The sequence below is a fragment of the Procambarus clarkii genome, chromosome 79 (genome assembly GCF_040958095.1).
Source record: "Procambarus clarkii isolate CNS0578487 chromosome 79, FALCON_Pclarkii_2.0, whole genome shotgun sequence".
In the NCBI taxonomy this organism is placed as follows: Eukaryota; Metazoa; Arthropoda; class Malacostraca; order Decapoda; family Cambaridae; genus Procambarus; species Procambarus clarkii.
Window position 1 is genome coordinate 16,736,238 of NC_091228.1, and position 144,179 is coordinate 16,880,416.

Consider the following 144,179-nt stretch of genomic DNA (forward strand, 5'->3'; position numbering starts at 1 on the left):
GGCATAGCATTTTACCAAATCACCTCATTCTTTGGGGCACACGTGAGGAACACAAATGCGAACAAGCCTGAATGGTCCCCAGGACAATATGCAACTGAAAACTCACACCCCAGAAGTGACTCGAACCCATACTCCCAGGAGCCACGCAACTGGTATGTACAAGACGCCTTAATCCACTTGACCATCACGACCGGACATAATGAGGTGATAGCCGAGGCTATTTGAACCACCCCACCGCCGGCACTCGGATAGTAATCTTGGGCATAGCATTTTACCAAATCACCTCATTCTTTGGGGCACACGTGAGGAACACAAATGCGAACAAGCCTGAATGGTCCCCAGGACAATATGCAACTGAAAACTCATACCCCAGAAGTGACTCGAACCCATACTCCCAGGAGCCACGCAACTGGTATGTACAAGACGCCTTAATCCACTTGACCATCACGACCGGACATAATGAGGTGATAGCCGAGGCTATCCACCCCACCGCCGGCACTCGGATAGTAATCTTGGGCATAGCATTTTACCAAATCACCTCATTCTTTGGGGCACACGTGAGGAACACAAATGCGAACAAGCCTGAATGGTCCCCAGGACAATATGCAACTGAAAACTCACACCCCAGAAGTGACTCGAACCCATACTCCCAGGAGCCACGCAACTGGTATGTACAAGACGCCTTAATCCACTTGACCATCACGACCGGACATAATGAGGTGATAGCCGAGGCTATTTGAACCACCCCACCGCCGGCACTCGGATAGTAATCTTGGGCATAGCATTTTACCAAATCACCTCATTCTTTGGGGCACACGTGAGGAACACAAATGCGAACAAGCCTGAATGGTCCCCAGGACAATATGCAACTGAAAACTCACACCCCAGAAGTGACTCGAACCCATACTCCCAGGAGCCACGCAACTGGTATGTACAAGACGCCTTAATCCACTTGACCATCACGACCGGACATAATGAGGTGATAGCCGAGGCTATTTGAACCACCCCACTGCCGGCACTTGGATAGTAGTCTTGGGCATAGCATTTTACCAAATCACCTCATTCTTTGGGGCACACGTGAGGAACACAAATGCGAACAAGCCTGAATGGTCCCCAGGACAATATGCAACTGAAAACTCACACCCCAGAAGTGACTCGAACCCATACTCCCAGGAGCCACGCAACTGGTATGTACAAGACGCCTTAATCCACTTGACCATCACGACCGGACATAATGAGGTGATAGCCGAGGCTATTTGAACCACCCCACCGCCGGCACTCGGATAGTAATCTTGGCCATAGCATTTTACCAAATCACCTCATTCTTTGGGGCACACGTGAGGAACACAAATGCGAACAAGCCAGAATGGTCCCCAGGACAATATGCAACTGAAAACTCACACCCCAGAAGTGACTCGAACCCATAGTCCCAGGAGCCACGCAACTGGTATGTACAAGACGCCTTAATCCACTTGACCATCACGACCGGACATAATGAGGTGATAGCCGAGGCTATTTGAACCACCCCACCGCCGGCACTCGGATAGTAATCTTGGCCATAGCATTTTACCAAATCACCTCATTCTTTGGGGCACACGTGAGGAACACAAATGCGAACAAGCCTGAATAGTCCCCAGGACAATATGCAACTGAAAACTCACACCCCAGAAGTGACTCGAACCCATACTCCCAGGAGCCACGCAACTGGTATGTACAAGACGCCTTAATCCACTTGACCATCACGACCGGACATAATGAGGTGATAGCCGAGGCTATTTGAACCACCCCACCGCCGGCACTCGGATAGTAATCTTGGGCATAGCATTTTACCAAATCACCTCATTCTTTGGGGCACACGTGAGGAACACAAATGCGAACAAGCCTGAATGGTCCCCAGGACAATATGCAACTGAAAACTCACACCCCAGAAGTGACTCGAACCCATACTCCCAGGAGCCACGCAACTGGTAAGTACAAGACGCCTTAATCCACTTGACCATCACGACCGGACATAATGAGGTGATAGCCGAGGCTATTTGAACCACCCCACCGCCGGCACTCGGATAGTAATCTTGGGCATAGCATTTTACCAAATCACCTCATTCTTTGGGGCACACGTGAGGAACACAAATGCGAACAAGCCTGAATGGTCCCCAGGACAATATGCAACTGAAAACTCACACCCCAGAAGTGACTCAAACCCATACTCCCAGGAGCCACGCAACTGGCATGTACAAGACGCCTTAATCCACTTGACCATCACGACCGGACATAATGAGGTGATAGCCGAGGCTATTTGAACCACCCCACCGCCGGCACTCGGATAGTAATCTTGGGCATAGCATTTTACCAAATCACCTCATTCTTTGGGGCACACGTGAGGAACACAAATGCGAACAAGCCTGAATGGTCCCCAGGACAATATGCAACTGAAAACTCACACCCCAGAAGTGACTCGAACCCATACTCCCAGGAGCCACGCAACTGGTATGTACAAGACGCCTTAATCCACTTGACCATCACGACCGGACATAATGAGGTGATAGCCGAGGCTATTTGAACCACCCCACTGCCGGCACTTGGATAGTAATCTTGGGCATAGCATTTTACCAAATCACCTCATTCTTTGGGGCACACGTGAGGAACACAAATGCGAACAAGCCTGAATGGTCCCCAGGACAATATGCAACTGAAAACTCACACCCCAGAAGTGACTCGAACCCATACTCCCAGGAGCCACGCAACTGGTATGTACAAGACGCCTTAATCCACTTGACCATCACGACCGGACATAATGAGGTGATAGCCGAGGCTATTTGAACCACCCCACCGCCGGCACTCGGATAGTAATCTTGGGCATAGCATTTTACCAAATCACCTCATTCTTTGGGGCACACGTGAGGAACACAAATGCGAACAAGCCTGAATGGTCCCCAGGACAATATGCAACTGAAAACTCACACTCCAGAAGTGACTCGAACCCATACTCCCAGGAGCCACGCAACTGGTATGTACAAGACGCCTTAATCCACTTGACCATCACGACCGGACATAATGAGGTGATAGCCGAGGCTATTTGAACTACCCCACCGCCGGCACTCGGATCGTAATCTTGGGCATAGCATTTTACCAAATCACCTCATTCTTTGGGGAACACGTGAGGAACACAAATGCGAACAAGCCTGAATGGTCCCCAGGACAATATGCAACTGAAAACTCACACCCCAGAAGAGACTCGAACCCATACTCCCAGGAGCCACGCAACTGGTATGTACAAGACGCCTTAATCCACTTGACCATCACGACCGGACATAATGAGGTGATAGCCGAGGCTATTTGAACCACCCCACCGCCGGCACTCGGATAGTAATCTTGGGCATAGCATTTTACCAAATAACCTCATTCTTTGGGGCACACGTGAGGAACACAAATGCGAACAAGCCTGAATGGTCCCCAGGACAATATGCAACTGAAAACTCACACCCCAGAAGTGACTCGAACCCATACTCCCAGGAGCCACGCAACTGGTATGTACAAGACGCCTTAATCCACTTGACCATCACGACCGGACATAATGAGGTGATAGCCGAGGCTATTTGAACCACCCCACCGCCGGCACTCGGATAGTAATCTTGGGCATAGCATTTTACCAAATCACCTCATTCTTTGGGGCACACGTGAGGAACACAAATGCGAACAAGCCTGAATGGTCCCCAGGACAATATGCAACTGAAAACTCACACCCCAGAAGTGACTCGAACCCATACTCCCAGGAGCCACGCAACTAGTATGTACAAGACGCCTTAATCCACTTGACCATCACGACCGGACATAATGAGGTGATAGCTGAGGCTATTTGAACCACCCCACCGCCGGCACTCGGATAGTAATCTTGGGCATAGCATTTTACCAAATCACCTCATTCTTTGGGGCACACGTGAGGAACACAAATGCGAACAAGCCTGAATGGTCCCCAGGACAATATGCAACTGAAAACTCACACCCCAGAAGTGACTCGAACCCATACTCCCAGGAGCCACGCAACTGGTATGTACAAGACGCCTTAATCCACTTGACCATCACGACCGGACATAATGAGGTGATAGCCGAGGCTATTTGAACCACCCCACCGCTGGCACTCGGATAGTAATCTTGGGCATAGCATTATACCAAATCACCTCATTCTTTGGGGCACACGTGAGGAACACAAATGCGAACAAGCCTGAATGGTCCCCAGGACAATATGCAACTGAAAACTCACACCCCAGAAGTGACTCGAACCCATACTCCCAGGAGCCACGCAACTGGTATGTACAAGACGCCTTAATCCACTTGACCATCACGACCGGACATAATGAGGTGATAGCCGAGGCTATTTGAACCACCCCACCGCTGGCACTCGGATAGTAATCTTGGGCATAGCATTTTACCAAATCACCTCATTCTTTGGGGCACACGTGAGGAACACAAATGCGAACAAGCCTGAATGGTCCCCAGGACAATATGCAACTGAAAACTCACACCCCAGAAGTGACTCGAACCCATACTCCCAGGAGCCACGCAACTGGTATGTACAAGACGCCTTAATCCACTTGACCATCACGACCGGACATAATGAGGTGATAGCCGAGGCTATCCACCCCACCGCCGGCACTCGGATAGTAATCTTGGGCATAGCATTTTACCAAATCACCTCATTCTTTGGGGCACACGTGAGGAACACAAATGCGAACAAGCCTGAATGGTCCCCAGGACAATATGCAACTGAAAACTCACACCCCAGAAGTGACTCGAACCCATACTCCCAGGAGCCACGCAACTGGTATGTACAAGACGCCTTAATCCACTTGACCATCACGACCGGACATAATGAGGTGATAGCCGAGGCTATTTGAACCACCCCACCGCCGGCACTCGGATAGTAATCTTGGGCATAGCATTTTACCAAATCACCTCATTCTTTGGGGCACACGTGAGGAACACAAATGCGAACAAGCCTGAATGGTCCCCAGGACAATATGCAACTGAAAACTCACACCCCAGAAGTGACTCGAACCCATACTCCCAGGAGCCACGCAACTGGTATGTACAAGACGCCTTAATCCACTTGACCATCACGACCGGACATAATGAGGTGATAGCCGAGGCTATTTGAACCACCCCACCGCCGGCACTCGGATAGTAATCTTGGGCATAGCATTTTACCAAATCACCTCATTCTTTGGGGCACACGTGAGGAACACAAATGCGAACAAGCCTGAATGGTCCCCAGGACAATATGCAACTGAAAACTCACACCCCAGAAGTGACTCGAACCCATACTCCCAGGAGCCACGCAACTGGTATGTACAAGACGCCTTAATCCACTTGACCATCACGACCGGACATAATGAGGTGATAGCCGAGGCTATTTGAACCACCCCACCGCTGGCACTCGGATAGTAATCTTGGCCATAGCATTTTACCAAATCACCTCATTCTTTGGGGCACACGTGAGGAACACAAATGCGAACAAGCCAGAATGGTCCCCAGGACAATATGCAACTGAAAACTCACACCCCAGAAGTGACTCGAACCCATAGTCCCAGGAGCCACGCAACTGGTATGTACAAGACGCCTTAATCCACTTGACCATCACGACCGGACATAATGAGGTGATAGCCGAGGCTATTTGAACCACCCCACCGCCGGCACTCGGATAGTAATCTTGGGCATAGCATTTTACCAAATCACCTCATTCTTTGGGGCACACGTGAGGAACACAAATGCGAACAAGCCTGAATGGTCCCCAGGACAATATGCAACTGAAAACTCACACCCCAGAAGTGACTCGAACCCATACTCCCAGGATCCCCGCAACTGGTATGTACAAGACGCCTTAATCCACTTGACCATCACGACCGGACATAATGAGGTGATAGCCGAGGCTATTTGAACCACCCCACCGCCGGCACTCGGATAGTAATCTTGGCCATAGCATTTTACCAAATCACCTCATTCTTTGGGGCACACGTGAGGAACACAAATGCGAACAAGCCTGAATGGTCCCCAGGACAATATGCAACTGAAAACTCACACCCCAGAAGTGACTCGAACCCATAGTCCCAGGAGCCACGCAACTGGTATGTACAAGACGCCTTAATCCACTTGACCATCACGACCGGACATAATGAGGTGATAGCCGAGGCTATTTGAACCACCCCACCGCCGGCACTCGGATAGTAATCTTGGCCATAGCATTTTACCAAATCACCTCATTCTTTGGGGCACACGTGAGGAACACAAATGCGAACAAGCCTGAATGGTCCCCAGGACAATATGCAACTGAAAACTCACACCCCAGAAGTGACTCGAACCCATACTCCCAGGAGCCACGCAACTGGTATGTACAAGACGCCTTAATCCACTTGACCATCACGACCGGACATAATGAGGTGATAGCCGAGGCTATTTGAACCACCCCACCGCCGGCACTCGGATAGTAATCTTGGGCATAGCATTTTACCAAATCACCTCATTCTTTGGGGCACACGTGAGGAACACAAATGCGAACAAGCCTGAATGGTCCCCAGGACAATATGCAACTGAAAACTCACACCCCAGAAGTGACTCGAACCCATACTCCCAGGAGCCACGCAACTGGTATGTACAAGACGCCTTAATCCACTTGACCATCACGACCGGACATAATGAGGTGATAGCCGAGGCTATTTGAACCACCCCACCGCCGGCACTCGGATAGTAATCTTGGGCATAGCATTTTACCAAATCACCTCATTCTTTGGGGCACACGTGAGGAACACAAATGCGAACAAGCCTGAATGGTCCCCAGGACAATATGCAACTGAAAACTCATACCCCAGAAGTGACTCGAACCCATACTCCCAGGAGCCACGCAACTGGTATGTACAAGACGCCTTAATCCACTTGACCATCACGACCGGACATAATGAGGTGATAGCCGAGGCTATCCACCCCACCGCCGGCACTCGGATAGTAATCTTGGGCATAGCATTTTACCAAATCACCTCATTCTTTGGGGCACACGTGAGGAACACAAATGCGAACAAGCCTGAATGGTCCCCAGGACAATATGCAACTGAAAACTCACACCCCAGAAGTGACTCGAACCCATACTCCCAGGAGCCACGCAACTGGTATGTACAAGACGCCTTAATCCACTTGACCATCACGACCGGACATAATGAGGTGATAGCCGAGGCTATTTGAACCACCCCACCGCCGGCACTCGGATAGTAATCTTGGGCATAGCATTTTACCAAATCACCTCATTCTTTGGGGCACACGTGAGGAACACAAATGCGAACAAGCCTGAATGGTCCCCAGGACAATATGCAACTGAAAACTCACACCCCAGAAGTGACTCGAACCCATACTCCCAGGAGCCACGCAACTGGTATGTACAAGACGCCTTAATCCACTTGACCATCACGACCGGACATAATGAGGTGATAGCCGAGGCTATTTGAACCACCCCACTGCCGGCACTTGGATAGTAGTCTTGGGCATAGCATTTTACCAAATCACCTCATTCTTTGGGGCACACGTGAGGAACACAAATGCGAACAAGCCTGAATGGTCCCCAGGACAATATGCAACTGAAAACTCACACCCCAGAAGTGACTCGAACCCATACTCCCAGGAGCCACGCAACTGGTATGTACAAGACGCCTTAATCCACTTGACCATCACGACCGGACATAATGAGGTGATAGCCGAGGCTATTTGAACCACCCCACCGCCGGCACTCGGATAGTAATCTTGGCCATAGCATTTTACCAAATCACCTCATTCTTTGGGGCACACGTGAGGAACACAAATGCGAACAAGCCAGAATGGTCCCCAGGACAATATGCAACTGAAAACTCACACCCCAGAAGTGACTCGAACCCATAGTCCCAGGAGCCACGCAACTGGTATGTACAAGACGCCTTAATCCACTTGACCATCACGACCGGACATAATGAGGTGATAGCCGAGGCTATTTGAACCACCCCACCGCCGGCACTCGGATAGTAATCTTGGCCATAGCATTTTACCAAATCACCTCATTCTTTGGGGCACACGTGAGGAACACAAATGCGAACAAGCCTGAATAGTCCCCAGGACAATATGCAACTGAAAACTCACACCCCAGAAGTGACTCGAACCCATACTCCCAGGAGCCACGCAACTGGTATGTACAAGACGCCTTAATCCACTTGACCATCACGACCGGACATAATGAGGTGATAGCCGAGGCTATTTGAACCACCCCACCGCCGGCACTCGGATAGTAATCTTGGGCATAGCATTTTACCAAATCACCTCATTCTTTGGGGCACACGTGAGGAACACAAATGCGAACAAGCCTGAATGGTCCCCAGGACAATATGCAACTGAAAACTCACACCCCAGAAGTGACTCGAACCCATACTCCCAGGAGCCACGCAACTGGTAAGTACAAGACGCCTTAATCCACTTGACCATCACGACCGGACATAATGAGGTGATAGCCGAGGCTATTTGAACCACCCCACCGCCGGCACTCGGATAGTAATCTTGGGCATAGCATTTTACCAAATCACCTCATTCTTTGGGGCACACGTGAGGAACACAAATGCGAACAAGCCTGAATGGTCCCCAGGACAATATGCAACTGAAAACTCACACCCCAGAAGTGACTCAAACCCATACTCCCAGGAGCCACGCAACTGGCATGTACAAGACGCCTTAATCCACTTGACCATCACGACCGGACATAATGAGGTGATAGCCGAGGCTATTTGAACCACCCCACCGCCGGCACTCGGATAGTAATCTTGGGCATAGCATTTTACCAAATCACCTCATTCTTTGGGGCACACGTGAGGAACACAAATGCGAACAAGCCTGAATGGTCCCCAGGACAATATGCAACTGAAAACTCACACCCCAGAAGTGACTCGAACCCATACTCCCAGGAGCCACGCAACTGGTATGTACAAGACGCCTTAATCCACTTGACCATCACGACCGGACATAATGAGGTGATAGCCGAGGCTATTTGAACCACCCCACTGCCGGCACTTGGATAGTAATCTTGGGCATAGCATTTTACCAAATCACCTCATTCTTTGGGGCACACGTGAGGAACACAAATGCGAACAAGCCTGAATGGTCCCCAGGACAATATGCAACTGAAAACTCACACCCCAGAAGTGACTCGAACCCATACTCCCAGGAGCCACGCAACTGGTATGTACAAGACGCCTTAATCCACTTGACCATCACGACCGGACATAATGAGGTGATAGCCGAGGCTATTTGAACCACCCCACCGCCGGCACTCGGATAGTAATCTTGGGCATAGCATTTTACCAAATCACCTCATTCTTTGGGGCACACGTGAGGAACACAAATGCGAACAAGCCTGAATGGTCCCCAGGACAATATGCAACTGAAAACTCACACTCCAGAAGTGACTCGAACCCATACTCCCAGGAGCCACGCAACTGGTATGTACAAGACGCCTTAATCCACTTGACCATCACGACCGGACATAATGAGGTGATAGCCGAGGCTATTTGAACTACCCCACCGCCGGCACTCGGATCGTAATCTTGGGCATAGCATTTTACCAAATCACCTCATTCTTTGGGGAACACGTGAGGAACACAAATGCGAACAAGCCTGAATGGTCCCCAGGACAATATGCAACTGAAAACTCACACCCCAGAAGAGACTCGAACCCATACTCCCAGGAGCCACGCAACTGGTATGTACAAGACGCCTTAATCCACTTGACCATCACGACCGGACATAATGAGGTGATAGCCGAGGCTATTTGAACCACCCCACCGCCGGCACTCGGATAGTAATCTTGGGCATAGCATTTTACCAAATAACCTCATTCTTTGGGGCACACGTGAGGAACACAAATGCGAACAAGCCTGAATGGTCCCCAGGACAATATGCAACTGAAAACTCACACCCCAGAAGTGACTCGAACCCATACTCCCAGGAGCCACGCAACTGGTATGTACAAGACGCCTTAATCCACTTGACCATCACGACCGGACATAATGAGGTGATAGCCGAGGCTATTTGAACCACCCCACCGCCGGCACTCGGATAGTAATCTTGGGCATAGCATTTTACCAAATCACCTCATTCTTTGGGGCACACGTGAGGAACACAAATGCGAACAAGCCTGAATGGTCCCCAGGACAATATGCAACTGAAAACTCACACCCCAGAAGTGACTCGAACCCATACTCCCAGGAGCCACGCAACTAGTATGTACAAGACGCCTTAATCCACTTGACCATCACGACCGGACATAATGAGGTGATAGCTGAGGCTATTTGAACCACCCCACCGCCGGCACTCGGATAGTAATCTTGGGCATAGCATTTTACCAAATCACCTCATTCTTTGGGGCACACGTGAGGAACACAAATGCGAACAAGCCTGAATGGTCCCCAGGACAATATGCAACTGAAAACTCACACCCCAGAAGTGACTCGAACCCATACTCCCAGGAGCCACGCAACTGGTATGTACAAGACGCCTTAATCCACTTGACCATCACGACCGGACATAATGAGGTGATAGCCGAGGCTATTTGAACCACCCCACCGCTGGCACTCGGATAGTAATCTTGGGCATAGCATTATACCAAATCACCTCATTCTTTGGGGCACACGTGAGGAACACAAATGCGAACAAGCCTGAATGGTCCCCAGGACAATATGCAACTGAAAACTCACACCCCAGAAGTGACTCGAACCCATACTCCCAGGAGCCACGCAACTGGTATGTACAAGACGCCTTAATCCACTTGACCATCACGACCGGACATAATGAGGTGATAGCCGAGGCTATTTGAACCACCCCACCGCTGGCACTCGGATAGTAATCTTGGGCATAGCATTTTACCAAATCACCTCATTCTTTGGGGCACACGTGAGGAACACAAATGCGAACAAGCCTGAATGGTCCCCAGGACAATATGCAACTGAAAACTCACACCCCAGAAGTGACTCGAACCCATACTCCCAGGAGCCACGCAACTGGTATGTACAAGACGCCTTAATCCACTTGACCATCACGACCGGACATAATGAGGTGATAGCCGAGGCTATCCACCCCACCGCCGGCACTCGGATAGTAATCTTGGGCATAGCATTTTACCAAATCACCTCATTCTTTGGGGCACACGTGAGGAACACAAATGCGAACAAGCCTGAATGGTCCCCAGGACAATATGCAACTGAAAACTCACACCCCAGAAGTGACTCGAACCCATACTCCCAGGAGCCACGCAACTGGTATGTACAAGACGCCTTAATCCACTTGACCATCACGACCGGACATAATGAGGTGATAGCCGAGGCTATTTGAACCACCCCACCGCCGGCACTCGGATAGTAATCTTGGGCATAGCATTTTACCAAATCACCTCATTCTTTGGGGCACACGTGAGGAACACAAATGCGAACAAGCCTGAATGGTCCCCAGGACAATATGCAACTGAAAACTCACACCCCAGAAGTGACTCGAACCCATACTCCCAGGAGCCACGCAACTGGTATGTACAAGACGCCTTAATCCACTTGACCATCACGACCGGACATAATGAGGTGATAGCCGAGGCTATTTGAACCACCCCACCGCCGGCACTCGGATAGTAATCTTGGGCATAGCATTTTACCAAATCACCTCATTCTTTGGGGCACACGTGAGGAACACAAATGCGAACAAGCCTGAATGGTCCCCAGGACAATATGCAACTGAAAACTCACACCCCAGAAGTGACTCGAACCCATACTCCCAGGAGCCACGCAACTGGTATGTACAAGACGCCTTAATCCACTTGACCATCACGACCGGACATAATGAGGTGATAGCCGAGGCTATTTGAACCACCCCACCGCTGGCACTCGGATAGTAATCTTGGCCATAGCATTTTACCAAATCACCTCATTCTTTGGGGCACACGTGAGGAACACAAATGCGAACAAGCCAGAATGGTCCCCAGGACAATATGCAACTGAAAACTCACACCCCAGAAGTGACTCGAACCCATAGTCCCAGGAGCCACGCAACTGGTATGTACAAGACGCCTTAATCCACTTGACCATCACGACCGGACATAATGAGGTGATAGCCGAGGCTATTTGAACCACCCCACCGCCGGCACTCGGATAGTAATCTTGGCCATAGCATTTTACCAAATCACCTCATTCTTTGGGGCACACGTGAGGAACACAAATGCGAACAAGCCTGAATGGTCCCCAGGACAATATGCAACTGAAAACTCACACCCCAGAAGTGACTCGAACCCATACTCCCAGGAGCCACGCAACTGGTATGTACAAGACGCCTTAATCCACTTGACCATCACGACCGGACATAATGAGGTGATAGCCGAGGCTATTTGAACCACCCCACCGCCGGCACTCGGATAGTAATCTTGGGCATAGCATTTTACCAAATCACCTCATTCTTTGGGGCACACGTGAGGAACACAAATGCGAACAAGCCTGAATGGTCCCCAGGACAATATGCAACTGAAAACTCACACCCCAGAAGTGACTCGAACCCATACTCCCAGGAGCCACGCAACTGGTATGTACAAGACGCCTTAATCCACTTGACCATCACGACCGGACATAATGAGGTGATAGCCGAGGCTATTTGAACCACCCCACCGCCGGCACTCGGATAGTAATCTTGGGCATAGCATTTTACCAAATCACCTCATTCTTTGGGGCACACGTGAGGAACACAAATGCGAACAAGCCTGAATGGTCCCCAGGACAATATGCAACTGAAAACTCACACCCCAGAAGTGACTCAAACCCATACTCCCAGGAGCCACGCAACTGGTATGTACAAGACGCCTTAATCCACTTGACCATCACGACCGGACATAATGAGGTGATAGCCGAGGCTATTTGAACCACCCCACCGCCGGCACTCGGATAGTAATCTTGGGCATAGCATTTTACCAAATCACCTCATTCTTTGGGGCACACGTGAGGAACACAAATGCGAACAAGCCTGAATGGTCCCCAGGACAATATGCAACTGAAAACTCACACCCCAGAAGTGACTCGAACCCATACTCCCAGGAGCCACGCAACTGGTATGTACAAGACGCCTTAATCCACTTGACCATCACGACCGGACATAATGAGGTGATAGCCGAGGCTATTTGAACCACCCCACTGCCGGCACTTGGATAGTAATCTTGGGCATAGCATTTTACCAAATCACCTCATTCTTTGGGGCACACGTGAGGAACACAAATGCGAACAAGCCTGAATGGTCCCCAGGACAATATGCAACTGAAAACTCACACCCCAGAAGTGACTCGAACCCATACTCCCAGGAGCCACGCAACTGGTATGTACAAGACGCCTTAATCCACTTGACCATCACGACCGGACATAATGAGGTGATAGCCGAGGCTATTTGAACCACCCCACCGCCGGCACTCGGATAGTAATCTTGGGCATAGCATTTTACCAAATCACCTCATTCTTTGGGGCACACGTGAGGAACACAAATGCGAACAAGCCTGAATGGTCCCCAGGACAATATGCAACTGAAAACTCACACTCCAGAAGTGACTCGAACCCATACTCCCAGGAGCCACGCAACTGGTATGTACAAGACGCCTTAATCCACTTGACCATCACGACCGGACATAATGAGGTGATAGCCGAGGCTATTTGAACTACCCCACCGCCGGCACTCGGATAGTAATCTTGGGCATAGCATTTTACCAAATCACCTCATTCTTTGGGGAACACGTGAGGAACACAAATGCGAACAAGCCTGAATGGTCCCCAGGACAATATGCAACTGAAAACTCACACCCCAGAAGAGACTCGAACCCATACTCCCAGGAGCCACGCAACTGGTATGTACAAGACGCCTTAATCCACTTGACCATCACGACCGGACATAATGAGGTGATAGCCGAGGCTATTTGAACCACCCCACCGCCGGCACTCGGATAGTAATCTTGGGCATAGCATTTTACCAAATAACCTCATTCTTTGGGGCACACGTGAGGAACACAAATGCGAACAAGCCTGAATGGTCCCCAGGACAATATGCAACTGAAAACTCACACCCCAGAAGTGACTCGAACCCATACTCCCAGGAGCCACGCAACTGGTATGTACAAGACGCCTAAATCCACTTGACCATCACGACCGGACATAATGAGGTGATAGCCGAGGCTATTTGAACCACCCCACCGCCGGCACTCGGATAGTAATCTTGGGCATAGCATTTTACCAAATCACCTCATTCTTTGGGGCACACGTGAGGAACACAAATGCGAACAAGCCTGAATGGTCCCCAGGACAATATGCAACTGAAAACTCACACCCCAGAAGTGACTCGAACCCATACTCCCAGGAGCCACGCAACTAGTATGTACAAGACGCCTTAATCCACTTGACCATCACGACCGGACATAATGAGGTGATAGCTGAGGCTATTTGAACCACCCCACCGCCGGCACTCGGATAGTAATCTTGGGCATAGCATTTTACCAAATCACCTCATTCTTTGGGGCACACGTGAGGAACACAAATGCGAACAAGCCTGAATGGTCCCCAGGACAATATGCAACTGAAAACTCACACCCCAGAAGTGACTCGAACCCATACTCCCAGGAGCCACGCAACTGGTATGTACAAGACGCCTTAATCCACTTGACCATCACGACCGGACATAATGAGGTGATAGCCGAGGCTATTTGAACCACCCCACCGCCGGCACTCGGATAGTAATCTTGGGCATAGCATTTTACCAAATCACCTCATTCTTTGGGGCACACGTGAGGAACACAAATGCGAACAAGCCTGAATGGTCCCCAGGACAATATGCAACTGAAAACTCACACCCCAGAAGTGACTCGAACCCATACTCCCAGGAGCCACGCAACTGGTATGTACAAGACGCCTTAATCCACTTGACCATCACGACCGGACATAATGAGGTGATAGCCGAGGCTATTTGAACCACCCCACCGCCGGCACTCGGATAGTAATCTTGGGCATAGCATTTTACCAAATCACCTCATTCTTTGGGGCACACGTGAGGAACACAAATGCGAACAAGCCTGAATGGTCCCCAGGACAATATGCAACTGAAAACTCACACCCCAGAAGTGACTCAAACCCATACTCCCAGGAGCCACGCAACTGGTATGTACAAGACGCCTTAATCCACTTGACCATCACGACCGGACATAATGAGGTGATAGCCGAGGCTATTTGAACCACCCCACCGCCGGCACTCGGATAGTAATCTTGGGCATAGCATTTTACCAAATCACCTCATTCTTTGGGGCACACGTGAGGAACACAAATGCGAACAAGCCTGAATGGTCCCCAGGACAATATGCAACTGAAAACTCACACCCCAGAAGTGACTCGAACCCATACTCCCAGGAGCCACGCAACTGGTATGTACAAGACGCCTTAATCCACTTGACCATCACGACCGGACATAATGAGGTGATAGCCGAGGCTATTTGAACCACCCCACTGCCGGCACTTGGATAGTAATCTTGGGCATAGCATTTTACCAAATCACCTCATTCTTTGGGGCACACGTGAGGAACACAAATGCGAACAAGCCTGAATGGTCCCCAGGACAATATGCAACTGAAAACTCACACCCCAGAAGTGACTCGAACCCATACTCCCAGGAGCCACGCAACTGGTATGTACAAGACGCCTTAATCCACTTGACCATCACGACCGGACATAATGAGGTGATAGCCGAGGCTATTTGAACCACCCCACCGCCGGCACTCGGATAGTAATCTTGGGCATAGCATTTTACCAAATCACCTCATTCTTTGGGGCACACGTGAGGAACACAAATGCGAACAAGCCTGAATGGTCCCCAGGACAATATGCAACTGAAAACTCACACTCCAGAAGTGACTCGAACCCATACTCCCAGGAGCCACGCAACTGGTATGTACAAGACGCCTTAATCCACTTGACCATCACGACCGGACATAATGAGGTGATAGCCGAGGCTATTTGAACTACCCCACCGCCGGCACTCGGATAGTAATCTTGGGCATAGCATTTTACCAAATCACCTCATTCTTTGGGGAACACGTGAGGAACACAAATGCGAACAAGCCTGAATGGTCCCCAGGACAATATGCAACTGAAAACTCACACCCCAGAAGAGACTCGAACCCATACTCCCAGGAGCCACGCAACTGGTATGTACAAGACGCCTTAATCCACTTGACCATCACGACCGGACATAATGAGGTGATAGCCGAGGCTATTTGAACCACCCCACCGCCGGCACTCGGATAGTAATCTTGGGCATAGCATTTTACCAAATAACCTCATTCTTTGGGGCACACGTGAGGAACACAAATGCGAACAAGCCTGAATGGTCCCCAGGACAATATGCAACTGAAAACTCACACCCCAGAAGTGACTCGAACCCATACTCCCAGGAGCCACGCAACTGGTATGTACAAGACGCCTTAATCCACTTGACCATCACGACCGGACATAATGAGGTGATAGCCGAGGCTATTTGAACCACCCCACCGCCGGCACTCGGATAGTAATCTTGGGCATAGCATTTTACCAAATCACCTCATTCTTTGGGGCACACGTGAGGAACACAAATGCGAACAAGCCTGAATGGTCCCCAGGACAATATGCAACTGAAAACTCACACCCCAGAAGTGACTCGAACCCATACTCCCAGGAGCCACGCAACTAGTATGTACAAGACACCTTAATCCACTTGACCATCACGACCGGACATAATGAGGTGATAGCTGAGGCTATTTGAACCACCCCACCTCCGGCACTCGGATAGTAATCTTGGGCATAGCATTTTACCAAATCACCTCATTCTTTGGGGCACACGTGAGGAACACAAATGCGAACAAGCCTGAATGGTCCCCAGGACAATATGCAACTGAAAACTCACACCCCAGAAGTGACTCGAACCCATACTCCCAGGAGCCACGCAACTGGTATGTACAAGACGCCTTAATCCACTTGACCATCACGACCGGACATAATGAGGTGATAGCCGAGGCTATTTGAACCACCCCACCGCCGGCACTCGGATAGTAATCTTGGGCATAGCATTTTACCAAATCACCTCATTCTTTGGGGCACACGTGAGGAACACAAATGCGAACAAGCCTGAATGGTCCCCAGGACAATATGCAACTGAAAACTCACACCCCAGAAGTGACTCAAACCCATACTCCCAGGAGCCACGCAACTGGTATGTACAAGACGCCTTAATCCACTTGACCATCACGACCGGACATAATGAGGTGATAGCCGAGGCTATTTGAACCACCCCACCGCCGGCACTCGGATAGTAATCTTGGGCATAGCATTTTACCAATTCACCTCATTCTTTGGGGCACACGTGAGGAACACAAATGCGAACAAGCCTGAATGGTCCCCAGGACAATATGCAACTGAAAACTCACACCCCAGAAGTGACTCAAACCCATACTCCCAGGAGCCACGCAACTGGTATGTACAAGACGCCTTAATCCACTTGACCATCACGACCGGACATAATGAGGTGATAGCCGAGGCTATTTGAACCACCCCACCGCCGGCACTCGGATAGTAATCTTGGGCATAGCATTTTACCAAATCACCTCATTCTTTGGGGCACACGTGAGGAACACAAATGCGAACAAGCCTGAATTGTCCCCAGGACAATATGCAACTGAAAACTCACACCCCAGAAGTGACTCGAACCCATACTCCCAGGAGCCACGCAACTGGTATGTACAAGACGCCTTAATCCACTTGACCATGTGAAACATGGTCGTAGAAACATTCCTGAAAATACTGCCTGTTTAACTTTACTATGATGATTCGAATAAAAATGAACATACGACCCCACGTTGGTAGGTGTCCTATACACATTAAATTTGAACTTTCTAGTGACTCTATGAATCATAATGTCCAAAAACGGAAGAGTACCATTCTCCTCAGTCTCACAAGTGAGACTTGAAGGTACCAAAGAATTGAGTTCATTAAGAAAAACTATCTGGTCTTTGTTGCACGGCCATAAGCACAAAATATCATCAACATACCTAAACCAAACTACATTAGCCGGGATAATCCTAGATAAGATTTTTGTTTCAAAGAATTCCATATACAAATTGCTTAAAACTGGGGACAGGGGATTGCCCATCGCCATACCAAATGTTTGTTTGGGGGGGAAAAAAAAAAAAAAAAAAAAAAAAAAAAAAAAAAAAAAAAAAAAAAAAAATCAAACAAACATTTGGTATGGTATATATATGCGTTCTGGATATATATATATATATATATATATATATATATATATATATATATATATATATATATATATATATTTATATATTTATATATATATATATATATATATATATATATATATATATATATATATATATATATATATATATGAGGGCGAACAAGCTTGAATGGTCCCCAGGACTATATACGACTGAAAACTCACACCCCAGAAGTGATTCGAGCCAATACTCCCAGGACAGGCGAAGCTATTTGAGCCACTTCCCCGCAGGCACTCGGATGGTAATCTTGGGCATAGCATTTTATCAAATCACTTCATTATTTGGGGCACACGTGAGGAACACAAATGCAAACAAGACTGAATGATCCCCAGGACTATATGCGACTGAAAACTCACACCCCATAAGTGACTCGAACCCATACTGCCAGGAGCAACGCAACTGGTATCTACAGGACGCCTTAATCCGCTTCCCTATCTCGACCGGACGTAAGGAAGTGATAGACGAAGCTATTTGAGGCACTTCCTCGCCGGCACTCGGATGGTAATCTTGGGCATAGCATTTTATCAAATCACTTCATTATTTGGGGCACACGTGAGGAACACAAATGCAAACAAGACTGAATGATCCCCAGGACTATATGCGACTGAAAACTCACACCCCAGAAGGGACTCGAACCCATACTGCCAGGAGCAACGCAACTGGTATCTACAGGACGCCTTAATCCGCTTGACCATCACGACCGGACATAAGGAAGTGATAGCCGAAGCTATTTGAACCACTTCCCCGCCGGCACTCAGATGGTAATCTTGGGCATAACATTTTATCAAATCACCTCATTTTTTGGGGCACACGTGAGGAACATAAATGCAAACAAGCTTGAATGGTCCCCAGGACTATAAGCGACTGAAAACTCACACCCCAGAAGTGACTCGAACCCATACTGCCAGGAGCAACGCAACTGGTATCTACAGGACGCCTTAATCCGCTTAACCAGCACGAATGGACATATAGAAGTGATAGCCGAAGCTATTTGAACCACTTTCCCTTGGGCACTCGGATGGTAACCTTGGGCATAGCATTTTATCAAATCACCTCATTCTTTGGAGGCACACGTGAGGAACACAAATGCAAACAAGCCTGAATGGTCCCCAGGACTATATACGACTGAAAACTCACACCCTAGAAGTGACTCGAACCCATACCGCCAGGAGCAACGCAACTGGTATCTACAGGACGCCTTAATCCTGTTGTGACGCTGAACCCCAGTTCATTCCGAACACAGCGATTACACAACACATAACACCTTGCCTCAGCAACCGTTATTACCACCGTGTACTCCTACACACACCAGACCCTTGAGGCGTACCACTAGGTTTGTACTGGAACACAATGAGTGAACATATGGAAGGTATTTAAAGGCCGTCGGGTTTTGTCATTTAATTACAAAGAATAGACACTGACAAATAATAACATATTAACATACTCTATTAGGTAAATATGCTTCCAATGCCCATAGACCACTTGGCCTCTGCGGTCACCACTTGCACTCGTAACTTCTGCCTAAGTCCCTAATAAGGAATGATTACTACAACGCTCCACACCCGGTTAGTCTTTCATTCAATACTCACATACTGCAGACTTAACTTGGTCACTAAGATCACATCAGGCTCTCGCATAGCTGTCTGCTACACTTCGGTGCTGCCACAAACGGAGACCTCGGAGGACTTGCCAGTTCCACTCCCACAACAAGACTGTCCCCAGCCAGCCATGGCCTCAAACATTTCACCACGCCTCTCAAGGAGTGTATAATCCGACTAACCTTATCCCTAGAAGCGGTAATCTTGTTCCTAGACGCCTGACGAAGAATAATTCCTCTTCCCAGGAATTATTAATTTGGCTAAACAGCTTCGGTCTTAATCCATTGACCTCTCTTAGATATGTGATCCATAGTCTGTCTACTTAACATGTACTTCCAATCATCATTCGTTAAGTGTTGTAGTAATGATCCTCTAGCTAATAATTCCTACTAACTTGTGGATTACAACACCACTCCCCTCCTTAACCACGCATATGTCCCCATATGCATCATTGCAATGGTTCCATTAGTGCAAGGACCTGGAGGATGCACCCACCATATATGTACAACTAAAAAATCATCCAATAAGTGCATCATACACACGATGAAATAAATTAAAATTTTCCCCGACATGACTCACAACATTTCTCCAACATATACATTATATTCACATCATAGCACAGGTAAAATAGTCTAATAATTTTTCCCATCTCCAACAATGCACATATACCTAAACTGCTGACATATAATTACATACAAACATAACCATAAAATTACATGGACCAGAATGCTGGCACTTAAACAGAAATGACACTAGTAATTAATATATACACAACACATATATCTAAGGTTCTTCATCCTTAGTAATAAGTTAATAACAATTTAACATCTTGCCCTGTACTGTTGACATAAGGGCTTACAATGGTCACACAATGTTTCACTGGCCTCCTCCACAATTTGCAGCATCACTTCTCTTGTCTTCGTGTCCCATGGTTGCTAGGTCATAGATCCTCCATGACCCAGATAAAACCCAGGCTGTCCAGCCTGGTGAATGTTGTCAATGTCCCATCGTTGCTCTGAGCTAACGTGATCCTGGCCTCCAGAGCGACGGAGATTCTTACCCCAAGGTCATGTTCCCTCGGGTCTGTGCTGACGTCTCGTTCCAGGGCACCAATCCCAGAACGCTGTAGATACCTCACAGCTCTCTGGTCATCCTTCCTTGCTGTGCTCACCACAGCTGTAGCACATTACTCTAGGCCCATCTGCCCAGAGTGTGTCCACCTGTATTCACACCTTCCCCACCGCTGTACCTGCAAAATATTCCCTCGGAGCCCCCTGGCTCGATCCCATTATTACATAACCCCCTCGGCTCCTTACTCTCTCCCCGTATATAGCCTGAGCGCAGCTGCAAAACCATTACAGCTGGCCCTTATCCCTGCTTTGATGTCAGGGGGCGAATTTCGCCTATAACGTCACGTTGGCTTCACTTCCTCCCCAAATTTTTCTAGAATTACTGAGTGTAGCCTCATAGCTTCCCTTCTACTCTACCTGAAGCTCTGTGACATGATCCCGGGGGACCTTCTCAAGCCTAACACTCAGTAATGGTGCCGATGAGGTAATATACAGTATATACATACACATACATTATCACAATAAATACCTCATTAAAATCATTTCACAACTAATGTCACTAAAGCATCATACTGCCACTGGCTCGCCTCTAGCGAGATTCCCGTAACAACTTAATAAGAAATTAGTATATCTACTTGGCTCGCCCACTGCAACCATCAACACCTGAAATTTTGAAATTCTACATTGTAATCTTATCCATAAGACTTACCCACTCCGATTTAATTAATGAAAATTTTAATGAAAAAAAATTAAATTTTATTAGTCTTTTATGAGTCTTGCTAGATATATCGACTTGGCTAGCCTAGTGCAGCCACCAACTCCTGCAATTATCCACATTTCTTCTTATCCATAAGACTTTCCCACTCCGACACACCATCACCTCTGGTCATCCCAACCACTGATGACCTCATTATAACGCCACACATCCCCACAACCACTTCCTGCATCCTAACGCACCGACCTTGCTACGCCAATACTCACCTTACCGATCACTACCTGGCGCCCCTGCGCCACCTTATACTCCACAACACCACACTCCATACCAGGCGTCCAAACGCCACTACACTACACCACCCAATGGCGTCCCCAACGCCCTCAACACAACACACGGCGTCCCCAACGCCCTCAACACAACAAACGGCGTCCCCAACGCCCTCAACACAACACACGGCGTCCCCAACGCCCTCAACACAACACACGGCGTCCCCAACGCCCTCAACACAACACACGACGTCCCCAACGCCCTCAACACAACACACGGCGTCCCCAACACAACACACGGCGTCCCCAACGCCCTCAACACAACACACGGCGTCCCCAATGCCCTCAACACAACACACGGCGTCCCCAACGCCCTCAACATACACACAGCGTCTTCAACGCCATCAACACAACACACACGGCGTCCCCCAACACCATTACCAATACAGGCATATGCCTTGCGCCAGGGCGCATCAAAACACCACGAGACGTCACCACCAATAACACCACCAATAAGTAACCAGACGCCACACAAACTCCCTTTTCTCTCGTAATCCGTTAATTACCTGACCAACACTCGTCAGGCATAATTTCTTGTGTAGTGGCCACCCGCCACACTCTACCACCTGCGTTAACATACTTCCACGCTAATGTCTACATTACACCCGGTGTTACAACAACCAGTTATGCTACACATGCTACACCTTGGCACTACAATGCCAACAATGTCATTCACTATACTACATCCAAAATATCAACAGTCAAAACATGCACATTACACTACAGTAAACTAGTCATTACGCTGGCGTCTAATACGCCACTACACATGCATTACACTACACACCTCGGCGTCCAAACGCCAATACACAATCATTTCACTACACTCGGCGTCCAAACGCCAATACACAACCATGCACTACTCCCGGCGCCACACACCCCCACCAACGGGACACGCTCCCCATGTCCCAAGGTAACACTCTCCATAATGCTACCTGCACCCACTAAAAATCTCCATGGCCCTCTCCAGGGTACACTAGACGGCAAACCCCAGACGTCAAATTATGCGTCGCTCGCTATGCCAAGGCGTCCATAATTCACTGCGCCTATTTTCTGTATCTACACCTGACAACGCCGGAACTCGCACAGTACTTCAGGTAATATTTCATTATCCTTAAAATATTCGATTTACAAGTTACATGAAATTTAATTAACTTTAAATTACGTAGTTTTCACGCTTACTTTCACCTTAGCAACGGTTTCTCACTATTTCGGCCTTACCAACGATATAAAACAAGCTCCAAGGTGCGGCTCGCTTGGCCCACCCATCGCTTGGCCCACACATGGCCGCACCTGGTTCCACGCTGGCCCACATTCACCCGCGCTAGTTTACCTCGCCACGCTGTATAATCCGCACTGCGAACACTGTATAATCCGCACTACGAACACTGCACTTGTTTTGGATCCCGATGCTTCAGTGGTCCAGACTGGCCTCCTAGCCGTCTCTCGTTGCGGGAATCTGGAAAGAAGGAAATAAATCCCACATGTGCCCCACAATGGCCTAGTCCCTTTAATTAACTAACTCCTCTGACCTGGTCTCACCTGACCCTTCTTTCCTCCGTCTAGTAGCCACCATTCTCACCACAACCCGACGTCTACCATTTCCCAAACATTCCCTCACCAACTAAACCAGAAACACACTTCTTCATCTCGCAGTGTTCCAAAACCTGTTTGCGCTGCCACCAAATATGTCGTCTACCAATTCCCTAACATTCTCTCACCAACCAAACCAGTAACACACTTCCTTCATCCCTCAAAGTGTTCCAAAACCTGTTTGCGCTGCCACCAAATATGTCGTCTACCAATTGCCTGACATTCCCTCACCAACCAAACCAGGAACACTATGAGGGGACAGATGGAAGGTCTTTAAAGGTCGTCGGGTTTTGTCATTTAATTACAAAGAATAGACTCTGACAAATAATAACATATTAACATACTCTATTAGGTCAATACACTTCCAATACCCATAGACCACTTGACCTCCGCGATCACCACCCACACTCGTAACTTCCGCCTAAGTCCCTAATACGGAATGATTACTACAACGCTCCACACCCGGTTAGTCTTTCATTCAATACTCACATACTGCAGACTTAACTTGGTCACTAAGATCACATCAGGTTCTCGCATAGCTGTCTGCTACACTTCGCTGCTGCCACAAACGGAGATCCAGAGGACTTCTCAGTTCAACTCCCTCAATCAGACTGCTCCAGTCAGCCATCTACCTCAACCATTTCACCCCACCTCTCAAGGAAGGTATAATCCGATTAACCTTATCCCTAGAAGCGGTAATCTTGTTCCTAGAAGCCTGACGAAGAATAATTCCTCTTTCCAGGAATTATTAATTTGGCTAAACAGCTTCGGTCTTAATCCATTGACCTTTCTTAGATATGTGATCCATAGTCTGTCTACTTAACATGTACTTCTAATCATCATTCCTTAAGTGTAGTCGTAATGATCCTCTAGCTAATAATTCCTACTAACTTGTGGATTACAACACCCCACACACAGCGTCCTCAACCCCACACACGGCGTCTCCAGCGCCCTCAACCCCACACACGGCGTCTCCAGTGCCTTCAACCCCACACACGGCGTCTCCAGCGCCCTCAACCCTACACACGGCGTCTCCAGTGCCCTCAACCCCACACATGGCGTCTCCAGCGCCCTCAACCCCACACACGGCGTCTCCAGTGCCCTCAACCCCACACACGGCGTCTCCAGTGCCCTCAACCCCACACACGGCGTCTCCAGCGCCCTCAACCCCACACACGGCGTCTCCAGTGCCCTCAACCCCACACACGGCGTTTCCAGCGTCCTCAACCCCACACACGGCGTCTCCAACGCCCTCAACACCACACACGGCGTCCCCAACGCCCTTAACACAACACCCGGCGTCCCCAACGCCCTCAACACAACACCCGGCGTCCCCAACGCCCTCAACACAACACCCGGCGTCCCCAACGCCATCAATAGAACACCCGGCGTTCCCAACGCCATCAACACAACACCCGGCGTCCCGAACGCCATCAACACAACACCCGGCGTCCCCAACGCCATTAATACAACACCCGGCGTCCCCAACGCCATTAATACAACACCCGGCGTCCCCAACGCCATCAACACAACACCCGGCGTCCCCAACGCCATTAATACAACACCCAGCGTCCCCAACGCCATCAATACAACACCCGGCGTCCCCAACGCCATTAATACAACACCCGGCGTCCCCAACGCCATCAACACAACACCCGGCGTCCCCAACGCCATTAATACAACACCCGGCGTTCCCAACGCCATCAATACAACACCCGGCGTCCCCAACGCCATCAATACAACACCCGGCGTCCCCAACGCCATTAATACAACACCCGGCGTCCCCAACGCCATCAACACAACACCCGGCGTCCCCAACGCCATTAATACAACACCCGGCGTTCGCAATGCCATCAACACAACACCCGGCGTTCCCAACAACATCAATACAACACCTGGCGTCACAACAACCAGTAAAGCTACACATGCTACACCTTGGCGCTACAATGCCAACAATGTCATGCAGTATACTACATCCATGATATCAACAGTCAAAACATGCACATTTCATTACAGTAAATACTATACATTACGCTGGCGTTTAATAAGCCACTACACGTGCATTACACTACATACCTCGGCGTACAAACGCCAATAAACAATGCGTCACCACCTCCCAACGCCACACCCCCCCACCAACGGGACACGCTACCCGTGTCCCTCGGTAACACTCTCCATAATGCTACCTGAACCTTCAAAAAATCTCCATGGACCTCTCCAGGGTACACTAGACATCGAACTCCAGACGTCAAATTACGCGTCGCTCGCTATGCCTAGGCGTCCACAATTCACTGCGCCTATTTTCTGTATCTACACCTGACAACGCCGGAACTCGCACAGTACTTTAGGTAATATTTCATTATCCTTAAAATATTCGATTTACACGTTACATGAAATTTAATTAACTTTAAATTACATAGTTTTCACGCTTAATTTCACCTCAGCAACGGTTTCTCACTATTTCCGACATACCAACGATGTATAACAGCTCCAAAATGCGGCTCGCTCGGCCCCCACTTGGCGTGCATATGGTCCGCACATGTCCAACGCTGGCCCACATTCACCCGTGCTAGTTTCCCTCGCCACTCTGTATAATCCGCACTACGAGCCGTGCACTTGTTTTGGATCCCGATGCTTCAGTGATCCAGACTTGCATCTTAGCCGTCTCTCGTTGCAGGAATCTGGAAAGAAAGAAATAAACCCCACATGTGCCCCACAATGGCCTAGTCATTTTAATTACCTAACTCCTCTGACCTGGTCTCACCTGACCCTTCTTTCCTCCGTCTAGTAACCACCGTTCTCAACACAACCCGACGTCTACATTTCCCGAACAATCCCTCACCAACTAAACCAGAAACACACTTCCTTCATCTTTCAAAGTGTTCCAAAACCTGTTTGCGCTGCCACCAAATATGTTGTGACGCTGAACCCCGGTTCATTCCGAACACAGTGATTACACAACACATAACACCTTGCCTCAGTAATCGTTACTACCACCGTGTACTCCTACACACACCAGACCCTTGAGGCTTACCACTAGGTTTGTACTGGAACACAATGAGTGAACATATGGAAGGTATTTAAAGGCCGTCGGGTTTTGTCATTTAATTACAAAGAATAGACTCTGACAAATAATAACATATTAACATACTCTATTAGGTAAATACACTTTCAATACCCATAGACCACTTGGCCTTCGCGGTCACCACTTGCACTCGTAACTTCCTCCTAAGTCCCTAATACGGAATGATTACTACAACGCTCCACACCCGGTTAGTCTTTCATTCAATACTCACATACTGCAGACTTAACTTGGTCACTAAGATCACATCAGGCTCTCGCATAGCTGTCTGCTACACTTCACTGCTGCCACAAACGGAGACCTCGGAGGACTTGCCAGTTCCACTCCCACAACAAGACTGTCCCCAGCCAGCCATGGTCTCAAACATTTCACCACGCCTCTCAAGGAGGGTATAATCCGATTAACCTTATCCCTAGAAGCGGTAACCTTGTTCCTAGAAGCCTGAGTCCTCTTTCCAGGAATTATTAATTTGGCTAAGCAGCTGCGGTCTTAATCCCTTGACCTTTCTTGGATATGTGATCCATAGTCTGTCTACTTAACATGTACTTCCAATCATCATTCGTTAAGTCACCATCTGGTCACCACTTGGTCCGTGAGACGTCTCCCGTCGCGCGGGGTGCGGTCGCGCCTCCGCGGATCTCCAGTGTCAGCTCTTGATGCTGGTAATGGCTCGGGGGGGGGGGGGGCACCACTTGCGGGCTGTTCGTGCCCGTGCCACCTCTTGGGTGGCTTGGTCTTCATCAATCAATTCAATCTGTTTAAATCACGGAAGACATCTTCCGTCATGCAGGGTGCAGTCGCACCTCCACAGATCTCCAGTATCATCTATTGATACTGGTGATGGCTCAAAAGCGCCACCACTTACGAGCTATTCATGCCCGTGCCACCTTTTGGGTGGCTTCATCTTCATCTAAACACATTCACAAAAGAGAAATCTCCCGTCATGCAGGGTGCATTCGCATCTCCACAGATCTCTAGTATCAGCTCTTGATACTGGTAATGGCTCAAAAGGGCCACCACTTACGGGCTATTCATGCCCGTGCCACCTTTTGGGTGGCTTAATCTTTATCAATCAATTAATCATTCGTTAAGTGTTGTAGTAATGATCCTCTAGCTAATAATCCCTATTAACTTGTGAATTACAACAATCCGCTTGACCATCACGACCGGACATAAGGAAGTGATAGCCGAAGCTATTTGAACCACTTCCCCGCCGGCACTCGGATGGTAATCTTGGGCATAGCATTTTATCAAATCACTTCATTCTTTGGGGCACACGTGAGGAACACAAATGCAAACAAGCCTGAATGGTCCCCAGGACTATATGCGACTGAAAACTCACACCCCAGAAGTGACTCGAACCCATACTGCCAGGAGCAATGCAACTGGTATCTACAGGACGCCTTAATCCGCTTGACAATCACGACCGGACATAAGGAAGTGATAGCTGAAGCTATTTGAACCACTTTCCCGCCGACACTCGGATGGTAATCTTGGCCATAGCATTTTATGAAATCACCTCATTCTTTGGATGCACACGTGAGGAATACAAATGCAAACAAGCCTTAATGGTCCCCAAGACTATATGCAACTGAAAACTCACACCCCAGAAGTGACTCAAACCTATACTGCCAGGAACAACGCAACTGGTATCTACAGGACGCCTTAATCTGCTTGACTATCACGACCGGACATAAGGAAGTGATAGCCGAAGCTATTTGAACCACTTCCACACCGGCACTCGGATGGTAATCTTGGGCATAGCATTTTATCAAATCACCTCATTCTTTGGGGCACACGTGAGGAACACAAATGCAAACAAGCCTGAATGGTCCACAGGACTATATACGACTGAAAACCCACGCCCCAGAAGTGACTCGAACCCATACTGCCAGGAGCAAACATTGGTGCGGAGTCTTGAAGTGGGTAGAATATAGTTGTGCAAACTATAGACTCCGCACCAATATAGAAGCATCAAGAAATATGGGCCAATAAGCCCTTTGCAGTTACTTCCATTCTTCCCTTTAACTTACAAAATATTATACCCATTGTTTTGTATTCTGTCTTGTGTTGAAAGTTTGTTTTCACCTCATCCAAACTGTTGTAACATATCACCTCACACAAATGCAGGTATAAAATCAAAGATTTTTAGTATTTGCAAGTTATAGTTGTGTGTGTGTAAACTAAAGTCTCTGAAAATGTAATAAGTTATTACGAAACGCGTTCAAGTGTCACGTCAGACTTGAAATGAAAAGGAATTTTCGAGAATTGATTTTTCAATTACCATCAACAGTGAAAAGAAATATAAGAAATATTGAGAAAATTCGTGTTAGAATTATTAATCTTACTTTTTCGGTCATATTTGATAATATATGTCTACAGGAAAGACTGCTACCAAAATATACTAATATATATATATATATATGCGAACAAGCCTGAATGGTCCCCAGGACATATGCAACTGAAAACTCACACCCCAGAAGTGACTCGAACCCATACTCCCAGAAGCAACGCATCTGGTATGTACAAGACGCCTTAAACCACTTGACCATCACGACCGGACAAAATGAGGTGATAGCCGAGGCTATTTGAACCACCCCACCGCCGGCACTCGGATAGTTATCTTGGGCATAGCATTTTACCAAATCACCTCATTCTTTGGGGCAACACGTGAGGAACACAAATGCGAACAAGCCTGAATGGTCCCCAGGACATATGCAACTGAAAACTCACACCCCAGAAGTGACTCGAACCCATACTCCCAGAAGCAACGCATCTGGTATGTACAAGACGCCTTAAACCACTTGACCATCACGACCGGACAAAATGAGGTGATAGCCGAGGCTATTTGAACCACCCCACCGCCGGCACTCGGATAGTTATCTTGGGCATAGCATTTTACCAAATCACCTCATTCTTTGGGGCAACACGTGAGGAACACAAATGCGAACAAGCCTGAAGATAACTATCCGAGTGCCGGCGGTGGGGTGGTTCAAATAGCATCGGCTATCACCTCATTTTGTCCGGTCGTGATGGTCAAGTGGTTTAAGGCGTCTTGTACATACCAGATGCGTTGCTTCTGGGAGTATGGGTTCGAGTCACTTCTGGGGTGTGAGTTTTCAGTTGCATATGTCCTGGGGACCATTCAGGCTTGTTCGCATTTGTGTTCCTCACGTGTTGCCCCAAAGAATGAGGTGATTTGGTAAAATGCTATGCCCAAGATAACTATCCGAGTGCCGGCGGTGGGGTGGTTCAAATAGCCTCGGCTATCACCTCATTTTGTCCGGTCGTGATGGTCAAGATAACTATCCGAGTGCCGGCGGTGGGGTGGTTCAAATAGCCTCGGCTATCACCTCATTTTGTCCGGTCGTGATGGTCAAGTGGTTTAAGGCGTCTTGTACATACCAGATGCGTTGCTTCTGGGAGTATGGGTTCGAGTCACTTCTGGGGTGTGAGTTTTCAGTTATATATATATATATATATATATATATATATATATATATATATATATATATATATATATATATATATATATATATATATATATATATATATATATATATATATATATATATATATATATATATATATATATATATATATATATATATATATATATATATATACGTGTGCCCCAAAGAATGAGGTGATTTGGTAAAATGCTATGCCCAAGATTACTATCCGCGTGCCGGCGGTGGGGTGGTTCAAATAGCCTCGGCTATCACCTCATTTTGTCCGGTCGTGATGGTCAAGTGGATTAAGGCGTCTTGTACATACCAGTTGCGTTGCTTCTGGGAGTATGGGTTCGAGTCACTTCTGGGGTGTGAGTTTTCAGTTGCATATTGTCCTGGGGACCATTCAGGCTTGTTCGCATATATATATATATATATATATATATGTGTGTGTGTGTATATATATGACAATGTCAGACCACGGAGGAAAAATGAAACAGGAATTTCCTTAAGTACTTTCGTATATAAATACATCTTCAGAAGGATTGATTAATACATCAATCCTTCTGAAGATGTGTTAATATACGAAAGTACTTAAGGAAATTCCTTTTTCATTTTTCCTCTGTGGTCTGACATTGTCACATTTTTAATCACGTGTTTATTTTCGTGATATACACACATATGTATATATATGTATATATATGTATAATATACACAAACGTGTTGAGAGCATTTATTGAACAAATTGACTGTTTATTTGAAATAGTTGTTCAATACACAAGGAAAGTGAATAAACAATGAACTTGCAAAATATCTTGGAAAACACGTGGCTGCTAAAATCCAATCACAAAACGTGCAAGGTAATGTAATATATATAGTACAAATTTGAAATGTAACTGCTCTTGTGTGAACTATCTAATATCTATGGAAGCAATTTTACTAGACAATTCTCTTGGTTTGTCATTCTGTACAAAATAAACAGTCTTCCGGTACCAGAAGCGTATCAAATGCAAGATGCCAGATTTTCATTCTGGGCCCAACCATTCAGTTACAGTGATGTGAAGGGCGTGTGATGCCAGGAAGGGAAGAGATGACGGCGTGTTTTGTGTTGGATGGATGACACTGGGTATGGGTGATTGTGTGGGCAGGGAGGGAGGGAGGGAGGGAGGGGACGAGATGGGGGCGAAGGGCATGTGTGGGTAAAGAGGGGATGAAAAAGGTGGCGAGTGAGGGTCGAGATGGGGCAGAGGGGAGGAGAGCAAATAATCGAAGGAGATTGGAAGGGAGCAGATAAAGGCGGGAGATTGGAAGGGAGCAGAGAGAGGAGGGAGATTGAAAGGGAACATATAAAGGAGGGAGATTTGAAGGGGGCAAAATAGGAAGAGAGACTGGAAATAGGGAGATGAGGAGAGACAGGGGATAGGGAGAGGGAGAGGAACGAGAGACCTGGGCACAGCAGAATACTCCACAATACTCCATCGGTATCTACATCTATGAGAGAGATTATCATTTTTTTGTCTGTTTCTTTGTTTCTGTGTCTAAGGTTTGAGACCAGATGTTTGGGTCTAGCCTCAACCAGCTTTGCAGAGTAAATAGTTTGAGGTATGAACAGTCATAGGCCAGTCGGGATAAGTTCCAGTGCCGCAGGTAAAGAAATATCTAGACAAACCCCTTTGCGATTTTTATGAAGTTAGAAAATAAATCATGGATATGTTTTCCATAGACGTTGACTTTATAGCACCTGAAAGAGATCAGGATCAGGATTTCACATGAGACAGGGACGGGAGTGAAGAAACAGTGCCCAACCAATTGGGCAGGACGGTAGAGCGACGGTCTCGCTTCATGCAGGTTGGCGTTCAATCCCCGACTGTCCAAGTGGTTGGACACATTCCTTCCCCCCCCCCCTCCCATCCCAAATCCTTATCCTGGTCCCTTCCCAGTAGTGAATTATAGTGTTAATGGCTTGGTGCTTTCTCCTGATTCCCCCTTCCCTTTCCTCCTCATCATTCTAACATAAATTAATTAATTTCATAATTTTCAAGTATATCATGGAAATGCGCAGGTAAATGTTGGGAGGAGCTTCAGCATTCTATGGAAAACATTTCCATGATTTTGCATAGAATCTATAGAAAGAGGAGAGTCTAGGTGGCTGGGAGGAAAAAAGGGGAGAGGGGGTATGAAATGGGAAAGGAGAGATAGAGATGGGGAGGGTGGATGGGAGGAGAGAACAGTATGGGAAGAGGATACCGGGTACACCTCTACCATATTCGTATGGTAATGTCTGTCAGTCTGTTTGTCTGACTGTTTGTCAGAGGATGGAGGCTAGACACTTGAGACAAGTCTTCCCCAAGTTTTCAGACCAATTACCGTTGTTTACATGCCCAACATGGGCGGGTCGCGATCGCTGTCCAAAATACAGTGCCAAGTGACACTGCCATAGTCACCCCCACGAAAACCTCGCAGTGCTACATAACTTGACTCAAAAATAATAATATTATTATTATTATTAAGGAAAGCAGCAGGTTAATGGTCATGAAATGTGTGTGATAAATATCCCGATCTCCTGAAGTCTAACATGATGGTAAAGTTGAAGGAAGAAACAAGAAAATACCACCACTTCTAAGCTATTTTAATTAATACAATATTGGTATTGTTAAGGTACATTTTGAGGTACTTGGTGGTACAAGAGGTACAAGTTTGTGATCAAGAGGTAGCAGCCCAGCGTGCCCGGGTCAGTCGCCCTGGAGGCTCCGAGGCACGTGGACGTGTCGCTCCCGTTGGTCAGAGATGAGGAGAGTCATGTTAGTACATTGTTCAGTAGTTACTATGAGTGTGTTGATTGTTAGGGGATTACTATTGGTGTATTGATTGTTAGGGAATTACTGTAGGTGTGTTGATTGTTAGGGGATTACTATTGGTGTATTGATTGTTAGGGAATTACTGTAGGTGTGTTGATTGTTAGGGGATTACTATTGTGTGTTGATTGTTAGGGAATTACTGTAGGTGTGTTGATTGTTAGGGGATTACTATTGGTGTATTGATTGTTAGGGAATTACTGTAGGTGTGTTGATTGTTAGAAGATTACTGTAGGTGTGTTGATGGTTAGGGGATTACTATATGTGGGTTGATTGTTAGAGGATTACTGTAGGTGTGTTTATTGTTAGAGGATTACTGTAGGTGTGTTGATGGGTAGGGGATTACTATATGTGGGTTGATTGTTAGGGGATTACTGTAGGTGTGTTTATTGTTAGAGGATTACTGTAGGTGTGTTGATGGTTAGGCGATTACTATGTGTGGGTTGATTGTTAGGGGATTACTGTGGGTGTGTTGATTGTTAGGGGATTTCTATGAGTGTGTTGATTGTTAGGGGATTACCATTGGTGTTGATTGATAGGGGATTACTGTAGGTGTGTTGATTGTTAGGGGATTATTATGAATGTGTTGATTGTTAGGGGATTACTGTACTTGTGTTGATTGTTTGTTGTAATCCACAAGTTAGTAGGAATTAATAGCTAGAGGATCATTACTACAACACTTAACGAATGATGATTGGAAGTACATGTAAGTAGACAGACTATGGATCACATATCTAAGAAAGGTCAATGGATTAAGACCGAAGCTGTTTAGCCAAATTAATAATTCCTGGAAAGAGGAATTATTCTTCGTCAGGCTTCTAGGATCAAGGTTACCGCTCTAGGGATAAGGTTAATCGGATTATACCTTCCTTGAGAGGAGTGGTGAAATGTTTGAGGCCATGGTTGGCTGGAGGCAGTCTGCTTGTGGGAGTGGAACTAGCAAGTCCTCCGAGGTCTCCATTTGTGGCAGCAGCGAAGTGTAGCAGACAGCTATGCAAGAGCCTGTTGTGATCTTAGTGACCAAGTTAAGTCTGCAGTATGTGAGTATTGAATGTAAGACTAACCGGGTGTGGAGCGTTGTAGTAATCATTCCGTATTAGGGACTTAGGCGGAAGTTACGAGTGTGGGTGGTGATCGCAGAGGTCAAGTCGTCTATGGGTATTGGAAGTGTATTGACCTAATAGAGTATGTTAATTAATATAATATTATTTGTCGAGTCTATTCTTTGTAATTAAATGACAAAACCCGACGGCCTTTAAATACCTTCCATATGTTCACTCATTGTGTTCCAGTACAAACCTAGTGGTACGCCTCAAGGGTCTGGTGTATGTAGGAGTACACGGTGGTAGTAACGGTTGCTGAGGCAAGGTGTTGTGTGTTGTGTATTCGCTGTGTTCGGAATAAACCGGGGTTCAGCGTCACGACATGTTAGGGGATTACTATGAGTGTGTTGATTGTTAGGGGATTACTGTAGTTATGTTGATTGTTAGGGGATTACTATGAGTGTGCTGATTGCTAGGGAATTACTATGGGTGTGTTGATTGTTAAGGGATTACTGTAGGTGTTTTGATTGTTAGGGGATTACTGTAGGTATGTTGATTGTTAGGGGATTACTATGAGCGTGTTGATTGTTAGGGAATTACTGTGGGTGTGTTGATTGTTAGGGGATTACTGTAGGTGTGTTGATTGTTAGGGGATTACTGTAGGTGTGTTGATTGTTAGGGGATTACTGTAGGTGTGTTGATTGTTAGGGGATTACTATGGGTGTTGATTGTTAGGGGATAACTGTAGGTGTGTTGATTGTTAGGGAATTACTATGAGTGTGTTGATTGTTAGGACATTACTATGGGTGTGTTGATTGTTAGGGAATTACTATGGGTGTGTTGATTGTTAGGGGATTACTGTAGGTGTTTTGATTGTTAGGGGATTACTATGAGTATGTTGATTGTTAGGGGATTACTGTAGGTGTGTTGATTGTTAGGGGATTACTATTGGTGTGTATTGTTAGGGAATTACTGTAGGTGTGTTGATTGTTAGGGGATTACTATTGGTGTGTTGATTGTTAGGGAATTACTGTAGGTGTGTTGATTGTTAGGGGATTACTATATGTGGGTTGATTGTTAGGGGATTACTGTAGGTGTGTTTATTGTTAGAGGATTACTGTAGGTGTGTTGATGGTTAGGCGATTACTATGTGTGGGTTGATTGTTAGGGGATTACTGTAGGTGTGTTGATTGTTAGGGGATTTCTATGAGTGTGTTGATTGTTAGGGGATTACTGTAGGTGTGTTGATTGTTAAATGATTACTGTAGGTGTGTTGATTGTTAGAGGATTATTATGAATGTGTTGATTGTTAGGGGATTACTGTAGTTGTGTTGATTGTTAGGGGATTACTATGAGTGTGTTGATTGTTAGGGGATTACTGTAGTTGTGTTGATTGTTAGGGGATTACTATGAGTGTGCTGATTGCTAGGGGATTACTATGGGTGTGTTGATTGTTAAGGGATTACTGTAGGCGTTTTGATTGTTAGGGGATTACAATGGGTGTTGATTGTTAGGGGATTACTGTAGGTATGTTGATTGTTAGGGGATTAAGATGAGCGTGTTGATTGTTAGGGAATTACTATGGGTGTGTTGATTGTTAGGGGAATACTGTAGGTGTGTTGATTGTTAGGGGATTACTGTAGGTGTGTTGATTGTTAGGGGATTACTATGGGTGTTGATTGTTAGGGGATAACTGTAGGTGTGTTGATTGTTAGGGGATTACTATGAGTGTGTTGATTGTTAGGACATTACTATGGGTGTGTTGATTGTTAGGGAATTACTATGGGTGTGTTGATTGTTAGGGGATTACTGTAGGTGTTTTGATTGTTAGGGGATTACTATGAGTGTGTTGATTGTTAGGGGATTACTATTGGTGTGTTGATTGTTAGGGAATTACTGTAGGTGTGTTGATTGTTAGGGGATTACTATGAGTGTGCTGATTGTTAGGGGATTACTATGGGTGTGTTGATTGTTAAGGGATTACTGTAGGTGTGTTGATTGTTAGGGGATTACTATGAGTGTGTTGATTGTTAGGGGATTACTATGAGTGTGCTGATTGTTGGGGGATTACTATGAGTGTGTTGATTGTTAGGGGAATACTGTAGGTGTGTTGTTTGTTAGGGGATTACTATGAGTGTGCTGATTGTTGGGGGATTACTATGCCTGTGTTGATTGTTAGGGGCTTACTATGAGTGTGCTGATTGTTAGGGGGTTACTATAGGAGTTTTGATTGTTTGGGGATTACTATGAGTGTGTTGATTGTTAGGGGATTACTATGACTGTGTTGATTGTTAGGGGTATACTATGACTGTGTTGATTGTTAGGGGATTACTATGGGTGTGTTGATTGTTTAGGGATTACTATGGGTGTGTTTATTGTTAGGGGATTAATATGAGTGTGTTGATTGTTAGGGGATTACTATGAGTGTGTTGATTGTTAGGGGATTACTGTAGGTGTGTTGGTTGTTAGGGGATTAATATGAGTGTGTTGATTGTTAGGGGATTGCTATGGGTGTGTTGACTGTTAAGGTATTACTGTAGGTGTGTTGATTGTTAGGGGGATTACTATGAGTGTATTGATTGTTAGGCTATTACAATGGGTGTGTTGATTATTTTGGGATTGCTATAGGTGAATTGATTGTTAGATGGTACTAAACTTGTGATGATTGTTAAGATTGTTATTGTTGTCGAGATTGTTAAACGTAAACATGACGTTTTAAAACATTTTAAATTTAAATTAGGTACAATTACCCAATGTGTGTATGGGTGATTGGTGTGTACTCACCTAATTGTACTCACTTAATTGTGCTTGCAGGGTTGAGCTCTGGCTCTTTGGTCCCGCCTCTCAACCGTCAATCAACTGGTGTACAGATCCCTGAGCCTACTGGGCTGTATCATATCTACATTTGAAACTGTGTATGGAGTCAGCCTCCACCATATCATTGCCTAATGCATTCCATCTGTTAATTACTCTGACACTGAAAAAGTTCTTTCTAACGTCCCTGTGCCTCATTTGGGTACTCAGTTTCCACCTGTGTCCCCTTGTTCGCGTACCACCGCGTTAACCAGTTTATCTATATCTACCCTGTCAATTCCTCTGAGATTTTGTAGGTAGTGATCATGTCTCCCCTTACTCTTCTGTCTTCTAGTGTCGTGAGGTGCATTTCCCGCAGCCTTTCCTCGTATCTCATGCCTCTTAGTTCTGGGACAAGTCTAGTGGCATACCTTTGAACTTTTTCCAGCTTCATCTTGTGCTTGACAAGGTACGGGCTCCATGCTAGGGCTGCATACTCCAGGATTGGTCTTTCATATGTGGTATACAAGATTCTGAATGATTCCTAACACAGGTTCCTGAAAGCTGTTCTGATATTAGCCAGCCTCGCATATGCCGCAGACGTTATTCTTCTGATGTGGGCTTCAGGAGACAGGTTTGGTGTGATATCAACTCCTAGATCTTCCTCTGTCCGTTTCATTAAGTACTTCATCTCCTATTCTGTATCCTGTGTCTGGCCTCCGGTTTCCACTGCCTAGTTTCATTACTTTGCATATACTCGGGTTGAAGTTACACAGCCATTCACTCAGTTGAACCATTCACTTAGTCTATCTAGGTCATCTTGTAGCCTCCTACTATCATTCTCTGTTTCAATCCCTCTCATAATTTTTGCATCGTCAGCAAACATTGAGAGAAACGAGTCTATACCCTCTGGGACATCATTTACATATATCAGAAACAGCATAGGTCCAAGGACTGACCCCTGCGGGACTCCACTTGTAACGTTTCGCCAGTCTGAGACCTCACCCCTCACACTGACTCGTTGTCTCCTGTTGCTTAGGTACTCCTTTATCCAATGGAGTACCTTCCCTTTCACTCCAGCCTACATCTCCAGCTTTTTCCTGAGCCTCTTGTGTGGTACTGTATCAAAGGCTTTCTGGCATTCCAAAAATATGCAGTCTGCCCACCCTTCTCTTTCTTGCCTGATTTTTGTTGCCTGGTCGTAGAATTCAAGTAACCATGTGAGGCAGGACTTGCCATCCCTGAACCCATGTTGATACTGTGTTAAAAAGTTCTTTCGCTCCAGATGTTCCACTAGCTTTCTTTGCACAATCTTCTCCATCAGCTAGCATGGTATGCAGATTAGGGACACTGGCCTGTAGTTCAGTGCCTCCTGTCTATCCCCTTTCTTGTATATCGGGACTATGTTAGCTGCTTCCCAAATTTCTGGCAGTTCCCCTGTTGCCAGTGATTTGTTATACACTATGGAGAGTGGTAGGCACAGTTCTCTTGCTCCTTCCTTTAGAACCCAAGGGGAGATTCCATCAGGGCCTATAGCCTTTGTCACATCCAACTCTAGTAAACACTTCCTTACTTCCCCGCTGGTAATCTCAAAGTCTTCCAGTGGTTCCTGGTTTGCTATTCCCTCTCTTACCTCTGGAATTTCTCCTTGCTCTGAGGTGAAGACCTCCTGGAATTTCTTATTCAATTCCTCACACACTTCCTTGTCATTTGTAGTGAATCCTTCCGCCCCTATCCTTAATTTCATATCCTGTTCCTTTACTGTTGTTTTTCTCCTAATGTGGCTATGCAACAATTTAGGCTGAGTCTTTGCCTTGCTTGCGATGTCATTATGGTATTGTCTTTCTGCCTCTCTTCTCATCCTGACATATTCATTCCTGGCATTCTGGTATCTTTTTCTGCTCCCCAGTGTCCTGTTATTCCTATAGTTTCTCCATGCCCTTTTACTTTGCTGTTTAGCTGGCCTACATCTCTGATTAAACTATGGGTTTCTCATTTTCATTTCTCTGTTTTCCTTTTGGACTGGGACAAACTTGTTTGCTGCGTCCTTGCACTTCTGCGTGATGTAATCCATCATATCTTGGGCCGTCTTTCCCCTGAGATCTGTGTTCCCATGCTATATCTGTTAGGAATTTTCTTATCCCCTCATAGTTTCCCTTTCGGTATGCTAACCTTTTGGTTTCGGTATCCCTCCTCGAGTTTAATAACCCTTCTTCAATCAAGTACTCAAACACCAGTACACTGTGGCTGCTCATTCCTACTGGGTCCTCAAAACCGATTTCTCTTATGTCGGAGTCGTTCAGAGTGAGGACTAGGTCGAGTCTCGCTGGTTCGTCATTGCCTCTCATCCTTGTGGGTTCCCCGACATGCTGGGTTAAAAAATTTCTTGTCACCACCTCCAATAGTTTGGCTCTCCACGTATCCTCGCCTCCATGCGGTTCCTTGTTCTCCCAGTCAATCCTTCCGTGATTGAAGTCGCCCATGATGAGCAGGTGGGATCTATTTCTACAGGCAGCAGAGGCTGCCCTCTCAATTATAGTGTTAACTGCCATGTTGTTGTTTTCATACTCTTGACTGGGTCTTCTGTCATATGATGGAGGGTTGTATATTACTGCTACTACTATTCTTGGTCCTCCCATTGTTATGGTGCCTGCTATGTAGTCTCTGAACTCCTCACAGCCCGGGATGGCCATCTCCTTAAAACTCCATTCCTTTCTCATGAGTAGGGCCACTCCGCCTCCTCCTCTACTTTCCCTCTCTTTCCTTATTACTGTGTACTCCTGGGGAAACACGGCATTTGTTATGATTCCAGAGAGTTTTGTTTCAGTGAGTCCGATTACATCTGGGTTCACTTCTTGTGCTCTTTCCCTAAGTTCACTTGTCTTGCTTGTGATCCCATCTATGTTCGAGTACATCACCCTGAAACTGACTCTCTTTTTCTTCTCCTCTGGGGGGGACCTTTGGGAACTGGAGTGAGTAAGAGCTGTGGGGACCTGGCACGGGGAGACTGGTGGAGGAGGGAGGGCTTGGGGGGGGGAGAGGGGGGGTGGTGGGGGAGAGGGGGAGGGTAAGGGGGGTGGGTAAGAGGAGGAGGGTAGGGGGGAGAGTGAGAGGGTGAGGGATGGGGGGGAGAGTGAGAGGTTTCAATTTCCTGAAAGAGAGGAACCAATTTCTTGGTTCTATAATGCCGGTACAACACTTTATTTTCTACAAAGAAACCAGGGATAGAGTTAAGTTGTGTCTCAGCCTGTAAGAATAAAGATGTTAAGGAGGGATCCTCTCTCTGCAACTTATGGAACTCCAGCACTGTAAGATTCGGTGGGAGGCTCAGAGAATCTTGAGGAACAGCTGCAGCAGCTGGTTTCTGGTGAGCAGTTGTGGCCAGTTTCGTCACCATAACAGGAGGGAAGAAGTAGTCAGAATCTGTTGCTTGGACCTCTTCAACCAACTGCAAAACAGGATTTTCCACTGCCGAGTCACATACCTGGGGATCTTCCTTGATTATTACATTCGCAAGTTGTTGATCTTCTGCCAAGTCGTTACCCAGGAGAAGTTGAACTCCTGACATGGGAAAAGGCTTTTCCCAGATCTTGAGGTTATCTTGAGATGATTTCGGGGCTTTAGTGTCCCCGCGGCCCGGTCCTCGACCAGCCCTCCACCCCCAGAAAGCAGCCCGTGACAGCTGACTAATACCCAGGTACCTATTTACTGCTAGGTAACAGGGGCATTAAGGGTGAAAGAAACTTTGCCCATTTGTTTCTGCCTCGTGTGACTTGTCCTCGTGCGACAGATGGCGACTTGAACTTCACCTTGCATAAACGGACAATCCAGGCAGACTCTGGCAAATGGCTATGGAGTAGTGACAGTTAGGCCCGTGATGAGAACAGTTTCTCCGGTGTAGGCGACGTTGGGTACAGCTGATTTCAGAAGAATGTACTCTAGAGCAGCTGTGTCCCTCAAGATCTTCACTATGAACCTTTCCTCCGAATCCCCACGGCTGGTAGAGACAGTTCCGAAGTACAAGTGTCTGTTGAAGAGAGAGAGATCAGTGGATGAAATAAAAATATGCATCACAGGCTTAGGACTCATGAATTTTAGGAGGCGATTTGGCTTATTTTCCCTGCTGACCTTACAATGAGGATTGGTACACTTCTCTATGGTATGCTAATAGTCTTTGCAATAATTGCAATACAACGAGGAGTTCACATTACTGATAATCACTTTTTCAGGACTAAACCAGGATGTCTTATTAGATGGCGTGTCGGTACTCTATGAATAAAACTGTACGAGTCAGCCAATTGAGTGTATCTGGCAAGATCTTAATCTTCTTTGTCGGCTAGGTAGAGACGTATTGGATTAGGTACACGCCTGAAGAATTCTTCCACCAGGATGAGATTGACGAGATCTGTAAAGGTGGAGACTTGTGCGTCTTCCAGCCACTTCATAAAATATCTCTTTTTGTTATTTGCAAACTCTAGATAAGTGGTAGTTTTTGCTTTAAGGTAATCCCTGAACTTACGTCTGTAGGTCTCGGTAGAGAGGAGGTAGGTATCGAGCACCGCTTGCTTCAATACCTTGTAGTCGGTTTCAGACGCTATAGTACTGAGAGTCACTGCAGCTCTACCTGTTAAATGAGACCTGAGAAGCACAGACCACTGATCCTGAGGCCAGCTAAGTTGGGTAGCTAGAGCCTCAAATGAAGTAAAAAAGACATCTACTTCTGCCTCAACATAAGATGGCATAAACTTAATTGCATGTGAAAGGTTAAAACGTACCGGATGATTAGCTTCAGCTTGTTGGCGCCGAGTGTGGTGTGAAGTTTCCTAGTCGAGTTCTTTCCTACGGTTGTCTAGAGTCATAACGGCTTATTTCTTCTCGTGTTCACGTTGTATCTCCAGCTTGCGTTCTCTTAATTCGAGCTGTTCCCTCTCACCCTCACGTTGGAATTCAACCTTCTCACGTTATAGGGCAGCTAGTTCTTGTTCCCGCTTACATTGTAGGGCAGCTTGTTTTTCAGCAAGCTTAAGTTGAAGTTCAGCTTCCCGTTCCTTCCTCTGGAGAACTTCCTTTTCAAAGGCAACTTGTTCTTTCAGACGTTCGCGTTCGGCGTTAGCAAGTTCTAGCTTCAATTTCATGGCTGCCAAGGTGCTCTTATCTGCAATTAAGTATTGTTCATGAGAATCTGCAGTAATAACATCATTATCCAATAGATAATCGAAAATGAGATTGTTTAATTATTAGTCAACGAGAATTTAAACAATATAACTCCCTATAATTGTGACCCTATTCTTATTAACTTATTAAGTAGAGTAATTACTAGGGAAAGAATTTTCCATTTCTACAAAAAAAAATGTTGCGCATGCGCGAGAGAGGGGTAGAGGGAGGAGGCGGGAGACGCCAGAGTCATGCGGTGTGGACGATGTCATAGACAACGTGACGGTGTGGACGATGTCATAGACAACGTGGCGGTGTGGACGATGTCATAGACAACGTGGCGGTGTGGACGATGTCATAGACAACGTGGCGGTGTGGACGATGTCATAGACAACGTGGCGGTGTGGACGATGTCATAGACAACGTGGCGGTGTGGACGATGTCATAGACAACGTGGCGGTGTGGACGATGTCATAGACAACGTGGCGGTGTGGACGATGTCATAGACAACGTGGCGGTGTGGACGATGTCATTGACAACGTGGCGGTGTGGACGATGTCATAGACAACGTGGCGGTGTGGACGATGCCATAGACAACGTGGCGGTGTGGACGATGCCATAGACAACGTGGCGGTGTGGACGATGCCATAGACAACGTGGCGGTGTGGACGATGCCATAGACAACGTGGCGGTGTGGACGATGCCATAGACAACGTGGCGGTGTGGACGATGCCATAGACAACGTGGCGGTGTGGACGATGCCATAGACAACGTGGCGGTGTGGACGATGCCATAGACAACGTGGCGGTGTGGACGATGCCATAGACAACGTGGCAGCGATACGTATAGAGAGAGGTGAAGCTTTCGTCAACTACACGATCGGCCCTTGCTATTAACCGGCCCTGGAGTGTACAATTACTCCATTAGCAATCCAAGGATTGCATCGGTGGACCACCAGTAGGTTAAGTGGTCTAGTTTCTTATTAGAGCTCTAATCATGTAAACTTTACCCTTAGTCCATCGATACACCGTGCTCCCTCCTTTAACAACAAGTACGTCCACAGGTTATTTAATTTATCTCTTTGATTAAATCATAATGATATAATTTAATGTGTGTAAGCAATTATTACACCACATTGGGTTTCCAACGTGTGTTGAAGCAGCCGGGAGCGAGACAATTTCCCACGCTAAGTTATCGGCTCACATGTTCCAGCAGGTTCTAGATGACGCCTCCACTGCACCACGCTTCCGTTCACTATCACAGCTAAGCAGCTGAGATTATTTTAATTTACTCAGTTCTTACTTAGGAATAGTTGAAACCTAATAATATCTTGAAATTATATATCATTTTTGTGAGCTAAAAATCCAATCATTTCTATAGCCTCATGAAATTTAGATAGGATCAATTTTCTTATCTAACTATTATTTCATATGTCAATGTAGATACTAATATTGTAGATATTTTATTGGTCTCCCATTGAGATCCATGTTACTAACCACTGGTAGTAATGTTAGTCTATCATAGTATCTTGAGGTCTTTTCGCCTCTAATTATTATTGCCCAATTCTTGCAATTACTTATTTATTTACTTCAGTGAACGAACCACACTGAAATGATGCCAGGGGTACAATAGTCTTTTAGCATATTACCCCCCATTTTGGATGAGAGAATTTGATTCATAAATTACAGTCTCTTAATATTCAATATAATATTAATCAATAATATCCATAGGACTTCATGGATTCTATCCATAAAGTCCTTTATATCCATAGGAGTTCATGGATTTAATAGTAAACCACTTGCTCTACCCAGTTTCCACTTTTCCTTTAAAAAGTGGTGGTCCTTCGCAGCTATCGAAAATTAGCATCAATTTAAATGATTTACATGAGTCACGTTTTCCCACAAGTGGGCTCGTGGGCAGGCAGGTGAACTGGCTGGCTATTGGGTGAGCCGGTGAACTGACTGGCTAGTGAGCGAGCAGGTGAACTGGCTGGCTATTGGGTGAGCCGGTGAACTGACTGGCTAGTGGGTGGGCAGGAAGCCTTGCTGGCTAGTGGGTGGGGCAGGTGAACTAGCTGGCAAATGGGCGGACAGGTTGACAGGCTTTTTTGTGGGTGGGGTAAGTGGTCTGTCTGGCGCAAGGGAGGGCAGGTGGACTGGCTGGCTAGTGGGAGGCCCGTGAACTATTTTGCTAGTGTCCTGGCAGTTGGAAATTCTAGCTAGTGAGCTGGTAGGTGGATTGTCTGGCTAGTGGGCGTGCAGGTGGACTGGCTGGCTAGTGGGCTAGCAGGTGATCTTTCTGGGTAGTGAGCGAGAAGCTGGACTGGCTGGCTAGTAGGCGGGCTAGTGGACTGGCAAGAGAGCTGGTTGGCTAGAGGGTGAGCAGGTGAACTAGCTATCTAGTGAGCGTGCATGTAGGATGCAGGCAAGTGGGCGAGCATGTGGACTGTCTGCCTAATGGGTGGGAAGGTGGACTGCCTCGCTAGTGGGTGGGTAGGTGGACTGACTGGCTAGTGGGCAAGAAGGTGGACTGTCTGGCTTGAGGATGAGAAGGTGGACTGACTGGGTAGTGGGCGAGCAGGTGGACTGTTTGGCTAGTGCGTGGAAAGGTGGACTGTCTGGCTAGTTTTTGGGCAGATGGACTGGCTGGCTAATGGGCAGACAGGTGGACTGGCTGGCAAGTGGGCGGATAGGTTGACTAGGTGGATAGCAGGCGGGTAGTTGGACTAGCTAGGTATTGGGTGGGCAGGTGGATTATCTGGCTAGTGGGGGAAAAGGTGGACTGGCTCGCTATTGGGCGGGCAGGTTGACTGGATGAAAAGTGGGCGGACAGGTGGACTGCCTGACTAGTGGGAGGGCAGGTGTACTAGCTGGCTCGTGGGCGGACAGGTGGATTGGCTGGCTAGGTGGCGGGCAGGTGACCTGTCTGGCTAGTGCGCGGGAAGGTGGACTGGCTGGCTAATATGTGGGCAGTAGGAATGGCTGGCAAGTGGGTGGACTTGTACTGGCTGGCTAGAGGGTTGGCAGGATGCCTCACTGCATAGTTTGCCTGGAGGTGGACTGGCTGACTTGTGGGCGGGCAGATGGAATTGCTGAGTAGTGAGCGGTCATGTAGACTGTCTGTCTAGTGGGAGGGAAGGTGGACTGTCATGCTAGTGGGCTGGCACGTGGACTGGCTTGCTAGTGAACATGCAGGTGGACTGTCTGGCCAGTGGGTGGGCAAGTGGACTGTCTGGTCAGTGGGTGGGCAGATGAACTGGCAAGCTAGTAGGTTGGCAGGAGGACTTGCTGGCTAGTGGGTGGACAATTAGGCTGGCTGGCTAATGGGTGCACAGGTGGACTGTCTGTGTGGTGGTCTGGTAGGTGGACTGTTTTGGTAATGGGCTGGCAGATGGACTGGCTGGCTAGTTGTAGGGTAGGTGGACTGTCTGGCAATTGGGAAGGAATGTTGACTGGCTGACTAGTGGGCCGGCAGGTTTACAGGATGGCTAGCGGGCGGGTAGTTGGACTAATTAGCTATTGGGAAGTTAGGAGGATGTTCTGGCTTGTGGGAGGGCAGGTGTTCTGGCTGACTAGTGGGCAGGCAGATGGAATGACTGGCTAGTGGGCGGGCATGTGAACTGGCTGTCTAATGGGCGTGTAGTTGGACAAGCTGGCTATTTGATGGACAAGTGGACTATCTGTTTTTTTTGTGGGGGGGGGGGGCAGGTTAACTGGCTTGCTAGTGGGCGGGCAGGTGGACTGGCTGGCCAGTGGGCCGGCCGTTTGATTGGTGGGCTAGTGGGAGGGCAGGTAACTGGCAAGCTAGTGGGTGAGCAGGTAAACTAGCTGACTAGTGAGCATGTAGGTGGACTGCCTGTCTAATGGGTGGACAGGTGTACTGGTTTGCATGTGGACGGACGTGTGATCTGGTTGGTTACGTGGTTGGACAGGTGGGCTGTTTGGCTGGTGGTGTTGGAAATTTCCAACACTGATACATTACTATTGTATCATAATACATCACTATTGTATGCTAAGTACAGTAACTATTAACTCTACTAACTGTAGTGCTAACATAAATTAATATTTCTTTATCTGATCATTTATTACTGAAATTCTCACGACATCGAGAGGCAGGATTGCGTCAGATAATGTCTATCTAAACATATTTATTACCAATATGTTAGAGAATTGAATATGGTTCTCCAATTTTATCAGTATTCCATACGATAAATAACTACAGATAATATAACTCCTAATGATCCAACAACCGAGAGTTATTACCTAAGATTATCACTAAATAACAGTTTTATCTGTTACATACGAACGCTATGGCGGAAATAGAAATTCTCTCCATTTCTCGATTAACACCATTTAACGAGAATATAGATATTATTTAATTCCCTACAACTGCAACCCTGTTCTCATTAACGCATTACGTAAAGTTATTAAGCGAAAAGAATCTTCTATCCGTTATTAAATTCTATTGCGAATGCTTGAGGAGGGTTGAGGGAAGGAGGCGTGGAGACGTCACTTGCGCTTCAACTGGAGAGCGTGACGCCATCAAAGTACATCGTGCGTCCAGGGAGAATCGAATTTCCATCAATTCTACGATAGGCCCTTGCAGTTAATCGGCCTAGGAGCATGCAATTGCTCCAGTAGCAATCTAAGGATTGCTTCGGTGGACAACCAGCAGGTTAAGTGCCCTAGTATTATTTATATTATGAGATCTCTGTATAATTTTTCTGTGTACTGTCCATCGTCACACCGCATGACCTCCCCAAACAACAAGTACGTCCACAAGGAATTAATTCTATTCCTTCTATTGAATAGTGATGATACAGGATATTTGGTGTAAACAATTGGTACATTTAATTGGAATTTCAGCTTGTGTTAAAAGCGGTCGTGGTCCTCTCACTTTCCCACACCACACTTGGGCACACGTGTTACAGCAAGTACCAGACGACGCCATCACACCTCTACTTCTCCATTCACTATCACAGCTAAGCAGCTGAATCCTTTTCCAGTTATTTTTCTCTCCTCAAGTGACGTTGATAATTAATCACCAGTCAGGAATATTTCGTTTATATGATTTGAGACATCTAGTACAATTTGATAACCTCATGAAATTTAAATGAGAATGGTTTCTTATTTAACCATCATATAATATTCTTGTTACTAACCAATTTGTTTAATGCTTATTTGTACATAACTTAGTAAGAATTACTAATTTTATTCGAGGAAGAACCAGCCTCGATGAAGCGTAATGGAAGTAATTTACTTCTGGTATTAACCCCCCATTTTGTGAAGGAAGGAAAGTTTATTTTCGAACATTAATTTAATATACAGTCCATTGAGATTTGAAGTATAACTCTTAATAGGTCTATTATCTATAAACACTGGTATTTCAATCCTTGTCTACGATTCCTTTATCTGTTTCCCTTTTCAGTAAAAATAGGGTGGTCCTTCGATTAATTTAAATTAAACTATTAATTAAACATCAATCAATAAATAGAGAGTAAGCTTTCTTCCCAACACAAATATATGGTCCTTATCGAACCGGATATATTACAATTAATACCATAATCATAACTAATTACCATGTGTAATAATCTAGGCTAACCACATTTTATTAATTGTGGCTACTGGCGGAGTACCACATAGGTCAGCCTAATACACACCAATTTATTTGCTGCTTATACCTCATGTATAAAGTATCACTGGTGGGACACAGTCAATTACCCACAACACTCAGACCTATACCTCACACTGAGGTAAGAATCTTCATGTTACCAGGAGCAACAGCTCACAATTTCTATAATAACTCCACATTAACACCTGCGTTAGAGTAGCCTCACCATCCAACTATTATTTATCTAGGTGGTAATGACATCCGTCCTACTCGACACCCAGATGAGGTAATTAATCACCTTAAAACAATAATTTCTTCATTTAAACTTGTTAGGAGTTCAGTAGTATTGACATTGGTGAAACCTCGCCAACTAAGCAATAATAACCGCTGGGGAGCGAGTCTAGAATATTACCAAAGTGCTGCCAAATATATAAATTTTCGACTGAGGAAGAGAGTACGATTGGATGCCACTTACATTCAATTTACAGCCAGACCATATAGGCAAAACCTGGCAAGAGACTGTCAGGTGAGTCTAGGTCACATGTAGTTGACAAGTTAGTCAACACAATCAATCACCATAAAAGGCTGTAGCTAGCAAGCCAAAATTAACTGTACATATTTGTATTTTCACCTGTGTGTGCAAGTGCACATTTATATAAACTATAAAATCTAAAAAAACAAAAACATAGCACAACTATATATTTACATTATTTCACCATAATTTAATTTATGCCAACCTTTATTAGGTAGGAATATAGGCTGTGTTTGTGCTGAGTTTTGCACAAATGCAGACTAAATAACTTTCTTTAGTAGAAACCCTTTCAACTAGTCTTGGACTAGTCAGTAGTGCTTACATTATTCATTCTTGTGCTGATCCTACCATGGGTGGGATTCAAACTTCATAGTAACTCTGATTAGAGTATATACATAATAATTATTTTGTATATGAATTTTGAGTGCTGCTGAATGATGCCTATTACATCTAATGGTGATAATGAAGAGCTAGCCAGAAGAAAGTTTAATGGTGACATTCAAATACTGCCCAAAATCCTTAGCTACTTATTGTTAGGTAGGTACATTTAACCTCGAGTGAGGAAGAGTTCAATTTAGCCAGATTAATTTAGGCTATATTCAATTTACTTGTCGACTAATGAGCAAGTACCCAAGATACATTAGCAATACTTATTCAAGTCCTATGAAACTTGGACTTAAAGCCATCATGGCTACTCCTGAACAGTTAAGGAGAACCTATATTGACATTAAAGGTCATTTAACCAGACTGATTAATAAGTCTGATAATTTGTCTAAAGCAACTCCCATTGATTACCATCAATTAGAAACATCATTGAGAGTAGCTGATCTCAAATTTGATCAAGTCAGATCTACAATCCAGTCTTATCTCAACATACTGAATGCAGCTGAAACTGATCCTAATGAAATAGATCAAACTCTAGCAGAAATTTCTCAGTATGAAGATGAGACTCAAGATAAACTTAATGTACTATCCAATATAGTAAATCAACATAAATCCAATGCAAATAATACTATGTCGTAATCCAGTAATCAATTACCTGAGGTTCGTCTACCTACTTTAGACTTGCCTACATTTGCAGAGCTGGATGAAGAAAATTGGGACACATTTTGGACTTCATTTGAAGTTCATATACATAAAAAAACCTTCTCTTGACAGAGTTTCTAAATTATCTTACCTAATCAGTTTTCTCAAAGGGGAGGCTAAAAAAGTCATAAATAACCTAGCTCTCACTGCAAGTAATTATGAGGAAGCTATAAAACTACTAAAGTTGAACTATTGCAACAAGGAGTTGAGTATAGCTAACCTGTATTACCAGTTACTGGATCTGAATGCGCCAAGTAACCGACCAGACTCACTTCAAAGCTTCAGGCTAGAAGTAGAGTCTCTAGTGAAGGCCTTAGGTACTAAAGTTGATGTACCAGCCTCCGAATGGTCAATTAAGTTACTTTTTCAGAGGAAATTCCCTCGAAATATTTTAGCAGAAATCTGCTCGCACTATAAAACCAAGTTTCTCACTCTCGAGCAAATATTCGAGGGACTGAGAATAACGGTTAACAGGTTGAAAACTCATGATAAGATTAAACCTCAGTCTAAACAACCTAACCTTGACAACTCAGTCAAACCCAAATCGACTTTGAATAAGTCCAATAAATTCAAACCTAAGACTGCTCCATCCACTGGGAAAAGGAGTGGAAGTGTAGGTATTTATTCAGTATCTCCCTCTGACGTTGCAACTGATGTATCTACTAAAAGTACAAACTCAGCAAGAGCGAGAAAGTGTCTGTTGTGTGAACAAGAACATGCCACCTACAAATGCAGTGTTTATCCTAACTTTAATACCAGGATTAAACGGCTACAAGAGTTACACGGATGCACCAAGTGCATGGGTTCTCATGATCCAAGAAATGTGTAGTACATCTACGGTTGTGCAGTAGATGCAACAAAGGTGTGCATCATTATGCCTTATGTAGAAAAAACTTCTTCACAATCTGTGACACCTAGGGAGGATTCTATGAATTTTACCACAGTACAATATTGCAAGGTACACCAAGAAATAAATGTACTTGCTACTGAGTCAGGCAATAATACTACTCTGCCTACAGCTCAACTCAAACTAATTAATAGGAAGTCTAGAGTTAACACTAGAGGTCTCTTTGATCAAAGATCACAGAAAACTTTCATCACACAACAATTAGTCGAACAGTTGAAATTAAAACCTGCCAAAAGTGTGAAACTGAATATCTCTGGGTTCTTGACTAATAGTGGACCTCGTGAATACCAAGTAGCCAAGGTGTTGGTGAGACTTGGATCTTCCACTAGTCCAATACAAACGGTGGTAGTAGATAAACTTCCTTCAGACCTGCAGGTCACAGGACTAGCTCGCACTGCAAGATATCTCAGACGTAACCGCATGAGGCTAGCGGATTACAAAATAAATTCTGACTGCCTAACAGATGTTGGTATCCTAATAGGCGCTGACTATTATTACAAATTTATAACAGGATGCACCAGACAACACGGAATGAATTTGTTGTCATCTGCTGGAGGTAAATTGCTTACTGGACCGGTGCTTTCCATCAAAAAAACTGCGTCAAGCAACAAACAAACTAACAATTCAATAGTGGCATGACTAGGCTTGGAACAGTCACCCCTACATTTCAGAGAAATATCTGAAGATAATGAGTCTGATCCACCTGTATTTCGTCTGTGGGATTTAGACACTTTCGGTATTGTCCCTGATAAACCAAGTCCTGATGATGCGTGAACTTACCAGCAATATCTGAACACAGTTGTCTATAAAGACAAACAATACTGGGTGAGACTGCCATGGAAGTTGAATCATCCACAACTTCCAGCTAATTATCACATGGCAGCTTTTCAATTACAGTCTCAATTAATACAGCTGAAGAAACAGCCAGATAAATTGAACATGTATCATCAATTAATTCAACAACAACTCCACAATAAATTTATCGAAGTTGTTGATAATGATGACCGAAAAACAGGTCACTATTTACCCCATCACGCTGTGGTGAAAGATTGATTGAAGACACCAATACGTATCGTTTTCAACTGTAGTGCCAAAGTGAAGGCAAACAGCGTGTCCTTGAATGAATGTCTCCAAACGGGACCTAGCCTGACACAAATGTTACACGACGTATTGTTACGATTCCATACTGGTATTTTCGCTTATACTGCTGATATCAGTAAAGCTTTCCTTAGAGTAGGCTTACAAGAGGAGGATCGTAATTACACCAAATTTCTCTGGATTAAGGACCCACTGGATCCTGACAGTGACGTCGTAACCTACAAGTTTGCCTCTGTGCTATTCGGTGCAACTTCTTCACCGTTTCTACTTCAAGCCACATTAGATACACATTTGTAGAAGTCAGACAGCCCTTATAAAGCAGAGATTAGTGACAACTTGTATGTCAATAATTTCCAGGGAACTACTAATGACACATCCAAATTGGTAGAAATCTACCATGAGGCTAACCGTGAGTTGTTTGGAGCCAATATGCCACTACAATCATGGGCCTCAAACAACAAATCATTAAACCAAATAATCGAGAAAGAATTTTCAGGTTATCGGGTGCCTAATCAATTAAAAGGTTCTGGGCGTGGAATGGAACACAGTTACAGACGAGATGAATGTCAAATCAGTACAAACCAACAATTCAAACCTTTCCATGAGAAAATTACTCTCGTATGTAAGTCAACCATTTGACCCTTTGGGCTTACTTAGCCCTATTTTAATAAGGGGCAAACTCCTCATGCAGGAATGCTGGCAGAAACATATGGGATGGGATGATCTGTTGCCAATTGAGTTGCAAGATAAATGGCAAATACTCACAACGGATTTCAATCAATTAGGTGTTTTGAAATTTCCTCGTAATGCCTCAGGACAAAACTTACCCACAAATTTGCACGTCTTTTGCAATGCCTCTGGCAAAGCGTATGGCACTGCAGCCTACTTAGTCAATAATGTACAATCATTTTTACTCACATCTAAAGCAAGAGTTGCTTTAAGAAGAGATCTTTACCTCAAATGGAGTTAACTGCATTGCTGGTGGGAGTACGATTGGCTCATTGCCTGACCAAGACACTCAATAATATTCACTTTGGTGAAATCGTTGTGTGGTCAGACAATGAGGCAGTCTTACAATGGGTAAAAAATAATAATAAAATTCCCTACGTTAGTAATCGTGTTAGGGAAATTCATGAATTATCTGCGGGATACAAATTCAGACATGTCCCCACCAAGGACAATCCTGCAGATTACCAATCAAGAGGCTTAACATTAAAACAGCTAATCAAGTTTTCGATGTGGTTTAATGGACCTTCATGGCTTGTTAGTTTTCAGTGGCCTAAACAGAAACCACAAGTCATAGTGACCAGTATCACTACTCCCATGAAAGACCCAGAACCTCATCGAATCTCAGCTATTAATCCTCACAATTGTTCCAACTTGAGTAAGTTATTAAGAGTGACAGCACATGTGTTTGATTTTCTTGCTAAGATAGGAATCAGACATAAGTTTCCCAATCCTATCCTGTATTGGATCAAACGTGCACAACAAGAGGTGTATGGAAGTGAATATGAAAATCTTCCAGATAAATTAACCAAGTCTCTAGGTATCTGGTATGATACCAACACTCATAATATATTAAGGTGTGGAAGACGTCTGCTTCATGCAGAAATTCATTTGGATACAAAGAATCCGATCCTTCTACCACGTCACCACATTATTACGAAACTTCTAGTTTTACACCATCGTCAATATAATACTTTACATGGTGGAGTGTTAGACACTCTCACCGACTTGAGACAGAAATATTGGCTTCCCCAAGGTCGTCAAACTGTCAAATCACTCATTAAGTCCTGTGTAATCTGCAAAAGATACGACACTCGAGTGTGTCCTTACCCAGGACCTCCACCACTCCCTAAAGAGAGAGTAGTCCATCTTCGTCCCTCTGAGACCACTGGTGTCGATTACAAAGGAGCCTTACTTCTCACTGGCACTCCAGATAAGGTACCAGTGAAGGCTTATATTTGCCTCTTCACGTGTGCAACCACACGAGGCGTACATTTAGAAGTGACTTCAGACTTGAGTGCAGAAGCCTTCATCCAAGCCTTTCGTAGATTTGCAGCTCGCAGATCCTGTCCCAAACTAATGATATCCGATAATGGTTCAAATTTTGTGGCAGGAGAAGCCTGCCTACGAGAGATATGGAATCATCCAAGTGCAGTCTGTCATGCAGAGACGACAATGCCACTGGAAATTTATAGCTCCCAGAGCCCCCTGGCAAGGTGGGTTCTACGAACGTATGATAGGGACTGTCAAGAAATGTTTAAGGAAGACCTTGCATCGACAGAAAATTAGTTTCTCTGAACTACAAACACTCGTTGTAGAAATTGAGGTGCGAGTCAACAACCACCCCTTAACTTACCTATTAGATGACTACTCACAGAGAGAACCCCTGAGTCCCTCACATTTAATACATGGAGGCCTGCTGAGCCCTCTGATACCTTTGGCAGAAGAGGATCCAGTTGGCCCTTCCCATGTGACTTGGAGTGATTTAGTGGAAAGTTACCAACATCTCTCGAGAGTAATTGAAAGGTGGAATGAGGTGGGGACTCGAGAGTACCTCACAGCTCTACGAGAGTACCACTATGGAGCTTCAAGCCCCTATAATAAAGTTCAACTCAAACCAGGAGACCTAGTGTTGATTGACAGTGATGGTCCCAGGACAGAATGGCCTATAGGCAAGATTGTCTCTATTCACCCAGATCACCAAGACATCCTGAGAGTAGTACGGGTTTTGTGCCGAGGCATTACTACCCTAAAAACATTAGAGAAGTTGGTACCTCTCGAATTAGCAGAACAAGAGTGTTTAACAGAACCAACTTCACCTACAGTTTCTGAGGACAACAATTCTGATCCACGGAGCACACGCCCACTTAGAGCCGCTGCTCATCAATGTAAACGGAAACTACAGGCCTATTATAGCTCTGACTAGGAGCAAATAATTTACCATCCAATTTTAGGTAGTCATGATGATACCGTGTGGTGATGTCTCGTAACAAATCAGTTACAAGTCACAATGACCCAGGACATTCACCTCACGGTGGATTCTCAGTTACCTTGAATTGTATAATTTAATCATTAATTTGTTTATGTAGGCTATCAACTATACCATTATTCCATCTAGAGAATCTATGAGTTTACAAAACTTTAAGACTTAGTAAGACTGTTACATGTCATTGCGATACCAGTCACTGAGTACATTGTAGGCTTTAGTAGTTATTAACTTTAGATGATTTTTCATTCAATGTTCTACATTTAACTTTAATTTCTTTTATAAGACTTAATGTCTTATCTGTCTTTGACAAATACGGGACATCTGTTATGTGTGTACTAACGTATTAACATTAAATTAACTTCGGGATAGGTACGTCAGTACTCAATATTGAACTGCGACTCAAGTTATTCCCCCCGGAGATATGTTGCAAATTTCCAACACTGATACATTACTGTTTTGTCATAATACATCACTATCATATGCTAAGTACAGTAACTATTAACTGTAGTGCTAACATAAATTAATATTTCTTTATCTGATCATTTATTACTGAAATTCTCATGACATCGAGAGGCAGGATTGCATCAGATAATGTCTATCTAAACATATTTATTACTAATATGTTAGAGAATTGAATATGGTTCTCTAATTTTATCAATATTCCATACGATAAATAACTACAGATAATATAACTCCTAATGATCCAACAACCGAGAGTTATTACCTAAGATTATCACTAAATAACAGTTTTATCTGTTACATACGAACGCTATGGCGGAAATAGAAATTCTCTCCATTTCTCGATTAACACCATTTAACGAGAATATAGATATTATTTAATTCCCTACAATTGCAACCCTGTTCTCATTAACGCATTACGTAAAGTTATTAAGCGAAAAGAATCTTCTATCCGTTATTAAATTCTATTGCGAATGCTTGAGGAGGGTTGAGGGAAGGAGGCGTGGAGACGCCACTTGCGCTTCAACTGGAGAGCGTGACGCCATCAAAGTACATCGTGCGTCCAGGGAGAATCGAATTTCCATCAATTCTACGATAGGCCCTTGCAGTTAATCGGCCTAGGAGCATGCAATTGCTCCAGTAGCAATCTAAGGATTGCTTCGGTGGACAACCAGCAGGTTAAGTGCCCTAGTATTATTTATATTATGAGATCTCTGTATAATTTTTCTGTGTACTGTCCATCATCACACCGCATGACCTCCCCAAACAACAAGTACGTCCACAAGGAATTAATTCTATTCCTTCTATTGAATAGTGATGATACAGGATATTTGGTGTAAACAATTGGTACATTTAATTGGAATTTCAGCTTGTGTTAAAAGCGGTCGTGGTCCTCTCACTTTCCCACGCTACGTTCGGGCACACGTGTTACAGCAAGTACCAGACGACGCCATCACACCTCTATTTCTCCATTCACTATCACAGCTAAGCAGCTGAATCCTTTTCCAGTTATTTTTCTCTCATTAAGTGACGTTGATAATTAATCACCAGTCAGGAATATTTCGTTTATATGATTTGAGACATCTAGTACAATTTGATAACATCATGAAATTTAAATGAGAATGGTTTCTTATTTAACCATCATATAATATTCTTGTTACTAACCAATTTCTTTAATGCTTATTTGTACATAACTTATTAAGAATTACTAATTTTATTCGAGGAAGAACCAGTCTCGATGAAGCGTACTGGGAGTATTTTACTTCTGGTATTAACCCCCCATTTTGTGAAGGAAGGAAAGTTTATTTTCGAACATTAATTTAATATACAGTCCATTAAGATTTGAAGTATAACTCTTAATAGTTCCATTATCTATAAGCACTGGTATTTCAATCCTTATCTACGATTCCTTTATCTGTTTCCCTTTTCAGTAAAAATAGGGTGGTCCTTCGATTAATTTAAATTAATCTATTAATTAAACATCAATCAATAAATAGAGAGTAAGCTTTCTTCCCAACACAAATATATGGTCCTTATCGAACCGGATATATTACAATTAATACCATAATCATAACTAATTACCATGTGTAATAATCTAGGCTAACCACATTTTATTAATTGTGGCTACTGGCGGAGTACCACATAGGTCAGCCTAATACACACCAATTTATTTGCTGCTTATACCTCATGTATAAAGTATCACTGGTGGGACACAGTCAATTACCCACAACACTCAGACCTATACCTCACACTGAGGTAAGAATCTTCATGTTACCAGGAGCAACAGCTCACAATTTCTATAATAACTCCACATTAACACCTGCGTTAGAGTAGCCTCACCATCCAACTATTATTTATCTAGGTGGTAATGACATCCGTCCTACTCGACACCCAGATGAGGTAATTAATCACCTTAAAACAATAATTTCTTCATTTAAACTTGTTAGCAGTTCAGTAGTATTGACATTGGTGAAACCTCGCCAACTAAGCAATAATAACCGTTGGGGAGCGAGTCTAGAATATTACCAAAGGGCTGCCAAATATATATAAATTTTCGACTGAGGAAGAGAGTACGATTGTATGCCACTTACATTCAATTTACAGCCAGACTATATAGGCAAAACCTGGCAAGAGATGGTGTACGCCTGTCAGGTGAGTCTAGGTCACATGTAGTTGACAAGTTAGTCAACACAATCAATCACCATAAAAGGCTGTGGCTAGCAAGCCAAAATTACCTGTACATATTTATATTTTCACCTGTGTGTGCAAGTGCACATTTATATAAACTATAAAATCTAAAAAAACAAAAACACAGCACAACTATATATTTACATTATTTCACCATAAATTAATTTATGCCAACCTTTATTAGGTAGGAATTTAGGCTGTGATTGTGCTGAGTTTTGCACAAATGCAGACTAAATAACTTTTTTTAGTAGAAACCCTTTCAACTAGTCTTGGACTAGTCAGTAGTGCTTACATTATTCATTCTTGTGCTGATCCTACCATGGGTGGGATTCAAACTTCATAGTAACTCTGATTAGAGTATATACATAATAATTATTTTGTATATGAATTTTGAGTGCTGCTGAATGATGCCTATTACATCTAATGGTGATAATGAAGAGCTAGCCAGAAGAAAGTTTAATGGTGACATTCAAATACTGCCCAAAATCCTTAGCTACTTATTGTTAGGTAGGTACATTTAACCTCGAGTGAGGAAGAGTTCAATTTAGCGAGATTAATTTAGGCTATATTCAATTTACTTGTCGACTAATGGGCAAGTACCCAAGATACATTAGCAATACTTATTCAAGTCCTATGAAACTTGGACTTAAAGCCATCATGGCTACTCCTGAACAGTTAAGGAGAACCTATATTGACATTAAAGGTCATTTAACCAGACTGATTAATAAGTCTGATAATTTGTCTAAAGCAACTCCCATTGATTGCCATCAATTAGAAACATCATTGAGAGTAGCTGGTCTCAAATTTGATCAAGTCAGATCTAATACCAGTCTTATCTCAACATACTGAATGCAGCTGAAACTGATCCTAATGAAATAGATCAAACTCTAGCAGAAATTTCTCAGTATGAAGATGAGACTCAAGATAAACTTAATGTACTATCCAATATAGTAAATCAACATAAATCCAATGCAAATAATACTATGTCTCAATCCAGTAATCAATTACCTGAGGTTCGTCTGCCTACTTTAGACTTGCCTACATTTGCAGAGCTGGATGAAGAAAATTGGGACACTTTTTGGACTTCATTTGAAGTTCATATACATAAAAAAACCTTCTCTTGACAGAGTTTTTAAATTCTCTTACCTAATCAGTCTTCTCAAAGGGGAGGCTAAAAAGGTCATAAATAACCTAGCTCTCACTGCAAGTAATTATGAGGAAGCTATAAAACTACTAAAGTTGAACTATTGCAACAAGGAGTTGAGTATAGCTAACCTGTATTACCAGTTACTGGATCTGAATGCACCAAGTAACCGACCAGACTCACTTCAAAGCTTCAGGCTAGAAGTAGAGTCTCTAGTGAAGGCCTTAGGTACTAAAGTTGATGTACCAGGCTCCGAATGGTCAATTAAGTTACTTTTTCAGAGGAAATTCCCTCGAAATATTTTAGCAGAAATCTGCTCGCACTATAAAACCAAGTTTCTCACTCTCGAGCAAATATTCGAGGGACTGAGAATAACGGTTAACAGGTTGAAAACTCATGATAAGATTAAACCTCAGTCTAAACAACCTAACCTTGACAACTCAGTCAAACCCAAATCGACTTTGAATAAGTCCAATAAATTCAAACCTAAGACTGCTCCATCCACTGGGAAAAGGAGTGGAAGTGTAGGTATTTATTCAGTATCTCCCTCTGACGTTGCAACTGATGTATCTACTAAAAGTACAAACTCAGCAAGAGCGAGAAAGTGTCTGTTGTGTGAACAAGAACATGCCACCTACAAATGCAGTGTTTATCCTAACTTTAATACCAGGATTAAACGGCTACAAGAGTTACACGGATGCACCAAGTGCATGGGTTCTCATGATCCAAGAAATGTGTAGTACATCTACGGTTGTGCAGTAGATGCAACAAAGGTGTGCATCATTATGCCTTATGTAGAAAAAACTTCTTCACAATCTGTGACACCTAGGGAGGATTCTATGAATTTTACCACAGTACAATATTGCAAGGTACACCAAGAAATAAATGTACTTGCTACTGAGTCAGGCAATAATACTACTCTGCCTACAGCTCAACCTAATTAATAGGAAGTCTAGAGTTAACACTAGAGGTCTCTTTGATCAAAGATCACAGAAAACTTTCATCACACAACAATTAGTCGAACAGTTGAAATTAAAACCTGCCAAAAGTGTGAAACTGAATATCTCTGGGTTCTTGACTAATAGTGGACCTCGTGAATACCAAGTAGCCAAGGTGTTGGTGAGACTTGGATCTTCCACTAGTCCAATACAAACGGTGGTAGTAGATAAACTTCCTTCAGACCTGCAGGTCACAGGACTAGCTCGCACTGCAAGATATCTCAGACGTAACCGCATGAGGCTAGCGGATTACAAAATAAATTCTGACTGCCTAACAGATGTTGGTATCCTAATAGGCGCTGAGTATTATTACAAATTTATAACAGGATGCACCAGACAACACGGAATGAATTTGTTGTCATCTGCTGGAGGTAAATTGCTTACTGGACCGGTGCTTTCCATCAAAAAAACTGCGTCAAGCAACAAACAAACTAACAATTCAATAGTGGCATGACTAGGCTTGGAACAGTCACCCCTACATTTCAGAGAAATATCTGAAGATAATGAGTCTGATCCACCTGTATTTCGTCTGTGGGATTTAGACACTTTCGGTATTGTCCCTGATAAACCAAGTCCTGATGATGCGTGAACTTACCAGCAATATCTGAACACAGTTGTCTATAAAGACAAACAATACTGGGTGAGACTGCCATGGAAGTTGAATCATCCACAACTTCCAGCTAATTATCACATGGCAGCTTTTCAATTACAGTCTCAATTAATACAGCTGAAGAAACAGCCAGATAAATTGAACATGTATCATCAATTAATTCAACAACAACTCCACAATAAATTTATCGAAGTTGTTGATAATGATGACCGAAAAACAGGTCACTATTTACCCCATCACGCTGTGGTGAAAGATTGATTGAAGACACCAATACGTATCGTTTTCAACTGTAGTGCCAAAGTGAAGGCAAACAGCGTGTCCTTGAATGAATGTCTCCAAACGGGACCTAGCCTGACACAAATGTTACACGACGTATTGTTACGATTCCATACTGGTATTTTCGCTTATACTGCTGATATCAGTAAAGCTTTCCTTAGAGTAGGCTTACAAGAGGAGGATCGTAATTACACCAAATTTCTCTGGATTAAGGACCCACTGGATCCTGACAGTGACGTCGTAACCTACAAGTTTGCCTCTGTGCTATTCGGTGCAACTTCTTCACCGTTTCTACTTCAAGCCACATTAGATACACATTTGTAGAAGTCAGACAGCCCTTATAAAGCAGAGATTAGTGACAACTTGTATGTCAATAATTTCCAGGGAACTACTAATGACACATCCAAATTGGTAGAAATCTACCATGAGGCTAACCGTGAGTTGTTTGGAGCCAATATGCCACTACAATCATGGGCCTCAAACAACAAATCATTAAACCAAATAATCGAGAAAGAATTTTCAGGTTATCGGGTGCCTAATCAATTAAAAGGTTCTGGGCGTGGAATGGAACACAGTTACAGACGAGATGAATGTCAAATCAGTACAAACCAACAATTCAAACCTTTCCATGAGAAAATTACTCTCGTATGTAAGTCAACCATTTGACCCTTTGGGCTTACTTAGCCCTATTTTAATAAGGGGCAAACTCCTCATGCAGGAATGCTGGCAGAAACATATGGGATGGGATGATCTGTTGCCAATTGAGTTGCAAGATAAATGGCAAATACTCACAACGGATTTCAATCAATTAGGTGTTTTGAAATTTCCTCGTAATGCCTCAGGACAAAACTTACCCACAAATTTGCACGTCTTTTGCAATGCCTCTGGCAAAGCGTATGGCACTGCAGCCTACTTCGTCAATAATGTACAATCATTTTTACTCACATCTAAAGCAAGAGTTGCTTTAAGAAGAGATCTTTACCTCAAATGGAGTTAACTGCATTGCTGGTGGGAGTACGATTGGCTCATTGCCTGACCAAGACACTCAATAATATTCACTTTGGTGAAATCGTAGTGTGGTCAGACAATGAGGCAGTCTTACAATGGGTAAAAAATAATAATAAAATTCCCTACGTTAGTAATCGTGTTAGGGAAATTCATGAATTATCTGCGGGATACAAATTCAGACATGTCCCCACCAAGGACAATCCTGCAGATTACCAATCAAGAGGCTTAACATTAAAACAGCTAATCAAGTTTTCGATGTGGTTTAATGGACCTTCATGGCTTGTTAGTGTTCAGTGGCCTAAACAGAAACCACAAGTCATAGTGACCAGTATCACTACTCCCATGAAAGACCCAGAACCTCATCGAATCTCAGCTATTAATCCTCACAATTGTTCCAACTTGAGTAAGTTATTAAGAGTGACAGCACATGTGTTTGATTTTCTTGCTAAGATAGGAATCAGACATAAGTTTCCCAATCCTATCCTGTATTGGATCAAACGTGCACAACAAGAGGTGTATGGAAGTGAATATGAAAATCTTCCAGATAAATTAACCAAGTCTCTAGGTATCTGGTATGATACCAACACTCATAATATATTAAGGTGTGGAAGACGTCTGCTTCATGCAGAAATTCATTTGGATACAAAGAATCCGATCCTTCTACCACGTCACCACATTATTACGAAACTTCTAGTTTTACACCATCGTCAATATAATACTTTACATGGTGGAGTGTTAGACACTCTCACCGACTTGAGACAGAAATATTGGCTTCCCCAAGGTCGTCAAACTGTCAAATCACTCATTAAGTCCTGTGTAATCTGCAAAAGATACGACACTCGAGTGTGTCCTTACCCAGGACCTCCACCACTCCCTAAAGAGAGAGTAGTCCATCTTCGTCCCTCTGAGACCACTGGTGTCGATTACAAAGGAGCCTTACTTCTCACTGGCACTCCAGATAAGGTACCAGTGAAGGCTTATATTTGCCTCTTCACGTGTGCAACCACACGAGGCGTACATTTAGAAGTGACTTCAGACTTGAGTGCAGAAGCCTTCATCCAAGCCTTTCGTAGATTTGCAGCTCGCAGATCCTGTCCCAAACTAATGATATCCGATAATGGTTCAAATTTTGTGGCAGGAGAAGCCTGCCTACGAGAGATATGGAATCATCCAAGTGCAGTCTGTCATGCAGAGACGACAATGCCACTGGAAATTTATAGCTCCCAGAGCCCCCTGGCAAGGTGGGTTCTACGAACGTATGATAGGGACTGTCAAGAAATGTTTAAGGAAGACCTTGCATCGACAGAAAATTAGTTTCTCTGAACTACAAACACTCGTTGTAGAAATTGAGGTGCGAGTCAACAACCACCCCTTAACTTACCTATTAGATGACTACTCACAGAGAGAACCCCTGAGTCCCTCACATTTAATACATGGGGGCCTGCTGAGCCCTCTGATACCTTTGGCAGAAGAGGATCCAGTTGGCCCTTCCCATGTGACTTGGAGTGATTTAGTGGAAAGTTACCAACATCTCTCGAGAGTAATTGAAAGGTGGAATGAGGTGGGGACTCGAGAGTACCTCACAGCTCTACGAGAGTACCACTATGGAGCTTCAAGCCCCTATAATAAAGTTCAACTCAAACCAGGAGACCTAGTGTTGATTGACAGTGATGGTCCCAGGACAGAATGGCCTATAGGCAAGATTGTCTCTATTCACCCAGATCACCAAGACATCCTGAGAGTAGTACGGGTTTTGTGCCGAGGCATTACTACCCTAAAAACATTAGAGAAGTTGGTACCTCTCGAATTAGCAGAACAAGAGTGTTTAACAGAACCAACTTCACCTACAGTTTCTGAGGACAACAATTCTGATCCACGGAGCACACGCCCACTTAGAGCCGCTGCTCATCAATGTAAACGGAAACTACAGGCCTATTATAGCTCTGACTAGGAGCAAATAATTTACCATCCAATTTTAGGTAGTCATGATGATACCGTGTGGTGATGTCTCGTAACAAATCAGTTACAAGTCACAATGACCCAGGACATTCACCTCACGGTGGATTCTCAGTTACCTTGAATTGTATAATTTAATCATTAATTTGTTTATGTAGGCTATCAACTATACCATTATTCCATCTAGAGAATCTATGAGTTTACAAAACTTTAAGACTTAGTAAGACTCTTACATGTCATTGCGATACCAGTCACTGAGTACATTGTAGGCTTTAGTAGTTATTAACTTTAGATGATTTTTCATTCAATGTTCTACATTTAACTTTAATTTCTTTTATAAGACTTAATGTCTTATCTGTCTTTGACAAATACGGGACATCTGTTATGTGTGTACTAACGTATTAACATTAAATTAACTTCGGGATAGGTACGTCAGTACTCAATATTGAACTGCGACTCAAGTTATTCCCCCCGGAGATATGTTGCAAATTTCCAACACTGATACATTACTGTTTTGTCATAATACATCACTATCATATGCTAAGTACAGTAACTATTAACTGTAGTGCTAACATAAATTAATATTTCTTTATCTGATCATTTATTACTGAAATTCTCACGACATCGAGAGGCAGGATTGCGTCAGATAATGTCTATCTAAACATATTTATTACTAATATGTTAGAGAATTGAATATGGTTCTCTAATTTTATCAATATTCCATACGATAAATAACTACAGATAATATAACTCCTAATGATCCAACAACCGAGAGTTATTACCTAAGATTATCACTAAATAACAGTTTTATCTGTTACATACGAACGCTATGGCGGAAATAGAAATTCTCTCCATTTCTCGATTAACACCATTTAACGAGAATATAGATATTATTTAATTCCCTACAATTGCAACCCTGTTCTCATTAACGCATTACGTAAAGTTATTAAGCGAAAAGAATCTTCTATCCGTTATTAAATTCTATTGCGAATGCTTGAGGAGGGTTGAGGGAAGGAGGCGTGGAGACGCCACTTGCGCTTCAACTGGAGAGCGTGACGCCATCAAAGTACATCGTGCGTCCAGGGAGAATCGAATTTCCATCAATTCTACGATAGGCCCTTGCAGTTAATCGGCCTAGGAGCATGCAATTGCTCCAGTAGCAATCTAAGGATTGCTTCGGTGGACAACCAGCAGGTTAAGTGCCCTAGTATTATTTATATTATGAGATCTCTGTATAATTTTTCTGTGTACTGTCCATCATCACACCGCATGACCTCCCCAAACAACAAGTACGTCCACAAGGAATTAATTCTATTCCTTCTATTGAATAGTGATGATACAGGATATTTGGTGTAAACAATTGGTACATTTAATTGGAATTTCAGCTTGTGTTAAAAGCGGTCGTGGTCCTCTCACTTTCCCACGCTACGTTCGGGCACACGTGTTACAGCAAGTACCAGACGACGCCATCACACCTCTATTTCTCCATTCACTATCACAGCTAAGCAGCTGAATCCTTTTCCAGTTATTTTTCTCTCATTAAGTGACGTTGATAATTAATCACCAGTCAGGAATATTTCGTTTATATGATTTGAGACATCTAGTACAATTTGATAACCTCATGAAATTTAAATGAGAATGGTTTCTTATTTAACCATCATATAATATTCTTGTTACTAACCAATTTCTTTAATGCTTATTTGTACATAACTTATTAAGAATTACTAATTTTATTCGAGGAAGAACCAGTCTCGATGAAGCGTACTGGGAGTATTTTACTTCTGGTATTAACCCCCCATTTTGTGAAGGAAGGAAAGTTTATTTTCGAACATTAATTTAATATACAGTCCATTAAGATTTGAAGTATAACTCTTAATAGTTCCATTATCTATAAGCACTGGTATTTCAATCCTTATCTACGATTCCTTTATCTGTTTCCCTTTTCAGTAAAAATAGGGTGGTCCTTCGATTAATTTAAATTAATCTATTAATTAAACATCAATCAATAAATAGAGAGTAAGCTTTCTTCCCAACACAAATATATGGTCCTTATCGAACCGGATATATTACAATTAATACCATAATCATAACTAATTACCATGTGTAATAATCTAGGCTAACCACATTTTATTAATTGTGGCTACTGGCGGAGTACCACATAGGTCAGCCTAATACACACCAATTTATTTGCTGCTTATACCTCATGTATAAAGTATCACTGGTGGGACACAGTCAATTACCCACAACACTCAGACCTATACCTCACACTGAGGTAAGAATCTTCATGTTACCAGGAGCAACAGCTCACAATTTCTATAATAACTCCACATTAACACCTGCGTTAGAGTAGCCTCACCATCCAACTATTATTTATCTAGGTGGTAATGACATCCGTCCTACTCGACACCCAGATGAGGAGTCGACTGTTGGCAGCCGTGGAGTGAGGACGTTTCTCGACCCTCCGTGGCTGTTGGAGTTGTTTGCTGTTTTGGTCGCCAGGTGGTGTGGGCGTCATTGCCCTACCAGTTTTGTTGCCTGCCTGGCTGCGTTGACGTGGCAGTTCTGACATGGGGGGCCATCTTCCTCCTGTTCAGCGTGTGAACTCCGTGGGCCTGGAGTTTACTTGTAAGGCTGGTTATCCGACCATCGAGATGGTGATGTGTGACATGCTTCGTGTTCCGGTGGAAGCTGTTTACGGTGTGGAGCTAGTTTCGGCCCATCGGGTTGTTATTAAGTTCGTGGGGGAGGACGAGTACCGGGACTTCCTCCGTCGGTACGAGGGGCGTACGTTGCCGTTGCCAGACGTTGCCGGCTCTGTGGCGATTTCGGACCGCAGTGGTGCCCTGACTTATGTCAGTATCCATGGTGCGCCCCTGGAATTCCCTGATGACCTCCTCCGGCGTTACTTCGGGGGTTTTGGTACTGTTGTCAGCGTGCGGGTGAACACGCTCTCCTCGGGGCGGTATGCTGGGAGGCGTACAAACATTCGCACGTTGGGGATGCGCCTGCGGTCGGATATACCTTCTTCTGTCCGGCTTATGGGGTACTACGTCCGGGTGTATTATGCCCGGCAGCCTCGTACCTGTTTCCGGTGTGGCCTGTTGGGGCATCAGGCTGCCGGATGCTCTGAGGCCCCTGCTGCTCCTGTCAACTTGTTCCGCGACGAGGATTTCCCGCCGCTTCCTCTGGAGGCTGTCTCCGGTGATGTTGATGAGGTGGTGCGCGTCCCGTCTGCTGCTGCAGCTTCCCCGGCGGCGCCTGCCGTTCCTCCGGTTCTTGTCGTCCCTCCTCCGGTTCTTGAGGTACCGTCGGTTGGTCTGCCTGATCCTGTTGCTGTTCCAACTGCTCCCGTGGGCCTTCCTGGAGCTCCCTGTGTGACGTCGCTGTCTTCTCCCTCGTCTTCTGATGCTGCGCCTGGCCCTGTGTCCGTGACTTGGGTCCCGGATGTGCTTGGTGCTGGGGTGACTGCGGAGCCTCCTGCTGTGTGTGGCCCGGTTCCTCCTGTGGTAGAGGCTGCTGCCGTCCTGGCGTCGGTTCCTTCGGCTCGTGGTACCCGTGTTTCTGGGTCACTTACCGGCTCGGACGATATCCGGCCGGTGCCCAAACGTTCCCGGCGTTCGTCTTCTTCCTGGGCCGACGTTGGTGCCTTCAGTGACTGTAGGGCTTCGGATGTTGACAGTGTGGATACGGATGCGTCGATGTCTCCGCGGTTCGTGGTGGCGGAGGTCCATGTGCCTGCCGGTGCTGGTGCCTGTGTCTCGGACGTGCCTTCGGTTCTTTCTCCGCCGGGGGACTCTCCGCAGTGGGGGGTGGTGGCTTCCGCTGCCAGGGATGGTGTGGACTCTGGTGCTGGGCGTGGCCTGGTGGTGACGTTACGGAAGGATGCGCGCCGTCCGGGTTCCCTGCTGTCGTCTGGTGGTGTGCCCGGGGCCGCGGGTACCCCTGTGGTGCGGGTGCGCGTTGGGGCCCTGGGGGACGTGTTGCCGGCGTCTGTGATGCCACCGGGTCACTGGTCGAAGATTGCCGAGTTACTGCTGTCTGACGGACCGGAGTGCTTTCGTGGGGGGCAAGTTCCCTTCCTGTGGGGGCGAGTGGCGACTTCTCGCCTCATGAGTTCTACCATCTGGGTCCCCAGTTTGCAGGTGTTTGTTGCCCCGGTTCCGGATGTTATGGCGTCCCCGGTGGACGGACGCGACCCTTGGCAATGGGTGCTCTGGGAGGCGTTCAATGTAAGATTCCCGCGGGCCAAGTTCCCGGGCAAGTATGCGCTCTGATTTCTTGTGTATTTGCTCTATGACATGCTGTGTGCCCTTCTGGCTGTTTGTTTGCCCTGTTCTGTTATGTGCTTCTGCCTCTCCCTTTGTGCGTAGCTTTGCCGTGTGGCATATTAGTTTCTAGTGCTTGGCGTCACTCGTTTCGCGTTTTGGCTTAGCGTTTCGCCTTTCCTGGCTTTGCGATTCACCCTTCACGGGTACGCCGGGGCGCATCCGATCCCACGATCGTCGTCGCCCCTAACTCAACAACAACAACAACACCCAGATGAGGTAATTAATCACCTTAAAACAATAATTTCTTCATTTAAACTTGTTAGCAGTTCAGTAGTATTGACATTGGTGAAACCTCGCCAACTAAGCAATAATAACCGTTGGGGAGCGAGTCTAGAATATTACCAAAGGGCTGCCAAATATATATAAATTTTCGACTGAGGAAGAGAGTACGATTGTATGCCACTTACATTCAATTTACAGCCAGACCATATAGGCAAAACCTGGCAAGAGATGGTGTACGCCTGTCAGGTGAGTCTAGGTCACATGTAGTTGACAAGTTAGTCAACACAATCAATCACCATAAAAGGCTGTGGCTAGCAAGCCAAAATTACCTGTACATATTTATATTTTCACCTGTGTGTGCAAGTGCACATTTATATAAACTATAAAATCTAAAAAAACAAAAACACAGCACAACTATATATTTACATTATTTCACCATAAATTAATTTATGCCAACCTTTATTAGGTAGGAATTTAGGCTGTGATTGTGCTGAGTTTTGCACAAATGCAGACTAAATAACTTTTTTTAGTAGAAACCCTTTCAACTAGTCTTGGACTAGTCAGTAGTGCTTACATTATTCATTCTTGTGCTGATCCTACCATGGGTGGGATTCAAACTTCATAGTAACTCTGATTAGAGTATATACATAATAATTATTTTGTATATGAATTTTGAGTGCTGCTGAATGATGCCTATTACATCTAATGGTGATAATGAAGAGCTAGCCAGAAGAAAGTTTAATGGTGACATTCAAATACTGCCCAAAATCCTTAGCTACTTATTGTTAGGTAGGTACATTTAACCTCGAGTGAGGAAGAGTTCAATTTAGCGAGATTAATTTAGGCTATATTCAATTTACTTGTCGACTAATGGGCAAGTACCCAAGATACATTAGCAATACTTATTCAAGTCCTATGAAACTTGGACTTAAAGCCATCATGGCTACTCCTGAACAGTTAAGGAGAACCTATATTGACATTAAAGGTCATTTAACCAGACTGATTAATAAGTCTGATAATTTGTCTAAAGCAACTCCCATTGATTACCATCAATTAGAAACATCATTGAGAGTAGCTGGTCTCAAATTTGATCAAGTCAGATCTAATACCAGTCTTATCTCAACATACTGAATGCAGCTGAAACTGATCCTAATGAAATAGATCAAACTCTAGCAGAAATTTCTCAGTATGAAGATGAGACTCAAGATAAACTTAATGTACTATCCAATATAGTAAATCAACATAAATCCAATGCAAATAATACTATGTCTCAATCCAGTAATCAATTACCTGAGGTTCGTCTGCCTACTTTAGACTTGCCTACATTTGCAGAGCTGGATGAAGAAAATTGGGACACTTTTTGGACTTCATTTGAAGTTCATATACATAAAAAAACCTTCTCTTGACAGAGTTTTTAAATTCTCTTACCTAATCAGTCTTCTCAAAGGGGAGGCTAAAAAGGTCATAAATAACCTAGCTCTCACTGCAAGTAATTATGAGGAAGCTATAAAACTACTAAAGTTGAACTATTGCAACAAGGAGTTGAGTATAGCTAACCTGTATTACCAGTTACTGGATCTGAATGCACCAAGTAACCGACCAGACTCACTTCAAAGCTTCAGGCTAGAAGTAGAGTCTCTAGTGAAGGCCTTAGGTACTAAAGTTGATGTACCAGCCTCCGAATGGTCAATTAAGTTACTTTTTCAGAGGAAATTCCCTCGAAATATTTTAGCAGAAATCTGCTCGCACTATAAAACCAAGTTTCTCACTCTCGAGCAAATATTCGAGGGACTGAGAATAACGGTTAACAGGTTGAAAACTCATGATAAGATTAAACCTCAGTCTAAACAACCTAACCTTGACAACTCAGTCAAACCCAAATCGACTTTGAATAAGTCCAATAAATTCAAACCTAAGACTGCTCCATCCACTGGGAAAAGGAGTGGAAGTGTAGGTATTTATTCAGTATCTCCCTCTAACGTTGCAACTGATGTATCTACTAAAAGTACAAACTCAGCAAGAGCGAGAAAGTGTCTGTTGTGTGAACAAGAACATGCCACCTACAAATGCAGTGTTTATCCTAACTTTAATACCAGGATTAAACGGCTACAAGAGTTACACGGATGCACCAAGTGCATGGGTTCTCATGATCCCAGGAAATGTGTAGTACATCTACGGTTGTGCAGTAGATGCAACAAAGGTGTGCATCATTATGCCTTATGTAGAAAAAACTTCTTCACCTTCTGTGACACCTAGGGAGGATTCTATGAATTTTACCACAGTACAATATTGCAAAGTACACCAAGAAATAAATGTACTTGCTACTGAGTCAGGCAATAATACTACTCTGCCTACAGCTCAACTCAAACTAATTAATAGGAAGTCTAGAGTTAACACTAGAGGTCTCTTTGATCAAAGATCACAGAAAACTTTCATCACACAACAATTAGTCGAACAGTTGAAATTAAAACCTGCCAAAAGTGTGAAACTGAATATCTCTGGGTTCTTGACTAATAGTGGACCTCGTGAATACCAAGTAGCCAAGGTGTTGGTGAGACTTGGATCTTCCACTAGTCCAATACAAACGGTGGTAGTAGATAAACTTCCTTCAGACCTGCAGGTCACAGGACTAGCTCGCACTGCAAGATATCTCAGACGTAACCGCATGAGGCTAGCGGAATACAAAATAAATTCTGACTGCCTAACAGACGTTGGTATCCTAATAGGCGCTGACTATTATTACAAATTTATAACAGGATGCGCCAGGCAACACGGAATGAATTTGTTATCATCTGCTGGAGGTAAATTGCTAACTGGATCGGTGCTTTTCCAACAAAAAAACTGCGTCAAGCAACAAACTAACAATTCAATAGTGGCATGACTAGGCTTGGAACAGTCACCCCTACATTTCAGAGAAATATCTGAAGATAATGAGTCTGATCCACCTGTATTTCGTCTATGGGATTTAGACACTTTAGGTATTGTCCCTGATAAACCAAGTCCCGATGATGCGTGAACTTACCAGCAATATCTGAACACAGTTGTCTATAAAGACAATCAATACTGGGTGAGACTGCCATTGAAGTTGAATCATCCACAACTTCCAGCTAATTATCACATGGCAACTTTTCAATTACAGTCTCAATTAATACAGCTGAAGAAACAGCCAGATAAATTGAACATGTATCATCAATTAATTCAACAACAACTCCACAATAAATTTATCGAAGTTGTTGATAATGATGACCGAAAAACAGGTCACTATTTACCCCATCACGCTGTGGTGAAAGATTCATTGAAGACACCAATACGTATCGTTTTCAACTGTAGTGCCAAAGTGAAGGCAAACAGCGTGTCCTTGAAAGATTGTCTCCAAACGGGACCTAGCCTGACACAAAGGTTACACGACGTATTGTTACGATTCCATACTGGTATTTTCGCTTATACTGCTGATATCAGTAAAGCTTTCCTTAGAGTAGGCTTACAAGAGGAGGATCGTAATTACACCAAATTTCTCTGGATTAAGGACCCACTGGATCCTGACAGTGACGTCGTAACCTACAAGTTTGCCTCTGTGCTATTCGGTGCAACTTCTTCACCGTTTCTACTTCAAGCCACATTAGATACACATTTGTAGAAGTCAGACAGCCCTTATAAAGCAGAGATTAGTGACAACTTGTATGTCAATAATTTCCAGGGAACTACTAATGACACATCCAAATTGGTAGAAATCTACCATGAGGCTAACCGTGAGTTGTTTGGAGTCAATATGTCACTACAATCATGGGCCTCAAACAACAAATCATTAAACCAGATAATCGAGAAAGAATTTTCAGGTTATCGGGTGCTTAATCAATTAAAGGTTCTGGGCGTGGAATGGAACACAGTTACAGACGAGATGAATGTCAAATCAGTACAAACCAACAATTCAACCCTTTCCCTGAGAAAATTACTCTCGTATGTCAGTCAACCATTTGACCCTTTGGACTTACTTAGCCCTATTTTAATAAGGGGCAAACTCCTCATGCAGGAATGCTGGCCGAAACATATGGGATGGGATGATCTGTTGCCAATTGAGTTGCAAGATAAATGGCAAATACTCACAACGGATTTCAATCAATTAGGTGTTTTGAAATTTCCTCGTAATGCCTCAGGACAAAACTTACCCACAAATTTGCACGTCTTTTGCAATACCTCTGGCAAAGCGTATGGCACTGCAGCCTACTTAGTCAATAATGTACAATCATTTTTACTCACATCTAAAGCAAGAGTTGCTTTAAGAAGAGATCTTTACCTCAAATGGAGTTAACTGCATTGCTGGTGGGAGTACGATTGGCTCATTGCCTGACCAAGACACTCAATAATATTCACTTTGGTGAAATCGTAGTGTGATCAGACAATGAGGCAGTCTTACAATGGGTAAAAAATAATAATAAAATTCCCTACGTTAGTAATCGTGTTAGGGAAGTTCATGAATTATCTGCGGGATACAAATTCAGACATGTCCCCACCAAGGACAATCCTGCAGATTACCAATCAAGAGGCTTAACATTAAAACAGTTAATCAAGTCTTCGATGTGGTTTAATGGACCTTCATGGCTTGTTAGTGTTCAGTGGCCTATACAGAAACCACAAGTCATAGTGACCAGTATCACTACTCCCATGAAAGACCCAGAACCTCATCGAATCTCAGCTATTAATCCTCACAATTGTTCCAACTTGAGTAAGTTATTAAGAGTGACAGCACATGTGTTTGATTTTCTTGCTAAGATAGGAATCAGACATAAGTTTCCCAATCCTATCCTGTATTGGATCAAACGTGCACAACAAGAGGTGTATGGAAGTGAATATGAAAATCTTCCAGATAAATTAACCAAGTCTCTCGGTATCTGGTATGATACCAACACTCATAATATATTAAGGTGTGGAAGACGTCTGCTTCATGCAGAAATTAATTTGGATACAAAGAATCCGATCCTTCTACCACGTCACCACATTATTACAAAACTTCTAGTTTTACACCATCGTCAATATAATACTTTACATGGTGGAGTGTTAGACACTCTCACCGACTTGAGACAGAAATATTGGCTTCCCCAAGGTCGTCAAACTGTCAAATCACTCATTAAGTCCTGTGTAATCTGCAAAAGATACGACACTCGAGTATGTCCTTACCCAGGACCTCCACCACTCCCTAAAGAGAGAGTAGTCCATCTTCGTCCCTTTGAGACCACTGGTGTCGTTTACAAAGGAGCCTTACTTCTCACTGGCACTCCAGATAAGGTACCAGTGAAGGCTTATATTTGCCTCTTCACGTGTGCAACCACACGAGGCGTACATCTAGAAGTGACTTCAGACATGAGTGCAGAAGCCTTCATCCAAGCCTTTCGTAGATTTGCAGCTCGCAGATCCTGTCCCAAACTAATGATATCCGATAATGGTTCAAATTTTGTGGCAGGAGAAGCCTGCCTACGAGAGATATGGAATCATCCAAGTGCAGTCTGTCATGCAGAGACGACAATGCCACTGGAAATTTATGGCTCCCAGAGCCCCCTGGCAAGGTGGGTTCTACGAACGTATGATAGGGACTGTCAAGAAATGTTTAAGGAAGACCTTGCATCGACAGAAAATTAGTTTCTCTGAACTACAAACACTCGTTGTAGAAATTGAGGTGCGAGTCAACAACCACCCCTTAACTTACCTATTAGATGACTACTCACAGAGAGAACCCCTGAGTCCCTCAAATTTAATACATGGAGGCCTGCTGAGTCCTCTGATACCTTTGGCATAAGAGGATCCAGTTGGCCCTTCCCATGTGACTTGGAGTGATTTAGTGGAAAGTTACCAACATCTCTCGAGAGTAATTGAAAGGTGGAATGTGGTGGGGACTCGAGAGTACCTCACAGCTCTACGAGAGTACCACTATGGAGCTTCAAGCCCCTATAATAAAGTTCAACTCAAACCAGGAGACCTAGTGTTGATTGACAGTGATGGTCCCAGGACAGAATGGCCTATAGGCAAGATTGTCTCTATTCACCCAGATCACCAAGACATCCTGAGAGTAGTACGGGTTTTGTGCCGAGGCATTACTACCCTAAAAACATTAGAGAAGTTGGTACCTCTCGAATTAGCAGAACAAGAGTGTTTAACAGAACCAACTTCACCTACAGTTTCTGAGGACAACAATTCTGATCCACGGAGCACACGCCCACTTAGAGCCGCTGCTCATCAATGTAAACGGAAACTACAGGCCTATTATAGCTCTGACTAGGAGCAAATAATTTACCACCCAATTTTAGGTAGTCATGATGATACCGTGTGGTGATGTCTCGTAACAAATCAGTTACAAGTCACAATGACCCAGGACATTCACCTCACGGTGGATTCTCAGTTACCTTGAATTGTATAATTTAATCATTAATTTGTTTATGTAGGCTATCAACTATACCATTATTCCATCTAGAGAATCTATGAGTTTACAAAACTTTAAGACTTAGTAAGACTGTTACACGTCATCGCGATACCAGTCACTGAGTACATTGTAGGCTTTAGTAGTTATTAACTTTAGATGATTTTTCATTCAATGTTCTACATTTAACTTTAATTTCTTTTATAAGACTTAGAGTCTTATCTGTCTTTGACAAATACGGGACATCTGTTATGTGTGTACTAACGTATTAACATTAAATTAACTTCGGGATAGGTACGTCAGTACTCAATATTGAACTGCGACTCAAGTTATTCCTTCCCGGAGATATGTTGCAAATTTCCAACACTGATACATTACTGTTGTGTCATAATATATCACTATCGTATGCTAAGTACAGTAACTATTAACTCTATTAACTGTAATGCTAACATAAATTAATATTTCTTTATCTGATCATTTATTACTGAAATTCTCACGACATCGAGAGGCAGGATTGCGTCAGATAATGTCTATCTAAACATATTTATTACCAATATGTTAGAGAATTGAATATGGTTCTCTAATTTTATCAGTATTCCATACGATAAATAACTACAGATAATATAACTCCTAATGATCCAACAACCGAGAGTTATTACCTAAGATTATCACTAAATAACAGTTTTATCTGTTACATACGAACGCTATGGCGGAAATAGAAATTCTCTCCATTTCTCGATTAACATCATTTAACGAGAATATAGATATTATTTAATTCCCTACAATTGCAACCCTGTTCTCATTAACACATTACGTAAAGTTATTAAGCGAAAAGAATCTTCTATCCGTTATTAAATTCTATTGCGAATGCTTGAGGAGGGTTGAGGGAAGGAGGCGTGGAGACGCCACTTGCGCTTCAACTGGAGAGCGTGACGCCATCAAAGTACATCTTGCGTCCAGGGAGAATCGAATTTCCATTAATTCTACGATAGGCCCTTGCAGTTAATCGGCCTAGGAGCATGCAATTGCTCCAGTAGCAATCTAAGGATTGCTTCGGTGGACAACCAGCAGGTTAAGTGCCCTAGTATTATTTATATTATGAGATCTCTGTATAATTTTTCTGTGTACTGTCCATCGTCACACCGCATGACCTCCCCAAACAACAAGTACGTCCACAAGGAATTAATTCTATTCCTTCTATTGAATAGTGATGACACAGGATATTAGGTGTAAACAATTGGTACATTTAATTGGAATTTCAGCTAGTGTTAAAAGCGGTCGTGGTCCTCTCACTTTCCCACGCCAGCTCGGGCACACGTGTTACAGCAAGTACCAGACGACGCCATCACACCTCTATTTCTCCATTCACTATCACAGCTAAGCAGCTGAATCCTTTTCCAGTTATTTTTCTCTCATTAAGTGACGTTGATAATTAATCACCAGTCAGGAATATTTCGTTTATATGATTTGAGACGTCTAGTACAATTTGATAACCTCATGAAATTTAAATGAGAATGGTTTCTTATTTAACCATCATATAATATTCTTGTTACTAACCAATTTGTTTAATGCTTATTTGTACATAACTTAGTAAGAATTACTAATTTTATTCGAGGAAGAACCAGCCTCGATGAAGCGTACTGGGAGTATTTTACTTCTGGTATTAACCCCCCATTTTGTGAAGGAAGGAAAGTTTATTTTCGAACATTAATTTAATATACAGTCCATTAAGATTTGAAGTATAACTCTTAATAGTTCCATTATCTATAAGCACTGGTATTTCAATCCTTATCTACGATTCCTTTATCTGTTTCCCTTTTCAGTAAAAATAGGGTGGTCCTTCGATTAATTTAAATTAATCTATTAATTAAACATCAATCAATAAATAGAGAGTTAGCTTTCTTCCCAACACAAATATATGGTCCTTATCGAACCGGATATATTACAATTAATACCATAATCATAACTAATTACCATGTGTAATAATCTAGGCTAACCACATTTTATTAATTGTGGCTACTGGCGGAGTACCACATAGGTGAGCCTAATACACACCAATTTATTTGCTGCTTATACCTCATGTATAAAGTATCACTGGTGGGACACAGTCAATTACCCACAACACTCAGACCTATACCTCACACTGAGGTAAGAATCTTCATGTTACCAGGAGCAACAGCTCACAATTTCTATAATAACTCCACATTAACACCTGCGTTAGAGTAGCCTCACCATCCAACTATTATTTATCTAGGTGGTAATGACATCCGTCCTACTCGACACCCAGCTGAGGTAATTAATCACCTCAAAACAATAATTTCTTCATTTAAACTTCTTAGCAGTTCAGTAGTATTGACATTGGTGAAACCTCGCCAACTAAGCAATAATAACCGTTGGGGAGCGAGTCTAGAATATTACCAAAGGGCTGCCAAATATATATAAATTTTCGACTGAGGAAGAGAGTACGATTGTATGCCACTTACATTCAATTTACAGCCAGACCATATAGGCAAAACCTGGCAAGAGATGGTGTACGCCTGTCAGGTGAGTGTAGGTCACATGTAGTTGACAAGTTAGTCAACACAATCAATCACCATAAAAGGCTGTGGCTAGCAAGCCAAAATTAACTGTACATATTTGTATTTTCACCTGTGTGTGCAAGTGCACATTTATATAAACTATAAAATCTAAAAAAACAAAAACACAGCACAACTATATATTTACATTATTTCACCATAAATTAATTTATGCCAACCTTTATTAGGTAGGAATTTAGGCTGTGATTGTGCTGAGTTTTGCACAAATGCAGACTAAATAACTTTCTTTAGTAGAAACCCTTTCAACTAGTCTTGGACTAGTCAGTAGTGCTTACATTATTCATTCTTGTGCTGATCCTGCCATAGGTGGGATTCAAACTTCATAGTAACTCTGATTAGAGTATATACATAATAATTATTTTGTATATGAATTTTGAGTGCTGCTGAATGATGCCTATTACATCTAATGGTGATAATGAAGAGCTAGCCAGAAGAAAGTTTAATGGTGACATTCAAATACTGCCCAAAATTCTTAGCTACTTATTGTTAGGTAGGTACATTTAACCTCGAGTGAGGAAGAGTTCAATTTAGCCAGATTAATTTAGGCTATATTCAATTTACTTGTCGACTAATGAGCAAGTACCCAAGATACATTAGCAATACTTATTCAAGTCCTATGAAACTTGGACTTAAAGCCATCATGGCTACTCCTGAACAGTTAAGGAGAACCTATATTGACATTAAAGGTCATTTAACCAGACTAATTAATAAGTCTGATAATTTGTCTAAAGCAACTCCCATTGATTACCATCAATTAGAAACATCATTGAGAGTAGCTGGTCTCAAATTTGATCAAGTCAGATCTACAATCCAGTCTTATCTCAACATACTGAATGCAGCTGAAACTGATCCTAATGAAATAGATCAAACTCTAGCAGAAATTTCTCAGTATGAAGATGAGACTCAAGATAAACTTAATGTACTATCCAATATAGTAAATCAACATAAATCCAATGCAAATAATACTATGTCTCAATCCAGTAATCAATTACCTGAGGTTCGTCTACCTACTTTAGACCTACATTTGCAGAGCTGGATGAAGAAAATTGGGACACATTTTGGACTTCATTTGAAGTTCATATACATAAAAAAACCTTCTCTTGACAGAGTTTCTAAATTCTCTTACCTAATCAGTCTTCTCAAAGGGGAAGCTAAAAAGGTCATAAATAACCTTGCTCTCACTGCAAGTAATTTTGAGGAAGATATAAAACTACTAAAGTTGAACTATTGCAACAAGGAGTTGAGTACAGCTAACCTGTATTACCAGTTACTTGATCTGAATGCACCAAGTAACCGACCAGACTCACTTCAAAGCTTCAGGCTAGAAGTAGAGTCTCTAGTGAAGGCCTTAGGTACTAAAGTTGATGTACCAGCCTCCGAATGGTCAATTAAGTTACTTTTTCAGAGGAAATTCCCTCGAAATATTTTAGCAGAAATCTGCTCGCACTATAAAACCAAGTTTCTCACTCTCGAGCAAATATTCGAGGGACTGAGAATAACGGTTAACAGGTTTAAAACTCATGATAAGATTAAACCTCAGTTTAAACAACCTAACCTTGACAACTCAGTCAAACCCAAATCGACTTTGAATAAGTCCAATAAAGTCAAACCTAAGACTGCTCCATCCACTGGGAAAAGGAGTGGAAGTGTAGGTATTTATTCAGTATCTCCCACTGACGTTGCAACTGATGTATCTACTAAAAGTACAAACTCAGCATGAGCGAGAAAGTGTCTGTTGTGTGAACAAGAACATGCCACCTACAAATGCAGTGTTTATCCTAACTTTAATACCAGGATTAAACGGCTACAAGAGTTACACGGATGCACCAAGTGCATGGGTTCTCATGATCCCAGGAAATGTGTAGTACATCTACGGTTGTGCAGTAGATGCAACAAAGGTGTGCATCATTATGCCTTATGTAGAAAAAACTTCTTCACAATCTGTGACACCTAGGGAGGATTCTATGAATTTTACCACAGTACAATATTGCAAGGTACACCAAGAAATAAATGTACTTGCTACTGAGTCAGGCAATAATACTACTCTGCCTACAGCTCAACTCAAACTAATTAATAGGAAGTCTAGAGTTAACACTAGAGGTCTCTTTGATCAAAGATCACAGAAAACTTTCATCACACAACAATTAGTCGAACAGTTGAAATTAAAACCTGCCAAAAGTGTGAAACTGAATATCTCTGGGTTCTTGACTAATAGTGGACCTCGTGAATACCAAGTAGCCAAGGTGTTGGTGAGACTTGGATCTTCCACTAGTCCAATACAAACGGTGGTAGTAGATAAACTTCCTTCAGACCTGCAGGTCACAGGACTAGCTCGCACTGCAAGATATCTCAGACGTAACCGCATGAGGCTAGCGGATTACAAAATAAATTCTGACTGCCTAACAGACGTTGGTATCCTAATAGGCGCTGACTATTATTACAAATTTATAACAGGATGCACCAGACAACACGGAATGAATTTGTTATCATCTGCTGGAGGTAAATTGCTAACTGGACCGGTGCTTTTCCAACAAAAAAACTGCGTCAAGCAACAAACAAACTAACAATTCAATAGTGGCATGACTAGGCTTGGAACAGTCACCCCTACATTTCAGAGAAATATCTGAAGATAATGAGTCTGATCCACCTGTATTTCGTCTGTGGGATTTAGACACTTTAGGTATTGTCCCTGATAAACCAAGTCTTGATGATGCGTGAACTTACCAGTAATATCTGAACACAATTGTCTATAAAGACAAACAATACTGGGTGAGACTGCCATGGAAGTTGAATCATCCACAACTTCCAGCTAATTATCACATGGCAGCTTTTCATTTACAGTCTCAATTAATACAGCTGAAGAAACAGCCAGATAAATTGAACATGTATCATCGATTAATTCAACAACAACTCCACAATAAATTTATCGAAGTTGTTGATAATGACCGAAAAACAGGTCACTATTTACCCCATCACGCTGTGGTGAAAGATTCATTGAAGACACCAATACGTATCGTTTTCAACTGTAGTGCCAAAGTGAAGGCAAACAGCGTGTCCTTAAATGAACGTCTCCAAACGGGACCTAGCCTGACACAAAGGTTACACGACGTATTGTTACGATTCCATACTGGTATTTTCGCTTATACTGCTGATATCAGTAAAGCTTTCCTTAGAGTAGGCTTACAAGAGGAGGATCGTAATTACACCAAATTTCTCTGGATTAAGGACCCACTGGATCCTGACAGTGACGTCGTAACCTACAAGTTTGCCTCTGTGTTATTCGGTGCAACTTCTTCACCGTTTCTACTTCAAGCCACATTAGATACACACATTTGTAGAAATCAGACAGCCCTTATAAAGCAGAGATTAGTGACAACTTGTTTGTCAATAATTTCCAGGGAACTACTAATGACACATCCAAATTGGTAGAAATCTACCATGAGGCTAACCGTGAGTTGTTTGGAGCCAATATGCCACTACAATCATGGGCCTCAAACAACAAATCATTAAACCAGATAATCGAGAAATAATTTTCAGGTTATCGGGTGCCTAATCAATTAAAGGTTCTGGGCGTGGAATGGAACACAGTTACAGACGAGATGAATGTCAAATCAGTACAAACCAACAATTCAACCCTTTCCATGAGAAAATTACTCTCGTATGTCAGTCAACCATTTGACCCTTTGGGCTTACTTAGCCCTATTTTAATAAGGGGCAAACTTTTCATGCAGGAATGCTGGCAGAAACATATGGGATGGGATGATCTGTTGCCAATTGAGTTGCAAGATAAATGGCAAATACTCACAACGGATTTCAATCAATTAGGTGTTTTGAAATTTCCTCGTAATGCCTCAGGACAAAACTTACCCACAAATTTGCACGTCTTTTGCAATGCCTCTGGCAAAGCGTATGGCACTGCAGCCTACTTAGTCAATAATGTACAATCATTTTTACTCACATCTAAAGCAAGAGTTGCTTTAAGAAGAGATCTTTACCTCAAATGGAGTTAACTGCATTGCTGGTGGGAGTACGATTGGCTCATTGCCTGACCAAGACACTCAATAATATTCACTTTGGTGAAATCGTAGTGTGGTCAGACAATGAGGCAGTCTTACAATGGGTAAAAAATAATAATAAAATTCCCTACGTTAGTAATCGTGTTAGGGAAATTCATGAATTATCTGCGGGATACAAATTCAGACATGTCCCCACCAAGGACAATCCTGCAGATTACCAATGAAGAGGCTTAACCTTAAAACAGCTAATCAAGTCTTCGATGTGGTTTAATGGACCTTCATGGCTTGTTAGTGTTCAGTGGCCTAAACAGAAACCACAAGTCATAGTGACCAGTATCACTACTCCCATGAAAGACCCAGAACCTCATCGAATTTCAGCTATTAATCCTCACAATTGTTCCAACTTGAGTAAGTTATTAAGAGTGACAGCACATGTGTTTGATTTTCTTGCTAAGATAGGAATCAGACATAAGTTTCCCAATCCTATCCTGTATTGGATCAAACGTGCACAACAAGAGGTGTATGGAAGTGAATATGAAAATCTTCCAGATAAATTAACCAAGTCTCTAGGTATCTGTTATGATACCAACACTCATAATATATTAAGGTGTGGAAGACGTCTGCTTCATGCAGAAATTCATTTGGATACAAAGAATCCGATCCTTCTACCACGTCACCACATTATTACGAAACTTCTAGTTTTACACCATCGTCAATATAATACTTTACATGGTGGAGTGTTAGACACTCTCACCGACTTTAGACAGAAATATTGGCTTCCCCAAGGTCGTCAAACTGTCAAATCACTCATTAAGTCCTGTATAATCTGCAAAAGATACGACACTCGAGTGTGTCCTTACCCAGGACCTCCACCACTCCCTAAAGAAAGAGTAGTCCATCTTCGTCCCTTTGAGACCACTGGTGTCGATTACAAAGGAGCCTTACTTCTCACTGGCACTCCAGATAAGGTATCAGTGAAGGCTTATATTTGCCTCTTCACGTGTGCAACCACACGAGGCGTACATTTAGAAGTGACTTCAGACTTGAGTGCAGAAGCCTTCATCCAAGCCTTTCGTAGATTTGCAGCTCGCAGATCCTGTCCCAAACTAATGATATCCGATAATGGTTCAAATTTTGTGGCAGGAGAAGCCTGCCTACGAGAGATATGGAATCATCCAAGTGCAGTCTGTCATGCAGAGACGACAATGCCACTGGAAATTTATAGCTCCCAGAGCCCCCTGGCAAGGTGGGTTCTACGAACGTATGATAGGGACTGTCAAGAAATGTTTAAGGAAGACCTTGCATCGACAGAAAATTAGTTTCTCTGAACTACAAACACTCGTTGTAGAAATTGAGGTGCGAGTCAACAACCACCCCTTAACTTACCTATTAGATGACTACTCACAGAGAGAACCCCTGAGTCCCTCACATTTAATACATGGAGGCCTGCTGAGCCCTCTGATACCTTTGGCAGAAGAGGATCCAGTTGGCCCTTCCCATGTGACTTGGAGTGATTTAGTGGAAAGTTACCAACATCTCTCGAGAGTAATTGAAAGGTGGAATGAGGTGGGGACTCGAGAGTACCTCACAGCTCTACGAGAGTACCACTATGGAGCTTCAAGCCCCTATAATAAAGTTCAACTCAAACCAGGAGACCTAGTGTTGATTGACAGTGATGGTCCCAGGACAGAATGGCCTATAGGCAAGATTGTCTCTATTCACCCAGATCACCAAGACATCCTGAGAGTAGTACGGGTTTTGTGCCGAGGCATTACTACCCTAAAAACATTAGAGAAGTTGGTACCTCTCGAATTAGCAGAACAAGAGTGTTTAACAGAACCAACTTCACCTACAGTTTCTGAGGACAACAATTCTGATCCACGGAGCACACGCCCACTTAGAGCCGCTGCTCATCAATGTAAACGGAAACTACAGGCCTATTATAGCTCTGACTAGGAGCAAATAATTTACCATCCAATTTTAGGTAGTCATGATGATACCGTGTGGTGATGTCTCGTAACAAATCAGTTACAAGTCACAATGACCCAGGACATTCACCTCACGGTGGATTCTCAGTTACCTTGAATTGTATAATTTAATCATTAATTTGTTTATGTAGGCTATCAACTATACCATTATTCCATCTAGAGAATCTATGAGTTTACAAAACTTTAAGACTTAGTAAGACTGTTACATGTCATTGCGATACCAGTCACTGAGTACATTGTAGGCTTTAGTAGTTATTAACTTTAGATGATTTTTCATTCAATGTTCTACATTTAACTTTAATTTCTTTTATAAGACTTAGAGTCTTATCTGTCTTTGACAAATACGGGACATCTGTTATGTGTGTACTAACGTATTAACATTAAATTAACTTCGGGATAGGTACGTCAGTACTCAATATTGAACTGCGACTCAAGTTATTCCCCCCCGGAGATATGTTGCAAATTTCCAACACTGATACATTACTATTGTGTCATAATACATCACTATCGTATGCTAAGTACAGTAACTATTAACTCTATTAACTGTAGTGCTAACATAAATTAATATTTCTTTATTTGATCATTTATTACTGAAATTCTCACGACATCGAGAGGCAGGATTGCGTCAGATAATGTCTATCTAAACATTTATTACCAATATGTTAGAGAATTGAATATGGTTCTCCAATTTTATCAGTATTCCATACGATAAATAACTACAGATAATATAACTCCTAATGATCCAACAACCGAGAGTTATTACCTAAGATTATCACTAAATAACAGTTTTATCTGTTACATACGAACGCTATGGCGGAAATAGAAATTCTCTCCATTTCTCGATTAACACCATTTAACGAGAATATAGATATTATTTAATTCCCTACAATTGCAACCCTGTTCTCATTAACGCATTACGTAAAGTTATTAAGCGAAAAGAATCTTCTATCCGTTATTAAATTCTATTGCGAATGCTTGAGGAGGGTTGAGGGAAGGAGGCGTGGAGACGCCACTTGCGCTTCAACTGGAGAGCGTGACGCCATCAAAGTACATCGTGCGTCCAGGGAGAATCGAATTTCCATCAATTCTACGATAGGCCCTTGCAGTTAATCGGCCTAGGAGCATGCAATTGCTCCAGTAGCAATCTAAGGATTGCTTCGGTGGACAACCAGCAGGTTAAGTGCCCTAGTATTATTTATATTATGAGATCTCTGTATAATTTTTCTGTGTACTGTCCATCATCACACCGCATGACCTCCCCAAACAACAAGTACGTCCACAAGGAATTAATTCTATTCCTTCTATTGAATAGTGATGACACAGGATATTAGGTGTAAACAATTGGTACATTTAATTGGAATTTCAGCTTGTGTTAAAAGCGGTCGTGGTCCACTCACTTTCCCACGCCACGCTCGGGCACACGTGTTACAGTAAGTACCAGACGTATTTCTCCACTCACTATCACAGCTAAGCAGCTGAATCCTTTTCCAGTTATTTTTCTCTCATTAAGTGACGTAGATAATTAATCACCAGTTAGGAATATTTCGTTTATATGATTTGAGACATCTAGTACAATTTGATAACCTCATGAAATTTAAATGAGAATGGTTTCTTATTTAACCATCATATAATATTCTTGTTACTAACCAATTTGTTTAATGGTTATTTGTACATAACTTAGTAAGAATTACTAATTTTATTCGAGGAAGAACCAGTCTCGATGAAGCGTACTGGGAGTATTTTACTTCTGGTATTAACCCCCCATTTTGTGAAGGAAGGAAAGTTTATTTTCGAACATTAATTTAATATACAGTCCATTAAGATTTGAAGTATAACTCTTAATAGTTCCATTATCTATAAGCACTGGTATTTCAATCCTTATTTACGATTCCTTTATCTGTTTCCCTTTTCAGTAAAAATAGGGTGGTCCTTCGATTAATTTAAATTAATCTATTAATTAAACATCAATCAATAAATAGAGAGTAAGCTTTCTTCCCAACACAAATATATGGTCCTTATCGAACCGGATATATTACAATTAATACCATAATCATAACTAATTACCATGTGTAATAATCTAGGCTAACCACATTTTATTAATTGTGGCTGTTGGCGGAGTACCACATAGGTCAGCCTAATACACACCAATTTATTTGCTGCTTATACCTCATGTATAAAGTATCACTGGTGGGACACAGTCAATTACCCACAACACTCAGACCTATACCTCACACTGAGGTAAGAATCTTCATGTTACCAGGAGCAACAGCTCACAATTTCTATAATAACTCCACATTAACACCTGCGTTAGAGTAGCCTCACTATCCAACTATTATTTATCTAGGTGGTAATGACATCCGTCCTACTCGACACCCAGATGAGGTAATTAATCACCTTAAAACAATAATTTCTTCATTTAAACTTGTTAGCAGTTCAGTAGTATTGACATTGGTGAAACCTCGCCAACTAAGCAATAATAACCGTTGGGGAGCGAGTCTAGAATATTACCAAAGGGCTGCCAAATATAGAAATTTTCGACTGAGGAAGAGAGTACGATTGGATGCCACTTACATTCAATTTACAGCCAGACCATATAGGCAAAACCTGGCAAGAGATGGTGTACGCCTGTCAGGTGAGTCTAGGTCACATGTAGTTGACAAGTTAGTCAACACAATCAATCACCATAAAAGGCTGTAGCTAGCAAGCCAAAATTAACTGTACATATTTGTATTTTCACCTGTGTGTGCAAGTGCACATTTATATAAACTATAAAATCTAAAAAAACAAAAACACAGCACAACTATATATTTACATTATTTCACCATAAATTAATTTATGCCAACCTTTATTAGGTAGGAATTTAGGCTGTGATTGTTCTGAGTTTTGCACAAATGCAGACTAAATAACTTTCTTTAGTAGAAACCCTTTCAACTAGTCTTGGACTAGTCAGTAGTGCTTACATTATTCATTCTTGTGCTGATCCTACCATGGGTGGGATTCAAACTTCATAGTAACTCTGATTAGAGTATATACATAATAATTATTTTGTATATGAATTTTGAGTGCTGCTGAATGATGCCTATTACATCTAATGGTGATAATGAAGAGCTAGCCAGAAGAAAGTTTAATGGTGACATTCAAATACTGCCCAAAATCCTTAGCTACTTATTGTTAGGTAGGTACATTTAACCTCGAGTGAGGAAGAGTTCAATTTAGCCAGATTAATTTAGGCTATATTCAATTTACTTGTCGACTAATGAGCAAGTACCCAAGATACATTAGCAATACTTATTCAAGTCCTATGAAACTTGGACTTAAAGCCATCATGGCTTCTCCTGAACAGTTAAGGAGAACCTATATTGACATTAAAGGTCATTTAACCAGACTGATTAATAAGTCTGATAATTTGTCTAAAGCAACTCCCATTGATTACCATCAATTAGAAACATCATTGAGAGTAGCTGGTCTCAAATTTGATCAAGTCAGATCTACAATCCAGTCTTATCTCAACATACTGAATGCAGCTGAAACTGATCCTAATGAAATAGATCAAACTCTAGCAGAAATTTCTCAGTATGAAGATGAGACTCAAGATAAACTTAATGTACTATCCAATATAGTAAATCAACATAAATCCAATGCAAATAATACTATGTCTCAATCCAGTAATCAATTACCTGAGGTTCGTCTACCTACTTTAGACTTGCCAACATTTGCAGAGCTGGATGAAGAAAATTGGGACACATATTGGACTTCATTTGAAGTTCATATACATAAAAAAACCTTCTCTTGACAGAGTTTCTAAATTCTCTTACCTAATCAGTCTTATCAAAGGGGAGGCTAAAAAGGTCATAACTAACCTAGCTCTCACTGCAAGTAATTATGAGAAAGCTATAAAACTACTAAAGTTGAACTATTGCAACAAGGAGTTGAGTATAGCTAACCTGTATTACCAGTTACTGGATCTGAATGCACCAAGTAACCGACCAGACTCACTTCAAAGCTTCAGGCTAGAAGTAGAGTCTCTAGTGAAGGCCTTAGGTACTAAAGTTGATGTACCAGCCTCCGAATGGTCAATTAAGTTACTTTTTCAGAGGAAATTGCCTCGAAATATTTTAGCAGAAATCTGCTCGCACTATAAAACCAAGTTTCTCACTCTCGAGCAAATATTCGAGGGACTGAGAATAACGGTTAACAGGTTGAAAACTCATGATAAGATTAAACCTCAGTCTAAACAACCTAACCTTGACAACTCAGTCAAACCCAAATCGACTTTGAATAAGTCCAATAAAGTCAAACCTAAGACTGCTCCATCCACTGGGAAAAGGAGTGGAAGTGTAGGTATTTATTCAGTATCTCCCACTGACGTTGCAACTGATGTATCTACTAAAAGGACAAACTCAGCAAGAGCGAGAAAGTGTCTGTTGTGTGAACAAGAACATGCCACCTACAAATGCAGTGTTTATCCTAACTTTAATACCAGGATTAAACGGCTACAAGAGTTACACGGATGCACCAAGTGCATGGGTTCTCATGATCCCAGGAAATGTGTAGTACATCTACGGTTGTGCAGTAGATGGAACAAAGGTGTGCATCGTTATGCCTTATGTAGAAAAAACTTCTTCACAATCTGTGACACCTAGGGAGGATTCTATGAATTTTACCACAGTACAATATTGCAAGGTACACCAAGAAATAAATGTACTTGCTACTAGTCAGGCAATAATACTACTCTGCCTACAGCTCAACTCAAACTAATTAATAGGAAGTCTAGAGTTAACACTAGAGGTCTCTTTGATCAAAGATTACAGAAAACTTTCATCACACAACAATTAGTCGAACAGTTGAAATTAAAACCTGCCAAAAGTGTGAAACTGAATATCTCTGGGTTCTTGACTAATAGTGGACCTCGTGAATACCAAGTAGCCAAGGTGTTGGTGAGACTTGGATCTTCCACCAGTCCAATACAAACGGTGGTAGTAGATAAACTTCCTTCAGACCTGTAGGTCACAGGACTAGCTCGCACTGCAAGATATCTCAGACGTAACCGCATGAGGCTAGCGGATTACAAAATAAATTCTGACTGCCTAACAGACATTGGTATCCTAATAGGCGCTGACTATTATTACAAATTTATAACAGGATGCACCAGACAACACGGAATGAATTTGTTATCATCTGCTGGAGGTAAATTGCTAACTGGACCGGTGCTTTTCCAACAAAAAACTGCGTCAAGCAACAAACAAACTAACAATTCAATAGTGGCATGACTAGGCTTGGAACAGTCACCCCTACATTTCAAAGAAATATCTGAAGATAATGAGTCTGATCCACCTGTATTTCGTCTGTGGGATTTAGACACTTTAGGTATTGTCCCTGAACAACCAAGTCTTGATGATGCGTGAACTTACCAGCAATATCTGAACACAGTTGTCTATAAAGACAAACAATACTGGGTGAGACTGCCATGGAAGTTGAATCATCCACAACTTCCAGCTAATTATCACATGGCAGCTTTTCAATTACAGTCTCAATTAATACAGCTGAAGAAACAGCCAGATAAATTGAACATGTATCATCAATTAATTCAACAACAACTCCACAATAAATTTATCGAAGTTGTTGATAATGATGACCGAAAAACAGGTCACTATTTACCCCATCACGCTGTGGTGAAAGATTCATTGAAGACACCAATACGTATCGTTTTCAACTGTAGTGCCAAAGTGAAGGCAAACAGCGTGTCCTTGAATGAATGTCTCCAAACGGGACCTAGCCTGACACAAAGGTTACACGACGTATTGTTACGATTCCATACTGGTATTTTCGCTTATACTGCTGATATCAGTAAAGCTTTCCTTAGAGTAGGCTTACAAGAGGAGGATCGTAATTACACCAAATTTCTCTGGATTAAGGACCCACTGGATCCTGACAGTGACGTCGTAACCTACAAGTTTGCCTCTGTGCTATTCAGTGCAACTTCTTCACCGTTTCTACTTCAAGCCACATTAGATACACATTTGTAGAAGTCAGACAGCCCTTAAAAAGCAGAGATTAGTGACAACTTGTATGTCAATAATTTCCAGGGAACTACTAATGACACATCCAAATTGGTAGAAATCTACCATGAGGCTAACCGTGAGTTGTTTGGAGCCAATATGCCACTACAATCATGGGCCTCAAACAACAAATCATTAAACCAGATAATCGAGAAAGAATTTTCAGGTTATCGGGTGCCTAATCAATTAAAGGTTCTGGGCGTGGAATGGAACACAGTTACAGACGAGATGAATGTCAAATCAGTACAAACCAACAATTCAACCCTTTCCATGAGAAAATTACTCTCGTATGTCAGTCAACCATTTGACCCTTTGGGCTTACTTAGCCCTATTTTAATAAGGGGCAAACTCCTCATGCAGGAATGCTGGCAGAAACATATGGGATGGGATGATCTGTTGCCAATTGAGTTGCAAGATAAATGGCAAATACTCACAACGGATTTCAATCAATTAGGTGTTTTGAAATTTCCTCGTAATGCCTCAGGACAAAACTTACCCACAAATTTGCACGTCTTTTGCAATGCCTCTGGCAAAGCGTATGGCACTGCAGCCTACTTAGTCAATAATGTACAATCATTTTTACTCACATCTAAAGCAAGAGTTGCTTTAAGAAGAGATCTTTACCTCAAATGGAGTTAACTGCATTGCTGGTGGGAGTACGATTGGCTCATTGCCTGACCAAGACACTCAATAATATTCACTTTGGTGAAATCGTAGTGTGGTCAGACAATGAGGCAGTCTTACAATGGGTAAAAAATAATAATAAAATTCCCTACGTTAGTAATCGTGTTAGGGAAATTCATGAATTATCTGCGGGATACAAATTCAGACATGTCCCCACCAAGGACAATCCTGCAGATTACCAATCAAGAGGCTTAACATTAAAACAGCTAATCAAGTCTTCGATGTGGTTTAATGGACCTTCATGGCTTGTTAGCGTTCAGTGGCCTAAACAGAAACCACAAGTCATAGTGACCAGTATCACTACTCCCATGAAAGACCCAGAACCTCATCGAATCTCAGCTATTAATCCTCACAATTGTTCCAACTTGAGTAAGTTATTAAGAGTGACAGCACATGTGTTTGATTTTCTTGCTAAGATAGGAATCAGACATAAGTTTCCCAATCCTATCCTGTATTGGATCAAACGTGCACAACAAGAGGTGTATGGAAGTGAATATGAAAATCTTCCAGATAAATTAACCAAGTCTCTAGGTATCTTGTATGATACCAACACTTATAATATATTAAGGTGTGGAAGACGTCTGCTTCATGCAGAAATTCATTTGGATACAAAGAATCTGATCCTTCTACCATGTCACCACATTATTACGAAACTTCTAGTTTTACACCATCGTCAATATAATACTTTACATGGTGGAGTGTTAGACACTCTCACCGACTTGAGACAGAAATATTGGCTTCCCCAAGGTCGTCAAACTGTCAAATCACTCATTAAGTCCTGTGTAATCTGCAAAAGATACGACACTCGAGTGTGTCTTTACCCAGGACCTCCACCACTCCTTAAAGAGAGAGTAGTCCATCTTCGTCCCTTTGAGACTACTGGTGTCGATTACAAAGGAGCCTTACTTCTCACTGGCACTCCAGATAAGGTACCAGTGAAGGCTTATATTTGCCTCTTCACGTGTGCAACCACACGAGGCGTACATCTAGAAGTGACTTCAGACATGAGTGCAGAAGCCTTCATCCAAACCTTTCGTAGATTTGCAGCTCGCATATCCTGTCCCAAACTAATGATATCCGATAATGGTTCAAATTTTGTGGCAGGAGAAGCCTGCCTACGAGAGATATGGAATCATCCAAGTGCAGTCTGTCATGCAGAGACGACAATGCCACTGGAAATTTATAGCTCCCAGAGCACCCTGGCAAGGTGGGTTCTACGAACGTATGATAGGGACTGTCAAGAAATGTTTAAGGAAGATCTTGCATCGACAGGAAATTAGTTTCTCTGAACTACAAACACTCGTTGTAGAAATTGAGGTGCGAGTCAACAACCACCCCTTAACTTACCTATTAGATGACTACTCACAGAGAGAACCCCTGAGTCCCTCACATTTAATACATGGAGGCCTGCTGAGCCCTCTGATACCTTTGGCAGAAGAGGATCCAGTTGGCCCTTCCCATGTGATATGGAGTGATTTGGTGGAAAGTTACCAACATCTCTCGAGAGTAATTGAAAGGTGGAATGAGGTGGGGACTCGAGAGTACCTCACAGCTCTACGAGAGTACCACTATGGAGCTTCAAGCCCCTATAATAAGGTTCAACTCAAACCAGGAGACCTAGTGTTGATTGACAGTGATGGTCCCAGGACAGAATGGCCTATAGGCAAGGTTGTCTCTATTCACCCAGATCACCAAGACATCCTGAGAGTAGTACGGGTTTTGTGCCGAGGCATTACTACCCTAAAAACATTAGAGAAGTTGGTGCCTCTCGAATTAGCAGAACAAGAGTGTTTAACAGAACCAACTTCACCTACAGTTTTTGAGGACAACAATTCTGATCCACGGAGCACACGCCCACTTAGAGCCGCTGCTCAACAATGTAAACGGAAACTACAGGCCTATTATAGCTCTGACTAGGAGCAAATAATTTACCATCCAATTTTAGGTAGTCATGATGATACCGTGTGGTGATGTCTCGTAACAATTCAGTTACAAGTCACAATGACCCAGGACATTCACCTCACGGTGGATTCTCAGTTACCTTGAATTGTATAATTTAATCATTAATTTGTTTATGTAGGGTATCAACTATACCATTATTCCATCTAGAGAATCTATGAGTTTACAAAACTTTAAGACTTAGTAAGACTGTTGCACGTCATTGCGATACCAGTCACTGAGTACATTGTAGGCTTTAATAGTTATTAACTTTAGATGATTTTTCATTCAATGTTCTACATTTAACTTTAATTTCTTTTATAAGACTTAGAGTCTTATCTGTCTTTGACAAATACGGTACATCTGTTATGTGTGTACTATTGTATTAACATTAAATTAACTTCGGGATAGGTACGTCAGTACTCAACATTGAACTGCGACTCAAGTTATTTCCCCCCGGAGTTATGTTGCAAATTTCCAACACTGATACATTACTATTGTGTCATAATACATCACTATCGTTTGCTAAGTACAGTAACTATTAACTCTACTAACTGTAGTGCTAACATAAACTAATATTTCTTTATCTGATCATTTATTACTGAAATTCTCATGACATCGAGAGGCAGGATTGCGTCAGAAATGTCTATATAAACATATTTATTACCAATATGTTAGAGAATTGAATATGGTTCTCTAATTTTATCAGTATTCCGTACGATAAATAACTACGGATAATATAACTTCTAATGATCCAACAACTGAGAGTTATTAACTAAGATTTTCACTAAATAACAGTTTTATCTGTTACATACGAACACTATGGCGGAAATAGAAATTCTCTCCATTTCTCGATTAACACATTTAACGAGAATATAGATATTATTTAATTACCTACAATTGCAACCCTGTTCTCATTAACGCATTACATAAAGTTATTACGCGAAAAGAATCTTCTATCCATTATTAAATTCTATTTCGAATGCTTGAGGAGGGTTGAGGGAAGGAGGTGTAGAGACGCCACTTGCGCTTCAATTCGAGAGCGTGACGCCATCAATGTACAATGTGCGTCCAGGGAGAGTCGAATTTCCATCAATTCTACGATAGGCCCTTGCATTTAATCGGCCTAGGAGCATGCAATTGCTCCAGTAGAAATCTAAGGATTGCTTCGGTGGACAACCAGCAGGTTAAGTGCCCTAGTATTATTTATATTATGAGATCTGTATAATTTTTACTGTGCACCGTCCATCGTCACGCCGTATGACCTCCCCAAACGACAAGTACGTCCACAAGGAATTAATTCTATTCCTTCTATTGAATAGTGATGACACAGGATATTTGGTGTAAACAATTGGTACATTTTATTGGAATTTCAGCTTGTGTTGAAAGCGGCCGTGGTCCTCTCATTTTCCCACGCCACGCTCGGGCACACGTGTTACAGCAAGTACCAGACGATGCCATCACACCTCTACTTCTCCATTTACTATCACAGCTAAGCAAATCAATCCTTTTCCAGTTATTTTTCTCGCATTAAGTGACGTTGATAATTAATCGCCAGTCAGGAATATTTTGTTTATATGATTTGAGACATCTAGTACAATTTGATAACCTCATGAAATTTAAATGAGAATGGTTTCTTATTTAACCATCATATAATATTCTTGTTACTAACCAATTTGTTTAATGCTTATTTGTACATAACATAGTAAGAATTACTAGTTTTATTCGAGGAAGAACCAGCCTCGATGAAGCGTACGTAGAGTATTTTACTTCTGTTATTAACCCCCCATTTTGTGAAGGAAGGAAAGTATATTTTCGAACATTAATTTAATATACAGTCCATTAAGATTTGAAGAATAACTCTTAATAGTTCCATTATCCATAGGCACTGGTATTTCAGTCCTTATCTACGATTCCTTTATCTGTTTCCCTTTTCAGTAAAAATAGGGTGGTCCTTCGATTAATTTAAATTAATCTATTAATTAAACATCAATCAATAAATAGAGAGTAAACTTTCTTCCCACTAGGTGATGGCCAGGTGGACTGGCTTGCTAGTGGCGGACACGAGGACTGGCTGGCAAGTGGGCGAGCAGGTGGACTGACTGGCCAGTGGGCAGGCAGGAAGACTGGCTGGGTAGTGGGCGTGAAGGTGGACTGGCTGGCTACTGGATAGGCAGGTGGACTAACTGGCTAACGGCGAGCAGGTGGACTGTCTGGCTAGTGTGTGGGAAGGTGAACTGACTGGCTAGTGGATAGGCAGGTGGACTAGCTGGCTAGTGGGCGTGAAGTTGGACTGGCTGGCTAGTGGGTATGCAGGTGGACCGGCTAGCTAGTGGGTAGGCAGGTGGAATGGTTTACATGTGGGCGGACAGGTAAACTGGCTGGCTTCTGGGTGGGCAGACAGGTAAACTGGCTGGCCACTGGGTTGGCTGTTTGACTGGTTGTTGGGCAGGTGGACTGGCTGGCTTTTGGGCGGACAGGTGGACTGGCTGGCAAGTACTCACCTACTTGTACTCACCAAATTGTGCTTGCGGGGGTTGAGCTTTGTCTCTTTGGTCCCGCCTCTCAACTGTCAATCAACTGGTGTACAGATTCCTGAGCCTACTGGGCTCTATCATATCTACATTTAAAACTGTGTATGGAGTCAGCCTCCACCACATCACATAAGAACATAAGAGCAAAGGTAACTAAAGAAGGCCTATTGGCCCATACGAGGCAGCTCCTATCTATAACCACAAAATCCCACTTATATACATGTCCAACCCACTCTTGAAACAATCGAGGGACCCCATCTCCACCACGTTACGCGGCTATTGGTTCCACAAGTCAACAACCCTGTTACTGAACCAGTATTTACCCAAGTCTTTCCTAAATCTAAACTTATCCAATTTATACCCATTGTTTCATGTTCTGTCTTGTGTTGATATTTTTAATACCCTATTAATATCCCCTTTGTTATGTTCATTCATCCACTTGTAAACTTCTAACTGTCACCCTTAATTTAGACAGAACGTTTTGTGCCAGAGATAGGGGGAACAGATTAAGGGTTTGCTATCCGGGAGCTGGAATTGGTGAATTGGTTAGGGTTTTTTCAGTTATATCGTACTAAGACTAGGGAAAGGATAGGTCCATTAAAAACTGAGACAGGTCAAATAACAGATAGTGATGAAGAGATGAGTAGTATTTTTAATAAATATTTTGTATCTGTATTTACTAAAGAGGAACTTAACAATATGCCTTCAGCCGAACAAGTCTATGTGGGTGGGGACGAGGACAGGTTGACGAGTTTAGCAGTTACCAGGGAGGATGTTCTTAAACAAATAGTAAAACTCAAACCAAACAAATCCCCAGGGCCGGATGAAGTGTTTGCTAGGGTGCTTAAAGAATGCAAAGAGGAGCTTTGTGACCCACTGTCAACCATATTTAATAAATCAATAGAGTCAGGCAGAGTGCCAGAGTTTTGGAAAGTTGCTAATGTGATACCAGTTTTTAAGAAAGGAGATAGATCACTTGCGTCTAACTATCGACCAATTAGCCTAACGTCTATAGTGGGAAAGTTACTCGAATCTATAATAGCAAATAAAATTCGTCTTCATCTTGAAAAACATAAATTAATAATTGAGTCGCAACATGGTTTTATAAATGGCCGTTCATGTTTAACAAATTTGTTATCTTTTTATTCTAGCATTGTTGAGGCAGTTGATAGTGGTAAGGATTGCGATGTTGTATACCTTGACTTTAGCAAAGCTTTTGATACAGTGCCACATGAAAGACTGATTAAAAAAATAGAGTCTCATGGTATTGGGGGTGCTATATTAAGCTGGATTAGGGCATGGCTATACCAAAGGAAACAGAGAGTTAGTATAAATGGAATCAAGTCAGAGTGGGAAAATGTTGTAAGTGGAGTGCCTCAAGGCTCTGTCCTGGGACCTCTGTTGTTTATAATATATATAAATGATTTAGATTCAGGTTTGAGTAGCAACATTTGCAAATTTGCCGATGATACGAAAATCGGTAGGGAAATTAATTCGGAGGAGGACTCACTATCACTTCAAGTTGATCTAGATAGGGTTTTGAAATGGTCAAAGGATTGGCAGATGCAGTTTAATGCTGATAAATGTAAAGTTCTGAGGTTAGGTAATGATGATAGAGTTACAAGATACGAGCTAGATGGTGTTGTGATTGCGAAGTCGGATTGCGAAAGGGATCTGGGAGTTATGATTAGTAAGAATTTAAAACAAAAGGATCAATGCATAAATGTTCGTAATAAGGCAAATCGGACACTTGGATTTATTAATCGCAGCGTTAGTAACAAGACACCTGGTGTGGTTCTCAAGCTATATCTTGCTCTAGTTAGGCCCCATTTAGATTATGCAGTTCAGTTTTGGTCGCCATATTATAGAATGGATATAAATTCACTTGAACGTGTCCAGCGTAGGATGACTAAGTTAATTCCCCAAATTAGAAATCTTTCATATGAAGAAAGATTAACAAAGCTTAAGTTGCATTCACTGGAAAGGCGAAGAGTTAGGGGTGACATGATAGAGGTTTACAAGTGGATGAATGGACATAACCAGGGGGATATTAATAGGGTATTAAAAGTATCAACACAGGACAGAACACGAAACAATGGATATAAATTGGATAAGTTTAGATTTAGGAAAGACTTGGGTAAATACTGGTTCAGTAACAGGGTTGTTGATTTGTGGAACCAATTGCCGCGTAACATTGTGGAGGTGGGGTCCCTCGATTGTTTCAAGCACGGGTTGGACAAGTATATGAGTGGGATTGGGTGGTTATAGAATAGGAGCTGCCTCGTATGGGCCAATAGGCCTTCTGCAGTTACCTTTGTTCTTATGTTCTTATGTTCTTATATTGTTGGAAACATGAATGATATTATGACGGGAAATGGGAACAAACCCATTATTTGTATTAGTGCAGGGGGTAATGATGTTGGACGAGTTAGGAGTGAGGAACTAATACAGAGATATACAGCTCCTAATGCAAAGAGGAGCTTTGTGACCCACTGTCAACCATATTTAATAAATCAATAGAGTCAGGCAGAGTGCCAGAGTTTTGGAAAGTTGCTAATGTGATACCAGTTTTTAAGAAAGGAGATAGATCACTTGCGTCTAACTATCGACCAATTAGCCTAACGTCTATTGTGGGAAAGTTACTCGAATCTATAATAGCAAATAAAATTCGTCTTCATCTTGAAAAACATAAATTAATAATTGAGTCGCAACATGGTTTTATAAATGGCCGTTCATGTTTAACAAATTTGTTATCTTTTTATTCTAGCATTGTTGAGGCAGTTGATAGTGGTAAGGATTGCGATGTTGTATACCTTGACTTTAGCAAAGCTTTTGATACAGTGCCACATGAAAGACTGATTAAAAAAATAGAGTCTCATGGTATTGGGGGTGCTATATTAAGCTGGATTAGGGCATGGCTATACCAAAGGAAACAGAGAGTTAGTATAAATGGAATCAAGTCAGAGTGGGAAAATGTTGTAAGTGGAGTGCCTCAAGGCTCTGTCCTGGGACCTCTGTTGTTTATAATATATATAAATGATTTAGATTCAGGTTTGAGTAGCAACATTTGCAAATTTGCCGATGATACGAAAATCGGTAGGGAAATTAATTCGGAGGAGGACTCACTATCACTTCAAGTTGATCTAGATAGGGTTTTGAAATGGTCAAAGGATTGGCAGATGCAGTTTAATGCTGATAAATGTAAAGTTCTGAGGTTAGGTAATGATGATAGAGTTACAAGATACGAGCTAGATGGTGTTGTGATTGCGAAGTCGGATTGCGAAAGGGATCTGGGAGTTATGATTAGTAAGAATTTAAAACAAAAGGATCAATGCATAAATGTTCGTAATAAGGCAAATCGGACACTTGGATTTATTAATCGCAGCGTTAGTAACAAGACACCTGGTGTGGTTCTCAAGCTATATCTTGCTCTAGTTAGGCCCCATTTAGATTATGCAGTTCAGTTTTGGTCGCCATATTATAGAATGGATATAAATTCACTTGAACGTGTCCAGCGTAGGATGACTAAGTTAATTCCCCAAATTAGAAATCTTTCATATGAAGAAAGATTAACAAAGCTTAAGTTGCATTCACTGGAAAGGCGAAGAGTTAGGGGTGACATGATAGAGGTTTACAAGTGGATGAATGGACATAACCGGGGGGATATTAATAGGGTATTAAAAGTATCAACACAGGACAGAACACGAAACAATGGATATAAATTGGATAAGTTTAGATTTAGGAAAGACTTGGGTAAATACTGGTTCAGTAACAGGGTTGTTGATTTGTGGAACCAATTGCCGCGTAACATTGTGGAGGTGGGGTCCCTCGATTGTTTCAAGCACGGGTTGGACAAGTATATGAGTGGGATTGGGTGGTTATAGAATAGGAGCTGCCTCGTATGGGCCAATAGGCCTTCTGCAGTTACCTTTGTTCTTATGTTCTTATGTTCTTATGAGATTCAGGAGAGCCATTGAATTAGTTAGGAGCAATGGAAGTAGTTTGGAGCAAGGGAGGAATCCCGATCATATGTGGCATTCTTCCAAGAAAGGGAGTGGGTAATGAATGGATGTCGAGGGCACTTGGTGTCAATTGCCGGCTGGAATGATATTGCAAATCAAATGCAATATCTTTCATAGACAACTGGGAACACTTCTATGGAAGAAATGAAATGTATGCTCGTGATGGGGTGCATCTATCGAGGGCTGGGGTTATTGCTGTTGCGAACTCGTTGGAACCAGTGGTTAGAGGTGTTTGGGTTTAAACTGTTAGTAGATAGTGGTATGGGAATTGATTTGGAGGAAGGAGGTAATAAAAGTATGTGTTCGTGGGAGAAAAGAATTGGCAAAATGATCAGGGAAAGAAAAGGGCCTCAAAATAAAAATTCACTTAAGGTATATTACACTAACAGTAGAAGTCTAAGAAATAAAATTAACGAATTAAATGCTCTTGTCTGCACAGAAAAAATAGATATTATTGCACTTACCGAAACGTGGATGAATGTAGAAAATAGAGAACTATTAGCTGAATATCAAATAAATGAATTTAAACTATTTCACATAGATAGATATATTATACGAGGAGGGGGAGTAGCCATATATGTTAGGGACAATTTGAAATGTAGTCTCAAAGAGGGAATCAAAACTGAGCCACACACAGAAACTATTTGGATAGAATTAAACGGAAAAGCAAATAATATTATAATAGGAGTTGTATAGAGGCCACCAAATTTAGACAGAATGGAAGCAAAGCATCTATGGGATGAAATATCTAGAGCATCTAGATCTAACAGTATTTATGTCATGGGTGACTTTAAATTTAGTGGAATAATCTGGTTGAACAAAACAGGGAATAGTGAAGCAGAAGATTTTCTAGAATTAATTGACGATTGCTTTCTTACGCAACACGTATTTCTTATTGTTTGCTGACGATACTACCCTTATCTACTCAAACCTCAACCCACATACACTAAATAATGTTGTGAATAATGAATTAAAAAAAGTCCACTTATGGATGTCAACGAACAAACTAACATTAAACATCGAAAAGACTTACTACATCTTATTTGGAAGCAAATCATCAAATGCAATTCAGCTACAGATAGACAACATTAACATCAGTAATAAAAATGATGGCTAGTTTCTTGGCCTATTCCTAGACAAGAGACTCAACTTCAGCACCCACATTCAACACATAACTAAGAAAGTCTCTAAGACAGTTGGTATACTCTCCAAAATCAGACATTATGTTCCTAACTCTGCTCTCCTCTCACTATATTATGCACTAATCTACCCCTATCTTAATTATGGTATCTGTGCATGGGGGTCTACCACTGCAAACCACCTTAAGCCCATCATCACACAGCAAAAATCTGCTATCAGAATAATAACTAACTCTGCTTTCAGACAACACTCAGCTCCCTTGTTTAAATCCCTAAACTTGCTAAATATTAACTCCCTCCACACATTCTCTTGTGTCAACTACATTTACAAAACCCTGTTATTAAATGCAAACCATGCTCTGAAACTCTCCCTGGACAGATGTAATAGGACCCATTATCACCACACCAGAAATAAATATCTCTTTGATATCCCCAGGGTCAAACTTAATCTGTGTAAACACTCTATGCAAATTAAGGGACCTAGTCTATGGAACTCACTCCCTAGTGAATTGAAAAACTGTAAAACTTTTGCCTTATTTAAAAGCAAAACCAAAAAGTACCTAACTTCATCTTCTTAGTTTCCTACACTGAGCTTTAAATTTGCTCTGTACCTAGTGTTACCCAATCTCCTAATTTTTATGTAATATCAAACAACCTTATCATTGTGTTCATTGCTGTCTTCTTTTATGTGCTAGCCATATGCTGTATTGTGACTACCAATTTTTGTCAACTACCATTCAAGCTGTCATTGCAATCAATCTTATATTGTTTCTGCTGTATTGTGCCTACCAATTTGTTGTCAACTACCATTTTAAGCTGTCATTGCAATCAATCTTAGGTACCTATGTGCTTTAATATACTCTACCTACAATTTTCTCTCATCTTCTTTTTTTTTTTTCATTTCATGTAATCTGTTATCATTTTTTGTCTATAAATTTTGCAAGTATTTACCTCCTTAAAATTTTCTTAGATTAAGGACCTGCCCGAAACGCTGCGCGTGCTAGTGGCTTTACAAGACTGTAATTACCATATTTGTATCCTCACATTCCTTATGTACATTCTTGTATATGCATAAATAAATAAATAATAAATAAAACACATTAAGGAACCAACGCGGGAAAATAATATTTTAGATTTAGTGTTAACTAACAGGGAAACACAAATTAATGACATCAAAATAGGGAGTGAGCTAGGGAACAGTGATCACAAAGAAATCAGATTTAGCATAGAATGGAATAGACCTGTAGGAGAAAATTCTGTTAAAGTGCCAGATTTTAGAAAAGCTGATTTTAATAGCCTAAGATTTGTTTGGGTCAAATAGATTGGAAAGTCTTGGGTATGGGGTGTGGGCCGGTCTTGGAGCGAGACATGAACCCAGCGACAGGTGACGTAAAAGGGGATTTCGTTGTGGATTTAATATATAACTTATTTAGGATATTCTAAACAAAGCACAGGAACGTAGTATACCATACAAATTGAAGAGATCGAATACTAATGACCCAAAGTGGATAACAAATAATTAAAAAAAACTTATAGGTGAAAAGAGAGCTTGGTACAAAAGGATTAAGAATGGGGAAGTCAGTTTAGAACAGGAATTCATACAACTGGTTAGAAATGTTAAAAAAAAAGATTAGGAAAGCAAAAAGAAACTATGAAGTTCGCGTAGCAGAGCAAGCAAAGTCAAATCCTAAAGGTTTTTTTCAGTTATATCGAACTAAGACTAGGGAAAGGATAGGTTTATTAAAATCTGAGGCAGGTCAAATAACGGATAATGTCAAGGAGATGAGTAGTATTTTTAACAAATATTTTATATCTGTATTTCCTAAAGAAGAACTTAACAATATGCCTTCAGCCGAACAAGTCTATGTGGGTGGTGATGAAAACAGGTTGACTAGATTAGCAGTTACCAGGGAGGATGTAATTAAACAATTAGTAAAACTGAAACCAAACAAATCCCCAGGGCCAGATGAAGTGTTTGCCAGGGTGCTTAAAGAATGCAAAGAGGAGCTTTCCGAGCCACTGTCTACCATATTTAATAAATCAATAGAGTTAGGCAGAGTGCCAGAGTCATGAAAGGTAGCTAATGTGGTACCAATTTTTAAGAAAGGAGATAGATCACTTGCGTCAAACTATCGGCCAATTAGCCTAACGTCTATTGTGGGAATGTTACTTGAATCAATAATTGCAAATACAATTCGTCTCCATCTTGAAAAACATAAATTAATTAATGAGTCGCAACATGGTTTTACAAATGGCCGTTCATGTTTAACAAATTTGCTAACTTTTTATTCCAGCATAGTTGAGGCAGTTGATAGTGGCAAGGATTGTGATGTTGTGTACCTTGACTTTAGCAAAGCTTTTGATACAGTGCCACATGAAAGACTAATTAAAAAAATAGAAGCTCATGGTATTGGGGGTGCTATATTAAGTTGGATTAGGGCATGGCTATTCCAAAGGAAACAGAGAGTAGTATAAATGGGGTTTAGTCAGAGTGGGATAATGTTGTTAGTGGAGTACCTCAGGGCTCTGTCCAGGGATCTCTGTTGTTTATAATATATATAAATGATTTAGATTCAGGTTTGAGTACCAACATCTGCAAATTTGCAGATGATACAAAAATCGGTAGGGAAATCAACACGAAAGAAGACTCCCTATCACTCAAGTTGATCTAAATAGGGTTTTTGAATGGTCAAAAGATTGGCAGAAGCAGTTTAATGCTGATAAATGTAGAGTTTTGAGGCTGGGTAATGATGATAGAGTTACAAGATACGAGCTAGATGGTGTTGAGATAGCGAAGTCGGATTGTGAAAGGGATCTGGGAGTTATGATTAGTAAGAATTTAAAACAAAAGGATCAATGCATGAATGTTCGTAATAAGGCGAATAGGACACTGGGATTTATTAATTGAAGCGTTAGTAACAAGACACCTGGTGTGGATCTTGAGCTATATCTTACTCTGGTTAGGCCCCATTTAGATTATGCAGTTCAGTTTTGGTCGCCGTACTATAGAATGGATGTAAATTCACTTGAACGTGTCCAGCGTAAGATGACAAAGTTAATTCTCCAAATTAGAAGTCTTTCATATGAAGAAAGATTAATAAAGCTTAAATTGCATTCACTGGAAAGACGAAGAGTTAGGGGTGACATGATAGAAGTTTACAAGTGGATGAATGGACATAAGAAAGGGGATATTAATAGGGTATTAAAAGTATCAACTCAAGACAGAACACGAAACAATAAATATAAATTGGATAAGTTTAGATTTAGGAAAGACTTGGGTAAAAACTGGTTCGGTAACAGGGTTGTTGATTTGTGGAACCAATTACCGCGTAACGTGGTGGAGGTGGGGTCCCTCGATTGTTGCAAGCGCGGGTTGGACATGTGTATGAGTGGGATTGGGTGGTTATAGATGGGAGCTGCCTCGTATGGGCCAATAGGCCTTCTGCAGTTACCTTTGTTCTTAACCAGAGGATAAAATAAGTAAAATCATTGTCCTCCACTATCCCTTGCATATGGCCCTTGGCCATCTCGAAAAGCTGAACTATGTGGTGTCAGCAGAGAGATGCCAAGTACGAACCACAAAACAGGAAACTCGACAAGTCCTTCTCACAGTAAGAGGACAGATCCCGGAGAAACTTGACCTTGGAATCTGGGGCGTATTCCAACACAGGCCTTACACCCCAGAACCCCTAAGATGCTTCAGATGTCAGAGATTTGGGCATCACAAAGATGGCTGCCAACGCCCAGTGAGGTGCGGAGTCTGCAGGCAGCCCCATGACACAAAAACATGTATTGATAAATTCAAGGCAAACCACCCTGTTCAGGCAAAAGGCCCAAATTGTTCCAAGGCACATCATGCCTGTAACTTGAAATGCCCTGAAAGGCTCAAAAGGCTTCAAACGAACCCCACCACTCCTACAGCGGAGCCGAAACCTCCACCAAAACGAATACCAGCTCCCATGCCCACTAAAATCGCGTGGGGTCTACCCACTCAGGAAGAGGGGGCACACGGCCCTTCACGATCGGCCATGGTGAAGGGTGAGAAGTCCTCTGTACAGGACAAAAAGAAAGATGGACACAAGAATCATGTTCAAAGCAGTCGGCCTCCCATATCATCCAGCAAGCACACTGGGGCCAATAGGAGTAGCAATTCCAGTGTCAAAGTTACCACCGAGAAGGGTCTAAAAGCTACTATGCCCCAAACCTGCATAGCATTAAATGGTGCTCCCACTGAACTGGACGCTCTCTGGCCAATGCTCAAAACTTTGGTCACTGAGTTGATCGAAAGTCTGCTGTCATCACATGGAATCAAGCAAACCACAGAGACTCGGAAGACAATTGAGCACAGGCTAAAGAAATTCGAAGATGTAATATCCACACCGTCAAGACAGTAGGGCAGGAGACACCCCCATAAAAAACAGATAGAGTCCAGCTCGTCGGAAAGCGACATTGATGAGTCAATTTCAGGTCCACTAAGAACCTATACACCAATTGCAACTTCCATGGCGTGTTCATCAGACTCCATGGATACCACGGAATTATCAGCAAATTCCAAGAACCTAGAGGTCTAAAGATCCTGCAATGGAATGTGCAAGGACTGTGCACTAAATTGCAACACTTGCAATGCATAGCAGCAACCAAAGGCATAGACATCCTGATACTACAGGAGAGCTTGCTTCGAGCCGGATTAGAACCTAAAATCTCAGGCTATCGAGGCTTCTTCCTTCCATGGATCAATGGGCAATCCAGGGGATGTGCAATCTATGTAAAATGTGACCTGATCTCCAAGTCCATAACCAGCCCACCCAATTGTGGAGCAGGGACAGAGGTAATGGGAGTTACCATTGAGCTAAGACACGACAAACTTGAAGTGTTCAATGTGTACAGGTCTCCACATGCCGAAATGGATCTCTCTGTGTTATTTGGACACGCGACAACAACAAACACAATCATTTGTGGAGATTTTAATGCCCATCATCGATTGGCACTGGGCTCGAACAGAACAAATGAAGCCGGCATTCACATTTCACACCTACTAGACCAGCTTCCAGAAATACAAATCCTAAACAAGAATGAACCTACTCACATCCAAGGAGGCAGATTAGACCTAACCTTCGTTTCAGCCTCCCTAAGAGATGCAGCAACATGGTCAGTTGAGCCCACACTCACAAGCGACCACTATGGGGTCCAAATTAATCTTCAGTTAGACCTACCCACCCCACCTCCGCCTCCATCTGAAGCCTGGAACTTTGCTTTAGCAAACTGGGACCGATTTCAAAACCTCATTTCAGAATGGCAAAGAAACTATGATCTTCCCGAAGACATTAATCAGGCAGAACAAGAATTTGTCAAAGCGATTCAAAGTGCAGCCAACCACTCAATCCCACTGAAAAAACAGTCCACCGGACACCATAAAGATCATTGGTACTATTGCGAACGTGTCAAAGAACTCAACCATAGACTCAACAGAACAAGAAAGCTATACAAAAAGCAGCCAAGTGACCGCAACAGGATCTTACTTTGTGAGGTCAAGGAACATGTCCATCGAGAGACCAGACAAATAAAAGAACAAAAGTGGCTGGAATGGTGTTCACACCTGAATGAACACACCTCTCTCGGAGAGATGTGGCAGCAAATTCACCGAGCCAAAGGGAATAAAACACCTAAAGCTCCACACCCCAAGGATCCTCAACAGGAAGCCGAAGTACTGGCAACCAGGTTTGCAGAGAGCAGCCAGCAATCAACTTCCACCAGATGTATTAGCAGTACAGACCGGACTAGAGGAAGAAAGGTGGCACAGAATCCTTACAGCATGTGAAGAAGTCTCTGACACTAATGCCCCCTTCACATTGGATGAGCTCAATTGGGCTAAGAAAAACTCCAAGGATACATCCCCTGGAGCCGACAAAATAACCTATAAAATGATTAGAAACCTCGGCCCAGAGGGAGACGCTGCATACCTAAGGTTAATTAATTTAGCCTGGACTTCTCAAACTAGACCTTCTGCTTGGAATAGAGCAGACATAGTGCCGATCCCAAAACCCAAAGATCCAGCTAATCCCAGGCCCATCTCTCTCCAAAGCTGTGCAGCCAAGACGGCTGACAGAATGGCACTCAACAGACTGGAGTGGAAAATGCCTAAACTGCACCATGATATGTATGCCTATAGAAGAGGGGTTGGCACAGTGGAATGTATTACAACTCTGTTAGCCCACTTGAATGACAGACCAGGAATGCTGATATTCCTGGACCTCGAAAAAGCCTTTGACCTGGCTAGCGCCCCAGCTATTCTCTGCTGCCTCATTGACAAAGAGGTCAGAGGCAACCTGCTCTCCTGGACCAAAAACTGTCTCATAAACAGAGAAGCAAGAGTAAAACTTCATGGAACAGTCTCTGAGTACAAAAGACATGAAAATGGTACACCGCAAGGGGGTATTCTCAGCCCTCTTCTCTTCAACTGTTTAATGGAAAGAATAATGAGGTTGAAACTTCCACATCACTGCAGGCTGCTAAACTACGCGGACGACTTTGTCATCATCATAAAAGGAAGGGATGTGGCGCGCCTTGCACCCAAATGCTTAGACTGCATCAGTAAAGAGGCAAAACAGATTGGGATCAAACTCAACCCCTCAAAGTCAAAGGCCATGCCCATAAAAATAGCGAAGCCCAACATCCAACTCACAGTACAGGGTCAACCAATTGAAAGGGTCGACACCTATCAGTATCTAGGAATCATCCTGGACACACACATGAATTTTAATGCTGAGGTCACTTACTTGAGAGAGCGAACTGCGGCCCGGACGGCAATTCTCAGGCCGCTAACCTCCCTTTCTGAAGGAGCCAATCTGCAAGTCCTTCGCACATACTATGTATGTGCGAAGTCTGGTTGGAGCTCTGAGAGCAGAGATGGATTCCCTGCGGGAGGAGGTACGACGGCTGAGACTTCGGGAGGAAACGAAGGAGGAGGCCAGTGTTGACGGGACTTCATTAAGAAGGACTGACGGGACCAGTATTAAGAAGTCCTCGTCTTGGCAAGTTGTGAAAGACAGGGGTCTTAAGAAGACCTTGGAAAAACCGACAACTAATAGCCTACACCTAAGGACTTTTAATGCATTTGACGTATTAGAGGACGAGTGCTGTGTTGAACCTGTTGTTCAACGAGGTGGCAAAGACAAAGTAACGAGGAGCATTGAAGCGCAGGTCCCTCAAACTGCTCGAAAGGAAAAGGGAGAATTGAAGCAAATTTTGGTTGTGGGAGATTCCCAGGTGAGGTATTTAGACAGGACGTTTTGTGCCAGAGATAGGGGGAACAGATTAAGGGTTTGCTATCCGGGAGCTGGAATCGGTGATATTGTTGGAAACATGAATAATATTATGACGGGAAATGGAAACAAACCCATTATTTGTATTAGTGCAGGGGGTAATAATGTTGGGCGAGTTAGGAGTGGGGAACTAATACGGAGATTCAGGACAGCCATTGAATTAGTTAGGAGCAAGGGAGGAATCCCGATCATATGTGGCATTCTTCCAAGAAAGGGAGTGGGAAATGAATGGATGTCGAGGGCACTTGGTGTCAATTGCCGGCTGGAGAGATATTGCAAATCAAATGCAATATCTTTCATAGACAACTGGGAACGCTTCTATGGAAGGAATGAAATGTATGCTCGTGATGGGGTGCATCTATCGAGAGCTGGGGTTGTTGCTGTTGCGAACTCGTTGGAACCAATGGTTAGAGGTGTTTGTTTGGGTTTAAACTGTTAGTAGATAGTGGTATGGGAATTGATTTGGAGGAAGGAGGTAATAAAAGTATGTGTTTGTGGGAGAAAAGAATTGGCAAAATGATCAGGGAAAGAAAAGGGCCTCAAAATAACAATTCGCTTAGAATATATTACACTAACAGTAGAAGTCTAAGAAATAAAATTAATTAATTAAATGCTCTTGCCTGCACAGAAAAAATAGATATTATTGCACTTACCGAAACGTGGATGAACGTAGAAAATAGAGAACTATTAGCTGAATATCAGATAAATGGATTTAAACTATTTCACACAGATAGATATATTAGACGAGGAGGGGGAGTAGTCATATATGTTAGGGATAATTTGAAATGTAGTCTCAAAGAGGGAATCAAAACTGAGCCACACGCAGAAACTAATTGGATAGAATTAAACGAAAAAGCAAATAATATTATAATAGGAGTTATATATAGGCCACCAAATTTAGACTTGCCTGCACAGAAAAAATAGATATTATTGCACTTACCGAAACGTGGATGAACGTAGAAAATAGAGAACTATTAGCTGAATATCAGATAAATGGATTTAAACTATTTCACACAGATAGATATATTAGACGAGGAGGGGGAGTAGTCATATATGTTAGGGATAATTTGAAATGTAGTCTCAAAGAGGGAATCAAAACTGAGCCACACGCAGAAACTATTTGGATAGAATTAAACGAAAAAGCAAATAATATTATAATAGGAGTTATATATAGGCCACCAAATTTAGACAGAATGGAAGCAAAGCATCTATGGAATGAAATATCTAGGGCATCTAGATCTAACAGTATTTATGTCATGGGTGACTTTAATTTTAGTGGAATAAACTGGGTGAACAAAACAGGGAATAGTGAAGCAGAAGATTTTCTAGAATTAATTGATGATTGCTTTCTTACGCAACACATTAAGGAACCAACGCGGGAAAATAATATTTTTGATTTAGTGTTAACTAACAGGGAAACTCAAATTAATGACATCGAAATAGGGAGTGAGCTAGGGAACAGTGATCACAAAGCAATCAGATTTAGCATAGAATGGAATAGACCTGTAGGAGAAAATTCTGTTAAAGTGCCAGATTTTCGAAAAGCTGATTTTAATAGACTAAGAAATTTTTTGGGTCAAATAGATTGGAAACTCGTGGGTATGGGGTGTGGGCCGGTCTTGGAGCGAGACATGAACCCAGCGATAGGTGACGTAAAAGGGGATTTCGATGTGGATTTAATATATAACTTCTTTAAGAATATTCTCAACAAAGCACAGGAGCGTAGTATACCATACAAATTGAATAGGTCGAATACTAATGACCCAAAGTGGATAACAAATAATTTAAAGAACCTTATAGGTAAAAAGAGAGCTTGGTACAAAAGAATTAAGAATGGGGAAGTCAGGTTAGAACAGGAATTCATACAACTGGTTAGAAATGTTAAAAAAGAGATTAGGAAAGCAAAAAGAAACTATGAAGTTCGCATAGCAGAGCAAGCAAAGTCAAATCCTAAAGGTTTTTTTTCAGTTATATCGAACTAAGACTAGGGAAAGGATAGGTCCATTAAAATCTGAGACAGGTCAAATAACGGATAATGACAAGGAGATGAGTAGTATTTTTAACAAATATTTTATATCTGTATTTACTAAAGAAGAACTTAACAATATGCATTCAGCCGAACAAGTCTATGTAGGTGGGGATGAGGACAGGTTGACTAGTTTAGCAGTTACCATGGAGGATGTAATTAAACAATTAGAAAAACTAAAACCAAACAAATCCCCAGGGCCGGATGAAGTGTTTGCCAGGGTGCTTAAAGAATGCAAAGAGGAGCTTTCCGAGCCACTGTCTACCATATTTAATAAATCAATAGAGTCAGGCAGAGTGCCAGAGTCATGGAAGGTAGCTAATGTGGTACCAATTTTTAAGAAAGGAGATAGATCACTTGCGTCAAACTATCGGCCAATTAGCCTAACGTCTATTGTGGGAAAGTTACTTGAATCAATAATTGCAAATACAATTCGTCTCCATCTTGAAAAACATAAATTAATAAATGAGTCGCAACATGGTTTTACAAATGGCCGTTTATAAGAACATAAGAACATAAGAACAAAGGTAACTGCAGAAGGCCTATTGGCCCATACATAAGAACATAAGAACATAAGAACAAAGGCAACTGCAGAAGGCCTATTGGCCCATACGAGGCAGCTCCTATTCTATTACCACCCAATCCCACTCATATACTTGTCCAACCCGTGCTTGAAACAATCGAGGGACCCCACCTCCACAATGTTACGCGGCAATTGGTTCCACAAATCAACAACCCTGTTACTGAACCAGTATTTACCCAAGTCTTTCCTAAATCTAAACTTTTCCCTAACGTCTATTGTGGGAAAGTTACTCGAATCTATAATAGCAAATAAAATTCGTCTTCATCTTGAAAAACATAAATTAATAATTGAGTCGCAACATGGTTTTATAAATGGCCGTTCATGTTTAACAAATTTGTTATCTTTTTATTCTAGCATTGTTGAGGCAGTTGATAGTGGTAAGGATTGCGATGTTGTATACCTTGACTTTAGCAAAGCTTTTGATACAGTGCCACATGAAAGACTGATTAAAAAAATAGAGTCTCATGGTATTGGGGGTGCTATATTAAGCTGGATTAGGGCATGGCTATACCAAAGGAAACAGAGAGTTAGTATAAATGGAATCAAGTCAGAGTGGGAAAATGTTGTAAGTGGAGTGCCTCAAGGCTCTGTCCTGGGACCTCTGTTGTTTATAATATATATAAATGATTTAGATTCAGGTTTGAGTAGCAACATTTGCAAATTTGCCGATGATACGAAAATCGGTAGGGAAATTAATTCGGAGGAGGACTCACTATCACTTCAAGTTGATCTAGATAGGGTTTTGAAATGGTCAAAGGATTGGCAGATGCAGTTTAATGCTGATAAATGTAAAGTTCTGAGGTTAGGTAATGATGATAGAGTTACAAGATACGAGCTAGATGGTGTTGTGATTGCGAAGTCGGATTGCGAAAGGGATTTGGGAGTTATGATTAGTAAGAATTTAAAACAAAAGGATCAATGCATAAATGTTCGTAATAAGGCAAATCGGACACTTGGATTTATTAATCGCAGCGTTAGTAACAAGACACCTGGTGTGGTTCTCAAGCTATATCTTGCTCTAGTTAGGCCCCATTTAGATTATGCAGTTCAGTTTTGGTCGCCATATTATAGAATGGATATAAATTCACTTGAACGTGTCCAGCGTAGGATGACTAAGTTAATTCCCCAAATTAGAAATCTTTCATATGAAGAAAGATTAACAAAGCTTAAGTTGCATTCACTGGAAAGGCGAAGAGTTAGGGGTGACATGATAGAGGTTTACAAGTGGATGAATGGACATAACCGGGGGGATATTAATAGGGTATTAAAAGTATCAACACAGGACAGAACACGAAACAATGGATATAAATTGGATAAGTTTAGATTTAGGAAAGACTTGGGTAAATACTGGTTCAGTAACAGGGTTGTTGATTTGTGGAACCAATTGCCGCGTAACATTGTGGAGGTGGGGTCCCTCGATTGTTTCAAGCACGGGTTGGACAAGTATATGAGTGGGATTGGGTGGTTATAGAATAGGAGCTGCCTCGTATGGGCCAATAGGCCTTCTGCAGTTACCTTTGTTCTTATGTTCTTATGTTCTTATCCAATTTATACCCATTGTTTCGTGTTCTGTCCTGTGTTGATACTTTTAATACCCTATTAATATCCCCCCGGTTATGTCCATTCATCCACTTGTAAACCTCTATCATGTCACCCCTAACTCTTCGCCTTTCCAGTGAATGCAACTTAAGCTTTGTTAATCTTTCTTCATATGAAAGATTTCTAATTTGGGGAATTAACTTAGTCATCCTACGCTGGACACGTTCAAGTGAATTTATATCCATTCTATAATATGGCGACCAAAACTGAACTGCATAATCTAAATGGGGCCTAACTAGAGCAAGATATAGCTTGAGAACCACACCAGGTGTCTTGTTACTAACGCTGCGATTAATAAATCCAAGTGTCCGATTTGCCTTATTACGAACATTTATGCATTGATCCTTTTGTTTTTAATTCTTACTAATCATAACTCCCAGATCCCTTTCGCAATCCGACTTCGCAATCACAACACCATCTAGCTCGTATCTAGTAACTCTATCATCATTACCTAACCTCAGAACTTTACATTTATCAGCATTAAACTGCATCTGCCAATCCTTCGACCACCCCAAAACCCTATCCAGATCAACTTGAAGTGATAGTGAGTCCTCCTCCGAATTAATTTCCCTACCGATTTTCGTATCATCGGCAAATTTGCAAATGTTGCTACTCAAACCTGAATCTAAATCATTTATATATATTATAAACAACAGAGGTCCCAGGACAGAGCCTTGAGGCACTCCACTTACAACATTTTCCCACTCTGACTTGATTCCATTTATACTAACTCTCTGTTTCCTTTGGTATAGCCATGCCCTAATCCAGCTTAATATAGCACCCCCAATACCATGAGACTCTATTTTTTTAATCAGTCTTTCATGTGGCACTGTATCAAAAGCTTTGCTAAAGTCAAGGTATACAACATCGCAATCCTTACCACTATCAACTGCCTCAACAATGCTAGAATAAAAAGATAACAAATTTGTTAAACATGAACGGCCATTTATAAAACCATGTTGCGACTCAATTATTAATTTATGTTTTTCAAGATGAAGACGAATTTTATTTGCTATTATAGATTCGAGCAACTTTCCCACAATGGACGTTAGGCTAATTGGTCGATAGTTAGACGCAAGTGATCTATCTCCTTTCTTAAAAACTGGTATCACATTAGCAACTTTCCAAAACTCTGGCACTCTGCCTGACTCTATTGATTTATTAAATATGGTTGACAGTGGGTCACAAAGCTCCTCTTTGCATTCTTTAAGCACCCTAGCAAACACTTCATCCGGCCCTGGGGATTTGTTTGGTTTGAGTTTTACTATTTGTTTAAGAACATCCTCCCTGGTAACTGCTAAACTCGTCAACCTGTCCTCGTCCCCACCCACATAGACTTGTTCGGCTGAAGGCATATTGTTAAGTTCCTCTTTAGTAAATACAGATACAAAATATTTATTAAAAATACTACTCATCTCTTCATCACTATCTGTTATTTGACCTGTCTCAGTTTTTAATGGACCTATCCTTTCCCTAGTCTTAGTACGATATAACTGAAAAAACCCTTTAGGATTTGTCTTTGCTTGCCCTGCTATGCGAACTTCATAGTTTCTTTTTGCTTTCCTTATCTCTTTTTTAACATTTCTAACCAGTTGTACGAATTCCTGTTCTAAAGTGACCTCCCCATTTTTAATCCTTTTGTACCAAGCTCTCTTTTTACCTATAAGGCTCTTCAAATTCTTTGTTATCCACTTTGGGTCATTAGTATTCGATCTATTCAATTTGTATGGTATACTACGTTCCTGTGCTTTGTTTAGAATATTCTTAAATAAGTTATATATTGAATCCACATCGAAATCCCCATTTAAGTCACCTATCGCTGGGTTCATGTCTCGCTCCAAGACCGGCCCACACCCCATACCCAAGACTTTCCAATCAATTTGACCCAAAAAATTTCTTAGGCTATTAAAATCAGCTTTTCGAAAATCTGGCACTTTAACAGAATTTTCTCCTACTGGTCTATTCCATTCTATGCTAAATCTGATTTCTTTGTGATCACTGCTCCCTAGCTCACTCCCTATTTCGATGTCATTAATTTGCGTTTCCCTGTTAGTTAACACTAAATCTAAAATATTATTTTCCCGTGTTGGTTCCATAATGTGTTGCGTAAGAAAGCAATCGTCAATTAATTCTAGAAAATCTTCTGCTTCACTATTCCCTGTTTTGTTCAACCAGTTTATTCCGCTAAAATTAAAGTCACCCATGACATAAATACTGTTAGATCTAGATGCTCTAGATATTTCATCCCATAGATGCTTTGCTTCCATTCTGTCTAAATTTGGTGGCCTATATATTACTCCTATTATAATATTATTAGCTTTTTCGTTTAATTCAATCCAAATAGTTTCTGTGTGTGGCTCTGTTTTGATTCCCTCTTTGAGACTACATTTCAAATTGTCCCTAACATATATGGCTACTCCACCTCCTCGTCTAATATATCTATCTGTGTGAAATAGTTTAAATCCATATATTTGATATTCAGCTAATAGTTCTCTATTTTCTACATTCATCCACGTTTCGGTAAGTGCAATAATATCTATTTTTTCTGTGCAGACAAGAGCATTTAATTCGTTAATTTTATTTCTTAGACTTCTACTGTTAGTGTAATATACCCTAAGTGAATTGTTATTTTGCGGACCTTCTCTTTCCCTGATCGTTTTGCCAATTCCTTTCTCCCACAAACACATACTTTTATTACCTCCTTCCTCCAAATCAATTCCCATACCTCTATCTACTAACAGTTTAAACCCAAACAAACAAACAAACAAATACGAGGCAGCTCCTATTCTATAACCACCCAATCCCACTCATATACTTGTCCAACCCGTGCTTGAAACAATCGAGGGACCCCACCTCCACAATGTTACGCGGCAATTGGTTCCACAAATCAACAACCCTGTTACTGAACCAGTATTTACCCAAGTCTTTCCTAAATCTAAACTTATCCAATTTATATCCATTGTTTCGTGTTCTGTCCTGTGTTGATACTTTTAATACCCTATTAATATCCCCCCGGTTATGTCCATTCATCCACTTGTAAACCTCTATCATATCACCCCTAACTCTTCGCCTTTCCAGTGAATGCAACTTAAGCTTTGTTAATCTTTCTTCATATGAAAGATTTCTAATTTGGGGAATTAACTTAGTCATCCTACGCTGGACACGTTCAAGTGAATTTATATCCATTCTATAATATGGCGACCAAAACTGAACTGCATAATCTAAATGGGGCCTAACTAGAGCAAGATATAGCTTGAGAACCACACCAGGTGTCTTGTTACTAACGCTGCGATTAATAAATCCAAGTGTCCGATTTGCCTTATTACGAACATTTATGCATTGATCCTTTTGTTTTAAATTCTTACTAATCATAACTCCCAGATCCCTTTCGCAATCCGACTTCGCAATCACAACACCATCTAGCTCGTATCTTGTAACTCTATCATCATTACCTAACCTCAGAACTTTACATTTATCAGCATTAAACTGCATCTGCCAATCCTTTGACCATTTCAAAACCCTATCTAGATCAACTTGAAGTGATAGTGAGTCCTCCTCCGAATTAATTTCCCTACCGATTTTCGTATCATCGGCAAATTTGCAAATGTTGCTACTCAAACCTGAATCTAAATCATTTATATATATTATATACAACAGAGGTCCCAGGACAGAGCCTTGAGGCACTCCACTTACAACATTTTCCCACTCTGACTTGATTCCATTTATACTAACTCTCTGTTTCCTTTGGTATAGCCATGCCCTAATCCAGCTTAATATAGCGCCCCCAATACCATGAGACTCTATTTTTTTAATCAGTCTTTCATGTGGCACTGTATCAAAAGCTTTGCTAAAGTCAAGGTATACAACATCGCAATCCTTACCACTATCAACTGCCTCAACAATGCTAGAATAAAAAGATAACAAATTTGTTAAACATGAACGGCCATTTATAAAACCGTGTTGCGACTCAATTATTAATTTATGTTTTTCAAGATGAAGACGAATTTTATTTGCTATTATAGATTCGAGTAACTTTCCCACAATAGACGTTAGGCTAATTGGTCGATAGTTAGACGCAAGTGATCTATCTCCTTTCTTAAAAACTGGTATCACATTAGCAACTTTCCAAAACTCTGGCACTCTGCCTGACTCTATTGATTTATTAAATATGGTTGACAGTGGGTCACAAAGCTCCTCTTTGCATTCTTTAAGCACCCTAGCAAACACTTCATCCGGCCCTGGGGATTTGTTTGGTTTGAGTTTTACTATTTGTTTAAGAACATCCTCCCTGGTAACTGCTAAACTCGTCAACCTGTCCTCGTCCCCACCCACATAGACTTGTTCGGCTGAAGGCATATTGTTAAGTTCCTCTTTAGTAAATACAGATACAAAATATTTATTAAAAATACTACTCATCTCTTCATCACTATCTGTTATTTGACCTGTCTCAGTTTTTAATGGACCTATCCTTTCCCTAGTCTTAGTACGATATAACTGAAAAAACCCTTTAGGATTTGTCTTTGCTTGCCCTGCTATGCGAACTTCATAGTTTCTTTTTGCTTTCCTTATCTCTTTTTTAACATTTCTAACCAGTTGTACGAATTCCTGTTCTAAAGTGACCTCCCCATTTTTAATCCTTTTGTACCAAGCTCTCTTTTTACCTATAAGGTTCTTCAAATTCTTTGTTATCCACTTTGGGTCATTAGTATACGATCTATTCAATTTGTATGGTATACTACGTTCCTGTGCTTTGTTTAGAATATTCTTAAATAAGTTATATATTGAATCCACATCGAAATCCCCATTTAAGTCACCTATCGCTGGGTTCATGTCTCGCTCCAAGACCGGCCCACACCCCATACCCAAGCCTTTCCAATCAATTTGACCCAAAAAATTTCTTAGGCTATTAAAATCAGCTTTTCGAAAATCTGGCACTTTAACAGAATTTTCTCCTACTGGTCTATTCCATTCTATGCTAAATCTGATTTCTTTGTGATCACTGCTCCCTAGCTCACTCCCTATTTCGATGTCATTAATTTGCGTTTCCCTGTTAGTTAACACTAAATCTAAAATATTATTTTCCCGTGTTGGTTCCTTAATGTGTTGCGTAAGAAAGCAATCGTCAATTAATTCTAGAAAATCTTCTGCTTCACTATTCCCTGTTTTGTTCAACCAGTTTATTCCGCTAAAATTAAAGTCACCCATGACATAAATACTGTTAGATCTAGATGCTCTAGATATTTCATCCCATAGATGCTTTGCTTCCATTCTGTCTAAATTTGGTGGCCTATATATTACTCCTATTATAATATTATTAGCTTTTTCGTTTAATTCTATCCAAATAGTTTCTGTGTGTGGCTCTGTTTTGATTCCCTCTTTGAGACTACATTTCAAATTGTCCCTAACATATATGGCTACTCCACCTCCTCGTCTAATATATCTATCTGTGTGAAATAGTTTAAATCCATATATTTGATATTCAGCTAATAGTTCTCTATTTTCTACATTCATCCACGTTTCGGTAAGTGCAATAATATCTATTTTTTCTGTGCAGACAAGAGCATTTAATTCGTTAATTTTATTTCTTAGACTTCTACTGTTAGTGTAATATACCCTAAGTGAATTGTTATTTTGCGGACCTTCTCTTTCCCTGATCGTTTTGCCAATTCCTTTCTCCCACAAACACATACTTTTATTACCTCCTTCCTCCAAATCAATTCCCATACCTCTATCTACTAACAGTTTAAACCCAAACAAACACCTCTAACCACTTCTTCTAGCGAGTTCGCAACAGCAACAACCCCAGCTCTCGATAGATGCACCCCATCACGAGCATACATTTCATTTCTTCCATAGAAGTGTTCCCAGTTGTCTATGAAAGATATTGCATTTGATTTGCAATATCTTTCCAGCCGGCAATTGACACCAAGTGCCCTCGATATCCATTCATTTCCCACTCCCTTTCTTGGAAGAATGCCACATATGATCGGGATTCCTCCCTTGCTCCTAACTAACTCTATGGCTGTTTTATACCTCTGAATCAGTTCCTCACTCCTGACTCGACCAACATCATTTCCTCACACGCTAATGCAAATAATGGGATTGTTCCCATTACCAGCCATAATATCATTCATGTTGTTTATAATATCACCAATGCCAGCTCCGGGATAGCAAACCCTTAACCTGTTCCCCCTATCTCTAGCACAAAACGTTCTATCCAAATACCTTATCTGGGAATCTCCCACAACTAATGTTTGCTTAGGTACTTCCTTTACTTTCTGAGGGGCCTGCGCTTCCTTTCTCTTCGTTGCTTTCCCTTTTGCGCGATCCACAGTCTCTCCACAGCACTCGTCCTCCAAAACGTCAAATGAATTTGAAGTTGCTATGGCGTTTGAAGGCGGCTTTATCAAAGTCTTCTTAAGGCCCCTGTCTTTCGAACTTAAACATAAACTGTCTTATGTTTAACAAATTTGCTAACTTTTTATTCCAGCATAGTTGAGGCAGTTGATAGTGGTAAGGATTGTGATGTTGTGTACCTTGACTTTAGCAAAGCTTTTGATACAGTGCCACATGAAAGACTAATTAAAAAAATAGAGGCTCATGGTATTGGGGGTGCTATAATAACTTGGATTAGGGCATGGCTATTCCAAAGGAAACAGAGAGTTAGTATAAATGGGGTTAAGTCAGAGTGGGATAATGTTGTTAGTGGAGTACCTCAGGGCTCTGTCCTGGGACCTCTGTTGTTTATAATATATATAAATGATTTAGATTCAGGTTTGAGTAGCAACATTTGCAAATTTCCCGATGATATGAAAATCGGTAGGGAAATTAATTTGGAGGAGGACTCACTATCACTTCAAGTTGATCTAGATAGGGTTTTGAAATGGTCAAAGGATTGGCAAATGCAGTTTAATGCTGATAAATGTAAAGTTCTGAGGCTAGGTAATGATGATAGAGTTACAAGATACGAGCTAGATGGTGTTGAGATTGCGAAGTCGGATTGCGAAAGGGATCTGGGAGTTATGATTAGTAAGAATTTAAAACAAAAGGATCAATGCATGAATGATCGTAATAAGGCGAATAGGACACTGGGATTTATTAATCGAAGCGTTAGTAACAAGACACCTGGTGTGATTCTTAAGCTATATCTTGCTCTGGTTAGGCCCCATTTGGATTATGCAGTTCAGTTTTGGTCGCGTATTATAGAATGGATATAAATTCCCTTGAACGTGTCCAACGTAGGATGACTAAGTTAATCCCCCAAAATAGAAATCTTTTATATGAAGAAAGATTAACAAAGCTTATGTTGCATTCACTGGAAAGGCAAAGAGTTAGGGGTGACATGATAGAGGTTTACAAGTGGATGAATGGACACAACAGGGGGGATATTAATAGGGTATTAAAAATATCAACACAAGACAGAACACGAAACAATGGGTATAAATTGGATAAGTTTAGATTTAGGAAAGACTTGGGTAAATACTGGTTCAGTAACAGGGTTGTTGATTTATGGAACCAATTGCCGCGTAACGTGATGGAGGTGGTGTCCCTCGATTGTTTCAAACGCAAGTTGGACAAGTATATGAGTGGGACTGAGTGGTTATAGAATAGGAGCTGCCTCATATGGGCCAATAGGCCTTCTGCAGTTACCTTTGTTCTTATGTTCTTATGTTAGGCTAATTGGTCGATAGTTAGACGCAAGTGATCTATCTCCTTTCATAAAAACTGGTATCACATTAGCAACTTTCCAAAACTCTGGCCCTCTGCCTGACTATTGATTTATTAAATATGGTTGACAGTGGGTCACAAAGCTCCTCTTTGCATTCTTTAAGCACCCTGGCAAACACTTCATCCAGCCCTGGGGATTTGTTTGGTTTGAGATTTACTATTTGTTTAAGAACATCCTCCCTGGTAACTGCTAAACTCGTCAACCTGTCCTCGTCCCCACCCACATAGACTTGTTCGGCTGAAGGCATATTGTTCAGTTCCTCTTTAGTAAATACAGATACAAAATATTTATTAAAAATACTATTCCTCTCTTCATCACTATCGGTTATTTGACCTGTCTCAGTTTTTAATGGTCCTATCCTTTCCCTAGTCTTAGTACGATATAACTGAAAAAAACCTTAGGATTTGTCTTTGCTTGCCCTGCTATGCGAACTTCATAGTTTCTTTTTGCTTTCCTTATCTCTTTTTTAACATTTCTAACCAGTTGTACGAATTCCTGTTCTAAAGTGACCTCCCCATTTTTAATCCTTTTGTACCAAGCTCTCTTTTTACCTATAAGGTTCTTCAAATTCTCTGTTATCCACTTTGAGTCATTAGTATTCGATCTATTCAATTTGTATGGTATACTACGTTCCTGTGCTTTGTTTAGAATATTCTTAAATAAGTTATATATTGAATCCACATCGAAATCCCCATTTACGTCACCTATCGCTGGGTTCATGTCTTGCTCCAAGACCGGCCCCCACCCCATACCCAAGACTTTCCAATCAATTTGACCCAAAAAATTTCTAAGGCTATTAAAATCAGCTTTTGGAAAATCTGGCACTTTAACAGAATTTTCTCCTACAGGTCTATTCCATTCTATGCTAAATCTGATTTCTTTGTGATCACTGTTCCCTAGCTCACTCCCTATTTCGATGTCATTAATTTGTGTTTCCCTGTTAGTTAACACTAAATCTAAAATATTATTTTCCCGTGTTGGTTCCTTAATGTGTTGCGTAAGAAAGCAATCGTCAATTAATTCTAGAAAATCTTCTGCTTCACTATTCCCTGTTTTGTTCAACCAGTTTATTCCACTAAAATTAAAGTCACCCATGACGTAAATACTGTTAGATCTAGATGCCCTAGATATTTCATCCCATAGATGCTTTGCTTCCATTCTGTCTAAATTTGGTGGCCTATATATAACTCCTATTATCATATTATTTGCTTTTTCGTATAATTCTATCCAAATAGTTTCTGTGTGTGGCTCAGTTTTGATTCCCTCTTTGAGACTACATTTCAAATTGTCCCTAACATATATGGCTACTCCCCCTCCTCGTCTAATATATCTACCTGTGTGAAATAGTTTAAATCCATTTATTTGATATTCAGCTAATAGTTCTCTATTTTCTACATTCATCCACGTTTCGGTAAGTGCAATAATATCTATTTTTTCTGTGCAGACAAGAGCATTTAATTCGTTAATTTTATTTCTTAGACTTCTACTGTTAGTGTAATATACCCTAAGTGAACTGTTATTTTGAGGCCCTTCTCTTTCCCTGATCATTTTGCCAATTCCTTTCTCGCACAAACACGTACTTTTATTATCTCCTTCCTCCAAATCAATTCCCATACCTCTATCAGCTAACAGTTTAAACCCAAACAAACATCTCTACCCACTTCTTCCAACGAGTTCGCAACAGCAACAACCCCAGCTCTCGATAGATGCACCCCATCACGAGCATACATTCCATTTCTTCCATAGAAGTGTTCCCAGTTGTCTATGAAAGATATTGCATTTGATTTGCAATATCTTTCCAGCCGGCAATTGACACCAATTGCCTTCGACATCCATTCATTTCCCACTCCCTTTCTTGGAAGAATGCCACATATGATCGGGATTCCTCCCTTGCTCCTAATTAATTCAATGGCTGTCCTGAATCTCTGTATTAGTTCCTCACTCCTAACTCGTCCAACATCATTACCCCCTGCACTAATACAAATAATGGGTTTGTTTCCATTTCCTGTCATAATATCATTCATGTTTCCAACAATATCACGAATTCCAGCTCCGGATAGCAAACCCTTAATCTGTTCCCCCTATCTCTGGCACAAAACGTCCTGTCTAAATACCTCACCTGGGAATCTCCCACAACCAAAATTCACTTCGATTCTCCCTTTTCCTTTCGAGCAGTTTGAGGGACCTGCGCTTCAATGCTCCTCGTTACTTTGTCTCTGCCACCTCGTTGAACAACAGGTTCAACACAGCACTCGTCTTCTAATACGTCAAATGCGTTAAAAGTCCTAAGGTGTAGCCTATTAGTTGTCGGTTTTGCCAAGGTCTTCTTAAGACCACTGTCTTTCACAACTTGCCAAGACGAGGACTTCTTAATACTGGTCCCGTCAGACCTTCTTAATGGGGTCCCGTCAACACTGGCCTCCTCCTTCGTTTCCTCCCGAAGTCTCAGCCGTCGAACCTCCTCGCGCAGGGAATCCATCTCTGCTCTCAGAGCTCCAACCAGACTCACCAAATCCTTCACTAATCCTTCCATTATTGCAATAATAATGTTATTAGGATCGGAGCTCCAGCTAACACAACCTCTCACTGTGACTGCACCTGACTAACTGACGAAGCTATGAAGTTCGCATAGCAGAGGAAGCAAAGTCAAATAATAAAGTTTTTTTTCAGTTATATAAGAACATAAGAACAAAGGCAACTGCAGAAGGCCTGTTGGCCCATACGAGGCAGCTCCTATTTATAACCACCCAATCCCACTCATATACTTATCCAACCCGCGCTTGAAACAATCAAGGGACCCCACCTCCACCACGTTACGCGGCAATTGGTTCCACAAATCAACAACCCTGTTACTAAACCAGTATTTACCCAAGTCTTTCCTAAATCTAAACTTATCCAATTTATACCCATTGTTTCGTGTTCTGTCTTGTGTTGATACTTTTAATACCCTATTAATATCCCCTTTGTTATGTCCATTCACCCACTTGTAAAACTCTATCATGTCACCCCTAACTCTTCGCCTTTCCAGTGAATGCAACTTAAGCATTGTTAATCTTTCTTCATATGAAAGATTTCTAAATTGGGGAATTAACTTAGTCATCCTACGCTGGACACGTTCAAGTGAATTTATATCGATTCTGTAATATGGCGACCAAATCTGAACTGCATAATCTAAATGGGGCCTAACTAGAGCAAGATATAGCTTGAGAACCACACCAGGTGTCTTGTTACTAACGCTGCGATTAATAAATCCAAGTGTCCGATTTGCCTTATTACGAACACTTATGCATTGATGCTTTTCTTTTAAATTCTTACTAATCATAACTCCCAGATCCCTTTCGCAATCCGACTTCGCAATCTCAACACCATCTAGCTCGTATCTTGTAACTCTATCATCATTACCTAACCTCAGAACTTTACATTTATCAGCATTAAACTGCATCTGCCAATCCTTTGACCATTTCAAAACCCTATCTAGATCAACTTGAAGTGATAGTGAGTCCTCCTCCGAATTAATTTCCCTACCGATTTTCGTATCATTGGAAAATTTGCAAATGTTGCTACTCAAACCTGAATCTAAATCATTTATATATATTATAAACAACAGAGGTCCCAGGACAGAGCATTGAGGCACTCCACTTACAACATTTTCCCACTCTGACTTGACTCCATTTATTCTAACTCTCGGTTTCCTTTGGTATAGCCATGCCCTAATCCAGCTCAATATAGCACCCCCAATACCATGAGACTCTATCTTTTTAATCAGTCTTTCATGAGGCACTGTATCAAAAGCTTTGCTAAAGTCAAGGTACACAACATCACAATCCTTATCACTATCAACTGCCTCAACAATGCTAGAATAAAAAGATAACAAATTTGTTAAACAAGAACAGCCATTTATAAAACCATGTTGCGACTCAATTATTAATTTATGTTTTTCAAGATGAAGACGAATTTTATTTGCTATTATAGATTCCAGTAACTTTCCCACAATAGACGTTTGGCTAATTGGTCGATAGTTAGACGCAAGTGATCTATCTCCTTTCTTACAAACTGGTATCACATTAGCAACTTTCCAAAACTCTGGCACTCTGCCTGACTCTATTAATTTATTAAATATGGTTGACAGTGGGTCACAAAGCTCCTCTTTGCATTCTTTAAGCACCCTGGCAAACACTTCATCCGGCCCTGGGGATTTGTTTGGTTTGAGTTTTACTATTTGTTTAAGAACATCCTCTCTGGTAACTGTTAAACTCGTCAACCTGTCCTCGTCCCCACCCACATAGACTTGTTCAGCTGAAGGCATATTGTTAAGTTCCTCTTTAGTAAATACAGATACAAAATATTTATTAAAAATACTACTCATCTCTTCGTCACTATCTGTTATTTGACCTGTCTCAGTTTTTAATGGACCTATCCTTTCCCTAGTCTTAGTACGATATAACTGAAAAAACCCTTTAGGATTTGTCTTTGCTTGCCCTGCTATGCGAACTTCATAGTTTCTTTTTGCTTTCCTTATCTCTTTTTTAACATTTCTAATCAGTTGTATGAATTCCTGTTCTAAAGTGACCTCCCCATTTTTAATCCTTTTGTACCAAGCTCTCTTTTTACCTATAAGGTTCTTTTAATTCTTTGTTATCCACTTTGGGTCATTAATATTCGATCTATTCAATTTGTATTTTATACTACGTTCCTGTGCTTTGTTTAGAATATTCTTAAATAAGTTATATATTGAATTCACATCGAAATCCCCATTTACGTCGCCTATCGCTGGGTTCATGTCTCGCTCCAAGACCGGCCCCCACCCCATACCCAAGACTTTCCAATCTATTTGACCCAAAAAAATTCTTAGGCTATTAAAATCAGCTTTTTGAAAATCTGGCACTCTAACAGAATTTTTTCCTTCAGGACTATTCCATTCTATGCTAAATCTGATTTCTTTGTGATCACTGTTCCCTAGCTCACTCCCTATTTCGATGTCATTAATTTGTGTTTCCCTGTTAGTTAACACTAAATCTAAAATATTATTTTCCCGCGTTGGTTCCTTAATGTGTTGCGTAAGAAAGCAATCGTCAATTAATTCTAGAAAATCTTTTGCTTTACTATTCCCTGTTTTGTTCAACCAGTTTATTCCACTAAAATTAAAGTCACCCATGACGTAAATACTGTTAGATCTAGATGCCCTAGATATTTCATCACATAGATGCTTTGCTTCTATTCTGTCTAAATTTGGTGGCCTATATATAACTCCTATTATAATATTATTTGCTTTTTCGTATAATTCTATCCAAATAGTTTCTGTGTGTGGCTCAGTTTTGATTCCCTCTTTGAGACTACATTTCAAATTGTCCCTAACATATATGGCTACTCCCCCTCCTCGTCTAATATATCTATCTGTGTGAAATAGTTTAAATCCATTTATTTGGTATTCAGCTAATAGTTCTCTATTTTCTACATTCATCCACGTTTCGGTAAGTGCAATAATATCTATTTTTGCTGTGCAGACAAGAGCATTTAATTCGTTAATTTTATTTCTTAGACTTCTACTGTTAGTGTAATATACCCTAAGTGAATTGTTATTTTGAGGCCCTTCTCTTTCCCTGATCATTTTGCCAATTTCTTTCTCCCACAAACACTTACTTTTATTACCTCCTTCCTCCAAATCTATTCCCATACCTCTATCTACTAACAGTTTAAACCCAAACAAACACCTCTAACCACTTCTTCCAACGAGTTCGCAACAGCAACAACCCCAGCTCTCGATAGATGCACCCCATCACGAGCATACATTTCATTTCTTCCATAGAAGTGTTCCCAGTTGTCTATGAAAGATATTGCATTTGATTTGCAATATCTTTCCAGCCGGCAATTGACACCAATTGCCCTCGACATCCATTTATTTCCCACTCCCTTTCTTGACAATGACAAAAGGATTTCCATTCTTTCCACTATGTCAACTATACATGTACTATTTTGTAGGACATGTATGGCCCTGAATGAAAGAACCTTTCTACATTGCTTATATGACAATCCCAACATCCATGAATTTCTAATCTTAATTGTTGAGTCACTTCGATCACCCTTATATTTTGGTGTTCATGTATTCACGTTCAATTTCATCATTATGTTATCTTTTTAAATATCTCAATTTTCATAACTTATATTAACAAAAAGTCTTGATTATTAATAAAATTTATTCTATTATTGCAATTTTTTCTCTAATTATAATTGTTTCTATTATTGGGGGGGGGGGGTACCACCACTGGTGCAATTATAGGGACCCACAACCTCAGAGAAGGGAACACAGAGCATTCAGAGAAAAACTTGCCATTTAACTCTGAATACGTATGAGTGTATGCTTCTCCTACCAACCCCCTTTTTTTTAATGGTGTTCACTTTATTATGCAAAGTTATACAGTTACATATCTGATTTTATACAAAAAAAGGACATTAAGAGGACACAAGAAAAAGTTCGCTTCCTAGAGGCTGTAGATTTCCTCGAATTCCTCCGATGCCGGGCAGGAACCGAGGATGCAGCGGGCATTCCTCCCCTGAACCGTGACACTGAGGCGCTGAAAGAGAAAACTTGCCGCTCTAGGGTCTCTTGTAGCGTCAATGAGATTGGAACTAAGATCCTTAAGAAACCTTCTTGGACTCTCTCCCCATGGGCCTAGGGTCTTAGACCCTATTGGAACGAAGTTGTACCGATGATCTAATTGCCTGTACTTGGCTGACTTGTGTCTTTCTCTGTGTGTCGCCGCGGCTCCAGCTTGGCCGGCAGAGAGGTTGATGTATGTGGTTGCCAGGGTGGATATGCAAGTATAGTCTCATGCCAACTGTCTGCCACCCTTCCACGGGCGCAGTGTGATTCCGTCTGGTCACCCAGCAAAGCTAACAGAGCCACGGTTCAGTAGGCTGCGGGGCTCTCTCTCCGCTGGACACTGAGCAGAGGCAAGGCTTCTTATAATGGTGTCATTGACTTCGTCGTGTCTAGTGTGCCAACCACCAGATTTTCCACAGTGCAGGCCATGCAATTCATATTCGTCAGCATCTGCCTCCCCCTCAAATACACCTATGAACAGTGTGAATAGGGGCAGCAAGGCGGAGAGCGACTGCAATACGGAGCTCCTGTGGATCAAGTTTGAGTACAGTTTGAGCAGGACGAGTCTTGAGCAGTTTGTGCAGGGCCTTGCGAGTTTGAGCAGGGTGTGTTTTGGTACGGACATAAGTCTTATTTTCCTCGGCGTCACCCCTTTTATATAAAGGGAACCATTGGAAATGCTTCCAAGGTGCCGTGTGGCTTGTCGCCTCCTCGTTGGTGGAGAGAGGCGACCACAGTGTTTTTGTTCAGCCTTCCCATGGCATGGAAAAAAGTTGGTGCTCTGTTCCCATGCACACAGACCAATCGATAGCTGACTCGATGTGCAGTCGTAGGCTGGAGAAGTGATCGCACGGAGATCGGAAGGAATCGTCGTGAAAAAAAATCCAGTTTCAGCAGGGCCTTTTCATCAGAAATGTTGGTGATGTATGCTCGTGCTGCATGGGCAGCCGCTTCACAGCCTTGGGGGATTCCAAATCCAGCTGGATTGGTTTCAGCAATTCAGCCGCTTGCTAGCTGACAACCCTAGGAGCATCCTTGGGAATCAGGCGTTGGAGAGTGTTGCCAACAACGATTGGCCTGATTCCTTCGTCGGTCTTTTTGAGAGCACAGAGGGAGGCACCAAAAAAGAGAGGCCTGATGAGCTCAGGTATCTCACCAGCCAGGCACATGTTGACGAACCTTGTGAGTTCCATAAGGAGATCTTGTGCAGCATCACCAACAGCAGGATTTAACATTTGCTTGATGTGTTAAGGTTTTAACCCTGTAACGACGCCTACTGACCCAGGTGGAAAAGAAAGGGCTGCTTTGTAGACCTCAGATTCACCAACAGTTAATGGGTCTGAAATGGTGTCGGAAATAGTGTCCGACAATAATTTCCACTATCTAGTGGAAATAGATAGTAGCGGAAATATGTTGTCGCCTTGAGGGGCGACAACTTGGGTGGGTGCTTGCTTTGCAGGGCCCGTGCTGTGGCGGAATTTCGAGGAGCAATTTTCTCGTCACTGATGAGGGGTCTAATAGCACTTGCGGTATTTCCCTCTTCAATTTTCTTAGTGATTTGTGCTCTGATTTTGTACGTTTCCGGTATGTTGTTGTTACCATTTCTGCGGTGGATGTGTTTTGCTTGAAGAGGCAGGCGAACTAGGTTATCCCCCCACCCTTGGGTATTCATTTATTGCCTTCAGGACCGAGGATGCAAGTGATTTGTTTCTATTATTGTAGTTGTTTCTATTATTGTAATTGTTTCTATTATTGTAATTGTTTCTATTATTGTAATTGTTTCTATTATTGTAATTGTTTCTATTATTGTAATTGTTTCTATTATTGTAATTGTTTCTATTATTGTAATTGTTTACATTATTGTAATTGTTTACATTATTACAATTGTTTACATTATTGTAATTGTTTACATTATTGCAATTGTTTACATTATTGTAATTGTTTACATTATTGCAATTGTTTACATTATTGTAATTGTTTCTATTATTCAAATTTTGTTCTACTGTTGTAATTGTTTCTATTATTCAAATTTTGTTCTACTATTGTAATTGTTTCTATTATTCAAATTTTGTTCTATTTTTGTAATTGTTCCAACTAAATTTCCAATCCAATGGGTTCGTATCATGACCAGGGAGGATTTACTGGGCGCAATTCCTTAACTGTAGCCTCTGTTTAACGCAACAGTAAAATGTGTACTTGGATGAAAAAACCATTCGGGCAGGACTCGTATTCCAGGGCCTGCCCGAAACGCTACGCGTACTAGTGGCTGTACAAGAATGTAACAACTCTTGTATATATCTCAAACAAAAAAAAAATATATATATATATATATAATTTTCTTTTCATTATTGTAATCTTTCTATTACTGTAATTGTTTCTATTATTGTAATTTTTCTGTTATTTTATTTTTTATTGTTTTTATTTCTGTTATTGTATTATAATTCTTTTGATATTTTAATATTGAGATATTTAAATATATAATCATTATTTAAGCATATTCACTAAGTTATTTCGTATTCTGTCAATATAATAAATAGTTATATAAGAAGGCTTTCATGCTATTTTAAGTGTTGGTTTGAATTGTTGGGGAGGTCACTTTAGAACAGGAATTCGTACAACTGGTTAGAAATGTTAAAAAAGAGATAAGGAAAGCAAAAAGAAAATATGAAGTTCGCATAGCAGGGCAAGCAAAGACAAATCCTAAAGGGGTTTTTCAGTTATATCGTACTAAGACTAGGGAAAGGATAGGTCCATTAAAAACTGAGACAGGTCAAATAACAGATAGTGATGAAGAGATGAGTAGTATTTTTAATAAATATTTTGTATCTGTATTTACTAAAGAGGAACATAATAATATGCCTTCAGCCGAACAAGTCTATGTGGGTGGGGACGAGAACAGGTTGACGAGTTTAGCAGTTACCAGGGAGGATGTTCTTAAACAAATAGTAAAACTCAAACCAAACAAATCCCCAGGGCCAGATGAAGTGTTTGCCAGGGTGCTTAAAGAATGCAAAGAGGAGCTTTGTGACCCACTGTCAACCATATTTAATAAATCAATAGAGTCAGGCAGAGTGCCAAAGTTTTGGAAAGTTGCTAATGTGATACCAGATTTTAAGAAAGGAGATAGATCACTTGCGTCTAACTATCGACCAATTAGCCTAACATCTATTGTGGGAAAGTTACTCGAATCTATAATAGCAAATAAAATTCGTCTTCATCTTCAAAAACATAAATTAATAATTGAGTCACAGCATGGTTTTATAAATGGCCGTTCATGTTTTAACAAATTTGCTATCTTTTTATTCTAGCATAGTTGAGGCAGTTGATAGTGGTAAGGATTGTGATGTTGTGTACCTTGACTTTAGCAAAGCTTTTGATACAGTGCCACATGAAAGACTGATTAAAAAGATAGAGTCTCATGGTATTGAGGGTGCTGGATTAGGTATTAAGCTGGATTATATTTCCATATTAAGCTGGATTAGGGCATGGCTATACAAAAGGAAACAGAGAGTTAGTATAAATGGAGTCAAGTCAGATTGGGAAAATGTTGTAAGTGGAATGCCTCAAGGCTCTGTCCTGGGACCTCTGTTGTTTATAATATATATAAATGATTTAGATTCAGGTTTGAATAGCAACATTTGCAAATTTGCTGATGATACGAAAATCGGTAGGGAAATAAATTCGGAGGAGGACTCACTATCACTTCAAGTGGATCTAGATAGGGTTTTGAAATGGTCAAAAGATTGGCAGATGCAGTTTAATGCTGATAAATGTAAAGTTCTGTGGTTAGGTAATGATGATAGAGTTACAAAATACGAGCTAGATGGTGTTGAGATTGCGAAGTCGGATTGCGAAAGGGATGTGGGAGTTATGATTAGTAAGAATTTAATTAAAACAAAAGGATCAATGCATAAATGTTCGTAATAAGGCAAGTCGGACACTTGGATTTATTAATCGCAGCGTTAGTAACAAGACACCTGGTGTGGTTCTCAAGCTATATCTTGCTCTAGTTAGGCCCCATTTAGATTATGCAGTTCAGTTTTGGTCGCCATATTATAGAATGGATATAAATTCACTTGAATGTGTCCAGCGTAGGATGACTAAGTTAAAATCCCAAATTAGAAATCTTTCATACGAAGAAAGATTAACAAAGCTTATCTAGCATAGTTGAGGCAGTTGATAGTGGTAAGGATTGTGATGTTGTGTACCTTGACTTTAGCAAAGCTTTTGATACAGTGCCACATGAAAGACTGATTAAAAAGATAGAGGCTCATGGTATTGGGGGTGCTATATTAAACTGGATTAGGGCATGGCTATACCAAAGTCAGGTGCAGTCACAGTGAGAGGTTGTGCTAGCTGGAGCTCCGATTCTAATAACATTATTATTGCAAAAATGGAGGGATTAGTGAGGGATTTAGTGAGTATGGTTGGAGCTCTGAGAGCAGAGATGGATTCCCTGCGGGAGGAGGTGCGACGGCTGGGACTTCGGGAGGAAACGAAGGAGGAGGCCAGTGTTGACGGGACCTCATTAAGAAGGACTGACGGGACCAGTATTAAGAAGTCCTCGACTTGGCAAGTTGTGAAAGACAGGGGTCTTAAGAAGACCTTGGAAAAACCGACAACTAATAGCCTACACCTAAGGACTTTTAATGCATTTGACGTATTAGAGGACGAGTGCTGTGTTGAACCTGTTGTTCAACGAGGTAGCAAAGACAAAGTAACGAGGAGCATTAAAGCGCAGGTCCCTCAAACTGCTCGAAAGGAAAAGGGAGAATCGAAGCGAATTTTGGTTGTGGGAGTTTCCCAGGTGAGGTATTTAGACAGAACGTTTTGTGCCAGAGATAGGGGGAACAGATTAAGGGTTTGCTACCCGGGAGCTGGAATTGGTGATATTGTTGGAAACATGAATGATATTATGAAAGGAAATGGGAACAAACCCATTATTTGTATTAGTGCAGGGGGTAATGATGTTGGACGAGTTAGGAGTGAGGAACTAATACAGAGATTCAGGACAGCCATTGAATTAGTTAGGAGCAAGGGAGGAATCCCGATCATATGTGGCATTCTTCCAAGAAAGGGAGTGGGAAATGAATGGATGTCAAGGGCACTTGGTGTCAATTGCCGGCTGGAATGATATTGCAAATCAAATGCAATATATTTAATAGACAACTGGGAACACTTCTATGGAAGAAATGAAATGTATGCTCGTGATGGGGTGCATCTATCGAGAGCTGGGGTTGTTGCTGTTGCGAACTCGTTGAAAGAAGTGGTTACAGGTGTTTGTTTGGATTTAAACTGAATGTAGATAGAGGTATGGGAATTGATTTGGAGGAAGGAGATAATAAAAGTATGTGTTTGTGGGAGAAAGGAATTGACAAAATGATCAGGGAAAGAGAAGGGCCTCAAAATACCAATTCACTTAGGGTATATTACAATAACAGTAGAAGTCTAAGAAATAAAATTAACGAATTAAATGCTCTTGTCTGCACATAAAAAATAGATATTATTGCACTTACCGAAACGTGGATGAATGTAGAAAATAGAGAACTATTAGCTGAATATCAAATAAATGGATTTAAACTATTTCACACAGATAGATATATTAGACGAGGAGGGGGAGTAGCCATATATGTTAGGGACAATTTGAAATGTAGTCTCAAAGAGGGAATCAAAACTGAGCCACACTCAGAAACTATTTGGATAGAATTATACGAAAAAGCAAATAATATTATAATAGGAGTTATATATAGGCCACCAAATTTAGACAGAATGGAAGCAAAGCATCTATGGGATGAAATATCTAGGGCATCTAGATCTAACAGTATTTACGTCATGGGTGACTTTAATTTTAGTTGAATAAACTGGTTGAACAAAACGGAATAGTGAAGCAGAAGATTTCTAGAATTAATTGACGATTGCTTTCTTACGCAACACATTAAGGAACCAACACGGGAAAATAATATTTTAGATTTAGTGTTAACTAACAGGGAAACACAAATTAATGACATCGAAATAGGGAGTGAGCTAGGGAACAGTGATCACAAAGAAATCAGATTTAGCATAGAATGGAATAGACCTGTAGGAGAAAATTCTGTTAAAGTGCCAGATTTTCGAAAAGCTGATTTTAATACCCTAGGAAATTCTTTGGGTCAAATTGATTGGAAAGTCTTGGGTATGGGGTGGGGGCCGGTCTTCGAGCGAGACATGAACCCAGCGAAAGGTGACGTAAATGGGGATTTCGATGTGAATTCAATATATAACTTATTTAAGAATATTCTACACAAGGCACAGGAACGTAGTATACCATACAAATTGAATAGATCGAATACTAATGACCCAAAGTGGATAACAAAGAATTTGAAGAACCTTATAGGTAAAAAGAGAGCTTGGTACAAAAGGATTAAAAATGGGGAGGTCACTTTAGAACAGGAATTCGTACAACTGGTTAGAAATGTTAAAAAAGAGATAAGGAAAGCAAAAAGAAACTATGAAGTTCGCATAACAGGGCAAGCAAAGACAAATCCTTAAGGGTTTTTTCAGTTATATCGTACTAAGACTAGGGAAAGGATAGGTCCATTAAAAACTGAGACAGGTCAAATAACAGATAGTGATGAAGAGATGAGTAGTATTTTTAATAAATATTTTGTATCTGTATTTACTAAAGAGGAACTTAACAATATGCCTTCAACCGAACAAGTCTATGTGGGTGGGGACGAGGACAGGTTGACGAGTTTAACAGTTTCCAGGGAGGATGTTCTTAAACAAATAGTAAAACTCAAACCAAACAAATCCCCAGGGCCGGATGAAGTGTTTGCCAGGGTGCTTAAAGAATGCAAAGAGGAGCTTTGTGACCCACTGTCAACCATATTTAATAAATCAATAGAGTCAGGCAGAGTGCCAGAGTTTTGGAAAGTTGCTAATGTGATACCAGTTTTTAAGAAAGGAGATAGATCACTTGCGTCTAACTATCGACCAATTAGCCTAACGTCTATTGTGGGAAAGTTACTCGAATCTATAATAGCAAATAAAATTCGTCTTCATCTTGAAAAACATAAATTAATAATTGAGTCGCAACATGGTTTTATAAATGGCCGTTCATGTTTAACAAATTTGTTATCTTTTTATTCTAGCATAGTTGAGGCAGTTGATAGTGGTAAGGATTGTGATGTTGTGTACCTTGACTTTAGTAAAGCAGTGCCACATGAAGATACAGTGCCTCATGAAAGACTGATTAAAAAGATAGAGGCTCATGGTATTGGGGGTGCTATATTAAGCTGGATTAGGGCATGGCTATACCAAAGGAAACAGAGAGTTAGTATAAATGGAATCAAGTCAGAGTGGGAAAATGTTGTAAGTGGAGTGCCTCAAGGCTCTGTCCTGGGACCTCTGTTGTTTATAATATATATAAATGATTTAGATTCAGGTTTGAGTAGCAACATTTGCAAATTTGCCGATGATACGAAAATCGGTAGGGAAATTAATTCGGAGGAGGACTCACTATCACTTCAAGTTGATCTAGATAGGGTTTTGAAATGGTCAAAGGATTGGCAGATGCAGTTTAATGCTGATAAATGTAAAGTTCTGAGGTTAGGTAATGATGATAGAGTTACAAGATACGAGCTAGATGGTGTTGTGATTGCGAAAGGGATCTGGGAGTTATGATTAGTAAGAATTTAAAACAAAAGGATCAATGCATAAATGTTCGTAATAAGGCAAATCGGACACTTGGATTTATTAATCGCAGCGTTAGTAACAAGACACCTGGTGTGGTTCTCAAGCTATATCTTGCTCTAGTTAGGCCCCATTTAGATTATGCAGTTCAGTTTTGGTCGCCATATTATAGAATGGATATAACTTCACTTGAACGTGTCCAGCGTAGGATGACTAAGTTAATTCCCCAAATTAGAAATCTTTCATATGAAGAAAGATTAACAAAACTTAAGTTGCATTCACTGGAAAGGCGAAGAGTTAGGGGTGACATGATAGAGGTTTACAAGTGGATGAATGGACATAACCGGGGGGATATTAATAGGGTATTAAAAGTATCAACACAGGACAGAACACGAAACAATGGGTATAAATTGGATAAGTTTAGATTTAGGAAAGACTTGGGTAAATACTGGTTCAGTAACAGGGTTGTTGATTTGTGGAACCAATTGCCGCGTAACATTGTGGAGGTGGGGTCCCTCGATTGTTTCAAGCACGGGTTGGACAAGTATATGAGTGGGATTGGGTGGTTATAGAATAGGAGCTGCCTCGTATGGGCCAATAGGCCTTCTGCAGTTACCTTTGTTCTTATGTTCTTATGTATATGAGTGGGATTGGGGGGTTATAAATAAGAGCTGCCTCGTATGGGCCAATAGGCCTTCTGCAGTTGCCTTTGTTCTTATGAATTTATTATTTATCAATATTTTTACCAAATGCAGTGACTACCCAGCAAACAATTTAAGGTTGCCACAACATATCTGGAAAGTATTTGAAAGGATTGGAAACATTTGTTTTATCGTATCAGATACGAATTTGTGTGTGGACTTAAATAGGTTTCCAAAACTTATAGCCGAAACCTACGTATCTAACACTAATTTGAGATGTTGTGGCAACTTCACAATCCTAACATGAATCATTCACAATCCATTCATATACCAATATGAATCTCTTATGAAAGGTTTGAGCCTATAATCTGAACCCCTCTCACATCTTTGTGTTTAAAGTTAAATTTCTTGAAATTTAATTAAATTATTTTATATTACATCATTATTATATTTTATTTTATATTATATTATTTTTTCAATTTATATATTAAAACCAATTTAAGGGTAAAAAAATCTAATAATTTATATTTCTTTTATTATTTACTAACAAATCAGCAAAAATACAAAAACATATGCCCTATATAAATGTGCGGTGTATATATATAATATATATATATATATATATATATATATATATATATATATATATATATATATATATATATATATATATATATATATATATTTATATATATATATATATATATATATATATATATATATATATATATATATATATATACAAGCATAGCACAACCTTCTCCTGTTTGGTAACATATGCCTAGCTGTCCCTGCAAGGAGAGACAAATCACTTGCTTCGTCGGTCATTATGGCTATAAATAGTTTTCCTAGAGAGGACAACCTGGCACCCCTCCCCACCCGTGCCAAAAACACCCACCGCAGGAAAGGTATCAACAGCAGAACCGAGGCATCCAAAATCAGAGCAACAGTCAGCAAGAAAATAGAAGAAGGCAACACAATAGGGGCGATCAGAGTCATCACTTTAGTCTAAGAAATAAAATTAACGAATTAAATGCTCTTGTCTGCACAGAAAAAATAGATATTATTGCACTTACCGAAACGTGGATGAATGTAGAAAATAGAGAACTATTAGCTGAATATCAAATATATGGATTTAAACTATTTCACACAGATAGATATATTAGACGAGGAGGTGGAGTAGCCATATATGTTAGGGACAATTTGAAATCTAGTCTCAAAGAGGGAATCAAAACAGAGCCACACTCAGAAACTATTTGGATTGAATTAAACGAAAAAGCTAATAATATTATAATAGGAGTAATATATAGGCCACCAAATTTAGACAGAATGGAAGCAAAGCATCTATGGGATGAAATATCTAGAGCATCTAGATCTAACAGTATTTATGTCATGGGTGACTTTAATTTTAGCGGAATAAACTGGTTGAACAAAACAGGGAATAGTGAAGCAGAAGATTTTCTAGAATTAATTGACGATTGCTTTCTTACGCAACACATTAAGGAACCAACACGGGAAAATAATATTTTAGATTTAGTGTTAACTAACAGGGAAACGCAAATTAATGACATCGAAATAGGGAGTGAGCTAGGGAGCAGTGATCACAAAGAAATCAGATTTAGCATAGAATGGAATAGACCAGTAGGAGAAAATTCTGTTAAAGTGCCAGATTTTCGAAAAGCTGATTTTAATAGCCTAAGAATTTTTTTGGGTCAAATTGATTGGAAAGGCTTGGGTATGGGGTGTGGGCCGGTCTTGGAGCGAGACATGAACCCAGCGATAGGTGACTTAAATGGGGATTTCGATGTGGATTCAATATATAACTTATTTAAGAATATTCTAAACAAAGCACAGGAACGTAGTATACCATACAAATTGAATAGATCGTATACTAATGACCCAAAGTGGATAACAAAGAATTTGAAGAACCTTATAGGTAAAAAGAGAGCTTGGTACAAAAGGATTAAAAATGGGGAGGTCACTTTAGAACAGGAATTCGTACAACTGGTTAGAAATGTTAAAAAAGAGATAAGGAAAGCAAAAAGAAACTATGAAGTTCGCATAGCAGGGCAAGCAAAGACAAATCCTAAAGGGTTTTTTCAGTTATATCGTACTAAGACTAGGGAAAGGATAGGTCCATTAAAAACTGAGACAGGTCAAATAACAGATAGTGATGAAGAGATGAGTAGTATTTTTAATAAATATTTTGTATCTGTATTTACTAAAGAAGAACTTAACAATATGCCTTCAGCCGAACAAGTCTATGTGGGTGGGGACGAGGACAGGTTGACGAGTTTAGTAGTTACCAGGGAGGATGTTCTTAAACAAATAGTAAAACTCAAACCAAACAAATCCCCAGGGCCGGATGAAGTGTTTGCTAGGGTGCTTAAAGAATGCAAAGAGGAGCTTTGTGACCCACTGTCAACCATATTTAATAAATCAATAGAGTCATGCAGAGTGCCAGAGTTTTGGAAAGTTGCTAATGTGATACCAGTTTTTAAGAAAGGAGATAGATCACTTGCGTCTAACTATCGACCAATTAGCCTAACGTCTATTGTGGGAAAGTTACTCGAATCTATAATAGCAAATAAAATTCATCTTCATCTTGAAAAACATAAATTAATAATTGAGTCGCAACATGGTTTTATAAATGGCCGTTCATGTTTAACAAATTTGTTATCTTTTTATTCTAGCATTGTTGAGGCAGTTGATAGTGGTAAGGATTGCGATGTTGTATACCTTGACTTTAGCAAAGCTTTTGATACAGTGCCACATGAAAGACTGATTAAAAAAATAGAGTCTCATGGTATTGGGGGTGCTATATTAAGCTGGATTAGGGCATGGCTATACCAAAGGAAACAGAGAGTTAGTATAAATGGAATCAAGTCAGAGTGGGAAAATGTTGTAAGTGGAGTGCCTCAAGGCTCTGTCCTGGGACCTCTGTTGTTTATAATACATATAAATGATTTAGATTCAGGTTTGAGTAGCAACATTTGCAAATTTGCCGATGATACGAAAATCGGTAGGGAAATTAATTCGGAGGAGGACTCACTATCACTTCAAGTTGATCTAGATAGGGTTTTGAAATGGTCAAAGGATTGGCAGATGCAGTTTAATGCTGATAAATGTAAAGTTCTGAGGTTAGGTAATGATGATAGAGTTACAAGATACGAGCTAGATGGTGTTGTGATTGCGAAGTCGGATTGCGAAAGGGATCTGGGAGTTATGATTAGTAAGAATTTAAAACAAAAGGATCAATGCATAAATGTTCGTAATAAGGCAAATCGGACACTTGGATTTATTAATCGCAGCGTTAGTAACAAGACACCTGGTGTGGTTCTCAAGCTATATCTTGCTCTAGTTAGGCCCCATTTAGATTATGCAGTTCAGTTTTGGTCGCCATATTATAGAATGGATATAAATTCACTTGAACGTGTCCAGCGTAGGATGACTAAGTTAATTCCCCAAATTAGAAATCTTTCATATGAAGAAAGATTAACAAAGCTTAAGTTGCATTCACTGGAAAGGCGAAGAGTTAGGGGTGACATGATAGAGGTTTACAAGTGGATGAATGGACATAACCGGGGGGATATTAATAGGGTATTAAAAGTATCAACACAGGACAGAACACGAAACAATGGATATAAATTGGATAAGTTTAGATTTAGGAAAGACTTGGGTAAATACTGGTTCAGTAACAGGGTTGTTGATTTGTGGAACCAATTGCCGCGTAACATTGTGGAGGTGGGGTCCCTCGATTGTTTCAAGCGCGGGTTGGACAAGTATATGAGTGGGATTGAGTGGTTATAGAATAGGAGCTGCCTCGTATGGGCCAATAGGCCTTCTGCAGTTACCTTTGTTCTTATGTTCTTATGTTCTTATCACCAGTGAAGACACAGTTGCCACCAGGGATGCCCATACAGCACAAGCCCTGAGGGAAAAGCACCCACCCAGAGCTCCTCGTGATGACAGTGTTCCCCTAGTCGGTGTCACCAGAGCAGAACCCCTGTGTGTGCTCGAATCCATGGTGCATAAAGCAGCTTTATCCTTCCCACCAGGATCAGCAGGTGGGTTCACAGGACTACGACCCAACCATATCAAACAAATGCTCAACCCTGCACTGGGAGACATTGCACAGGGCCTCCTGGTGGAACTAACTAGATTCGCCAACACATGTCTAGCTGGCAACATACCAGAGACCATACGGCCTCTCTTTTTTGGCGCTACCCTCTGTGCCCTGAGGAAAAAAGATGGAGGAATCAGACCGATAGCTGTGGGCAATTCACTCCAGCGTCTCGTCGCTAAGACTGCTGCTAGAGCAGTTAGTCAGGCAGCAGCCGACATGCTGAAGCCAAAACAGCTTGGGTTTGGCATTCCCCAAGGGTGTGAGGCAGCGGCTCATGCAGCTAGAGCCTACATTGCCAACATTACGGATGAAAAAGCGCTGATAAAGCTGGACTTCAAAAATGCTTTCAATCTGGTTAGAAGGGATGCAGTACTCAGTGCAGTTCATCGCCTTTTTCCTTCCCTCTACCCGTTTGAACATAAGAACATAAGAACAAAGGTAACTGCAGAAGGCCTATTGGCCCACACGAGGCAGCTCCCATTCTATAACCACCCAATCCCACTCATATACTTGTCCAACCCGTGCTTGAAACACCCCACCTCCACAATGTTATGCGGCAATTGGTTCCACAAATCAACAACCCTGTTACTGAACCAGTATTTACCCAAGTCTTTCCTAAATCTAAACTTATCCAATTTATATCCATTGTTTCGTGTTCTGTCCTGTGTTGATACTTTTAATACCCTATTAATATCCCCCCCAACTCATGCTATAGCAAGAATCTAACTCTGCTTTTTGGGGAACATGAAATTGAATCACAAGAAGGTGTCCAACAGGGTGACCCCCTTGCTCCTTTTCTTTTCTGCCTAGTTATCAAGGAAGTCACTAATAACCTGTCCAGTGAGCTCAACATTTGGTTTTTGGACGATGGTACTCTAGCCGGCTCCCCAGCCTCACTCTTGGACGACATAAGAATAATTCAGGAGCAAGGAGCAAGCCTAGGCCTCACTCTGAACCCTTCCAAGTGCTAAATAACCTCCACCAACCAGCACATAATAGAGCAAATAAAGGTTGTTTTGCCTGACATTCATACAACCAACCCTGAGGACAGCACACTCCTAGGTGCTCCTCTTGGAAGGAATGCCATCAACGGGGTCCTTGGTAAGAAGATCACTGACCTGAAGAGGATGAACGAGAGGATTGAAGACATCGATGCTCATGATGCACTTTACCTCATCACCAGATGCTTATCCCTCCCCAGGCTGACCTACTTTCTAAGATGTTCGCCATCTTTCAACAATATTAAATTAGAAGAGTACGACAGCTTGCTGAAATCAACACTAGAAAAAGCCCTCAATCTTTCCCTCAGCGACTTACAGTGGAAACAGGCTTCCCTTCCTGTCAGACTCGGGGGCCTTGGCGTGCGCACAGCAACACAAATTGCTGTACCAGCGTTCCTGTCCTCTTCAGTGGGGTCTGACAACTTGGCGAAGGAAATCCTACCTGAGCACCTAGTTCAACAGGCTGGGCTACATGATCCCAGCTTCACAGACTGCACAACCAAATGGGTCTCTCTCGCAGGACCAGCACCCCAACCACCGCCTTCTGAAGCCCATAAGCAATCCAGCTGGGATCGCCCCATTGCCGACCAAGAAGCTGCGACTTTGCTAGAAGCTGCGACAACACCACATGACACTGCCCGACTTAGAGCTGTAGCAGCTCCCCATGCTGGTGATTTCCCCCAATGCTGGTGAGCAACCCCAATGTCAGCAACCGGCACCCGTCTCACACCACAGGCCCTCCGAATTGCCGTGGCTCTCCGCCTCGCTGCCCCAATCCACACCGAATACAGGTGTATTTGCGGCGAGGCAGAGGCCGACAGATACGGACGGCATGGCCTTCTCTGCCAAAGGACAGGAGGATGGCATGCAAGACACGGCGAGGTCAATGACATTATTAAGAGAAGCCTTACCACAGCCGGTTGTCCAGCAGAGAGAGAGCCCCGTTACCTAATGTCCCGCAACTCTGATGAGCCTGTCGGTCGCCCAGACGGAATCACGGTGAACCCCTGGAAGAATGGTAGACAGTTGGTGTGGGACTACACATGCGTTTCAACTTTAGCCAATACCTATGTTGACTTCAGTGCTACACAAGCAGGAGGAGCTGCCAATCACCGGGAAGCGGCCAAGTCACGTAAATACAGAGACCTTGAGCACCACTACAATTTTGTCCCCATTGCCTCAGAGACACTTGGTGCCTGGGGTAAAAGTGCTGCTAGCTTTTTGAAGGAGTTGGGGTCTAAGCTAATCGAAACAACTAGAGACCCTAGAGCTGCCAGTTTTCTTTTTCAGCGCCTTAGTGTGGCAATCCAGAGAGGAAATGCTCACTGCATCCATGGTTCCTACCCGCCATCTGAGGAGCTGGAAGAGCTGTACAACTTGTGACAAGCAGCCTTGCACCCTGCATGTAATCAATATTGTAACTTTTTTTTGTGTAATGACATTTTCAAATAAAGTTAGATAAATATACACACATACCAAAAGAATAGGGGTGGTAGGAGAAGAAAATATCAAAGTGTTCAGTGAGGATCCACAAGGTCTTCTCTGAGTACTCTTTATTTTCTTCTCTGAGGCTATGGGTCCCTACACTTGCACCAGAGGTGGTACCCCTTCTATAAATATATATATATATATATATATATATATATATATATATATATATATATATATATATATATATATATATATATATATATATATATATATATATATATATATATATATATATATATAAGCCTATACTTGCATAAACCACAAGTGAAGATAAACAACTTTGTTTATCTTCACTTGTGGTTTATGCAAGTATAGGCTTATAAGCTGGACACGAGTTCTCTCACATTGACAGTGGCTTGACGAAAATTGCAGACTGACCCCTCACTCATCTGGTGCCTTCGGGAGGTAGAGATGTTTGAGATATATATATCTCGAACTATCTACTTCTTTTGTAAGGTCTGATGGCGTAGTGGGTTAAAGCATACTAGTTATGCCAGCTACTGGAAGGTAGTTGTGCTTTCTGGGTTCGAGTCCCACTGGTGGGTGTTGTCCAAAGATTGTTTATATATATATATATATATATTAGTATATTTTGGTAGCAGTCTTTCCTGTAGACATATATTATTAAATATGACCGAAAAAGTAAGATTAATAATTCTAACACGAATTTTCTCAATCTTTCGTACATTACGCTTCACTGTTGGAGGTAAATCAAAAATCACTTCTCCAAAATTCATTTTTATTTCTAGTCTGACGCGTCACGGGCGCATTTCGTAAAACTTATTACATTTTCAAAGACTTCACAAATACACAACTAATTAGAACTTACGTATCTCTGATTTTATATCTACATTTGAGTGAGGTGGGAGGGGTGATGTGGCATTAACACAAGACAGAACAAGAGATGATATTAATAGGGTATTAAAAGTATCAACACAAGACAGAACAGAAACAATGGGTATTGAATAGAAGTGTTTGTAGAAAGCCTATTGGTCCATATTTCTTGATGCTTCTATATTGGAGCGGAGTCTTGAGGTGGGTAGAATATAGTTGTGCAATAATTGGCTGTTGATTGCTGGTGTTGACTTCTTGATGTGTAGTGCCTCGCAAACGTCAAGCCGCCTGCTATCGCTGTATCTATCGATGATTTCTGTGTTGTTTACTAGGATTTCTCTGGCGATGGTTTGGTTATGGGAAGAGATTATATGTTCCTTAATGGAGCCCTGTTGCTTATGCATCGTTAAACGCCTAGAAAGAGATGTTGTTGTCTTGCCTATATACTGGGTTTTTTGGAGCTTACAGTCCCCAGGTGGGCATAGACGACGTTAGTCTCTTTTAAAGCGTTCTGTTTTGTGTCTGGAGAGTTTCTCATGACTAGGCTGGCCGTTTTTCTGGTTTTATAGTAAATCGTCAGTTGTATCCTCTGATTTTTGTCTGTAGGGATAACGTTTCTATTAACAATATCTTTCAGGACCCTTTCCTCCGTTTTATGAGCTGTGGAAAAGAAGTTCCTGTAAAATAGTCTAATAGGGGGTATAGGTGTTGTGTTAGTTGTCTCTTCAGAGGTTGCATGGCTTTTCACTTTCCTTCTTATGATGTCTTCGATGAAACCATTGGAGAAGCCGTTATTGACTAGGACCTGCCTTACCCTACAGAGTTCTTCGTCGACTTGCTTCCATTCTGAGCTGTGGCTGAGAGCACGGTCGACGTATGCGTTAACAACACTCCTCTTGTACCTGTCAGGGCAGTCGCTGTTGGCATTTAGGCACATTCCTATGTTTGTTTCCTTAGTGTAGACTGCAGTGTGGAAACCTCCGCCCTTTTCCATGACTGTTACATCTAGAAAAGGCAGCTTCCCATCCTTTTCCGTCTCGTAAGTGAAACGCAGCACGGAACTCTGCTCAAATGCCTCCTTCAGCTCCTGCAACCCTCCTCGGGTTTGGCATTGGCTTCTCCAATGGTTTCATCGAAGACATCATAAGAAGGAAAGTGAAAAGCCATGCAACCTCTGAAGAGACAACTAACACAACACCTATACCCCCTATTAGACTATTTTACAGGAACTTCTTTTCCACAGCTCATAAAACAGAGGAAAGGGTCTTGAAAGATATTGTTAATAGAAACGTTATCCCTACAGACAAAAATCAGAGGATACAACTGACGATTTACTATAAAACCAGAAAAACGGCCAGCCTACTCATGAGAAACTCTCCAGACACAAAACAGAACGCTTTAAAAGAGACTAACGTCGTCTATGCCTTCAAATGCCCACTTGGGGACTGTAAGCTCCAAAAAACCCAGTATATAGGCAAGACAACAACATCTCTTTAAGAACATAAGAACATAAGAACATAAGAACAAAGGTAACTGCAGAAGGCCTATTGGCCCATACGAGGCAGCTCCTATTCTATAACCATCCAATCCCACTCATATACTTGTCCAACCCGTGCTTGAAACAATCGAGGGACCCCACCTCCACAATGTTACGCGGCAATTGGTTCCACAAATCAACAACCCTGTTACTGAACCAGTATTTACCCAAGTCTTTCCTAAATCTAAACTTATCCAATTTATACCCATTGTTTCGTGTTCTGTCCTGTGTTGATACTTTTAAAACCCTATTAATATCCCCCCGGTTATGTCCATTCATCCACTTGTAAACCTCTATCATGTCACCCCTAACTCTTCGCCTTTCCAGTGAATGCAACTTAAGCTTTGTTAATCTTTCTTCATATGAAAGATTTCTAATTTGGGGAATTAACTTAGTCATCCTACGCTGGACACGTTCAAGTGAATTTATATCCATTCTATAATATGGCGACCAAAACTGAACTGCATAATCTAAATGGGGCCTAACTAGAGCAAGATATAGCTTGAGAACCACACCAGGTGTCTTGTTACTAACGCTGCGATTAATAAATCCAAGTGTCCGATTTGCCTTATTACGAACATTTATGCATTGATCCTTTTGTTTTAAATTCTTACTAATCATAACTCCCAGATCCCTTTCGCAATCCGACTTCGCAATCACAACACCATCTAGCTCGTATCTTGTAACTCTATCATCATTACCTAACCTCAGAACTTTACATTTATCAGCATTAAACTGCATCTGCCAATCCTTTGACCATTTCAAAACCCTATCTAGATCAACTTGAAGTGATAGTGAGTCCTCCTCCGAATTAATTTCCCTACCGATTTTCGTATCATCGGCATATTTGCAAATGTTGCTACTCAAACCTGAATCTAAATCATTTATATATATTATAAACAACAGAGGTCCCAGGACAGAGCCTTGAGGCACTCCACTTACAACATTTTCCCACTCTGACTTGATTCCATTTATACTAACTCTCTGTTTCCTTTGGTATAGCCATGCCCTAATCCAGCTTAATATAGCACCCCCAATACCATGAGACTCTATCTTTTTAATCAGTCTTTCATGTGGCACTGTATCAAAAGCTTTGCTAAAGTCAAGGTATACAACATCGCAATCCTTACCACTATCAACTGCCTCAACAATGCTAGAATAAAAAGATAACAAATTTGTTAAACATGAACGGCCATTTATAAAACCATGTTGCGACTCAATTATTAATTTATGTTTTTCAAGATGAAGACGAATTTTATTTGCTATTATAGATTCGAGTAACTTTCCCACAATAGACGTTAGGCTAATTGGTCGATAGTTAGACGCAAGTGATCTATCTCCTTTCTTAAAAACTGGTATCACATTAGCAACTTTCCAAAACTCTGGCACTCTGCCTGACTCTATTGATTTATTAAATATGGTTGACAGTGGGTCACAAAGCTCCTCTTTGCATTCTTTAAGCACCCTGGCAAACACTTCATCCGGCCCTGGGGATTTGTTTGGTTTGAGTTTTACTATTTGTTTAAGAACATCCTCCCTGGTAACTGCTAAACTCGTCAACCTGTCCTCGTCCCCACCCACATAGACTTGTTCGGCTGAAGGCATATTGTTAAGTTCCTCTTTAGTAAATACAGATACAAAATATTTATTAAAAATACTACTCATCTCTTCATCACTATCTGTTATTTGACCTGTCTCAGTTTTTAATGGACCTATCCTTTCCCTAGTCTTAGTACGATATAACTGAAAAAACCCTTAAGGATTTGTCTTTGCTTGCCCTGCTATGCGAACTTCATAGTTTCTTTTTGCTTTCCTTATCTCTTTTTTAACATTTCTAACCAGTTGTACGAATTCCTGTTCTAAAGTGACCTCCCCAAAGGTCTAGGCGTTTAACGATGCATAAGCAACAGGGCTCCATTAAGGAACATATAATCTCTTCCCATAACCAAACCATCGCCAGAGAAATCCTAGTAAACAACACAGAAATCATCGATAGATACAGCGATAGCAGGCGGCTTGACGTTTGCGAGGCACTACACATCAAGAAGTCAACACCAGCAATCAACAGCCAATTATTGCACAACTATATTCTACCCACCTCAAGACTCCGCTCCAATATAGAAGTATCAAGAAATATGGACCAATAGGCTTTCTACAAACACTTCTAT

General features: G+C 41.7%; 1 protein-coding gene across 1 annotated transcript; it reads left to right on the forward strand.

Annotated features, from left to right (window-relative positions):
* Positions 1-45,196: 45,196 nt before the first annotated feature.
* On the forward strand, positions 45,197-82,668 carry LOC138357710 (uncharacterized). The gene is made up of 11 exons (XM_069314697.1): positions 45,197-45,314; positions 48,969-49,209; positions 50,456-50,652; positions 51,670-51,903; positions 57,778-57,935; positions 58,997-59,348; positions 60,366-60,599; positions 68,602-68,759; positions 71,162-71,421; positions 77,170-77,404; positions 82,606-82,668. Exons 1-11 carry the CDS (start codon positions 45,197-45,199, stop codon positions 82,666-82,668), a joined length of 2,250 nt encoding a protein of 749 aa, XP_069170798.1.
* The last annotated feature ends 61,511 nt before the right edge of the window (positions 82,669-144,179 follow it).

Excerpts from the sequence above, each read along its gene's own strand:
- LOC138357710 (XM_069314697.1), top strand. The coding sequence starts at position 45,197 with ATGCTAGTGGGCTGGCACGTGGACTGGCTTGCTAGTGAACATGCAGGT. Across the intron at positions 51,904-57,777 it reads TGAGAAAATTACTCTCGTAT|CTGAAACTGATCCTAATGAA; the intron begins GTAAGTCAACCA and ends TACTGAATGCAG. Across the intron at positions 71,422-77,169 it reads TCCCTGAGAAAATTACTCTC|ACTAATTAATAAGTCTGATA; the intron begins GTATGTCAGTCA and ends TCATTTAACCAG.